This window comes from Dipodomys merriami, unplaced genomic scaffold (genome assembly GCF_024711535.1).
Source record: "Dipodomys merriami isolate MVZ:Mamm:240054 unplaced genomic scaffold, mDipMer1.0.p SCAF_3, whole genome shotgun sequence".
Taxonomy (NCBI): domain Eukaryota; kingdom Metazoa; phylum Chordata; class Mammalia; order Rodentia; family Heteromyidae; genus Dipodomys; species Dipodomys merriami.
Genome location: NW_027204492.1, coordinates 60,716,483 through 60,860,661, shown reverse-complemented (window position 1 = coordinate 60,860,661; position 144,179 = coordinate 60,716,483). Strand labels below are relative to the sequence as shown.

Here is a 144,179-nt window from a genome sequence, read left to right as displayed (position 1 = left end):
TACACAGTAGTGGGCAGCAGTTTTTTCAATTTCTCTAAATGCATGGCATTTCTACTTCTACATCTTTTTATTTCTAAATGATCTATCTAACTATCTATCATCTATCTATCTATTATCTATCTATGTATCTATCTATGAAGAAAGTTCCACTGGAACTCATTTGCACTTACCAGACATAATAACCCTCATTCCACATGACCTAGAAGCAGTGTGATATTCTCATGGTTGAGTATGTTCATTACAATTATATATTCAATAAGTTAGAAAATAATCATCAGAGCAATATATTTCCTATTTTCCACACCCTTTCTTTAATTTCCTTTGCAATTTAAATTCATTATGTATACTAATGAATTACCTATCTTTGTAATTTTTTTGTCAATGGGAATAATATACAGGACCTCAAGGTTGCTAGGCAAGGGCTCTGCCACTGTGCTGTATTTTAAGCCCCTATATACTATTTAGAAATATGTTTTTTAATGTGCACACATTTGTAAATATTCCAATTACTTGTCTATAATGTCTATCTACTTTGAGTCCATAACAGTTAGAGAACATACTCTACGTTTTCAATAGTTTTATATTGATTTGAGCCAATTCTATGATTGCATACAGAATGTATCTTGGTAAATGTACTATACATGCTTGCCAAGAACTTGTATTCTGTAGGTTTTGGTAGGAATATTCTGTAATTGTCTATTGGGTCATTCTGGTTACTATAATGTTCTATTCTATATCTTTGCTTAATTTGTATCTAGTAGTCTTATTAAATATTGACAGTAATATATGGATGTTTCTGCTGAAGATTTGTGGCTTCATTTCTCCTTCATTTGTATCAGTTTTTAATGTATTTTGAAGATGTATTGCTTGATGAATACATATTCCAGTCACCAAATACTACTTTATGGATTAATAATTGCCTCAATATGGATCTTTCCTTACTCCACAATAAATGTTATCATGATCAATGAAACATAATCTGCTAATCTATAGTTAATTACAATTTTTGTTAATGTTTGTATGATATAGTTTCAGTACTGAATTTTCCTTACCAGTGTATAATATGGATGACCTCTAGACAACTTATCAGTGGTCCTTATTTCTTTTGGAATCCTATAGACACAGCCTTTCCTATGTACATTCCTATCACCATCTTGTCTTCTGAGCCCTCAAGAGAAACACCCATTAGGCTCCACTTACAGCTTTCCAGAACTTTCTTAACCCTACTTCTTAGGTTTCTGCACTTGATTGTATAATTTTATAAGTTCTGAAATATGTGACTTTCCCTCTGATGTTAGTATTATATACTGCTATGGAAGAGACATTTAAGGATACCCCCGATCTACCTGTCCATAAATCTCAGCCTTTAGAGCAATCTATTCTATATTACATGTGGGCATCCAACCCAAGTTTGACTAAACCAAATGACAGCTCAGTACCTCCAAAATCAAGTTATTACTGGACTGAATGCACCTTACTATTAAACAATTCTGCCTTACATTGTTTTATGCTTTTTATAATGATATTTATGTTGCTTTATTGTTCTGTGGCTTCCTTCCATCATTCAGTTTTAGTCTGAATGTTCTGTAGGTATGAATTGGTATCAGGAGTAATTCATAGTCATATAATAAGAAAGCTGCAGTGGAACAATCTAGGGGGAGGGTGGCTCTACTCTTTCCATCAGTGCTTTTATTGAGTCTTAAGCCTACATATCATTGTTCATTTGAATACATTTCTACAAAATATGAAGTATAATATGCTTTAGGTGTTCTGTATTAGTATTTGAGTTCTATACTACAAATGAAACAGTTTGAGGAAAACAGAAAATATATATTTCTTTTGGAAAATGTGTGAAAAATGAGTTCCAATATATTTGTAAAATCATGTTTTAAATGATAACCCAACTACAGAAAATTCTTTAAAAAGAGAGCATTTGGACAATAATACATTTTGCAAATCAATATACTTATTACTTTAAAGAGGTACATTTTATTCTTAATAAAGTATCACCTACAGAAATCACAAATAATGACTTTAAAAATCACCCACAAATTGGGCTGGGAAGGTGGCTCAGTGATATAGTACTTGCCTTGCATGCATGAGGCACTGGATTTGATTCCTCAGCACCACATAAGCTGAAAAACTGGAAGTGCTGCTGTGGCTCAAGTGGTAGAACACTAACCTTTCACAGGATATACTCACAATTATACAGACTAATAAAGGAACTAAGGTGCTACTTTCATAAGCAATTTACTGAACAATATCCTGGGGTAAAAAAAGTTGATGTATTTACAAATTGGAAACAAATCTCCCAAACTATATGTATGCCTGAAAGCTGAAATCAAGACAAATTTTGACAGGGATAGGACAGGGGAATCAAGGGATATTATAGATGTTTGGTGCCAAACGTATAGCCAATAACTTGCAGGGTTAAATAGTTGAAAAGGTAAATAGCATGTAGATTAGGTAGACAGGTACTGGAAATGTGCCAAAACAACACTAAAGAAATGGATAACATGAAAAAGGTCATATTAGCCACTGTGTTTGTTACCACACGGTGAAAGATGAAATCCAAAGAAATTTCCCCCTTGTTTCTTAGTGTATATCAATTTATTTTCAAATGAGTCTTTCCCATAAGATCTTATTATTTTTGGTCGGTTGTATTGTTATACTAGTTTTTATACAGTCTGCACATGCCACATTGCACTGCAAATATAATACACAAAATGTGTAATATATAACATGTACTATATCACACATGCATTGTACATTTTATATCCTACATAAAATGTCATTACGTGCTGTGATTAGAAATAGAATAATTATCATGCACTGTAATTATAATAAACAGTTACCATAAATTTTTATGAATTGTACTATCTATTTGTATATCATATAGGAGCATCATATAATGTAGCATAACATACATAATGCAATATATAATATATAGTATTTAATGTACAAAATGTTAATATACTATGTTTGGTATAAATACATGTAAACATACACAGTACATGCTTAATATATAGTGTGTCATATATGTACAATATATATACAATATATACTGTGAAATCCATTATGTAAATATATAATGTATAATATATAATGTATGGTGTGTAATAAATGATAAATAACATGTGCACAATGTACAATATACAGCATGTTGTCCTCCATATTATAAATTATATGCTATCTATTATGTGCCATATATTATATTTTGTATATCTAATGTCATATGTGTGACATCACATATCTTATTAATATGTTTCATCTCACATCATAATATATTTTTTGAATCATACTTATTAAACATATATTTGTTCAACATATAAGATATTATAAATTTCTTATATACTATGCTTTATATTCTATATTGCATATAACATATATTAAATAATATGTACACTATATATGATATATGATATTTATTATGTGATTTATAATACTATGTGGTAATATGTGATTTATCATATGGACAGTATGTGATGTATGTTATATTTTATGTTTTATATTCTACATTTTGTTATGGTTCAAGTAATGTTCAATTACTTATATATGATATATATCATGTTTAATCTTTTAAATACATACAGAAATTAAAATATGATTATACCAAAAATTTCATAAAGATGTCATTGAATCCATTATATTTGATTATGTTACAGAGTACATAAATGAGAATCTATCAACAAATATTAAGTGCAACTCATCATCTAATATTTTATAGTGTCTTAATACATAGTTCAATTGTGTGACAGATGTATGTTTGAAATGGATACCTTCTAACCCTAAATTTGTAGACACATATTATAAGAAGAATAACTGCATGTGCAAAAAATTAGGAATATGATAAACTGCTGACACGTTGCTTTATTTTCTTGATTTGTGTTTAGAAACAAAATGTCAGTCATTCCACACATAAGTACCTTCAAAAGTGTGGGTGGAGCCAGGCGCTGGTGGCTTATGCTTGTAATACTAGCTACTCAGGAGCCTGAGATCTGATAATCATGGTTTGAAGCCAGCCTGTGCAGAAAACTCTGTGGGTCTCTTACCTCCACTAAACTACTCAGATAAAGGTGAAGTGGCACTGTGGTTCAAGTAGTCAAGTAGTATACTGTTTGCCTTAAGTACAAAGAGACTCCAGGACAATACCCAGGCCCTGAGTTCAGGCCCCAGTACCAGGAAAAACAACTGTAACAACTGTGGGTGGAAGAAATGATCCAGGAAGACAACTTATTGAATAACATTGAGTGTTTTGTTAAGCATTAAAATGATTTCAGTTGTACTCAACAGAATCATCCATTAAGGGGAAAAAAAGTTTCTTTTTTTTTTTTTTTTTGTCAGTCGTGGGGCTTGAACTCTGGGCCTGGGCGCTATCCCTGCACTCTTCAGCTCAAGGCAAGCGCTCTACCTCTGGAAACACAGTGCCACTTCCGGGTTTTTTTAGTAGTTTATTGGCGATCAGAGTCTCACAGACTTTTCTGCCCGGGCTGGCTTTGAACTGTGATCCTCAGATCTCAGCCTCCTGAGTAGCTAGGATTACAGGCATGAGCCACCTGCCCCTGGCCAAAAACAAAAACAAACAACAACAAAAAAAACCTAGGGGAGTTCCAGGGAGATGGCGGAGGAGAAGCTAGAGGCTAAACAAGCTCTGGCATAGAAAGCAGTTTTAGTGCACCAGTGAACAGTCCTAAGCCAGAGAATCACACCACGTGTGCCATCACAGTACAGAGAGTTAGGACAGAGAGGGAAAATCCAGGTAAGGAGACAGATCTGAGCACTTGCCAGCAGTGGCTGCAATGGTGGCGGCTGTAGCCACCATACTTGCAACACAGAGTGTCCGGGACAAAGGCACCAGACGCAGCTGGTGAGAGGATTCTACTCAACACCAGCAAGAACTGACAAGGAACACACATCTTAATTCTGCACTTTTGCAGACCAGAGACAAGCCAGGAACCAAGACTTGGTGTGAGTAGAAGCCTGACATCCTCACTCCTTCTCAAGGAACAGAAGAGGGAAGGCCACGCCTCCCCCCAACTACCAGAGATCTCCAGCTTTGATACTGACAAAAGCCCCGCTGAGAAGTTAGCTCCAACTCAGGCCTTGGAAAAAAACAAGAGTCATTTAGCAGGTCACAGGAACTTAAACTGACCTGCCAGGCTCAGCTACACCCAGGGAAAAGTCACCCAGACCAGGCCAACAGCCCCAGGAGTGGCTTTCTTTACTGGGTAAACAGAACCAGAGGCTGCCCCTCCCTACAGCAGCCTTGACAATCAATTGAAATTCAGTAAACATAAACCCTGAGAATGGCTCAGGGAAAAATTACTGTTTGCTGAAAGGCCTCAAACTCTACCCAGAGCCTAGCTTCATCACATCTTTAAACTAGAGGAAACAGCCATCTCTCTCTTTTGTGATACTCAAAGCAGATCTCCCTCCCACTGAACTAGCCTGGGAGGAGGATCACAAAATCCTGGGTAAAGCAGAGCATTTTTCTGCCTGCTCAAACAAACTGAGTTAAGACACCAACCAAGCCACAGGAAAATCCAACACCACAAGCAGACCAGAGACTCCCAACAAGAGACTGGTTACAGACACAAGGGAGATACTGGATCTTGCCATTCCCCCCCCCCAAAAAAAAAATCAAAGAACTCTTTTTTTGTGTCTTTTATAAAAAAAATTTCTAAAACGTTTTTAATTTTTATTTTTTTTGTTTTTTTTTAATTTAATTTTATTTTATTTGTGAACATACTGTACAGAGGAGTTACAATTACGTGGGCAGGATAATGCGTACATTTCTTACCAAGCATTGCAGCCTCCTCCTTTGTTTACCCTTCACATCCCTTCCCCGCCTCCCCCCTCCCCCCCAATCCCAATCCTTCTCCTTCCCCCTCTTCCCCCCCCCCCCCCGCACCGACGTTGTAAAGCTCATTTTGGACATGACAACTTGTACTTCTCATTGTTGCAACAGGTCCACCTGTATCCTTAAACAACTGGTTTTTCCCCATCTCCTCCACAAGTTATACTGACATCAAATATAGTGAAAGCAGGGGTTATACTGTGGGGGAGGGATATACAAAGCAAAAAAAAAATCTTATAAATGTGTTAGAAACACATGCATGAAAGAAAAAAAAACATTAAAATACACATCTAAGGGTTCATTTTCCTGACATCACATTATCTGACCTTTTCTGCTTGACTCATACATATACTAGATATTACAAATAAGGGAAACCATGGGAACTATGTTTCTTTGGGCCTGGCTTACTTCACTTAATATAATTTTATCCAAGTTTTTCAATTTCCTAACAAATGGGGCAATGTCATTCTTTCTGATGGAGGCATAGAATTCCATTGTGTATATATACCACATTTTCTTGATCCATTCATCTACTGAGGGGCATCTGGGTTGGTTCCATATCTTAGCTATGGTAAATAATGCTGCAATAAACATAGTTGTGCTGGTAGCTTTAGTGTGGTCTTGTTTGTAAACATTTGGGTAAATGCCCAAAAGTGGGATTGCTGGGTCATAGGGGAGTTCTATGTGAAGTCTTTTGAGGAACCCCCATACTGCTTTCCACTTTTCAATTTTTAAATTTAAAAAACAATTTGTTTTCTATTAACTTTTTTTTTCTTCCTCTTATACTTTTTATTTTAGGGGTATATGTATGTGTGACTTTTTTTCTTTTTTAACTTTTTTTTGTTTAGCTCTACTGACCTTTTGACCCTTTTTTTCTTTCCTTCTCATTCTTTTCACTTTTTCTTCTCTTTCATTCTTCTTTGTGTGACTTAATTGCTGTTCTGCTAATCCTCAGATATACCCTTAGTCATTTACTAGACCTTATCCCCCATTGTGTACACACTTAATCCAGAAATTTATTACTCAATTCAAAACATCTTAGACTTAAATTCCTTAATTGCAGTACTACCTCTTTATACCTATATAATATTTTAAGCATTTTCATTTTTAAGTTTTTCATGTCTCCTTTCTATCCTGCCCCGTCTCTTATCCTATCCACATTCTTCTCTGAATATTATGTTTTTAAATTTGAATAACCTTTAAGTGTTTCACTTTTTAATTTTTGGTTTTCTATTTTTTCTTGTCTCTTTTTTCTTTCTCTTTCTACTTTTTTTCCCCTCTTTGTCTACTATCATTCTATCCAACCTATTTCCTGCTTTGAGATTAGGACTTAGTTAACTCTCCCTCTGCTTTTCCACATTCCTCTATTCCTATTTTTACCAAATCTCTCCCTAAACCTAATAATTTCTGGTTTGCCAAATTCTTCTTTGTGGTTCGTAGCCCATTAATACATAGTTCTTTGATGTTGAATAGATATATATGTTGAACTAGATTGTATCTGCAGACTTTTGACTGTGCAACTACAGACTTTGGTTGATGCTTGCCTTAAGATAGTGTTCTAGCACAAAACTGGTGTTACTTTCATCCCAAATGGGCAGAGCAAACCGGATAAACACAAGAAAAATGGCAAGTCCGGGTATCTCAACTCCCACTCGTGATAATCAGGGGAAAGAACAGAAAATGAATAATCCAGAGGTGAGTTCCCAAAAAGCTCTACAAACACTATTGGTATACATGGTAAATGAAAAGATTGAAAACCTGCAAAGGACTCTGTATGAGTGTGATAGGGAAAGAGGGGAGGCAAACCAAAGATCAATATAGGAATATCATGAGCATGAGGAAGCTACTCAAAGATTGATACAGGAATTGCGTGAGCAGCTTGAGAACACTCAAAGAGAAATAAAGGAATGGCGTGAGCAGGCTGAGAACACTCAAAGAGATAGACAGGAATTTCGGGAGGTGCCCAAGAACAGACAAAGAGAAAGTCAGGAATGGCGTGAGCAGGCTGAGAACACTCAAAGAGAACTGTGGGATTTGCATGAATGTGAGGAAACTAATGAAAGAGTAATACAGGAATTGAGAGAGCAGGATGAGAATACACAAAGATCACTAAAGGCATTCATGGAATCCATAAACAGAGAGCTGAAAGAAGTCAGGGAGACCACAAAGGGAATACTGAATGGAATCCAACAGAAGGAATGGGAGTCCAAGGAAACCATAACCAGTCAACTAAGTGATTTGAAAATAAACACTGAACACCAAATTAAGGAAGAAGTTCATACAAGATCTAAAACAAAGCTCCAACAAAGAACTTGAAGCCATCAAAGCTGACCAACAACAAGGAAAAGAAATGAAAAACAAAGTAGAAAGTCTTGACTGTAGGTTAGACCATGCAGAAGAGCGAATTTTGGGGATTGAAGACAGCCTAGATATTATAGAGAAAGAACATAGAACTATCCAAGACAAATCCAAGAAATATGATAGATCTATTCAACACTTGGAAGACACCATCAGAAGGCCTAATCTGAGGATAATGGGTGTAGAGGAACACCTAGAGACAGAAGTTAATGGTCTAGGAAATTTGCGTAACAAGATCCTAGCAGAAAACTTCCCAAACATGCAAAAAGATAGACCTACTCAGGTGCAAGAAGCTTTTAGAACTCCAAGTAGACCAGACCAGAACAGGAGATACCACCATCACATTATAATCTGCACAGGATCAAGTCAGACCAAGGAAAAGATCCTTAAAGCTGTCAAGGAGAAAAGATCCATCACTTAAAAAGGGAAACCAATCAGAATCACCTCAGATTACTCAGCAGAGACAATCAAAGCAAAAAGAGCCTGGAATGATGCATGTCATGCCCTAAAGACAAACAACTATCCACCAAGAATACTGTACCCAGCAAAACTCTCCTTCATAACTGAAGGTCAAATAAAAACCTTCCATAGCAAAGAAAAATTGAAACAATATATCTCCACCATATCAGCCCTACAAAGGTTCTTAAAGATGTCCTACATATAGAAAACCAACTAGAAGACAATAAAGGCCAAGAAACCGCACCCAAATTGAGAATCCAAGAACATTAGGAAGAACCCAGTGGCTGAAGCCTCCAAGAAGGTGGGTAAAATGACAGGAACTACCAAACAGCTCTCAGTCTTATCTCTCAACATTAGCTGACTTAATTCTCCAATTAGGCAACATAGACTCTCTAGTTGGATTAAAAAGCAAGATCCTATCTGCTGCCTTAAGGAGTCACATCTGGCCCATAAAAACAAACACATTTTCAATGTGAAAGGCTGGAACAAAATCTACCTAGCAAACGGCCCCCATAAACAGGCAGGAATTGCAATCCTAATATCAGATAAAATAGACTTCAAATTAAAATTAATGAGAAGAGATAAAGAAGGTTGCTACACACTAATTAAGGGATCTCTCCTTCAGGAGGAGATTACAATTCTAAATATCTATTTGCCAAACAACGGAGCACCCAAATTTATCCCTCAAATCTCAAAGACATTAATTGTTGGGGACTTTAATACACCACTACACCACTATATAAATCAACTCCGCAAAAACTCAACAGAGAAACTGCAGACCTAAACAACCGCATAGATCAACTAGATTTAACAGACATCTGCCGAATATTTCACCCAGCAGCATCAGAATACACGTTTTTCTCAACAGCACAAGGAATATTTTCCAAAATAGACCACATTTTAGGCCAAAGCAAACTTGTTCAAATTCAGAAAAATTGAAGTTATACCTTGCATTCTCTCATACCACAAGGGAATAAAATTAGAAATCAACACCAAAAGCCACCAAGGAAAGTCCTGTAACACATGGAGGCTGAACACACACTGCTGAATCACGAGTGGGTCATGGAAGAGATTAGAAAAGAAGTTAAAATGTTAATGAATACAAATTACCAGCTCCTCTGGGACACAACAAAGGCAGTACTCAGGGGTAAGTTTATAGCTCTGAGTTCCTACATCAACAAATTGGAGAGATCTGAAACCAACAATTTAATGAGACATCTGAGCCTCCTTGAAAAAGAGCAGCAATATAAACCCCAATCCAGTAGACAGAAAGAAATAATTAAAATTGAATCAGAATTAAATGAATTAGAATCCAAAAAAACATAGAAAAAATCAACAAAAGAGATGGTTCTTCGAAAAAATTAACAAAATAGACACACCCTTAGCAAATCTTATCAGAAAAAGAAGAGAACAGACCCAAATAAATAAACTCAGAGATGAGAATGGAAACATCACCACAGAAACAACCAAGATTCAGAACATTATAAGGAAATACTTCTCAAAATTCTATGCTAATAAGTTTGAGAACTTGGAAGAAATGGACCTTTTCCTAGCAAATATTGACATGCTGAAACTAAACCAAGACGAGTTAAACCATCTTAACAGGCCCATATCAAGCATTAAAATAGAAACAGCAATAAGTGATCGCCCATCTAAGAAAAGCCCAGGACCAGATGGTTTTACAGCAGAACTGTACAAGACATTCAAAGCAGAGCTCACACCAATACTCCTCCAAATCTTCAATGAAATTGAAAGAGAAAGTTCACTACTGAACTCATTCTATGAAGCCATCATAACCCTCATCCTCAAACCAGGCAGGGACTCATCAAAGAAAGAGAACTATAGGCCCATTTCTTGGATGAACATTGATGCAAAACTTCTCAACAAAATTTTGGCCAATCCACTTCAACAATTCATCCAAAAAATCATACACCACTATCAAACAGGATTCATTTCAGGGAGGCAAAGCTGCTTCAATATATACAAATCAATTAGTGTAATTCAATACATCAACAGGAACAAGGATAAGAACCACATGGTTATCTCAATAGACGCAGAAAAAGCATTTGACAAGATCCAACACCCCTTTTGATGAAGGTTCTTGAAAAATTAGGAATCCATGGAACATTCCTCAATACAATAAAGGCTGTATAAGACAAACATACAGCCAGCATTATACTTAATGATGAAAATCTAAAGCCATTTACTCTAAACTCAGGAACAAGACAAGGATGTGCACTCTCTCCACTTCTCTTCAATCTAGTATTAGAATGCCTAGCTACAGCAATAAGACAAGATGCAAAGATAAAGGGCATCCAAATAAGGAAAAAAGAAGTAAAACTCTCCCTCTTTGTAGATGACATGATCTTGTATCTAAAGAATCCCACAGACTACACTCCCAAATTAACTCAAGCTGATTCAAAAATTTGGCAAAGTAGCAGGGTATAAAATTAACCCTCAAAAATCAATGGCTTTTCTGTAGGCCAACAATGAGAAAAGTATGGCTGAAATGAAGAAAGCAACTACATTCGTAGTAGCCCCACAAAAAATAAAATACCTAGGAATTAACCAAAGAAGTGAAGGACCTCTATGATGAAAACTTTAAAAACTTGAAAAAGGAAATCAAAACAGAACTTAGAAAGTGGCAAAACTCCCATGATCCTGGATTGGAAGGATCAACAAATGGCAATACTTCCCAAGGCTATCTAAAATTCAATGCAATACCTATCAATATTCCAACCTCATTCTTCAAGGAAATAGAAGAGGCAATCCAAAAATTCATATGGAACAATAAAAGACCCTGAATAGCAAAAATGATCATCAACAGAAAGAACAGTGTTGGAGGACTATCAATACCAAATTTCAAACTCTACTACAAAGCCATAGTAATCAAAACAGCTTGGTACTGGTACAAGAACAGACCTCAGGACCAATGGAATAGAATTGAAAACCCAGAAATGAACCCACAGACCTATAGCCACCTAATCTTCAATAAGGGAGCTAAAAAAATGGAAGAAAGACAACCTCTTCAGTAAATGGTACTGGCAAAATTGGTTAACTACTTGTAGAAAACTAAGACTAGATACTTATATATCACCCTGCACAAGAATCAACTCCAAATGGATCAAAGACCTTGGAGTCAAAGCAGACACTCTGAAAACATTACAGGATGGACTAGGAGAAACCCTAGGTCTCCTTGGCACAGGCAGAAATTTTCTTAATAGAGACAACAAATCAAAGAAAGGTTGGACAAATGGGATTGCATGAAATTGCAGAGATTCTGCATGGCAAAGGACATAACTAGCAATATCAATAGAAAGCCCAAGGACTGGGAGAAGATGTTTGCTAGGCATACAATGGAGGAGGGTCTCATATCTAAAATATACCTCGAACTCAATAAATTAAATCCCCCAATAACAAATCCTCAAAGAAACAACTGCCCAATAAATAAGTGGGCTAAAGACTTAAAGAGAAACTTTTCTGAAGAGGAAATAAGGATGGCCAATAGACACATGAAGAAATGCTCAACCTCCCTAGCTATAAAAGAAATGCAAATCAAAACAACATTGAGATACCACCTCACTCCAATTAGAATGGCTATAATCAAGAACTCTAATAACAGATGCTGGAGGGGATGTGGACAGAAGGGAACCTTACTGTATTGTTACTGGGAGTATAAACTTGTTCAACCACTTTGGAAAGCAATATGGAGGTTCCTCAAAAGACTCCACATAGAGCTGGCCTATGACCCAGTAATCCCACTTTTGGGCATTTACCCAAACAATACCACACTAAAACTACCAGCACGACCATGTTTATTGCAGCATTATTTACCAACGCTAAGATCTGGAACCAACCCAGATGCCCCTCAGTAGATGAATGGATCAAGCAAATGTGGTATATATACACAATGGAATTCTATGCCTCCATCAGAAAGAATGACATTGCCCCATTTGTTTGGAAATGGAAAGACTTGGAAAAAATTATATTAAGTGAAGTAAGCCAGGCCCAAAGAAACATAGCTCCCATGGTTTCCCTTATTTGCAATACCTAGTATATGTCTGAGTCAAGCAGAAAAGGTCAGATACGTTGATGTTAGGGAAATGAACTCTAAGATATGTATTCAAATGTTTTCTTTTTAATTTTCATGTGATTGTTTCTAACACATTTATAAGATTATTTCTTTGTTGCTTTGTATGTCTCTCCACCACAGTATAACCCCTGCTTTCAGTGTATTTGATGGCGGTATAATTTGTGGAGTGGAAGGGGAAAAACAAATAGTTTAAATAGGGGTACTGGTGGACCCATTGCAACAATGAGATGTACAAGTCGTTATGTCGAAAATGAACTTTGGAACTTTGTTGGGGGAAGGGGAAGAGGGGGAGGAGGATTGGGTGGGGGAGGGGGGAAGAACATTGGGTGCGGAGCGGGGGAAGAGGATTTTGTGGGGGCCAGCAGGAGGATGGGAAGGGATGGGAAGGGGAAACAAAGGAGGGGGCTACAATGCTTGATAAGAAATGTACTCATTATCTTGCCCATGTAATTGTAACCCTTCTGTATAGTGTTTTCACAATAAATAAAAAAAACTATTATTATCAGAAGTTAGGTGTTGTGTTAACCAAAGCAAGCTGTATGAAACCCAGTTTACATTAGCTAGAAACTATACCTGACACCCTTAGTTGGAGTTATGAAGGTAAAATGTAGCTAAGAGTAGGGGAGTAATGATGGTGACAGAGCAAAGGACTTCCTACAAGCTTCTTCTAGAGAGCACCCAGTGCTAGGAATCTCAACACTAGTACTTGCTACTGAAACTATATCTCTAGTCTGGCTATTCATAGTGCATGGGTTGCCACACAGTTATTTCTGATTATTTCTGATTACTGAGTTCACTCTACCTAGGAATAGGGCGTTGTTTCTAGGAAAGAGCCTTAACAGAGAACTGTCACCATAACCTTTTAACAAAGAGTCACTTTGAAAGATGATGGAGAAACTATTCACTTTGCCTACATAGTTCCTGCCTCTTCAGATTGCCATTCTTTTGCATGTTTTCTTCTGCTTTGTTCCATTGTAGGGCCCACTTTCATGTCATGACTTCTCTTCAGCCTTATTTTATCTCCTGTGATAAATGTTTCCATAGTATTCTCCCATACTTTTTGTTGTTATTGATATTTATAGCAATTATCCTATAGCTGACTTAATTTAAACCTAAATTCCCTGCAAAATTTGGATGTAAATGAAATAACAAATATGGTGATATGGGTTTGTGATAGTTTGCCAAGTATGCCCAAGGCTCTAGATTGAATCCCCACTGTCAAAAAGCAAACAAAGAGCAAACCAAAAAATGTTCAACTCTCCTTTCCCCTTCTTCACTGCCTTACTCGTGATGGATAAAACAGAATGTCTTGTTCAATGTTACCTAGTTAGTAAATAAAAAAGCTGAGATGGTAAATGAAGGTGTTTTATACGTAGCCTGCAACCATTATAAAAAAAAAAGATGTCACTGATATCATTTTGTTCTAATTCTGCTAAATGTTTTTTTCTTTATAAAGTGACACACTAATCAAATATATCTTGAGTAAATATAACGTTGCCTAGTGGCAATCACACTTCCAGCTTCCACAGCAATTTTTAGCAGTTTGAATATAAGGTATTCTATTTGATTTCATGACTTTTCTTCTCTTTTCTTCAGGAAGGTGATTCCTCTGAGGGAAAGCAAAATCAAAATATCACAAATAGAGAACTCTTTTTAGTTACTCATTTTCTCCACTCTCAGATTTCAATGTGTATATGAACATTTGTATTTGTGTTAATGTGTGTATGTATGCATGCATTCATGTATGTATGAGACTCAGAAAGAGAAATAAGATTCCAGTTAAACGATGCCACATTCAAATATTTTGGAAATGCCAAAGCTACTTTATGTTCCACGATAAATGCTTTTTAAGCATCACTGAAACATTTTTAAAGATGTTTTTTGTTCCTTGAAACATTTCTCCATCTCACTATCTTGTAAAGTACTAATTCTGACCCTTTCCAAGACTCTTAATATATTGCAGCAAAGCTAGAATTTAGTCACAGTTTAATGATAATATTTGGAAGTAGAAACTACAAATAACATTACAGATCACATTAACAATCACTCCAACCAACCTCCTTATTAATCTAATGTGAAGAAAACATTCTTTGGTAAGTACAAATGTCATCCACGGATATTCTCAGAGGTATGAGGATCGCAAGGTTAAATTTAGCTTATTTCATACTCAGGATCATATGGCCTTGAGTGAATGATATATCTCTGGGCAGAAATCGACTGTGTTTGAGATCCTTCAAAAGAGGAAGACTACTATTGGAGGCTGCAAAGAACATCGAGAGTGGATTAATAGTTTCTGGCTTCAAAGAGTCACATTCTCAGCATGATTCAGTAAGAGATCCTTGCTGAGAGTATGGTGATGTTTGCTTCAAATGAAAAAATAAAGAAAATAATCTTTGAGTTAGGAATGCTTACTTTTTATTTAAAGCCATTTGGATCATAAAGAAGAAAAACGTAGAGAGGTATGACACAAATGCAGTTATTCTCATTATATTTTAGGCATTAGCTCACAATTTTGTGAACTTATCAGTATTTATAACAATAGTTGAAGGATGATGGTAGTATCATGATGAAGTTTCTTCCTCTTCCTTACACATCTTTTAACATCCCTAAAACTAGTATTCTTATGCCTAGTCTTGTCCTCAACTATATGTTTATATTAGACTAACTGAGGGAGCATGTAAAATTCTGTTGCACAAGCTACAAGAAGACATACTTTACTAGAACCTCAGTATAAGACACAAGCAACCAGAAAAAAATCATCTTTAAAACAGAATGTAAATAGGTCTTTCTCCTGCTTAAATATATGATTTCATTGAAGAACAATAATGCGAGTCATCTTCGCATTGCTAAAAAATACCGGGTACATATCAGGTGTTCAAATAATGTTTGTTGAAAAAATAATGAAGGACATTTAGAGAGAGATAAAAGCTCTGTATTTTACTAAATTTCCAAAGCTGATGTGTCATTTGCTCTACTATGAATATTCAGTAGGTCTCAGGTAATGGTGACCACATAGGAACAATTAGAAGTAAGTGAGGAGTGGGTGTTGGTGGAAGCTATTTCATGACAGGTGTCTTCCCATGATTGCAAACTGATTATTGGATACTATGTTTTACAGCTCATCTGAAGTCTGATTTCAGGTCAGGATAGGTTTAAGAACTCTTTTAAAGATAATGTTTGCATGATGAATGAGTCTAAATTAAACAGAAGCTATAATGCCATCTCAAAGGAAACATTCTACATTATGAATTCCAGCACCAGAAGTTGTTTTAAAGCACATATTTTCTACTTTACAACCCCCACCCCTAATACAGCAATGTGAGATTCTACAAATGAGTTCTGTAGGAATAATAGTCATTCCTAATTCAATTCATTCTTAGGTAATTCTTCAAGGTTCGGCAACAGGCCAAAAATATAGAACTTGAACAAAAATAGTGGATTCATAGATGAATAATTGGAAATATGCACACTTCTCAGCTCAGCATCGAACTGTTTTCAAAATGATCAACTCAGTAGCTAAGGTATAAAATGAATCCGAGCCATGTGCTGGTGGCTCACACCTGTAATCCTAGCTACTCAGGAAGCTAAGATCTGAGGATCGTGATTTGAAAAGCCAGCCCAGTCAGGAAATTGTGTGAGACCTTATCTCCAATTAACCACAAAAATGTCACAAGTAGAACTAGAACTAGAACTCAAGTGGTAGAACTCTAGCCTTGAGCACAAAAGCTCAGTTCAAGCCCAGGACAGATACAAACACAAAAAGCAGGTACTTCCTAGAGATGCATACTGAAGAGTAAATATAACTATTCAATATTCAATGTTATGGACAAAAAGAACATTTAAGGTTAGAAAAACTGAAATTGACGAAATCCTGAGAAATGTCTCATGTGTGTGTGTAAACATAGCAACTTGAGAGGTATAGATAAGGAAGATTGGGGTTAAAGGCTATGCTTAGCAAAACTTTTGTTATATGCCATCTCAATCAAGAGCCAGTGGCTGACTCCTGTAATCCTTGCCATTCAGGAGGCTGAGCTTTAAGGCTCATGGTTGGAAGCCACTCCAGGCAGGAAAGTCCATGAGAATCATCTTCAATTAAACACAATCAAAGCTGGAAGTGGAGCTGTGACTCAAATTTTAGAGTGCAAGCCTTAAACAAAGATGTTCAGATACAGCACCCCGGCCCTGAGTTCAAGCCCCAGGGTAGGCACCAGAAAAAAAAGAGATCTAGGTATGGTACTGAGTGCCTGTCATTCCAGTTATGCAGGAAGATGAGTTCAGGAGGATTTTATTTCTAAGCCAACATAGGCAAAATTATTGATAGAACTCTCCACACCAGAAAAGGCTGGGCATGGTGATGCAAGCTTGTCTCCAGTAAGGAATATAATCAAGAGGATTACAATACAGGCTGGCCTAAATAGGAGGAAGAGCCTGTGCCAAAAATAATCAGAGAAAATTTGGCTACAGGAAAGGATGAAGTGATGGAGTGCCTGCTTAGCAAGCATGAAACTCTGAGTTAAAACTCTATTACTTAAAAAAATAAACACTTGAGAGCTCATCTAGTTTAACTTTATTTATGTAAGAAGTACAGAAATCTCTTCCTCAGTGTTTGTGACAGGTACCTACTGAAGCTTTTTCTTAAATACCTTACTGTAATGGTGAATTTACTGCCTTGTCAATAACATTATTACATTTATTATACAGCTGTAATGGTGAGAAATTAGAATGAGCTGTGCCCTTTCTTGTGGTTTCTATTAATTCTTGTTCTGTCCTCTAAAAGCACAAAGAATAAAGTAACTTTTCTCCCTTGTGGAACATCTGTATTTCATGATGATATTTATGAAGAATTCCAATCCCCTTGTTCATCTATTGGTCAAAGTAAATTATATTTAATATTCCTCCCATTTCAGGCCTTTGAGACACCATACTTGTTTTTCCTATCTGACCATTTCATTGCAGTCACCCAATGCTAGTTATTTCTCCTCAGCTTTTCCAAAATAGCCTATTTCTACTACTCTTTTCTACAGCTGACTTACCAGTAAAAGTTAAAAGTATTTCTTAGTGTTTATTCTCTAATGTCATTAATATTTAATGGAGAACAGAGTTTTACAGTAAAAAAAAAATAAAGATTTGAGGGGCTGGGAAGGTGGCTCAGTGGTAGAGCACTTGCCTTGCATGCCTGAGGCCCTGGGTTCGATTCCTCAGCACCACATAAGCAAAAAGAAAAAAGCTAGAAGTGGTGCTGTGGCTCAAGTGGTAGAGCGCTAGCCTTGAGCCGAAGAGCTGAGGGACAGCGCCCAGGCCCAGAGTACAGACCCCACGACCGGACCCCAAAAAAAAAAAAAAAAAAAAAAAAGAGAGAATACATTTTGGAAGTGGCGCTGTAGCTCAAGTGGTAGAGCACTTGCCTTGAGCTGAAGAGCTAAGGGACAGCGCCCAGGCCCAGAGTTCAAGCCCCACGACCGACAAAAAAAATAAATAAATAAAGATTTGATAAAAAATCATTTCAATCATCTCACATGATGGAAAAAATTAAACATTAGAGAAACAATGGCACTCCATTTTATCTCTCACAGACATCAATCACCTCCTTCATACAATTACTGCCACTGACTGAATTGTATCCCCACTTAACCAAGTTCATATATTTATTGAAGCCAAAATTCCATGCTGAAATCTTAATTCCATGTGTTGGAGTCCTTATAAGAGGAAGAGATACTAACAAAATACATAGAGAGAAAAGACCATATGAGGTCATGTCAAGAGGGTTGTCATCTGCAAATCATGAGAGAAATCTCAGGAAAAACTGATTCTGCTAACACTTTTTCTTGTACTGAGCTGTCACTGAGCTTCATTTGCTCAGGGATAAATGTCTACTACTTGAGCCAGAGCACCATTTTCAATTTTTTGGGGTTACTTAATTGGAGACAAAAGTTTCACAGTTTCTTCCCTGGGCTGGCTTCATACCTCAGTCTTCAGACCTCAGCATCCTGAGCAGCTAGAATTACAGGCATGAGCCACTGGAGCCCAGCTGTTTTCTTCACACTCTAGCCTCCATAACTATATTTTTTAGATATTTAAGACATTCAGACTGTGGTGTTATTTTGACAGTCCCAGAAAACTAACACAATTGCCTACTGGTTGCGTAGCCAATTTAATATTCATCAGAGAATTTACCTCATCAAGACCTAGAGCATTCATGCTATGAAAGAAGATATGGAAATAAATGATTAGCAAAGTTTGTAAATGCTCAAGTAGATCTATTTGGTACCAGCACATTCAGAAATTGGAGATATAGAAATTATGTTATAAATACCAGAACACATATATCATCTGTAACATCTGTAACATCTGTACCCATAACTAAGATGGAAGAAAGACTCTGAGTCTTATTTTCTCTCCTTGATACCATTATTTTTTTACCTTTGTCTTATTTTTGCCTCAGAGAAGATTTGTTTGTTAAAATACTAATATTTTTGAAACCTGACTGCTGAGGCTTGAACCTTGGCTCTTCCACTTAGTTCTGTGTGCGGTAAAGCTCTTTTCCACTAGATCTCAGTTTTTAGCCATGTAGTACAATTTTCAGATTAGTAGCAGTAAAGGAGGGTGATTCAAGACAAAGCTTCTAGAGTTCTGAGTTCAATCATTTATAAATTGTATGACCTTAGTCATGACACTTTACCTCTTACAGTCTCCATTAACACAGCTGTGGGAGTGACAATTATTCTAATATTGTCAAATAGTTCTGATTATTAGAATAGCAATATATAAGCAGTGTTACATAATATATGTATTATCAAATACATATATATATATACATATACATACATATATAATACACACTTGTGGCAAGTAATGTACTCTCTTTAATTTAACCATATTTCTGCAAGAACCCAGGGTTAATGCTGGGGAAAAGGACCTGGTCATTGTTGCCTCTATTCTAATAATGTAAATAAAAAGTTTGATAAAAAAAAAATTAGCAATAGTAGCCAAAAATTCAAATAATTTTCTTTCCAAGGAGAAAGGAAAAGAAGCCACTTTAATTTCTTTTCCTAAATTCATGATTAATTTCCATAGTTCATGAACACATCAATGGCTTGCATTTAGTCTGTTATCTTTAGAGAGACATAAACTTATATTCAAACATTATTAGTATTTATAAAAAGTCAGTGCATGCTTTTAGAAATGTTCTCATTAATTCTTCATAAAATTGTTATCTGAAATCTAAAGCCATGACAAAGCTAGAAAAAAACAATAAAATATGCAATTTTTAAGATGACAAAATGACAAAATGTTTTAGCAAGCATTTTTTATTGTGAAAATACTATACAGAGAGTTACAATTACATGGGCAAGATAATGAGTACATTTCTTATCAAGCATTGTAGCCTCCTTTGTTTCCCCTTCCCATCCCTTTACATCCTTCCCCCCCCACCCCCCCACCAAAGTTGTAAAGTTCGTTTTCGACATGACAACTTGTACTTCTCATAGTTGCATAGGGTCCACCTGTATCCTTAAATGAGTTGTTTTTCCCCTTCCCCTCCACAAATTATACCGACATCAAATACAGTGAAAGCACGGGTTATACTGTGGGGGAGGGACATACAAAACAACAGAAATAATCTTATAAATGCGTTAAAAACAATCACATGAAAGAAAAAAACATTTGAATACATATCTTAGGGTTCATTTCCCTAACATCACCTTATCTGACCTTTTCTGCAAGCATTTTTTTATGTGAGTAACATTTGTGTCTGGAATTAGCTTCCTTCTAAGTGCAACTAACTATGCTGCAATATAAGAGTACAAGACAGATACTAATGGATAATGCCTCTAATCCTAGCTTCTCAGGATGCTAAGATCTGAGATTCAGGCAGGAGCAGGAAAGTCTATGAGACTCTTACCTCCAATTGACTACCAAAAAGCCAGAATTGGAGCTGTGACTCATGTGGTAGAATGTGAGCCTTGAACCAAAAAACTCAGCAACATCTTAAAAGAGGAATACAAAGGTATAATGCCTATGCGCCTCTAATCATGTGAGATAATATTTATTAGGGAAAAAAGTTCAGGTACAACATCCCCAGCCCTCAAGCTCCTGGACTCACACATACACCCACCCCCCCACACACACACGAGTTCAGTGAACATAAAACACACTTTAAGCCACCTCTTTTAAAAATTACTTAAAACACTATGTTGAAAACGAACTTTACAACTTCGGCAGGGACAGTTGTGGAGGTGGGAGGAAAACAAAGGGGGAGACAACAATGCTCAATAGGAAATGTACTCATTACCTTGCTCATGTAACTGCAACCCCTCTGTACAGCATTTTTACAATAAAAATGTAAAAAAATTAATTTACTTTATTGTCATTATAAAGGTGATGTACAGAGGGATTACAATTACATGCATCAGGTAATGATGCCTATATATAATGATACATATAAAATCTTAATTTATTGTAAAGGTGATATACAGAGGAGTTACTGTTACATAAGTAAGGTAGTGAGTACACTTCTTTTTTTTGGGGGGGGGGTCCGGTCGTGGGGCCTGAACTCTGGGCCTGGGCGCTGTTCCTCAGCTCTTCAGCTCAAGGCCAGCACTCTACCACTTGAGCCATAGCGCCACTTCCGGCTTTTTTTTCTTCTTGCTTATGTGGTGCTGAGGAATCGAACCTAGGGCCTCATGCATGCAAGGCAAGCGCTCTACCACTGAGTTCCCTTCCTAGCCCTGAATATCGCTGTTGCATTCACCCTTTGTCCTTTTTCTCACCATTTTCTTATTCCCCTTCCCTTCCCCAAATCAGATATACATATATACAAGTCACAAGGTCCCAAAATCAAAGCAGTGACAACAGGGGATAAAACAAAAGGAGAAAAAAAAGAAAAAATAACTTCATACAGGACATTAAAAAACAACAACAACAACAAAAATCTTGTTTTCATATCTTGGAGTTCATTTTGATTAGCATCATCTTATATGGTAATATGTACATTGCTATTGAGCTATTGGGATCCTCTTTTAGGACTATCTTAGACTTATACTAATTATTACAAATGAAAGAAGCAATTGAGCCAAAGTATTTTTGGGTGTGGCCTACTGAGACTGGATAGTGGATATAGGGGAGACACAAGATCCCCCAAATAAATTGAAAATTTTTTTCTAATTATATTTTTTTACTTTTTTCTGTTTTTATTTTCTTTTATTTTTTCTCTCTTTTCTTCATTTTCTTTTTCTCTTCTGCATTTTGTTCTTTTCTTTTGTATTATTATTTTTTTATTGTGAGAATACTGTACAGAGGAGTTACATTTCTTATCAAGCATTGTTGCATCCTCTTTGCTGTTTTCTTCCTCATTGCTATTCTGTTCATTCCTAGATACACAGCCTATGGTGATTACTAGGCTGCATCCTTAATTGAGTGCATACTTAATTCAGACTATTTTTATTATTTAATTCTCTATTTCACAATCTTAGTATTTTTAATTTTAGTATTATTACTTTATACATATATAATTTAATTTTTTAAAATTTTGTATACTTTTTTTCTTTTCTTGTTTATTCTCTTTTTTCTGTTTATATATTTTTAAATTTTTTTGTTGGTCATGGGGCCTGAATTCTGGGCCTGGGTGCTGTCCCTCAGCTCTTCAGCTCAAGGCTAGTGCTCTACCATGTGAACCACAGCTCCACTTCCAGCTTTTTCTGCTTATGTGCTGCTGAGGAATTGAACCCAGGGCCTCATGCATGCAAGACAAGCACTTTACCAGTGAGCCACCTTCCCAGCCCCTTTTTCTCTTTTTTTCTTTTTTTGAATTTAGGTGTTAGTTTTTTTTCCTTGGTTATTTTCCCTCTCTACATCCCTCTACTCTTATCTTCCCCTCCAATTTTTCATTATATCTCTTGATCTAATTTCACCTCAATCCATTTTCCTTTATTTCTGGTCCTTTGCACCTTTGTTTTCTTTAGTCATTGATCCCTAGTTGTTTTCTTTGAGCTAGACTGTATCTGTATTCATTGTGACTGTGTCAAAGTAGCTCATCATGTTTTCCTTTGGTCTAGATTGCTTTAAACCTCATGACAGATTTGGTCACTGATTACAACTATATGTAATCCATACTATTTTTATTATTTAGTTTTTTAATGTTTTTATTGTGAAAATAGTATACGGAAGGGTTGTAGTTACATGAGTAGGTAATGAATACATTTCCTATTGAGCATTGTTGCCTCCTCCTTTGTTTTTCCCTTTCCATCCCTAGCCTCCCCATCTCTCCCTTCCCTCCTCCCCCCAAATTATAAAGTTCGTTTTCAACATAGTGTCTTGTTCATCTCATTGTTACAATGGGTCAACCTGTATCCTTGTTTCAGCATTTTGTTATTTTCCTTCCCCCCCCCCGAATTAGAAAAATGTATATACAAGATGTGGGGCACCAACATCAAATACAGTGAAAACAGGGGCACTCTTGAAACATAATACCTCTCCCCTAAAAAAAGCAGAGATAGATAAGGGAATACCTATCTGTGATTTTGAACCTCTAAAATCAGTGCAAATGCAGGTCTTGGGTTGGTTTCAGTTTTGAATTGTGTCTTTTGAACAGTATCTTCTGCTCCCTCACTCTCTTCCAGTCCCTCCCTCCTGTCCCCACCCATGAGTTGTATAGTTCACTTTCTTCCCTGACCATGTGCTCTATTGCTGTACTTTTTCACCCTTTTTACCTCGAGTTCTGTAAATATCCCCCATCTTCCCGAAGATAAAGACTTGAATATACCATACATAAAGAAAAGAAGACAGATCATCAAAAACTATTTTTAAAAAGATATCTCTTGTTTCCATATCTTGGAGTTAGTTTTGATATATATGTATTATTTCATATAAATATAAAGAGGCACATGGATATTACACCTTTTTTTCTCTTCTAAGAGTATCCTCTTTTGGTCTCACAATGTATATATGGAATCCTGCATACTTTATCACATCCCAGTGTCTTTTAGGTCTTATTTCTGCATATCAGAGAGAACATGCTCCATTTGTCTCTCTTAGCTTGGCTTACCTCACTTAACACGATTTGTTCTAGCTCCATTCATTTCCTTGCAAATTACATAATATTATTCTTATGGCTGTGTAAAATTCCGTTGTGTATAGGTACCACATTCTTTGATTCACTCATCTATTGGGCAGCATCTGGAATGTTTCTGTATCTTAGCTATTGTGAATAGCACAGCAATGAACATGGATATGCAGGTGTCTTTATCATATCCTAGCTCATGGTGTTCAGGGTAGATAGATGCCCAGGAGTGTTATGGATGGGTATAGGGAAGATCTCCATTTAGTTTTTTGAGGAACCTCCAGACTGCTACCCAAAGTGGTCGTACTAGTTTACATTCCCACCAATAGTAGGCCCTGCCAACATTTGTTGTTGTTCAAATTCACAATGTTGGTCAATCTAACTGGTATTAGATGGAATCTCAGAGTTGTTTTGATTTGTATTTCCTTTGTGGCTAGGGATGATGAGCATTTCCATTCTTACATCTTCTGAGAAGTCGCTCCTTGGCTCTCTTACCAATTTGGTGATTGGTTTATTAGGTCTGGCAGGGGTTAATTTCTTGAGCTCCTTGTACATATTGGATATTATTCTTTTGTCTGATGTATTGCTGGTAAAGAACTTCTCTGAGTCTATTGGCTACGTTTGTAGCTTAATAATTGTGTCCTTAGCTATGCAGAAACTTTTTATTTTGATGTAATTCCATTTGTCAAGTCACTGTTGTGTCTGTAAGCTACCCCTTTCATTTTGATATTTCCATTTAACCTGGACAAAAAAAACTAAGCATTTTTTCCTTGTCATCTTTCTCATTTTTGCAATTTCTACGTTCCAATCCTGGACTCAGATTGTATGTACATGAATCATATTTCACACTTTGATAAACTGTGATAGTTTTGAAAGTTATTTTTGTTAGCATTTTTTCATGTTTGACATATCTATGATTTTATTATACTCTCCTTTGTACTTCTATGATATAATTTACAATGTTTTCCCTTCATTCCTGAATTTCATTTATCTTCTTAAGTGAGCTAAAGATTAATTTTGTGTATTTTTTGGCACAATTCAGTTTCATTAATTCTTTATTAAATTTTAGACACTATTTAATTTGTTTCTGTTCTTTATTTCCTTCTCTCTGATAAATTTTGGTTTTGTTCTTCTTTTTATGTTTTTATTGTAAAAATAGTGTACAGAGGGTTTACAGTAACATGAGTAAGGTAATGAGTACATTTCCTATTGAGCATTATTACCTCCTCTTTTGTTTATCCCCTACCATCCCTTCCCTCCCCACTTCTCCAACTCATCCCTCCCCCCACCCCAAGTTGTAAAGTTCATTTTCAATCATAGTGTCTTGTACATCTCATGTTACAATGGGTCAACCTTATTTCAGTATTTTGTTATTTCCCTTCCCATCTCCAAATTAGAAAAATGTGTATAAAAGACACAGGGCACTGATACCAAATACAGTGAAAAAAGGGGTTATACCGTGGAGGAAGAACATACAAAAGAAACAAAAAAAATCACACAGTACATTTTAAATATGTTAAAAACAATAGCGAAAAACCAGTAGTGTCCCTATCTTGGGTTTCATTTCACTTAACATCATCTTATATGGTCATATGTGCATAACTTTTGGCCTTTTCTGCTTGTCCTAGACTTATACTAGTTATTGCAAATAAGGGAAACCATGCGACCTGTGTCTCTTTGGGTCTGGCTTACTTCACAATATAATTTTTTTTATCACAACATTATTTGCCATAGCTAAGATATGGAACCAATCCAGATGCCCCTCAATCGATGAATGGATCAAGAAAATGTAATATATTTCTATCTATCTATCTATCTATCTATCTATCTATCTACATACAATGGAAGTCTACACCTCCATCATTAAGAATGACATTGCCCCATTTGTTAGGAAATGGAAAGACTTGGAAAAAATTGTATTAAGTGAAGTTTTGTTCTTCTTGTATGTATTTTATGTGTAACATTAGGCTGTTGTTTGAACTATTTTTAATGTGGTATTTATTGCCGTAAGTTGCTCTGTTAGAAGTAATTTGTGGCAGTAAGTTTTGCAAAGTTGTGCTTACATTTTCACTTATCTGAAGAGTTCATATTTCTCTCCTGATAAAAAGCTTTGTCTCCCTACAGGTGGACCTGTTGCAACAATGAGAAGTACAAGTTGTCATGTCCAAAACGAGCTTTACAACGTCGGTGCGGGGGGGGGGGGGTAAGGGGGGGTAAAGAGAAGGATTGGGATTGGGTGGGAGGGGGGAGGCTGGGAAGGGATGTGAAGGGTAAACAAAGGAGGAGGCTGCAATGCTTGGTAAGAAATGTACGCATTATCCTGCCCATGTAATTGTAACTCCTCTGTACAGTATGTTCACAAATAAAATTAAAGTAAATTAAAAAAATAAATAAATAAAATAAAATAAAATTTAAAAAAGCTTTTTCTCCCAACACTGGTGGCTCACGCCTGTAATCCTAGCTACTCAGGAGGCTGAGATCTGAGGATAATGGTTCAAAGCCACCTGGGGCAGGAAAGTTTGTGAGACTCTTATCTCCAATAAACCACCAGAAGACTATTGCTCAAGTTGCAGGGCTCTAGCCTTGAGCTGAAGAGCTGAGGGACAGTGTCCAGGCCCTGAGTTCAAGCCCCATGACCAAAAAAAATAAAAAAAGCTTTTTCATGCCCCAAAAATAGCATTCTCAATCTTTTAAACAACCTATATATCAACCTACATAAAGGAGCTATACACTTTATTTGTACTAACTAATATACTCCTGAGATTTAAGAGAACAACATTATAATTAGCCAGGCCATAATACCAATGCACTGTTGACCTCATAGAACAAAATACATCAAATAGTCACTAAACCCTTTTTATACTATGTCATATGTTGTGAGGTAAGCCAAGCTAAGAGAAACAAATGGCACATATGTGAACCATGATCCCCAAATCTCAGCTTTCTGAGTAGCTAGGATTATAGGCATCAGCCACCAAGGCCTGGCTGTGCTTTGATTTTACTGTTTGAAATCTTGTGTGAGTACTTTGGTTGGAATTACAACAAAATACTCTCTGATATTTGTTTGCTTTTCTTTATTTATGAAATTTCATGCATTAAAAAGGAACTAAAAATTATACAGCATCAAGAGGGTCATAAACTGCAGACTCACTCTTTGGGAACTTCCTTTGTGGAACAAGTCTATAGAGAATTAGAGTGGAATAACCTGAGATGTAGGAATATATACAAGATTGTGCGGTTGAAGAGGTAAGGTATCTACATTTTGTAAACATAGGTTCATAATTATTTTGGAGTCCAATACTGTGAAATTAATAAATATTGAATACTAAATACTTCTCCCAAGTCGGTTGGTTGGAAGAAGCAGAAAAATGCTCTGCTTTACCCAAGATTTTGAGATCCCCCTCCCAGGTTGAAACAACTGCCCAATAAATAAGTGGGCGAAAGACTTAAAGAGAAGCTTCTCTGAAGAAGAAAGAAGGATGGCCAATAGACACATGAAGAAATGTTCAACATCCCTAGCCATAAAAGAAATGCAAATCAAAACAACATTGAGATATCACCTCACTCCAGTTAGAACAGCAAAAATCAAGAACTCTAACAACAACAGATGCTGGAGGGGATGTGGACAGAAAGGAACCTTACTTCATTGTTGGTGGGAATGTAAACTTGTTCAACCACTTTGGAAAGCAGTATGGAGGTTCCTCAAAAGACTTCACATAGATCTCCCCTATGATCCAGCAATCCCACTTTTGGGCATTTACCCAAATGTTTACAAACAAGACCACACTAAAGCTACCAGCACAACTATGTTTATTGCAGCATTATTTACCATAGCTAAGATATGGAACCAACCCAGATGCCCCTCAGTAGATGAATGGATCAAGAAAATGTGGTATATATACACAATGGAATTCTATGCCTCCATCAGAAAGAATGACATTGCCCCATTTGTTAGGAAATGGAAAGGTTTGGAAAAAATTATGTTAAGTGAAGTAAGCCAGGCCCAAAGAAGCATAGGTCCCATGGTTTCCCTTATTTGCAATATCTAGTATAGGTATGAGTCAAGCGGAAAAGGTCAGATAATGTGATGTTAGGAAAATGAACCCTTAAATATGTATTTTAATGTTTTCGTTTCTTTCATGCATGTGTTTCTAACGCATTTATAAGATTATTTCTTTGTTGCTTTGTATGTCCCTCCCCCACAGTGTAACCCCCGCTTTCACTATATTTGATGTCAGTATAACATGTGGAGGAGATGGGGACAAACAAGTCGTTTAAGGATTCAGGTGGACCTGTTGCAACAATGAGAAGTACAAAATGTCATGTCAAAACCAGCTTTACAATGTCGGTGTGGGGGGGGAGGGGGGTATAATTGGGTGGGGGAAGGGGGGTAAAATTGGGTGGGGGGAGGGGGGAGGCGGGGAAGGGAAGTGAAGGGTAAACAAAGGAGGAGGCTGCAATGCTTGGTAAGAAATGTATGCATTATCCTGCCCATGTAATTGTAGCCCCTCTGTACAGTATGTTCTCAAATAAAATAAAATACAATTTAAAAAAAAAAAAAGGGAAAGAAAAAAAAATAAATAAATACTTCTCCCAGGGAGCTGGGAAGGTGGCTTAGTGGTAGAGCGCTTGCCTTGCATGCCTGAGGCCCTGGGTTCGATTCACCAGCACCACATAAGCAAAAAAAAAAAAAAAAGAAAAGAAAAAAGCCAGAAGTGGCATTATGGTTCAAGTGGTAGAGTGCTAGCCTTGAGCTGAAGAGCTGAGGGACAGCGCCCAGGCCCAGAGTTCAGGCCCCACGACCAGACCCCCCCCAAAATAAATAAATACTTCCCCCCATCAATATATAATACAACATAATACAGTATGTAACATGTAAGATAGATAAATAGATATAGCTAGATAAATATATATATAAATCTATATACAGATATAGGATAGATATGGATACATAAATCTATATAGGTATAAGATATATAGAAAGATAGATAGATACCTGTATCTATGCATGTGTATTGAGAGATTAAAGAGGGGATTAGGATTACATGCTGCACATTTATTTTCAGTCTTGCATATGTCACTATTATTGGCTGCTTAGGCCACTAGCTAGTTATAAGAGCATTACATCTCTTTTTTTGGGTTTAAGTCTTTAGTTCTTTGAGATGAATGTCTGGGCCAGAATAGCTAATAACTGGCTCTGAAATTTTCTGGCAAATTTGACTGAAATTTAATGATAAATTCTCTAATAACTTCTGGCACTTGTTACATGCTTTGCACAAGTTTGTATAAAAATTGTTCTCATCAGCCATCCATTGGTGACTCACACCTGTAATTCTACCTACTCAGGAAGCTGAGATCTGGGTATCACGGTTCAAAGCCAGCCTAGACAGGAATGTCTAACTCTTACCTCCAATTAACCACAAGAAACCCAGAAGTGGAGCTGTGGCTCAAAGTGATAAAGCATTAGCCTTGAGCAAAATAGCTCAGGGACAGCCCTCAATCCCTGAGTTTAAGCCCCACGATTGACGAAGAAAAGTTCTCACCATTCCTAGTTTTTAAAATGGAAAATGTTGAGGTTCAGATACTGGCTTTTCTAAACTATACAACTGGTCAATGGGATCTAAGATTTGTCTGGATCTAGAATCAAGTGAGTTTCAGAGCATAAAAAATTCTGACATTGGTGCAATGGATCCACCTGTATCCTTATTTAAACAATTTGTTTTTTTCTCTTTCCCTCAACAAATTATACCAACATCAAATACAGTGAAAACAAGGGTTATACCATCGGGAAGGGACATAAAAAGCAACAAAGAAATATGTCGAAAATGAACTATACATCTTTTGCATGGCAGGGGAGGTGGTAGTGGGGGGGGGAGATGGGATGGGATGGTAAAGGGAAACAAAGGAGGAGGCAACAATGCTTGATAAGAAATGCACTCATTACCTTGCCCATGTAATTGTAACCCCTCTGTACAGTATTTTCACAATTTAAAAAAATCTGACATATTGATGAAGGCCAAAATTCATTTAAAATATCTATGGCTAGAAATTAATCCAGTCTTAGATGTCATTTAAAAAAATTATAAAACACATCGAATAGACAAGCAAGAAAATAAATGTATAAGTTCAGGAAGATTGTAAGTCATTGGTTGAAAAAAATTATTGAGATATTCTCATCATTTCAAAAATTATGTCACATGCAACAATATTCTTTGTGGTATATTAGTCACCAAATCCATGTACCTGTATCATATGTGTTTATAAGTTTGAGTTCATAAAATTCCACATTTAGGTACAATATCTGATGTTTAAATTATGTATATTTTCATACTGAAGTTTTTGATATAACAGAAGGAAGTAATCTCCTTAATGAGGAAAATTTCCACAATGGCATCATATAGTAAGGTTTTTAGTTGGTCTTTTGTTTTTTCAATACTATGGTTTGAACTCATAGCCTTGAGCTTGATAGACTGATGCTCAAACTCTTGGGTAACATCACCAGTCCTGGTATTTTTTTAAGATTAACCTATTCAGGGAATGGTATTGTGTTATGTTTACAAATGTGTCCATACTCTAAAATGTAAAAGCATCATCTTGTATTTTTTACCAGTCCTGTTTTTTCCTGGTTGTTTTTGAGGTAGAGTGGGTCTTGCAAACTTTTCTGCCAGATCTGGCATCAAAAAACAATACTTCTTCTCTCAGCCTCTAATTAGCTAGGATTATAGATGTCAGTTGTAAGTTCCCACAAAACAAAAAACAAAAAACAAAAACAAAAAACAAAATGAACTTTGTTTTGTTTCCTTTTTTCTCGTTTTGTGGAATTAAGGTTTGAACTCATGATTTCATGCTGAAGTATTTACTTACCAGACTCTGTGGAATTATGTAACAATTTACGTTCCTTACATTTCTATTTCAAAAACATTAAATTCATATTTTAAATCTTAATATGGATAGTTAGACTACATTAGGAATGAATTGTATTTCAGGATAATAAAGTGTACATTATAACATATAATGATCTCACCATAAAACATAAAAAGAACTGTCATGTTGGGTTTTATGTTGTTGAGAAAACATTGGTTCAAACATTTAAACAAATTGTTTATAATTAAAAACTAGAATATTGAATCTGGGTGTCAGTGGCTCACACCTGTAATTCTGTCTACTCAGGAGACTCAGGTCTAAAGATTGCATTTGAAGCCAGCCCAGGCAGAAAAGTCCTGTGAGACTCTTATCTCCAGTTAATCACTCAAAAACTGGATGTGGAGCTGTGGCTCAATGTGGTATAGCCCTACCCTTGAGCACAAAAGCTCAGGGACAGCTCCCAGGTCCCAAGTTCAAGCTCCACAACTGCCCCCCCAAAAAGTAGAATGTTGAACTTTACATTGTTGAAACAAACGGGTTCAACCCCATCAGGCAAGTTTTCTTCATTGCTGGATTCTGTCCAAAGAGTCATGTAGTTTTGTTTAGAGACAGCTTCAGGAACAGAAAGAAAACAGAAATGAAACTCATAACACAGTTAAAATATTCCAATTGCTGTTACAAGGAAATAGAATTCACAATTCCTTCTGAATTTGCATAGTACGCTACTGTACATGAAACTGAAAACTTGGAAATACACCAACCTCTAATAAAATATTAACAAGCAAATCCATCTTTTAGTGATGTCACTATTTATATCATGATCTTCAACTGTTTAAAAGAATTCTGGGGAAATGTAATCACTATTTTCCAGTGAAACAGTTTTCCCCTGACACTTATTCTATATTAGAAGATTGGAACAAAGAGACAGACAGTTCTTGTGTTAATAAATCCACAGTGGCTGATGTTTAATCTTTTAATGACTGTAAATGAATGGGATATTTTGGTAATGATTATGTGCTCAGTAAGTAGTGAAGCTTATTGTCTGGAAATTGTATGTATTTGGTAAATTAGTTTTAAAGGTCACATTGATATTCATTAATGTGAGTTCAGATGCAGCCTCTTATAAATTATATATATATATTTTTTTTGGGGGGGTCTGGTCATGGGCCTGAACTCTGGGCCTGGGCGCTGTCCCTCAGCTCTTCAGCTTAAGGCTAGCGCTCTACCACTTGAGCCATAGTGCCACTTCTGGCTTTTTTTTTCTGCTTATGTGGTGCTGAGGAATCGAACCCAGGGCCTCATGCATGCTCTACGACTGAGCCACCCCCAGCCCATAAATTATATTTTTATTAATAGAATTCAACCATCTTATTTTTACCAGGGGAAGGATGTTATAAGTCATTGGTTAGCTTTCTATCTGTCCAACTATTTTTGTAGGAGTTTTGGCAAAAGCTGAAATATGTATTGTTAGAATTCAAGCTTTTTATACCCACTAGAGTTTGCAATTCTCCTTCCTCCTAGCAATTGTGGTTCTTACAGGTTAACAGTATTTTGTAGTTTACAGAGACTCTAATATTTATACTTGAGATATATATATATATATATATATATATATATATATATATACATATGCACACACACACACACACATATAGTTACTATAACAAATTGTTACAATCTTGGTAGGTGCACACAGCAGAAACTTATTTTATAGTATTATGGAGGCTAGAAGTTTGAAATAAAGATGTAGCAGTGCCAGGTTACAAAATGATGTAAAACAAAATCTTTACTTGCCTCTTTCAGCTTATGTTTATTTATTTATTCGCTGCCTAATTTCAATATAAATTCAAATAATGGTAAACGTTCTGTATGTGTCTGTGAACCTAAGTCTCCCCTTACTGTATATTTTGTTTGTTTGAGACAAGGTCTCATTTGCTACTCCAAGCTGGCCTAAACTTGCAATCCCCCTGCCTACTGCAGTCTCCCCAGTGTTGGTATTATAGACATGAAACACTGTACACAGCTCCTCTCCTTTCCTTTATAAAGTCACTCAAAATTTGAATTAAGGGCCATGAAAAATACAGGATTTCTTTTTGTCAGTCTTGGGGCTTGAACTCTGGGCCTGGGTGCTTTCCCTGTGCTCCTCAGCTCAAGGCAAGTGCTCTAGTGCTTGAGCCACAGCACCACTTCCGGCTTTCTAGTGGTTTTTTATTGGAGATCAGAGTTTCAGGGAATTTCCTGCCCTGGCTGGCTTTGAACTGTGATCCTCAGATCTCAGCCTCCTGAGTAGCTAGGATTACAGGCATGAGCCACCAGCACCCACCATATAGGATGATTTTATTTCAAGGTGTTTATCTAACTAAATTTTGAAAAAAAATCTTAGTTCTAAGTAAGATAACATTATGACTTTTTGAACAGACATGGATTTGAGGATACCATATTTAGCCCACTACAATGTACATTTTTTCTTCTAAGCTTACATTAGATTATTACACAGACTATAAAATATAAATTCTGGAAAGCTAGTTGACAGTTCTTTAACAATATATCTAGTTATGATATTACAATGATCAATCACTGTCAGTCTACGATTAAATCTTGTCTTCTTTCCCTTATGTAAGCTGCTATAGCTTGCTGAACAAAGTGGTTATCTAAAAGTTAAGGCAAAAAGGCCTTTCTACTCAAATTCTCCCCTTCAATCTCTTTAGAGATGTATCCATTATCTGATTTGTCTTATTCCTGCTCTTCTAAAAGAAACAATACTAACCAAATCCTTACAGACTAGAAAATCAAGTTTATTGTAACTGTCATCTCTGTCCTCAAAGCTTGCCCTCTGCCAGTTGGTCACACCTAATTTTACATAGAAATGGTTATTTACAATGTGAATATGAAATGTTTCTCTAGCTTTTACTTTGAGCCTTCTCAGGAGTAGATCTTTAGATTTAGTCCCATTATTTCTCTTCAGCACATCAAGCATAAAGCCAACAATCCATAGTATTATTTTTTATATACTCTATACAATTTCAAACAAATTCCCGCACAAAAATGGTATCCAATAAATCATTTATTAATTCATTGGAATTATTGATATTTATTACATCTCTTCAAGATAGTTACCAGATACATTTCATTCTTTGGAATTTAAAAATAGAAAAAAATTATCTGGCATTTTACTAGGCGAAAACAATCTTGAACTCAATGGGATCTTAATAGGAATTTTCTAGCAGTTTTCCTGCTATAATCTCAGTTTCTCACAAGACAATAAAATGTAGTGGTTAGTTTTATGGAGCCTGACTACCAGACCATTGAGGTTTGAAACTAGTTACATGGCATTAGGAAAAATATTTAACTTATTTGGATGATACATTGTCCAGTGTACTTAAGTTTTACTCTTGTTCCTAGTGCAAATTTCTCTGAATATTTCACTTTCATTTTTTGTGTGCTGGTCCTGCAAATTGAACTCAGGGCCTGGGAACTATCCATGAGCTTTTGTGTTCTACCAGTTTGAGCCACAACACAATTTCCAGCTTTGTGAAGATAAGAGTCTTGTGGACTTTTGTGCCTAGACTGGCTTTGAACCATGATATCAGCTTCCCAAGTAGCTAGAATTAAAGGAGTGAGCCACTAATGCTTAGTTATTTCAATTATTTTATTGATGAAAGGGCTAGATTAATTTAAAATTTTGGAGCACTTATATCATGTAAGATATGGGACATGAAAATTTAAACATATATTTATGTTTAAATGTGCTTGTATAAGTATTCAGAACTCAAGACTGAATGAGACACTAGTCCTGTGTGAAGGGAGATATCCTAGGGAAATGACCAGTTTAGTTCACAGTCAATCATGCCCTCAGTAGCACCACCTTACTAACGTTGGGAAATTAGAAAGCACATCTATGGGTCGTATTTCCAGAATCAGAGACGAAATACCATCTGCTCTAAGGGATAACCTCTCAAAATTTCTGCACTTGAAATTTTAAAGTGGTACTAAAATTAAAAAGCTTATGAATAAACAATTGTGCTTAAAAAATCTATGGGAAACACATGAAGAACAACAATGCCAGCACAAAGAGAACAAAAGGGAAAATGGGAAGAAAGAGGAAGGAACAGGACAAATAAGTAAGACTAGGTTTATAATAGGATATCTGATTTTCTGTCCTGGGCCTGTCATGTCTGAATAGCTGAGTAAGAATTGTATCTTTCTTTGCTTCAAAGTTCCCTGTAAATAAAATTACATTGTTAACCCTAAAATAAACATTTATTTACGAAATATAATAAATAGCTAAATATAAATTCTCATTTATTTTCAAAGAAGTAGGTGAGAAACACCCAAAGAAACAGAAATGGAAAAGTAGTGCTGGAAACATGGCTCAAATGGTAGAATGTAAGTCAAGTTTATGGCCCTGATCTCAAACCTCAGTGCTACCAAAATAAATGAAAAAGCAGTCTGATTTCTCCAAACCCTTATCAATTCTTACTATTTGTAGAGAGCTGCTAGAGGCCGCACATGGAAGATGGCGCCAGCTTCCGCCCTCCGCCTTCCCGATGGCGAGTGCTCTCGTGGTAAACAACTCCTTATATGGCTAAGGCAAAGAATCTGGCTTGCTTCCGCGCACCTGAACCTATTGGTGGTTCCCACGTGGCATATCAGGGTTGGCTACCCAGCGGGTACTTAAGGCTGTGGGGAATTCTCCCCGGGGTTGGGGTCAGAAGATTACTCAAAGGTCCTGAATAAACTGCAGAGAGAAGAGTCCAGTGTCGCGTCTTCCTTGCTGGTCGAGGCAGTAGCGACAAGTATTTTCTGTTAAAAATAATAATCATGACAAGTGTGAAGTCTTACATTTTTCCTTTCCATTTTAAATTTTTTTGTTCCATCATGGGGCTTGAACTCAGGGCTTGGGCACTGTCCCTGATCTCTTTTGGCTCAAAGCTAGTGCTTTACCACTTTGAGCCACATCTCCACTTCTGGTTTTCTGGTGGTTAATTGGAGATAAGAAACTGACAGACATTCTTGTCCAGACTGGCTTTGAATCACAATCCTCAGATCTCAGCCTCTCAAGTAGCTAGGATTACAGGCATGAGCTACTAGTGCCCAGCTCTCATGTGTTTTCTTATTTTATAATTTATTCTATTTGGCTATATTGGTAGAATAAGGAGGGATTTACTGTGAATTTTCAGTTCATTTATACAATGTTCTCAGATCAAATTCATCTCTTTTATCATCCTTCTCCTTTCTTAAAAAAAAATTTTCATTGTTTTGTTTCCAATACATGCACACCAAAACCCTTGAAAATATCTAAACATATTTACCCTCCTCCATATTCTCTTATTTTCCCCCTTCCACTGGTAACAATCCACCAACAGATCTTTTTTATATATTCCTATGATTTTGATTTGATTTCTCTGAGGAATAATGATGCCAAACATCTTTTTAAATGTGTTTATTGATCATTTCTCCCATATTTTATAGGCATCATTTAGTTGAACAAAAGGTTTCATTTTGACATATTTATAAATCGTACATTGGTCAGACTCATCCCTTCTGTTATTCATCCCTATTCCTTCCCCTTTTCCAAATAAATCTCAACAAATTTCACTGTTCCATTTTCACATGTGTACATCATTTTTTGTAGGCATATGACAGTATTAGAACTTGAAATCAGATAGTCATTTTGCTTTAACTCACCTTTTTAAGCTCAAGGCTGGTGCTCTACTACTTGAGTCATGCTCCCAGTTTTGGCTTATTAATTGGACATGTGTTTTTTATTTGCCTGGGTTGGATTTGAACCTGGACCCTCTTGAGTAGCTAAGATTGTAGGCACAAGCCACTGATACAGGTAACTGTTACTCTATTTTCAGTGAATCAACACTGTGTAAATGTATGTCAGGGCCCAATTGCTCATGCTTGTAATTCCAGCTACTCAGGAAACTGATATTTGAAGATAACAACTCAAAGCAAGTGTGTAAAGGAAAGTCCATGAGACTTTTATCTCGTTAACCCCCTCAAAAGGAGCTGGAAATGGAGCTGTGGTTCACGTGGTGGAGCACTATCCTTGAGTAAAAAATGTAAGGGGATAATGCCCAGGTCCTGAGTTCAAGCCCTACTACTGCCACAAAAAAAACTGTATAGCCAGGCGCCAGTGGCCACACCTGTAATCCTAGCTACCCAGGAGGCTGAGATCTGAGGATCGTGGTTCAAAGCCAGCCCCGGGAGGAAAGTCTGTGAGACTCTTATCTCCAATAAACCACGAGAAAACCAGAAGTGGTGCTGTGGCTCAAGTGGTAGAGCGTTTGCCTTGAGCTGAAGAGTGCAGGGAGAGCGCCCAAGCCCAGAGTTCAAGCCCCATGACAGACAAGAAGAAAAAAACTCTGCAAACTATTTTATAGTTACCTCTAAAATAATTGACTTTCCCATTTCTGTCAAGTCATAGCTTTTCCAAGCATGCCTACTCATTGCTGAGTTAGCACATGCCAGACATTGCATTGATACTTTATGTGTTATTTAACTTAATTCTCACAGTAGTTATGGTTTACTATCCTATCCATTTCATAAATGAGGAAATTTTCAGCAAAATTAAACTAGTCTGAGGTCACAAAATTATTCACTGATGTTAGCAGCTGATAAAACTCTAAACCTTTTGCCTTTCATAACTGTGGGAGTAGTTTGCAAAAGACTCCCAGAGAATTTGTTACAAATGTAGATTGACAGACCTCTACTTTTAGAGGATTTCTTTCTAAAGATCTGATAGGAAAGCTCAGAAACCTGCACTTTATGAATCCCTTCTAAGAGTTTGGCAGCCTTGGTATAGTTAAGGCAGCTTACTTTATGCCCTTCTGCATCGAGCTAAAAAAAAATCTATCCCATTCATTAAGCCTTTAACTTCCCCTCTCCTGTTTTTAGTCATGCCAGATGATCTACTCCTGTGAAAGAAAAACATGATAGAGAATGTACAAAATGCTCCCATTACTGCTGGCAAGCTCTCTTCTTACACAAGTTGATTGTCACAGGTTCCAAAATCTACAGCCGCAAAATAGAAATATATGGGATAATGTTCAGCAGTTACATGAAAGTCTGATGGACAATCTTGAAATCTTTGAAAATGTGTTTGTGGGCAGCAATACTAATCAATCACAATATAATTCAGTCTCCTAGCCAATAAATGAGCAAAAAAAGATACTAAGGGGAGCTGATCCCTGAGAAGATATAGCATAATCTTCAGGAACTTTAATTCAAGGGGTCTTTGATGACCTTGCTGAACTTTAAAAATATCAGGAAACCAATAGACACATGAAGAAATGTTCAACATCCCTAGCCATAAAAGAAATGCAAATCAAAACAACATTGAGATATCACCTCACTCCAGTTAGAACAGCAAAAATCAAGAACTCTAACAACAACAGATGCTGGAGGGGATGTGGACAGAAAGGAACCTTACTTCATTGTTGGTGGGAATGTAAACTTGTTCAACCACTTTGGAAAGCAGTATGGAGGTTCCTCAAAAGACTTCACATAGAACTCCCCTATGACCCAGCAATCCCACTTTTGGGCATTTACCCAAATGTTTACAAACAAGACCACACTAAAGCTACCAGCATGACTATGTTTATTGCAGCATTATTTACCATAGCTAAGATATGGAACCAACCCAGATGCCCCTCAGTAGATGAATGGATCAAGAAAATATGGTATATATACACAATGGAATTCTATGCCTCCATCAGAAAGAATGACATTGCCCCATTTGTTAGGAAATGGAAAGACTTGGAAAAAATAATATTAAGTGAAGTAAGCCAGGCCCAAAGAAACATAGGTCCCATGGTTTCCCTTATTTGTAATATCTAGTATATGTATGAGTCAAGCAGAAAAGGTCAGATAATGTGATGTCAGGAAAATGAACCCTTAGATGTGTATTTTAATGTTTTTTTCTTTCATGCATGTGTTTCTAACGCATTTATAAGATTATCTCTTTGTTGTTTTGTATGTCCCTCCCCCACAGTATAACCCCTGCTTTCACTATATTTGATGTCAGTATAACTTGTGGAGGAGATGGGGAAAAACCAGTTGTTTAAGGATACAGGTGGACCTATTGCAACAATGAGAAGTACAAGTTTTCATGTCCAAAACGAGCTTTACAAAGTCGGTGCGGGGGGGGGGGGGTGGGGAAGGAGGGGAAAGGAGAAGGATTGGGATTGGGGGGGAGGGGGGAGGCTGGGAAGGGATGTGAAGGGTAAACAAAGGAGGAGGCTGCAATGCTTGGTAAGAAATGTATGCATTATCCTGCCCATGTAATTGTAACTCCTCTGTACAGTATGTTCACAAATAAAATAAAGTTAAATTAAAAAAAATAAAAATAAAAATAAAAATTTCAGGAAAAGGCCAGGAAGGTTGCTCCGTGGTATAGTGCTTGCCTAGCATGAATGAGGCCCTGAGTTCGATTCCTCAGCACCACATAAGCAGAAAGAGCCAGAAGTGGTGCTGTGGGTCAAGTGGTAGAGTGCTACTACCGACAAAAAAAATATCAGTACAGTAAAATAAAATTTACTTTCTTCTTCATCTGAGACCAAGCCTATATTATAGTCTGAATGGGTTTACTAGCCTTGTTCTGGTTGCTCTATTTTCCTTCCTATTCATTTCTCCTAAAATCAAAATCTTTCATCTGACTAAAGCTTCTTAGCATCAGATTTTCAGAAAAATCAGGATATATATACATATATTTTTCCCTCTAGTAAGCCATTTTATGGACTACTTGTGTGGCAGTTGTGTATCAAAACTATTCTAATGATTTATAAATACTAATTAATTAGCCATCAAAATAAAACTTTAAGATTATCATTTCTATCATTATCACTTGCATTTCATAGATAATGGAGTAAAATGTCCAAATCTCACAGAAAGGAACATGCTTTGGTTCTTCTTGTGTGTATATATGGGATGGGGAATAAGGATTCTAAGGAAATAGATTGAAAATTTTCTTGCAAAGTAGTATCTCCTTATCTAACCTTTTGAGTAGTAAAACTTTCTGATCAATTCTGATCAAATAAGAGAGACTGGATGAAGACAAATATATTCATGCACATAAATAAAGAAGTCTCAATTATGAAAGGCAAATACAGTATCAGAGTCTGAATGATGAGGGAACATTTTATTTTGATAACTTGATAGAATTTGTGAAGAAATTTTAAATAAAATGTAAAGTTCCCATTTCTTCTCTCTTTAAGGTAAGTTGCAGAATCAGAGAATTACTGTGGACAATCTACACAGTCAGCGTGTGGCTTCTCTGAAAGATCCAGAATGTTATGCGCAGAGACATTTTGTTGACTCATAATATTTGCAATGCTGTTAACAGTTCTGCCTACACATAAACCCCAGAAAAGAAAACAAAGAAGGCCATGCTTTGAAAGGCTCTTTGTGACTCTGATATATTTATATTATCTCCTCTGGGAATCAGAGGGAGTAAATGTCATTTTGGGACAGAGTCCAGAGAGGAAACAGCAGTCTCCAACTCTGCCTATTAGGCTTCAATAGTCAAATGTTGTGAAAGTCTGTCATGATACTCACATGTACTAGCTTCTTCAATTCCATTTGTGAAAGATTAATTTCCCTTCATTGTGCATTTCAGCCAAAGAATCTCTCCAAAGAAGAGTACTCACAATTTACTAATAACTAGAAGAAAGAAGCTGGGTTGAATGTACATACCTGGGAGGATTGTGGTTCAAGGCTAGTGGAGCCAAGTTAGGAACACCCTATCTCACAAAATATGAACTGAGTGCTGGTGGCTCCAATGTGTAATCCTAGCTATTCAATAGACTGAGATCTGATCATGGTTTGAATCCAGCCTAAGCAGGAAAGTCCATGAGGCTCTTATCTCCAATAAATTACTAAATAAGGTGGAAGTAGAGCTGTGGCTCAAGTGGCAGAACACTAGTTTGAGCAAAAGAAGCCCAAGGACAGTGCACAGGCCATGAGTTCAAGCCCAAGTATATGCATAATAATAATAATAATAATAATAATAATAATAATAATAATAATAATAATAATAATAGGATAATGGTGTACTCTTGTAATCCCAGCTAGGTGGGAGGCCTAAGATAGGATGATGGAAAACTAGGTCAGCTCTGTGAAAGATATTTTCAACCCTATCTGAAAACTATAAGGAAAATGAGCTTGGAGTGATTAAAATGATAGAACATTTGGTTAGCAAGTGTGAGACCATGAGTGCAAACATAAATTCCACCTGAAAATCAAATTAACCCAACCAAAACTCAGAAGGATGATAATATCAATTATTAATAAATATAAATAAATAAATAAATAATTATTTACTTTTTTAGGTTAGAGATACTAATCAATATAGCTTTCATTCCCTGGCCTACACATCAAATACTGATAAAGTAGGTTGTTAGGGTTAGCTATAAACAGAGGGAATTTCAAGGTAGGTGAAGTGTGGATAAGGCAAAGGGGATTGAATAGGAGAGAGGTATGTTACATGTAGGAGACAAAGAAGCAGGGATAGAGTTAAACATGTAGATAATTATTGAACTCTAAATAAAAGTATATACTTTCCTAAAAGATGGTATTATCCACAGTTTTCAAAATTCAGTAATGTATTTTATAGAATCAATTATGTGTATATATACATAAAATGCACAAACACATATACAAAGACTTTCCCAAACTTAGGCTGAGATCCAGTAGGGAACCAGTAAAGAAAGAAAAATACAGCTAGGCACTAGTGGCTCATGCCTATAATCTGTTTTTCAGGAGACAGAGATCTGAGGATTGCAGTTCAAAGCCAGCCCCTGCAGAAAGTGCTGCAAGACTCCATTTCCAATTAACCAGCAAAATACCACACTGGAAACATGGCTTAAGTGGTAGAGTGCCATGTGAGTACAAAAGCCAAGTAAGAGCACAAGGGCTGGAGTTCAAGCCTTGGTACTGGCACACAAAAAATGAGAGAAAGCTATTCCCATTTATTGACAACAACAGATTGTCAGAGACTATGTGATTATCTCTGCCCTGAGGGGGGAAAAACTTTTGGTATATTTTTTGCTTCTATTTACAGTTACTATGCACAATATTTTAAATCATTGTCCCTTTTTTGTACTTATTTATACATTTCTAAGTTATATCTTTAAAACTTCTAAAAGACAAAAGGAACCAGGTAAACATCTCTGTTTACTGGGCATTCCTCAACTTCATATACTTTTTTGTGCTCTCATATCCACTTTAGATTGTAAGAAATCTGCTCATGTTATTCTTAATTGCCAGAATAAAATTGTGAGGCTGCTGGGGTAATAATTTCTGCTTCTTGTTTGGGACAGAGGGCAGGGATTTTGTTGCTGCTGTTGCTGTTCTTGTTTTTGTTGGTCCAGGGGTTGGGCTGTGGGCCTGGGCACTGTCCCTGAGCTTTTGTTATCAAGGCTAGTGCTTTACCACATTTAAGCCACAGCTCTACATCCAGCGTTTTGTGGCTAATTGGAGATAAGATTCCCACAGACTTTCACAGCCGGGCTGGCTTCAAATCGTGATCCTCAGTTCTCAGCCTCCTGAGTAGCTAGGGTTACAGGTGTGAGTCACCTGGGTCCAGTTCAGATGGTGGTTTTGAAGGGCTAATTTGCATAATGCTTCAGGGGGGTCATAGAAATAAAATCATTTTTCCCTAACCTTATGCCTGGAGTTTACTCAATAGAAGTTAAAGTTGAACATGTATGAGCTAAAGAAAACCCTCATCTCTAGAAAAGAGATAACAAGAACCTTATTGATGATTTAGGGTGATCTCACTTGTGGAAGAAGAGTCTAAGACTCAGATTGCTTTCCCATGTCTGCATGATAAGTTAACATCAGACTTGGAACTACATTCTAAACTCTGCAAAGATTCTGAGCTTTATACACTTGTGGTAATCACTTGTAAACTATAATATCAGTAATTTATTTTTAGACAAAATCTCCTGATGAACTAGGCAATGGTGGCTCACGCCTGCAATCCTAGCTATTCAGAAGTCTGACGTCTGAGGATTGTGTTTAGAAGCCAGCCTGGGCAAAAAAAAGTCCTTGTGAGACTCTTATCTCCAATGAACCACTCAAAAACCTGAAGTAGAGCTGTGGCTCAAAGTTGTAGAACACAAGCCTTGAGCAAAAATGCCCAATGACAACACCCAGACCCAAATTCAAGCCCCACAATCGACAAAAAATATCTCCTGGTGTTATAATAATTTACTAATTTGATAAATTTAGTTCTTTAGGAAAGAAATTTTACCAAATAAATGTAATTTTCATATCTACTTTATCTGATTCAATTTCTTAAGTAAGAAAAAATAAATATGAGCATCCAGGTCCTGTTTAGAGAATTGTCCATGACTATAGATAATAGTATTGTTGTATCATATTTTTTTTTAGTTTTTGAAGGCCTTTCCTTCCTATTTTCCATAGGGACAACACTATTCTGTATTCACACTAACAGTGTAGAAGGGCTTAATTTGTGTACAATTTGTCTATATTCTTACCTACCCTAATATTTCTATAATAGAAATCTCAAAATGTATAGATTGGTGAACCCCAAAAACGTTATTCTAAGTGAATTAAGTCAGCCAATGAAAGATAAATACTGCATAATTCTGTTTATTATGTATATGAAATAGTCAAACTGACAAAAACAGAAAATTAAATAATTTCCACAAGTTGGGAAGACAATGAAATAAAGAGCTGTTTTAAGAGAGTACAAAGTTTATGGTTTATGGATAAAAAGTTCCTAGATATCTATTGGATAACATATTATCAATTTGGCCTTGTGCACTTCAAAATATTAAGAGCATAAGAAAATGTTGGCGGTCATACATGCATGCCTATCTAGAACCTTGGTCATGGTGACAGTACAATGAATGATTCATATGCCTAAAAATAAATATAATGTTAAATATGTGTGTTAGTATATGCCAATTATATCTTAATAAATCCAAAATACCTTTGTGATCTTAGCTCACTGCCTTCATCTTTCCACAATGAAATGTATGTACCAGACATTTAAAACCATAGGAGGTAAATAATGCTGCAATAAACATAGTTGAGTTGGTAGCTTTAGTATGGTCTTGTTTGTGATCATTTGGGTAAATGCCCAAAAATGGGATTGCTGGGTCATATGGGAGCTCTATGTGGAGTCTTTTGAGAAACCTCCATACTACTTTCCAAAGTGGTTGAACAAGTTTACACTCCCACCAACAAATGGTCAGATAATTTGATGTTACACGAAATGAACCCCAACATAAGGATTCAAATGTTTTTTCTTTCTTGCGATTGTTTCTAACATATTTATAAGATGATTTCTTTGTTGCTTTGTATGTCCCTCCCCCACGGTATAATCCCTGTTTTCACTGTATTTGATGTTGGTATAGTTTGTGTAGGAGAAGGGAAAAAACAAATTGTTTAAATAGGAATTCTGGTGGGCACATTGCAACAATGAGATGTACAAGGCTTTATGTAGAAAAACGAACTTTACAACTTTGGCCGGGGGGTGGGGGGAAAGAGATGGGAAGGGATGGAAAGGGGAAACAAAGGAAGAGGCAACAATGCTTGATAAGAAATGTACTCATTACCTTGCCCATGTAATTGTAACCCCTCTGTATGGTATTTTCACAATTAAAAAAAATAAAAAATAAAGCCATAGGAGGCTATATATGAGGATTCTCCTATTGCTATGCCCTTACATATACATTCTTCTTGTCTATATCATGTTGTCATATAAAAAACAGAAATTTATATGGCCTAAAGACCTAAGAGGCTGGGTACCAGTGGCTCACTCCTGTAATCCTACCTACTCAGGAGGATGAAATCTGAGGATTGTGGTTCAAAGCTAGCCTAGGCAGGAAAGTTTACGAGACTCTTATCTCTAGTTAACCACCAGAAAACCAGAAGTGGCACTGTGGCTCATGTGGTAGAGAGCTTGCCTTGAGCTGAAAAGCTCAGGGACAACACCTAGGCCCAGAGTTTTTGCCACAATTGGCAAAAACAACAATGGAAAACAAAAACAAAAAAACGAAGAGACTGGGCACTGGTGGTTCACACCTGTAATCTTAACTTGTCAATAGGCTGAGACCTGAGGATCATGGTTTAAAGCCACCCTAGGAGGAAAGTCCATGAGACTCTTATCTCCAATTAACCACCAGAAAACCAGAAGGGGTGCTGTAGCTCAAAGTGGTAGAGCACTAGCCTTGAGCAAAAAGCTCAGGGACAGTGCCCAGGCATTGAGTTTAAGCTCCATAACCAACAACAACTACAACAACAAAAAGACCTAAGAGTAAAAATTTTAAAATAAAATTAACAGATTAAAATGATGGAGAATATAATTTATTTGGATATGGTAATGCTTCCATAAGATTTCAAAAATAAAAACACAAAACATCATTTTTCTACATCAAAATGAAGACTATTGGCAATGAAGGATAACATAGGCACAGTTACTCATTAGGAAGAAAATTATGGTAATTTGAAATACCTAAGAATATCAGAGAATTCTCAGGATTTCACCATGCCAAGCGTAAGAAATCCAATAGACAAGAAAGTGGCAAAATTAGAAGCAGAAAATTTATGTCTAGGAAAATTAAAATAAATAAACAAATACATGAAAAGATTTCTAAAATCTCAATAATCAGAGAAACATCAACTAAAATATCAAGATAAAATTTATGATAGCTGGGAACTAGTGACTCATGCCTATAATCCTAGCTACTCAGGCTGAGATATGAGGATCATGGTTTGAAACCAGCCTAGGTAGAAAAGTTTGCAAAACTTCTCTCCAATAAACCTGCTAAAAGCCAGAAGTGGGGCTGTGTATTAAGTGGTAGAGTACCAACTTTGAGCAAAAAAGTGAATGGATAGCACCCAGGCCTGAATTCAAGCACCATTAATGACAGGAGCATTTGCAAGCACACAAACACACACACACACTCTGTGTGTGTGTGTGTGTGTGTGTCTCTCTCTCTCTCACACACACACACACAAACACACACACACATACACACACACACACAGACTTATGATACTGTGGTGTTAGCAGCCCAAAAGGAGTAATTCATATTTAAATTCATGTTAGAGTGGATGCTTATGATGATAGATGGATAAAGGTAATATTTATTTCCCTAGGTGATAGAGATGATTACTTGCAATAATTATGGAACTTAGTAATAGATTTTCTTAGTAATAGAGTCTCATTATAATTAATCTCTTACAGTACTTCTGTACATTTTCTTTACTCCTACTTATACAGTTTCTTGTCATCTGGGTCTACTATAATACATTTTAAAATAAATATGCATAGTAACATATATATTATTGATACCATATTTCCTGACTCATAATCATTGTTAATATGGAGACTAGGTCTTTAAAAACAAAAGAAAAACAAATGCCAGATACTGGTAACTCATGCCTATAAGCTGGGACCTGAAAGTTTTTGGGCCCAAACCACACAAGGAAAAGCAAAGTGCAAACGACCCCATCTTGAACTAACAAGCAAAATGCCAGGGTGAAAGCATGGCTGAAGTGGTAGAGTGGCAGATATGAGCAAGAAAGCCTCTTAAGGCTCTGAGTTCAAGCTCTGGTAATGGCACATACAGACAAATAACATAGATAGATCAATGGGGACCCAGTGTTTACAATGACAAAATTTTCATTTTAGTTCCTCTAACACAAGCAGTATTTTTGTCTTTCATAGGATAGTGGATCTTTCTGTAGGTTGTTTTTTTTAAGAAAGTGGTAAAATATGATAGGCCACCAGGATAACACATAGTTCTCTATTGTCACTATGTATAAAGAGCATATTCACATTATATGAGTGAACAATTTGGTTCTATTATCTCAATTTGTGGGTGTTTAAGTATTCTGCATTCTGCCTTTGTTAAGAACCACAAACCTCTCCATTTGTAAATGTAGAAAAGAATAAAAAAGCAATCTTTTGAATGGTTTTGAGTAAGCATCCTGCTAAGACTGAACTGAAAACATAGAAAACTTTCACATCTAAAAATAGTACATACTTTTAAAAAGAGATCAAAACATCTATATATGTGTAAAAATAGAACAATGCAGCTTGTTGAGACAGGTTTCAGGATGGAGGGAAAAGAAATGTGGAAGAGTAATGGAGGGGTGTCTAATCAAGGTCCATTGTGTGCACATATGTATATGTCAAAATGAAACTCCATTGTACAACTTATTGAAGCTAGTAAACATAAGGAAAAACTTTTAGAAATTACTGAAACTTTAAAAAATTTAAAAGACATTTTATATTGTTACCTTCCACTTTCTTCAACAAGGTTTGTATCACTGCAGCTACACGCATAAGAAATAACTTGTAGGGAATAAAACTTTGTATACTCCAAATATCTCCTTCTCTTTTTGTCCATGAAAGTGAGACTTTCAAGTATATATACACTGTTAAGCTGAAAAACAACAGTATAAAATCAGATAACTGATCAATTATACAGGTCACACATTCACAGAGTGAGACCAAAGGAGGATATTCTTAAGACAGGATCATAAAGGTGCAATAGATATGTGCATCTGATCATATAAAATAATATTTATCCAAATGAACTCCAGGAAATGGAAACAAGAGGGTTTTTTTTTGCTTTGTTGTTGTTTTTGTCCTTTTGTCTTATTTGTTCATTATCTGGGTTTGGGAGCAGATGGTTAGGTCACAGAAATGGTGAGACAAAGGATGAACAAATGAAGCAGTGATACTAGACACCATGTTGAAAATTATCACGGAAGGGAAAAACTGGGAAAGAACAAGGGAAGGAATGCCATTGTTCAAAAAGAAATGTAACTTTATCTGACTTATGTAACTGTTACCCTTCTGGATATCATCTTTAAAATAACAATAGAGACTTTTTTGTTGGTGGCGGTCATGGGACCTGAACTCTGGGCTTGGGTGCTGTCCCTTAGCTTTTCAGCTCAAAGCTAGCACACTATCACTTGAGGCACAGCACCACTTCTGGCTTTTTCTGCTTATGTGGTGCTGAGGAATTGAACCCAGGGCCTCATGCACACAAGGCAAGCACTCTACCACTGAGCCACCTTCCCAGACCCATAGAGACATTTTTTAAATCAGATAATTATATTATACATAAATGTATGGGGATTTTTAAGTGTTCATAGTGCATATATGATCACATGGTTGTGTCAATATCTGTAAATGATAGTATGCTGTTTTTAAAAAGCCCTACTCCTAGGTGTTGAAAATTCAAACTTTCTTTTAATGAAATCCTGGTTTTATTGTTCTCTACTGTGAATCCTTAGATAAATCAACCAGCAATTCTTTTTAAACCATTTGAAACCATAATGTTTAGCAACTTAACAATTCATGTGATTTAGTGTGAGATTCTTTCTTCCTTAAAATTCTGAATTAATGTCATTTCCACATATTAATGCCATATGTGTGGAGCAGGTCTGATGCATGTAGGTAGCCAGATGTGTGCATAGTTTGGCTAAGTTGCAGATATGGCCATGCTGGGGAAGTGACAATAGGAGGCCTCACAAGGACAAACATAGCAGTCATGACGGTGCACCTGTAATCCACCACACAGGAGCTTGAGGAAGAATGGCAATTTTGACACCAGCCTGGTCTACATACAACTATCACAAAAAATAATACTAACAAAGCATAAAAATTAGTCTTGATGACAAGTCTAAAAAATCTGATGCCAAGCTTCAAATAGTTCTGGAAATTCAATTAATATGATTATAAAATCCAAAATATTAAAAACAATAACATTTTGTTTTAGAGTAAATAGAAAATTTTTCCAGCTAATTTAATTGGCTTATTTTGCTGTTGACTTGGCAATATATTTAAACTGAACTCATGCTTGAAATTCATTGTTCAGAACTGGAATTTTTCATTGCTGTTGCTGTTGTTTGTGTGGACATATAGGTATGTGCTAAAGGAATGGAATTAGCTTTTCAAAGTAAATATGATTATGGCATATGTCATGTACAATGAAACACACAGTAATTTTATATGCATAACTTGATGATATACTTCTATATAACCACAAACATTACCATGAAACAGAAGATTAACATCATTCTCAAAAATTTCCTGTACATAATGAATCATTTTTAATATATTTTAGTCCTATTTTAGAATGTTATGTATATATAATACTACAGTTCGAATCCCTTCTGATTTTAGCTAATTCTTCATGTAGTTGGATCATTAGCTCATTCTTAATCATGGTTGGGTACTACTCTAATTTATTTATGAGACACAATGTATTTACTAGTTCCTGGCTGTTGTGAACAGAATTTTAATGAACATCCATTTATGTCTTTTTTCAGCATATGCTTTCATTTGTCTTGTGAAATGTAGAACGGTACATTCATGGTGTATACTTGTGGATAACTTTAGAAGAAGTAATAAAGCAGTTTAAAATGAGGTAGTAGTAGTTAAGTGCTGGTGGCCCATGCCTATAATTCTAGATAGTCAGTAAGCTAAAATCTGAAACCTGAGGCATTTCTAAGCCAGTCCAACCAACAAGGTCCATGGGACTCATCTCCAATTAACCAATAAAATGCCAGAAATGGAACTATGGCTCCAGTGATAGAGTGATAACTTTAGCAAAAAAACAAACAAACAAACAAAAACAAAACAAAAACCTCAAGCCCCTGGATTGGCATGCACAGATAAAACTGTGGTAGTAGTAGTTTATACTAATGAAAAAAATATACTGGAGCTATAAGTGCTTCAAATACTTGACATTACCATTCTCTTAAATTTTGGCAATTGTGCTATCTGTACATTGGTATACCATTGTGTTTTTAATTGCAATACTATATGGACATTTCTCTAAGACATTTAGTCTTTTAGAAAATATCTATTCAAATATTTCCTCCTCTTTCCACTGGCACATTAGATATTATATTAGAATTTAAGAATTTTTTTGTGCCTGAACTGGAGCTTGAACTCGGGACCTCATGCTGTCACTCAACTTTCCCACAGCTGGCACTCTGCCACTTGAGCCATGCCTCCAGTGTATGGACTAAGTTTTAAGAGTTTTGAAGAACATTACCTGAATGTACATCACTTGTCAGATATGTACACTGTAAATATTTTTTCTGGTCTGTACTTCATATTATTTGATTTTTAACGTTTATAATTAAGTAAAATCTATGTTAATTTTTTGACTGTACTGTACAGCTCAGCTCACTTGCTCAGGACTAACTCTACCACTTGAGCATTGCCTTAAGCCCAGCATTTTGCTGGTGACTTTGGAGATAAAATGTAGTAGACTTTTCTGAGGGCTGGCCTCAAACTGCCATCCTCTAGATCTCAGCCTCCTAAGTAAATAGGATTTAAAAGCATGAGCTATTGACCCTTGGCTATTTTTTATGTGAAATTTTTTGTTTATATATGGATAAAACTATTTTTTCTAAGTCATTTGTATCAATTTCCCTCACTTTATTGCTTTATTGTCTTATCTCTCCTGCTCCTTTAAAATCATTTTAATGGATCACATTATTTTATGTTCCTCTCTCTCTCTCTCTCTCTCTCTCTCTCTCTCTCTCTCTCTCTCTCTCTCTCTCTCTCTCTCTCTCTCTCTCTCTCTTTCTGTGTGTGTGTGTGAAGTGTTTTAATCACATTTACTAAGAACTTCAGACTCTTTTTTCACCCTCCCTACATTTCCAGGTCACACACCAAATTCCATGGTGTGTATGTGTGTGTGTGTGTGTGTATTCCATTGTGCATATATGCCACATTTTCTTAATCCATTCATCAACTGAGGGACATCTGAGTTGTTTCCATATCTTAAATATGACAAATAATGCTACAATGAACATAGGTGTGCTGGGAGCTTTAGTATGGCCTTGTTTGTGTTCATTTGAGTTATAAATGCCCAGGTGTGGGATTACTGGATAATAGGGTCATTCATAGGGCCTTTTTTATTGTGAAAATAGTGGACAATGGGTTACAATTACTTGGGCAAGGTAATGAGTACATTTCTTATCAGGAATTGCTGCCTCCTCCTTTGTTTCCCTTCCCTTCCCTTCCCATCTTCCCCCCCCCCACTCCCTCCTCACCTCACTTCCTCCCACATAAGACAAAGTTGTAAAGTTCGTTTTTTGACATAAAGACTTGTACATCTCATTGTTGCAATGGGTCCACCTGTATCCCTATTTAAGCAATTTTTTCCCCTTCCCCTCCACAAATTATGCCAACATCAAATACTGTGAAAACAGGGGTAATACCATGGGAGAGGGACATACAAAGCAACAAAGAAATCATCTTATAAATATGTTGGAAACAATCGCAAGAAAGAAAAAAAACATTTGAGTCCTTATTTTGGGGTTCATTTAGTCTAACATCAACTTATCTTACCGTTTCTGCTTGTCTCAGACATATAATAGTAACCGCAAATAAGGGAAACCATGGACCTAGGGTTTCTTGGGCCCTGGCTTACTTCACTTAATATAATTTTTTCCAAGTCTTTCCATTTCCTAACAAATGGGGCAATGTCATTCTTTCTGATGGAGGCATAGAATTCCATTGTGTATATATACCACATTTTCTTGATCCATTCATCTACTGAGGGGCTTCTGGGTTGGTTCCATATCTTAGCTATGGTAAATAATGCTGCAATAAACAGAGTTGTGCTGGTAGCTTTAGTATGGTCTTGTTTGTGATCATTTGGGTAAATGCCCCAAAGTGGGATTGCTGGGTCATAGGGGAACTCTATGTGGAGTCTTTTGAGGAACCTCCATACTGCTTTCCAAAGTGGTTGAACAAGTTTACACTCCCACCAACAATGCAGTAAGGTTCCCTTCTGTCCACATCCCCTCCAGCATCTGTTGTTATTAGAATTCTTGATTATAGCCATTTTAACTGGGGTGAGATGGTATCTCAATGTTGTTTTGATTTGCATTTCTTTTATGGCTAGCGAGGTTGAGCATTTCTTCATGTGTCTATTGGCCATCCCTCTTTCCTCTTCAGAAAAGTTTCTCTTTAAGTCTTTAGCCCATTTATTCATTGGGCAGTTGTTTCTTTGAGGATTTGTTGTTGGGGGATTTAATTTTTTGAGTTCCAGGTATATTTTAGATATGAGACCTTTATCCATTGTATGGCTAGTGAAGATCTTCTCTCAATGCGTGGGCTTTCTATTGATATTACTAGATATGTCCTTTGCCATGCAGAAGCTCTGCAATTTCATGCAATCCCATTTCTCCAACCTTTCTTTGATTTGTTGTGTTTCTGAGTCCCTTATAAGAAAATTTCGGCTTGTGCCAAGGAGACCTAGGGTTTCTCCTAGTACATCCTGTAATGTTTTCGGAGTGTCTGCCTTGACTCCCAGGTCTTTGATCCATTTGGAGTTGATTCTGGTACAGGGTGATATATAAGGATCTAGATTCAGTTTTCTATAAGTAGTTAACCAAATTTGCCAGCACCATTTACTGAAGAGGTTGTCTTTCTTCCATTCTATTTTTTTAGCTCCCTTATCTAAGATTAAATGGCTATAGGTCAGTAGGTTCATTTCTGGGTTTTCAGCTCTATTCCATTGGTCCTGAGGTCTGTTCTTGTGCCAGTACCAAGCTATTTTGATGACTATGGCTTTGTAGTAGAGTTTGATATTTGTTATTGATATTCCTCCAGCCCTGATCTTTCTCTTAAGGATCATTTTTGCTATTTTGGGTCTTTTATTGTTCCATATGAATTTTTGGATTGCCTCTTCTATTTCCTTGAAGAATGAGGTTGGAATATTGATAGGTATCGCACTGAATTTGTAGATAGCCTTGAGAAGTGTTATCATTTTCACGATGTTGATCTTTCCAGTTCAGGAACATGGGAGGTTTTTCCACAATCTAAGTTCTGTTTTGATTTCCTTTTTCAGGTTTTTAAAGTTTTAATCACAGAGATCCTTCACTTCTTTGGTTAAGTGAATTCCTAGGTATTTTGTTTTGTGGGGCTATTACGAATGGAGTTGCTTTCCTGATTTCAGCCATGCTTTTCTCATTGTTGGCATACAGAAAAGCCATTGGTTTTTGAGGGTTAATTTTATACCCTGCTACTTTGCCAACGTTTTGAATTAGCTTGAGTAATTTGGGAGTGGAGTCTGTGTGATTCTTTAAATAGAAGATCATGTTAACCAATTTTGCCAGCACCATTTACTTAAGAGGCTGTCTTTCTTCCATTCTACTGTTTTAGCTTCCTTATCGAAGATTAGATGGCTATAGGTCTGTAGGTTCATTTCTGGGTTTTCAATTCTATTCCATTGGTCCTGAGGTCTGTTCTTTTGCCAATACCAAGCTGTTTTGATTACTATGGCTTTATAGTAGAGTTTGAAATTTGGTATTGATATTCCTCCAGCAGTGTTCTTTCCGTTGAGGAGCGTTTTTGCTATTCGGGGTCTTTTATTGTTCCATATGAATTTTTGGATTGCCTCTTCTATTTCCTTGAAGAATGAGGGTGGAATTTTCATAGGTATTGCGTTGAATTTGTAGATAGCCTTGGGAAGTATTGCCATTTTCACGATGTTAATCTTGCCAATCCAGGAGCATGGGAGGTTTTGCCATTTTTTAAGTTCTGTGTTGATTTCCTTTTTCAAGATTTTAAAGTTTTCATCATAGAGGTCCTTCACTTCTTTGGTTAAGTTAATTCCTAGGTATTTTATTTTTTGTGGGGCTATTACAAATGGAGTTGCTTTCCTAATTTCAGCCACACTTTTCTCATTGTATATCACCCTGCACCAGAATCAACTCCAAATGGATCAAAGACCTTGAACTCAAAGCAGACACTCTGAAAACATTACAGGATGGAATAGGAGAAACCCTAGGTCTCTTTGGCTCAGGCCGAAATTTTCTGAATAGAGACCCAGAAGCACAACAAATCAAAGAAAGGTTGGACAAATGGGATTGCATAAGGTTGCGGAGCTTCTGCAGGGCAAATGACATAGCTAGCAAGATCAATAGAAAGCCCACCGATTGGGAGAAGATCTTTACTAACCATACAACAGACAAGGGTCTCATATCTAAAATATACTTGGAACTCAAAAAATTAAACCACCCAACAACAAATCCTCAAAGAAACAACTGCCCAATAAATAAGTGGGCGAAAGACTTAAAGAGAAGCTTCTCTGAAGAAGAAAGAAGGATGGCCAATAGACACATGAAGAAATGTTCAACATCCCTAGCCATAAAAGAAATGCAAATCAAAATAACATTGAGATATCACCTCACTCCAGTTAGAACAGCAAAAATCAAGAACTCTAACAACAACAGATGTTGGAGGGGATGTGGACAGAAAGGAACCTTACTTCATTGTTGGTGGGAATGTAAACTTGTTCAACCACTTTGGACAGCAGTATGGAGGTTCCTCAAAAGTCTTCACATAGATCTCCCCTATGATCCAGCAATCCCACTTTTGGGCATTTACCCAAATGTTTACAAACAAGACCACACTAAAGCTACCAGCACAACTATGTTTATTGCAGCATTATTTACCATAGCTAAGATATGGAACCAACCCAGATGCCCCTCAGTAGATGAATGAATCCAGAAAATGTGGTATATATACACAATGGAATTCTATGCCTCCATCAGAAAGAATGACATTTCCCCATTTGTTAGGAAATGGAAAGGTTTGGAAAAAATTATATTAAGTGAAGTAAGCCAGGCCCAAAGAAGCATAGGTCCCATGGTTTCCCTTATTTGCAATATGTAGTATAGATATGAGTCAAGCGGAAAAGGTCAGATAATGTGATGTTAGGAAAATGAACCCTTAAATATGTATTTTAATGTTTTCGTTTCTTTCATGCATGTGTTTCTAACACATTTATAAGATTATTTCTTTGTTGCTTTGTATGTCCCTCCCCCACAGTGTAACCCCCGCTTTCACTATATTTGATGTCAGTATAACATGTGGAGGAGATGGGGACAAACAAGTCGTTTAAGGATTCAGGTGGACCTGTTGCAACAATGAGAAGTACAAAATGTCATGCCAAAACCAACTTTACAATGTCGGTGTGGGGGGGGGGAGGGGGGTATATTTGGGTGGGGGGAGGGGGGAGGCTGGGAAGGGAGGTGAAGGGTAAACAAAGGAGGAGGCTGCAATGCTTGGTAAGAAATGTATGCATTATCCTGCCCATGTAATTGTAGCCCCTCTGTACAGTATGTTCTCAAATAAAATAAAATAAATTTTAAAAAAAGATCATGTTATCTGCAAAGAGGAAAATTTTACTTCATTGTTCCTGATTCAGAAACCCTTTTATGTTTGCATCTTGTCTTACTGCTGTAGCTAGGCATTCTAATACTCGATTGAAGAGAAGTGGAGAGAGTGGGCATCCTTGTCTTGTTCCTGAGTTAAGAGGAAATGGCTTTAGTTTTTCACCATTGAGTATAATGCTGGCTGTAGTTTTGTCATATACAGCCTTTATTGTATTGAGGAATGTTCCCTGGATTCCTAATTTTTCTAGAACCTTCTTCATGAAGGGGTGTTGGAACTTGTCAAGTGCTTTTTCTGCATCTATTGAGATAATCATGTGGTTCTTATCCTTGCTCATGTTTATGTGATGAATTATATTAATTGATTGGTTTATATTGAACCAGCTTTGCATCCCAGAAATGAATCTTGTTTGATCTTGCTGTATGAGTTTTTGGATGAATTGTTGATTTTGATTGGTCAAAATTTTGTTGAGAAGTTTCGTATCAATGTTCATCAAAGAAATGGGTCTACAGTTCTCTTTCTTTGATGAGTCCCTGCCTGGTTTGGGGTGAAGGTTATGATGGCTTCATAAAATAAGTTCAGTAGTAAACTTTCAATTTCATTGAAGAGTTGGAGGAGTATTGGTGTGAGCTCTGCTTTGAAGACCTTGTAGAATTCCGCTGTAAAACCATCTGGTCCTGGGCTTTTCTTAGATGGGAGGTCTCTTACTGCTTTTTCTATTTCAATGCTATGGGAGGTCTCTTACAGCTTTTTCTATTTCAATGCTTGACATGGGCCTGTTGAGATGGTTTAACTCATCTTGGTATAGTTTTGGCATGTTGATATTTGCTAGGTAAAGGTCCATTTCTACCAGGTTCTCAAACTTATTAGCATCAAGGTTTGAGGAATACTCCCTTATAATGTTCTGAATCTTGGTTGTTTCTGTGATAATGTTTCCATTCTCATCTCTGAGTTTATTTATTTGGGTGTGTTCTTTTCTTTTTCTGATAAGATTTGCTGAGGGTGTGTCAATTTTGTTAATTTTTTCGAATAACCAACTCTTTGTTTTGTTGATTCTTTCTATGATTTTTTTGGATTCTAATTCATTTAATTTTGATTTCATTTTAATTGTTTCTTTCCATCTACTGCATTGGGATTTAGCTCGCTGCTCTTTTTCAAGGTGGTTCAGATGTCTCATTAAATTGTTGGTTTCAGATCTCTCCAATTTAAGATAGGAACTCAGAACTATAAATTTGCCTCTGAGTACTACCTTTGCTGTGTCCTAGAGGAGCTGGTAATATGTGTGATCATTTATGTTGAATATCATGAGCATTTGAATTTCCTTTCTAAGCTCTTCCATGACCAACTGGTAATTCAACAGTGTGTTGTTTAACCTCCATGTGTTACAGGACTTTCTTTGGAGGCTTTTGGTGTTGAGTTCTAATTTTATTCCCTTGTGGCCTGAGAGAATGCAAGGTATAAATTCAATGTTTCTGAATTTGGACAAGTTTGCTATGTGGCCTAAAATGTGGTCTATGTTGGAAAATGTTCGATGTTCTGCTGACAAAAACGTGTATCCTGATGCTACTGGGTGAAATATTCGGTAGAGGTCTGTTAAATCTAGTTGATTTATGCAGCTGTTTAGATCTGAGGTTTCTCTTGAGTTTTTGCCAAGTTGATCTATCTAGTGCGAGAGTGGTGTGTTAAAGTCCCCAACAATTAATGTCTTTGGATCTATGTGAGCTTTGAGGGAAATTAGTGTTTCTTGGATAAATTTGGGTGCTCCGTTGTTTTGCGAATATATATTTAGAACTATAATATCCTCCTGAAGGAGAGATCCCTTAATTAGTATGTAGCAACCTTCTTTATATATTCTCGCTAATTTTAAAGTCTATTTTATCTGATATTAGGATTGCAACTACCACCTGTTTATGGAGGCTGTTTGCTTGGTAGATTTTATTCCAGCCTTTCACTTTCAAAATGTGTTTGTTTTTATGGGCAAGGTCTGACTCCTGAAGGCAGCAGATAGAAGGATCTTGCTTTTTAATCCAAGTAGGTAGTCTATGTCTCTTAATTGGAGAGTTAAGTACGTTAATGGTGAGCGTTAGGACTGAGAGGTGTTTGGGAGTTCCTGCCATGTTATCCACCTTCTTGGGGGCTGGGACAACTAGGTTCTTCCTATGGTTCTTGGATTCTCAGTTTGGGTGCGGTTTCTTGGCCTTTATTACTCTCTTGATAGTTTTCTATGCATAGGACATCTTTAAGTATCTTTTGTAGGGGTGATTAGGTAGAGATATATTGTTTCAGTTTTTCTTTGCTATGGAAGGTTTTTGTTTAACTTTCAGTTATGAAGGAGAGTTTAGCTGGGTACAGTATTCTTGGTTGATAGTTGTTTGTTTTTAGGGCTTGGCATACATCATTCCAGGCTCTTCTTGCTTTAATTGTCTCTGCTGAGTAATCTGAGATTATTCTAATTGCTTTCCTTTTACAGGTGATAGATCTTTTCTCCTTGACAGCTTTAAGGATCTTTTCCTTGGTCTGAATTGATCCTGTGAAGATTATAATGTGATGGTGGACTATCCTATTCTTGTCTGGTCTATTTGAGGTTCTAAAAGCTTCTTGTATCTGAGTAGGCCTATCTTTTTGCATGCTTTGGATGTTCTCTGTTAGACCATTTATTTCTGTCTCCAGGTGCTCCTCTACATCCATTATCCTCAGATTAGGGCTTTTGATGGTGTCTTCCAAATGTTGAATAGAGCTATCATATTTCTTGGACTTGTCTTGGATAGTTGTATGTTCTTTCTCTATAATATCTAGGCTGTCTTCAAGCTCCAAGTTTCGATCTTCTGCATGGTCTAACTTACTGTCAAGACTTTCTACTTTGTTTTTTTATTTCTTTTCCTTCTAATTGGTCAGTTTTAATGGCTTCAAATTCTTTATTGGAGCTTTGTTTTAGATCTTGGATGATCTTCTTTACTGCCTTAATTTGGTGTGCAGTGTTTATTCTCAAATCACTTAGTTGATTGATTATGTTTTCCTTGGACTTCCATTCCTTCTGTTGGGTTCCATTCAGCATTCCCTTTGTGGTCTTCCTGGATTCCTTCAGCTGTCTGTTTATGGATTCTATGAATGCCTCTATTGATCTGTGTCTATTCTCATCCCTCTCTCCACTTCCAGTATTTCTCTTTGATTAGCTTCCTCATGTTCATCTAATTCCTATAATTCTCTTTGACTGTTCTCAACCTGCACACACAATTCCTGTCTTTCTCTTTGACTGTTCTTAACCTGCTCATGCAAGTCCTGTATCAATCTTTGAGTAGGCTCCTCAAGCTCATGAGATTCCTGTATTAATCTTCGGTTTGCCTCTTCTCTCTCCCTATCATGCTCACAGTGAGTCCTTTGCAGGTTTTCAATCTTTTCATTTACTATGTTTACCCATAGTGTTTGTAGAGCTTTTGGGGAACTCTCCTCTGGATTATTCATTAACTGTTCTGTCACGGTTATCATGAGTGGCAGTTGAGATACCCAGACTTGACATTTTTCTTGGGTTTTTCTGGCTCGTTCTGTCCGTTTGGTATGAAAGTAACACCAGTTTTGTGCGAGAACAGTATTTTAAGGCAAGAATTAACCAAATTCCTGTACTTGCACATTCAAAATGGCTGCAGATACAATCTAGTTCAATAGATACAATCTATTCAATATCAAAAAACTATGGATTAATGGTCTAAGAACAGCAAAGAAGAATTTGGCAAAAAAGAATTTATTAGGTTTAGGGAGAAATGTGGGGAAAAATAGGATTAGAGGGATGTGGAGAAGTAAAAGGAGTGTGAATTTATCCAAGTCCTAATTTCAGAGAGGGAAATGGATTGGACAGAATGATAGGAGTTTAGAAAAAAAAAAAAAACAAGAAAAAATGGAGAAACAAAAATTTAAATTTAAAATGTGAAACACTTAAAAATTATGTAAGTTTAAAGAAGTTATACTGAGAGAAGAAAAAGATAGGATGAGAGGAGGGGAAGGATAGAAAGGAGACATGAAAAAATAAAAAATAAAAATTCTTAAAATTAGCTACTTGAAATTTATATAGGTATAAAGATATAATACTGCTATTAAAGAAGTCAAGCCTAAGAGGTTATGGAGTAATAAATTTCTGGATTAAGTATGTACACAATGGGGATAAGGTCTAATAATGGCAGATAGGTATATATCTGAGGATAAGCAGAACAACAGTTAAGTCACACCAAAAAAGAAAGAAAGAGAAAAGAAACAAAAAGAATTTTAAAAAGGACCAAAAGGTCAAAAGAGATTTAAAAAAGCACCCATGCATAGACTTAAAATAAAATTATGAGAAGAAAATAAAGATTAATAGAAAGCAATTTTTTGAAAAATAAAAATGTTTAAAAAGGTACAAAAAAGAGTTCTTTGAAGTTTTTTTTGGTGGGGGGGAATGGAAAGATCCTGTATCTCCCCTGTATCCGTAACCAGTCTCTTAGTGGAGTCTCTGGTCTGCTTGTGGTGTTTGGTTTTCCTGTGGCTTGATTGGTTTCTTAAGTCAGTTTGTTTGAGCAGGCAGAAAAATGCTATGCATTACCCAAGATTTTATGATCCTCCTCCCAGACTAGTTCAGTGGGAGGGAGATCTGCTTTGAATATCACAAAAGAGGGTGATGGCTGTTTCCTCTAGTTTGGAAATGCTGTTTTGAAGCTAGGTTCTAGGTAGATCTGAGGCCTTTCAGCAAACAGTAGCTTTTCCCTGAGGGGCTAGCTCCTGAGACACTCACAGAATGCCTGGAGGCATTCTCAGGGTTTATGTTTACTGAATTTCAATTGATTTTCTAGGCTGTTGTAGGCAGGGATAACCTCTGGTTCTGTTTACCTAGTGAAGAAAGTCAGTCCTCCAGGGGCGGAGCTCTCTCTGCCTGGGCTGGGTAACTTTCCCCTGGGTGGAGCTGAGCCTGGCAGGTCAGGTCAGGTCATGTTCCTGTGACCTGCTAAATGACTCTTTTGTTTTCTTCCAAGGCCTGAGTTGGAGCTCACTTCTCAGCTGGGCCTTTGTCAGTATCAAAGTTGAAGATCTCCTGTGTTTGGGGAGGGGCGGCCTTCTCTCCTGTGCTCCCTGAGAAGGAGTGAGGATATCAGGGTTCTACTCAAGCCAGAGTCTTGGTTCCTGGGCTGTTTCTGATCTGCGATCTTGCAGAATGAAGATATCTGCTCCTTGTCAGTTCTTGCTGGTGTTGAGTAGAATCTGCTCATTTGCTGTGTCTGGTGCCTTTGTTCCAGACTCTCTCTGTTCTAGGTATGGCAACTACTACCACTGCAGCTGCCGTTGCAGCCACCACAGTGAGGCTACCGGCAATTGCTCAAATCTGTCTCCTTGCCTCTCTGGCCAAACTCTGTACCATGATGGCACACTTGGTGTGATTCTCTATCCTAGGACTGTTCACTGGAATACTAAAACTGCTTTCTATGCGAGGGCTTGTTTAGCCTCCAACTTCTCCTCCGCCATATTCCTACGACTCCTCATAGGGCCTTTTGCAGAACCTCCATTTTCCTTTCCAGAGTGGTTAGTCCATTTACATTCCCACCAACAGTGTGGTATCATACCCTTTTGGCCACATCCTCGCCCACATCTACTATTATTTGTTTTCCTGATAATGGCCATTCTTAAATAGAAGACCCTGAATAACAAGAACAAGTGGGGAAAAATGCAAATCAAAACCACACTGAAGTTAAATATTGTTTGGATTTGCATTTCTTTTATGGCCAGAGATGTTGAACACTTAATGTGTCTATTGGCCATTCTATTTTTTTCCTCTGAGAAGTCTCTTTTTAAGTCTTTAGCCCACTTATTTATTGGACTGTTGAGTTTTTGAGAGCTTATCTTTGAAGAAAGTTGTTGGGATTTTGATGGGTATTGCATTATATTTGTATATTGCTCTTGGCAGACCATTTTTACTATGTCAATTCTTCCCATCCAGGAGCATTTGTTGTTTTCCATTTCCTTTATTCTGCTTCAATTTCTTTTGTCAGAGTTTTAAAATTTTCACAATAGAGGTCTTTTACATATTTTGTTGTTAATTCTTAAATATTTTTTGTGGCTATTACAAATGGAATGGCTTTCCTGATTTCAGCATCACTCTTCTCATTGTTGGTATACATGAAGACTACTGATTTTTGTTACTTGATTTTGTAACTACTTTGCTAAAGTTTCAAATCAACTCAAGTAACTTCGGTAAGGAATCTATAGGTTCTTTAAATACAGGATCATGTCCACAAAGAGGGATAGCTTTTACTCCTCCTTTCCCTATTTGGATCCACTTTATGTGTTTCTCTTGTCTTATTGCTTTTTCTGGGAATTCCATCACTATATTGAAGAAGTTGAGAGAGTGGGCATACTAGTTCCTGATTTTAGAAGGAATCGTTTTAACTTTTCACCATTAAGTATAATGTTGGCTGTAGGTTTGTCTACACAGCCTTTATTATATTGAGAAATGTTCCATGGTTGAGTCACATTTTCTTTGTGGTTAAGGTTAGTGGGCATATCTTCATGTTTTATTTGTTATTAACAATCCTTTTAAAATCTAATTTATTGCTTATGAATTTGAATTTTTTGGATGTTTATTCTGGAGGTTGGACATTAACTCTATCTGATTTTAAAACTGTCAAATATTTTCTCTTATTATGTAGTTCTTGATTCTGACAATTTGTTTCATTTCCTGTAAAGAAGCTTTTTAATTGATAAAAATCCCATTTGTCAATTCTTGTTCTTATTTCCTGATTTCTATTCAGTAAAACATTGCATGCGTTTCTGTTTTCAAGGGTCTTCCCTATGCTTTCCTCTAGTTCTTCAACATTTCTTAAGTTTGGAAATTTGAGAAATTTCAGTTAACATTAGTACAAGGTACAAATCACTTCTTTAATTAAGTTCATTCCTAGGTATTTTATTTTTGTGGGGTCATTACAAAAAGAGTTGCTTTCCTGATGTCATCTGAGCTCATTATTGGCAAACAGGGTTTGAGGTTTTTAATTTTATACCCTGCTACTTTGCCAAAGTTTCAAATCAGCTCAGGTAACTTGAGAGTGGATTCCATGTGGTGATTTAAATACAAGATCATTTCATCTGCAAAGAGGGAGAGTTTTACTGCATCTTTCCCCATTTGGATCCCCTTTATGTTTGTGTCTTGTCTTATTGCTCTAGCTAGGCATTCTAATACTAAATTGAAGAGAAGTGGAGAGAATGGAAATCCTTGTTTTGTTCCTGAGTTTAGAGGAAACAGCTTTAGCTTTGTGCCATTAGGTATAATGCTGGAGGGGATCCAAATAGGGAAAGATGAAGTAAAATTCCCCCTCTTTGCAGATGACATGATCTTGTATTTAAGAATCCCATGAACTCCACTCCCAAGATACTTGAGCTGATTGGAAACTATGGCAAAGTAGCAGGGTATGAAATTAACCCTCAAAAATCAATGGCTTTCCTGTATGCCAATAATGAGAAGAGTGTGGCTGAAATTAGAAAAGCAACCCATTTTGTAATAACCCCACAAAAAATAAAATACTTAGGAGTTAATTGAACAAAAGAGGTGAAGGACCTGTATGACGAACACTTTAAAAACCTGAAAAAGGAAATTAAAGCAGAACCAAGCAAGTGGAGAAACCTCCCATGCTCCTGGATTGGAAGGATTCACATTGTGAAAATGGCAATACTGCCAAAGGCTAGCTACAAATTCAATGCCATCCTTGTCAACATCCCAACATCATTCTTCAATAAAATAGAAGAAGCAATCCAAAAATTCATATGAAACAATAAAATAACCCCTGTTTTCACTGTATTTGATGTTGGTATAACTTGTGGAGGGGAATGGAAAAAAAAAACAAATTGTTTAAATAGGGATACAGATGGACCCATTGCAACAGTGAGATGCACAAGACGTGTAGAAAAACAAACTTTAAACTTTGGTGCAGGGGGGATGGAGGAGTGAGGGGAGATGGGAAGGGATGAGAAGGGGAAACAAAGGAGGAGGCAACAATGCTTGATAAGAAATGCACTCATTACCTTGCTCATGTAATTGTAACCCCTCTGTACGGTATATTCACAATAAAAATAATAATTAAAAAATAAAAGTCCTTGAATAGGAAAAACAATCCTTAGTACAAAGAACAGCGCTGGAGGAATATCAATTCTAAATTTCAAACTCTACTACAAAGCCATAGTAATCAAAACAGCTTGGTACTGGCGCAAGAACAGAACTGAGGACCAATGGAATAGGACTGAAGACCCAGAAATAAACCCACAGACCTATAGCCATGTAATCGTTGACAAGGGAGCTAAAGAAATAGAATGGAAGAAAGACAGCCTTTTCAGTAAATGGTGCTGGCAAAACTGGTTATTCACCTGTAGAAAACTAAGACTAGATCCTTATATATCACCTTGCACCAGAATCAACTCCAAATGGATCAGAGACCTCAAAACAAAAGCAAGCTCCATGAAAACATTACAGGAAGGAATAGGAGAAACTCTAGGGTTCCTTGGCAGAGGCAGAAATTTTCTTAATAGAGACCCAGAAGCACCACAAATCAAAGAAAGTTTGGACAAACTGCAGAGTTTCTGCAAGGCAAAGGATATAGCTAGTAAGATCAATAGAAAGCCCACGGACTGGGAGAAGATCTTTACTAGCCATACAACAGACAAGGGTCTCATATCTAATATATACTTAGAACTCAAAAAACTAAATCCTCCAACAACAAATCCTCAAAGAAACAACTGCCCGATTCACAAATGGGCTATAGACTTACAGACTTCTCTGAAGAGCAAATAAGAATGGCCAATAAACACATGAAGAAATGCTCGACCTCTCTAGCCATAAAAGCAATGCACATCAAGACAACGCTGAGATTCCACCTCATCCCAGCTAGAATGGTTATGATAAAAAAAAAAATCTAGTAACAACAGATGCTGAAGGGGATGTGTTCAAAAGGGAACCCTACTGCATTGTTGGTGGGAGTGTAAACTTGTTCAACCATCCTGGAAAGCAGTATGGAAGTTCCTCAAAAGACTCCATATAGAGCTCCCCTCTGACCCAGCAATCCCACTTTTGGGCATTTACCCAAAGGATCACGAACAAGGTCATACCAAAGCTACCAGCACAATCATGTTTATCACAGCATTATTTACCATAGATATGGAACCAACCCAGATGCCACTCAGTAGATGAATGAATCAAGAAAATGTGGTATACACACACACACACACACACACACACACACACACACACACACACACACACACACAGACACACTGGAATTCTATGCCTCCATCAAAAATAATGACATCGCCTCTTTTGTTAGGAAATGGAAAGACTTGGAAAAAATTATATTAAGTGAAGTAAGCCAGGTCCAAAGAAACATAGGTCCCATGGTTTCCCTTGTTGGCAGTGACTAGTACATGTCTAGGACAAACAGAGAAGGTCAAAGGCCAGGTACATATGATCACATGGAATAATGTTAAGCAAAATGTACCCCAACACAGGGACAGAAGAGGTTTGTTTGTTTTTTAAATTTTTCTTGCTAGTGTTTTTAATGTATTTACAATGCACTATGTGATTCTTTTGTTTCTATTGTAGGTTCTTTCCCCATGGTATAAACCCTGTTTTCACTGGATTTGATGCTGCTGTTCTGCACCCATTTTTGTAATTTGGGGAGGGGAAGGGATATTGCAGAATGCTTAAATGGGGATGCAGGCTGACCCATTGTGATAACGAAATTACTGGACACTAATTGAAACAAGTTGGAGAGGCAGGGAGGAAAGTGATGGCAGGGGGAAATAAAGGAAGAGGTAATAATGCTTGCTATGAAATGTACTCATTACACTATTCATGTAACTGTAACCCCTCTGTACAATATTTTTACAATTAAAAATGTAAAATAAAAAAAGTATAATGCTGGCTGTAGGTTGGTCATACACAGTTTTTATTTTATTGAGAAATGTTCCCTGGATTCCCAGCTTCTCCAGAGCTTTCATCATAAAGGGGTATAAGATCTTTTCAATTACTTTCTCTGAATCTAGTGAGATAATCAATCATGTGGTTATTTTTGCTCTTGTTGGTGTGATGTATTACATTAATTTGCATATATTGAACTAGTTTTGCATCCCTAGAATAAATCCTGTTCGATCACTGTATATAATTTTTTTGATGACTTGTTGAAATCGATTGGCCAGAATTTTGTTGAGAAGTTTTGAATTGATGTTCATCAGAAAAAAATGTGTCTATAGTTGTCTCTCTTTGATGAGTCCCTTTCTGGTTTTGGGATGAGGGTTATGATGGTTTCATAGAAAGTGTTTGGTAGAGAACTTGCATTCTCAAATTCATTGAAGAGTTGGAGGAGTATTGGTGAGGGCTCTGCTTTGAAGGTCTTATAGAATTGAGCATTGAACCCATCTAGTCCTGGGCTCTTCTGTTAAGTTGGTTTAACTCATCTTGGTTTACTTTGGGCATATCAGTATTTGCTAGAAATTCTTCCATTTCATCCAGATTCTCAAACTTATTAGCATAAAAGTTTGAGAAATTCCCTTATAATATTCTGAATTTTGGTTGTTTCTGTGGTGATGTTTCCATTCTCATCTCTGAGTTTATTTGGGTATGTTCTCTTCTTTTTCTGGAAAGATTTGGTAAGGGTCTATCAATTTTGTTATTTTAATGTTTTGATGATTCTTTCTATGGTTTTCTAGACCCTGACTCATTTAATTCTGATCTAATTTTAGTTATTTGTTTCTGAATAATGAATTGGGGTTTGGCTTGCTGCACTACTTCAAGGAGCTTCAGGTGCATCATTAAATTGTTGGTTTGAGATCTGTCCAATTTGTTGATGTAAGAACTCAGAGCTATGAATTTTCCTCTGAATACTGCCTTTGCTGTGTCCCAGAGGAGCTGGTAATTTTTATGTTCACTTTTGTTAAAGAACATGAACATTTGAATTTTCTTTCTAATCTGTTCCATGACCCTATGGTGGTTCAACAGTGAATTGTTCAACTTCCAGGTGTTACAGGATTTTCTTTGGTAGCATTTGGTGTTGAGTTCTAATTTTATTCCCTTGTGGCTTGACCAAATGCAGGGTGTAATTTCAATGGTTCTGTATTTGGACAGATTTGCTTTGTGACCAAAAATGTGGTCTACGTTGGAGAATGTTCCATGTGCTGCTGAGAAGAATGTGTATTCTGTTGTTGATGGGTGAATTATTCAGTATCGGTTATGTCTAATTGATCTATGCAATTGTTTAGATCCGAGGTTTCTCTGTTGAGTTTTTTCTGAGTTGATTTATCCAGTGGGGAAAGTCATGTGTTAAAGTCGCTGGCAAAAATGTCTTTGGATCTATGTGTGATTTTAGGGAAAGTAGTGTTTCTTGGATAAATTGGGGTGCTCTGGTATTTGGTGAATAGATGTTTAGAATTGCTATATCCTCCTGTAGGAGAGATCCTTTTATTAGTATGTAGTGTCCTTCTTTGTCTATTCTCACTAATTTTAATTTGAAGTTTATTTATCTGCTATTAAGATTGCTACTCCAGCCTGTTTGTGGGGGCTGTTTGCTTTGTAGATTTTATTCCAGCCTTTCACTTTCAGAATATGTGTGTGTTTGTAGGGAAGTTGTGTCTGTTGAAGGCAGCAGATAGACAGGTCCAATTTTATGATTTTTTTTTTTTGAGATTCTATGTCATTTCTTTGGAGAGTTAAGTCCATTCATATTGAGAGCTAGGATTGAGAGGTTTTTGGTAGTTCCTGTCATGTTATCCACCTTCTTAGGGGTGTGTCACCTAGGTTCTGCCTATGTTTATCTGATTCTTTGTTTGGGGGCTGTTTCTCTGCCTTCATCATGTTCTAGTTGGTTCTCTATGTGTAGGACATCTATAAGTATCTTTTGTAGTGCTGGTTTGGTGTAGACATATTCTTTCAGTTTTTCTTTGCCATGGAAGATTTTTATTTTTCCCTCAGTTATAAAGGAGAGTTTAGCTGGGTACACTATGCTTGGTTGATAATTGTTTGTCTTTAGGGTGTGGTATACATCTTCTTTCTTTCATGGTCTCTGCTGAGAAATCTGTAGTTATCCTCATTTGTTTTCCTTTATAGGTGATGGATCTTTTCTCCCTGAAAGCTTTAAGGATCTTTTCCTTGGTTTTTATTGATTCTGTACAGATTACAATGTTATGGTGAGATGTCCTGTTCAGGTCTGGTCTATTTGGGGTTCTAAAGGCTTCTTATATCTGAATAGGCCTATCTTTTTCATGTTTGGGAAGTTCTCTGCTAGGATTCTTTTAAATAAATTTCCTAGACCTTTGGCTTCTTTTTCTACACCCTTTAGCCTTAAATTAGGCCTTCTGATGGTGTCTTCTATATGGTAACTAGATTTATTTATTTTTTGGTTTGATTTGAATACTTGTCTGCTCTTTCTCTATAACGTCTAGACTGTGTTCTATCCCAGAGATACAGTCTTCTGTATGGTCTAGCCTACTGTCCAGACTTTCTACCTTGTTTTTTATTTCCCTTCCTTTTAATTGTTCAGTTTTAATGGCTTCAATTTCTTTGTTGAAGCTTTGTTTTAGATCTTGTGTGGATTTCTTTGCTCCCTTGGTTTGGTTTTCCGTGTGCACTTTCAAATCTCTTAGTCAAATGGCTATACTTTCACTGTACACCCTTTCCTTTTGTTGGAATTCATTCAGCTTTCCAGTTGTGGATTCCATGAATTCCTCTATTAATCTTTGGTTTGTCTCATCGTGCTCATGCATAGCCTTATGTAGGCTTTTGATTTTTTTTCATTCAGCATGTTTACTGGTAGTGTTTGTAAAACATTTTGAGAGAAATCCTCTGGATTTTTTAAGTGCTCTGTTGACTGTCCTGGGTGGGAGTTGAAATTTCTTTTTTTTTTGAATTTTTCTTTCTTTTTATTCCCCCCCCCCAGGAGTTGAAATTTCTTGACTTTTGCCATTTATCTTGTGTTTCTGTGGCTTGTTCTGTCCATTTGGGAATGAAAGGAAATCCAATTCCTCACTAGAACACAAGTATCAACCCAGAGCTCTGTATTTGCACACATTTTGGATGACTACAATTAACAATGGCTGTTTTCACTCTATCTCACCTTTGTCTGCAGTGATTGTTTATCCAGTTACACACCAGAACACAATTCTAAGACAAAGACCTACCAAGAGCCCTGTAGTTGCACAGACTTTGGGAGTTTACAATCAATGATGGGTATTTTCACTCTATCTCACCTTTATGGGAGTGAGATTATATCCTATTACACACCAGAATATCTTAAGACTAGCACTTATCCAGAGCATTGTAGTAGCACATACTTTGGGGGTTTGCAATTAACAATTGGAGTTTTCATAGTATCTCACCTTTTTTGGGAGTGAGAGTATATCAATTACACACCAAATCACAAACCCCCACTCAGAGCTCTGTAGTTACAAAAGAATTGGAGGTTCACACTGAATATAGGTATTTTCACACTATTTCTCCTTTTTGGAATTGAAAATATATCCACTTTCCCACCAGAACTTATAATTGTATGGCAAGCCTGAACCCAAAGCCCTGTAGTTGCACACTTAGGAGCTTTTCACTCAAAGATAGGTGATTTCATTATATTTCTCCTTTTATAGAGAACACAATTTTGAGATATACACCAACTCAGAGCCCTGAGGTTGTGCAGGTTTTGTAGGTACACAATCCAAATAGGTATTTCAGTCTATCTCTCCTCTATTGGATATGTAAGTAGGCCTAATACCACCACTGAGCACAGTTTTAAGACAAAATCCACACCTGGATGGTATCTTTGCACTGATTTTAGAGATTCCCAACCGTAGATACATGTTCCCTTATTTATCTCTGCTTCTCTTTGGCTGGGGAAGATTATTGTGTTTCAGAAGTGGGGATTATAGACAGTTGTAATCCGTGAGTAGCTATATTATGAGACTTAGTATGGTTTGTGCTGAAAGGATAACATCCTGAGCCACTTTTTTTTTTAATTGTATTTTATTTTATTTGAGAACATACTGTACAGAGGGGCTACAATTACATGGGCAGGATAATGCATACATTTCTTACCAAGCATTGCAGCCTCCTCCTTTGTTTACCCTTCACTTCCCTTCCCCGCCTCCCCCCTCCCCCCAACCAATTTTACCCCCCTCCCCCCACCCAATTATACCCCCCTCTCCCCCCCACACCGACATTGTAAAGCTGGTTTTGACATGACATTTTGTACTTCTCATTGTTGCAACAGGTCCACCTGAATCCTTAAACGACTTCTTTGTCCCCATCTCCTCCACATGTTATACTGACATCAAATATAGTGAAAGCGGGGGTTACACTGTGGGGGAGGGACATACAAAGCAACAAAGAAATAATCTTATAAATGCATTAGAAACACATGCATGAAAGAAACGAAAACATTAAAATACATATTTAAGGGTTCATTTTCCTAACATCACATTATCTGACCTTTTCCGCTTGACTCATACCTATACTAGATATTGCAAATAAGGGAAACCATGGGACCTATGCTTCTTTGGGCCTGGCTTACTTCACTTAATATAATTTTTTCCAAACCTTTCCATTTCCTAACAAATGGGGAAATGTCATTCTTTCTGATGGAGGCATAGAATTCCATTGTGTATATATACCACATTTTCTTGATCCATTCATCTACTGAGGGGCATCTGGGTTGGTTCCATGTCTTAGCTATGGTAAATAATGCTGCAATAAACATAGTTGTGCTCATCCTGAGCCACTTTGGCACGGTCTCACTTACTGCAGATATAATCTAACTCATTGTTTCACACTTGGGGATCAACAGAGTAAAGAAATCGAGGGAATGAAGGAGTGGAAATAATTGCAAATGAGTTGAGGTATAGTTAGAGGAAAGATTAAGATATACAATGAAATATAAAAGGAGAAAAATTAGATCAGAGGGATGTGGCAAAGGAAAGGAACAGAGGGAAGAAAGTTATGACCTAACTTGTAAGAAAGAGAAAAGAAAAATTTAAACAAAACAAAGAAAAAGGAAGAAAAATGCATAAAAATAAAAAAATTAGAACAATTATCTACATATTAAATAATAATAGTGAATTTAAGAATACTAATATTGTGCAGTAAGGAATTAGGTATTTAATTTATACTCTGAATTAAGTCTATACACAGTTACCGTGAAAGCCTAGTGGTCACCATCAGCTGTGTATCCACTTTTGAACAGAACAGCAATGAGGAAGGAAAATAAAACCCAACAGGACTTTTGCAAAAAGAAAAAAAACACAACAAAACAAAAAACAAAAACACATAAAAAATGAATTTTACAACTTTGTGGGGGGTGAGGAGGAGTGTGGAAGGTGGACGAGGGAAGGGATAGTGGGACAACAACAAGGGAAAGGGCAACAATGATCGACAAGTAATGTACTCATTGCCTTACTCATTTAACTGTAACCCCTCTGTACAGCATCTTTACAATAAAATTTTTAAAAAAGAAAAAAAGTAACAAAGTTAAACTAGTTGCAAAAATAAGAAGAGAAGGAGCAAATTTTTTAAAGAGATTAAAAAATAAAAAAATTAAAAAATTATAATTGGGGAAAAGGAAAGAGAAAAAAGTATCTTCTATTTATTTGGGGAGTTCTTATGTCTCCCCTAAGTGTGCTCTCCAATCCATTGATGGCATCTTTGATTTGCTTGTAGTGGTCACTTTTCCCTGTTGTGTGGTTGGTTTCTCAAATCAGCTTGTTTGGGTGCACAGACAAAAGTTCTGCTTTACAGGCTTTTGAACTTTCTTGCCAGGCTAATAATCACGATTAAAATTGTTTTTTCTTTTTTGCACTACCAGGAGGAGGGGGCTGGAGACTGTGTTGGGTGCTGGGGTTTTGGCCTGTCTGGAGTTAGTGGCCTTTCCCAAAGTAGGGAGCCTTTTTTGTCCCTCTAACTTGAATCCTCTTGTCTTTTATGGCCTGTCTAGTTTTTATATATTTATTTTTAATGAATTTTAGTGAGATTCCTACAGGCGGCTGTGCTGCCAGTTTGGCTGTGTATGGTTGGAATTCCTTTGTTGCCTGCAGGGGGCGTGGCTGCCTCTCTGGGCTCAGCAGGTAGTGAAGGTCGGTCTGCCTTGGCCCTGTGAGTAGTTCCCTCCTCCTGGGTGGGGCACCCTGGGCGGAGCCGACTCTCACAGTTCGGAATTCCTGCACTGAAGAAAAATGGTGCTGCCATTGCTGCTTATGTGTCCCAAGTTATCTGCTAGCCGCTATGGCAAGGTCTATGCCAATATCAAATATGGAATTCTCCGGTGGGCAGGGGGGAAAAGGGCAGGGCGGCGGCGACTGCCTTCCTTGAGCTGTTCTGTGGGAAGGACTGGAGATACTCATGGTTTCCCTTTTCCCTTGGGTTTTCCTGATCTGCTTCCGACAGCAGCCAGCAGGATGTTGAATTCTGCTCCTGATCGTCCACTTTGCATTGGAGGTGGGTGAAGAGATGCGATCCTAGGTTTCTGGAACGTTTGCTTCGGCTTTGTCTGGCCAGTCCCACAGCAGCAGCCAGTGGCCAGAGCAGCTTCCTGTGCACAAATTGGTCTTCTGCTGCAAACTGTAGAGAAAATTGAAACCTTTGAAACCATTTATTTAAAATTTCATGAATATTTATTTAGATTTAATTTCACTTAGCAATATTTTCTGATACAAGTCTTGCATAAATTTATTTAAATTTGTTTCTATTTATTACTTGTTTCATGCTTTTTAAATAGTATTTTTATTTCAATAGTAGCTCAACATTAACATGTAAATGATTTTCGTGTATAAACATTCCATCCTGTGAATATCAGTTGTTACTTCTAGTAATTTTTCTGTGAATCCTATAGAATTTCTATATATAACATTCATATGTCTACAAATAGAAATAGTTTCAGTTACACTTTCCCAATATGAATGATGTTAATTTTTAGGCTAGAATGAAGATATAATACAAGGCCAATAAACATCAGCAAATAATACATATGGTCAGAGATCATGGGTTTTATAGTTAGAAGAAAACGAGAAAACCAGAATATACAAGCCACTTACAATTTTCTTTTCTGGTATCTTATTAATTATTAATCCTTGATAAAGAGAATGACCCACTTCATAATTTTCTAATAGAATTGTATCTAGCTCGTTAAATAAAACCCTGCTGATTTGCTGTCCAGCAACCAACCAAAAATATTAGAAAGAAGTATTTGCCAAGATGGATTTGTGTTCTTTTTTTATAGTATATTATGTTCATTAAGTGAATTTACTAGTCAGTCCCTATCCGTTCATCTCTCATAAATGAATTTTCATTTTGTTTTGTTTTGTTTTGCTTTGTTTTCAAGTGGGAATACATTGAAACTTTATAAAGAAGCTGAGTTTCACACATGGAACAAAGTTCTGTGGTATCAAAATGGTGTATAGAAATTTACAAGCTCTGAGAAATAGAACAAGATTAATGTAGATGTTTTCCTTTGCAAGAGATAGAGCTAACCTGGAATATTTTACATAGTAGAAATATGTGGAACTATACTGAGAATCCATATGAAATTTAATAAGTTACTCTATAACTGTCTCTAAGAACTCAGTATAGCAACAGATTGGTCTAGTGCAAGGCAGGAAGTTTTGTTTGGCAAACAAGACATAGAAGAGGATGCTGTCCAAGTAGAGGCCCAGAAGTGATAATGAAAGGGGAATAAGTGTGACTGACTAAGTGTGTAACACAGGAGGGAGCTGAGAGAGAGTAGCTGCTGATTTCAATGGTCAGTTTAGCGGAAACAAATTCACTGCAATGGTGGGAAAAGGAACTACTGAGTTGAAAAGTGAGTGATGAGGAGAAGGCACAATATAAGGGGCCAGAATTGTTTTCCTTCTATTGAAAATGAGGGCTTCTCTGAGCTTCATTATATTTATTATGCATAGAGAAATACTGTGGCAAAGAATATTTGTTGTAGCAAGGAAAGGTATAATTAATAGGAAAAGATACCTTGGAGGGAACAAAAGTGGGTGGAATGAATAATCCTGACAGGAGCAGGGACATTTTTTTTACTGTAACTTATTATTTCATTTAACCCATATTTATCAGATGATTGCTATGTAGATACTGTTATAAGAACTAGAAATGCAACACTGACCAGTAACAATACAAAAGATATTTTTCTCATTCTTACGAAGCTTTTAGGAAAGCAGAAGGTATTAGTAAAGTAGTTTTATTAATATACAGGACAAATGAATTTATAATTGTAAATATATACATATTACAAAAGACAAGAACATGGGGCTAAAATAAATAAATAAAAAGATATTAAAATATTTCAATATGTTGTCAGAAATAGCTTTTCCAAGGACAGAAGCATTGAGTGAACAAAGATTTAGCAATAGTTAACAAGTCAAAAATTAGTACAGTAAGGCCAGGAGTAGTGGCTCACACCTGCAACATCAGTAACTTGGAAAGTAGAATTAAAAGTTGAAGTCAGGCTTTGCAAAAGTTAGTGAGAACCCTGTCTAAACCAACAAGCCAAGGCATGCTACTTTACTTCTGTATTCCAAGTTATGCTGTGGATAAGAGGATTGTGGCATCAAGATGGCCTCAGGCAAAGATTTGAGACTCTATGCAAAAAGTAACTAAAGCAAAAAGGCTGGAAACTTGCCTCAGTAGAGTGCCAGCCAAGCAAGTGCAAGGCCCTCAGTTTAAACCCCAATAATGCCAATAAGTAAATACATACATACATACATACATACATACATACATACATACATAAATGAAGGCAAAGAGTACAGTATATTAAATGTCATGTGCCAAGGAGAATAGTAAATTTCAAAGCACTGAAAAGAACCAGTGTTTATTTGCCAAAACTATGTAAGTTATGTGGTATGAGATGAATCTGGGGAAGTAGAACAGGGCAAAGTAATTAGGATGCTATAAATTAATCCTGGCAAATTGTCAGGATTGACAAATTTATACTTTAGGGAAGAAAATTAAAAATATTTCCCCAGCTTCCTTTCACCTAAGTCTTTGTTTATGCATCAACTTAACAAAGGCGATGAAACATATAAGATTTGGAAGGTAGAGATTAATCAGAAAGTGTTGGCCACATGTGCTAGCTGTATTCTGATTGCTGCTCCAGGTTCACTGCTACTCTGTAAGACATCTGTTCCTGCTCCAGAAGGATGCAGTGGATTAACTTAATCTCTAAACCCACTCTCCTCCAGCATACTTTTACTTCTTTATCTTACTATGTTACCGTTATAAATAAGTTCTGGTGTGCTTTGCTACAATAGGGTGATTATAGATAACAATAATTAATTGCATATCTCAAAAAGATAAAATAAATATTTGTGAATGTTGGAATTCATCATAAATAAATAATAATAAGTTGCAGAAATAGATAATTTCAAACTTCCCAGGCTAATACTTATTCATCCATTTGAGGTAAATAGAAGATGGGAGAAAAATCAATAAAGGTATTTATTTTCATGGATTTCTTGATGCTGTCTTGAGCTTACTGTATCCTTTCCTACCAAATAATAATTATTTCAAATAAGTCATCACTACATCCATCTTTTTTCACATTTCTAGTAAATCCCCTTTCCCTTGAATATTGAAACTTTACACAATATATACATACATGTATGGAAACATACAGTATTACATTAATAAGTATAGATCTTATGTTTAACGTATGAGTTAAATAAATGTAAAATAACATTGATTTGTGAACTAGGATTTGCACTTAATATAATGCTATACACTTGAAACCACAAACTTAATGACTTAATTAATAATAATAATCATCTATATCTCTCATAGTTCAGAATTCAGCAGCGACTTAACTGTGTATCTGTAGCATAATAGATTTGTATTTTAAGTGTTATACTAATGGCTTATATCTGTAATGCTAGCTACTCAAGTGGCTAATCCATCCCATGTATGAAAGTTCATGAGACTCTTATCTCCAATTCACCAGCAAAAAAAACAGAAGTAGATCTATGGCACAAGTGATAGAATGCTACCATGAGGCAAAAATGTTCAGCAACAGTGCTTAGGATTTGATTTCAAGCCCTAGGACTAGCACCAAAACAAATTCCATTTTAGAAATATTAGCTTTAAGACATGTGTAGAATAAACTACTGAGTTATAGACATAGTCACAGGGAGTCAAGGTAAATGCTCGAAGAAGTTTTTAAGACTGAAGACGACAATGGCAGTGATAGTAGGAATATTGACCTTTGATTCTCTTACTCTTAGTTTTCAGTACTAAATATACATACATCTGTTTTCTCTAGACAGGTTGATAATGACAACAATTATGGTATTCTTTGAACCACAGTTTATATATTCCTGTTGAAATCTTTAGCTCATTCTCTTAGACTGTCAGTGTTCCTGAAAATTGAATTCATGATTTTCTATTACTATCTTTAAAGAGAGTTCCTTGGGTGATTGAAGGAAAGAAAAGTGAACTTTCTTTCTTTTTTGTACTTTTTTATTGTAAAAATGCTGTACAGAGGGGTTACAGTTACATGAGCAAGGTAATGAGTACATTTCCTATTGAGCATTGTTACCTCCTCCTTTGTTTTCCCCTTACCATCCCTCCCCTCCCACCTCCACAACTACCCTACCTAAGATTTCTCTTATCAGATTTTGGTGATCAATACAAACCTACCATGTTTGATTCTGGAGTTAGTAAAGTAATGGGAAGAGCAACTCACAAACATTTATTTCTATGCATTAAAAATGTATTGTTCAGGGCTGGGAAGGTGGCTCAGTGTGTAGAGTGCTTGCCTTGCATGCATGAGGCCCTGAGTTCAATTCCTCAGCATCACATAAGCAGAAAATGTACTCATTACCTTGCCCATGTAATTGTAACCCCTCTGAACCATATTTTCACAATAAAAAAAAAAGCTGGAAGTGGCCCTGTGGCTCAAGTGGTAGAGTGCTAGCCTTGAGCTGAAGAGCTGAGTGACAGTGCCCAGGTCCAGAGTTCAGGCCCCACGACTGACCAAAAAAAAAAAAAAAAAAAAAAAGAATGTATTGTTCCAGAGGTTTTTTTTCTTGAGTAATAATGCCTGAGTTCCTAGACCAGGCTTTGAAATTCATTTTTAAGCTTGTCAATCCTATCAAATATTAGATTACAGAAAAGGTTTATTTAATAATTTGGATAATTATTTACCATAGCTAAGATATGGAACCAACCCAGAAGCCCCTCAGTAGATGAATGGATCAAGAAAATGTGGTATATATACACAATGGAATTCTATGCCTCCATCAGAAAGAATGACATTTCCCCATTTGTTAGGAAATGGAAAGGCTTGGAAAAAATTATATTAAGTGAAGTAAGCCAGGCCCAAAGAAACATAGGTCCTATGGTTTCCCTTATTTGCAATATCTAGTATAGGTATGAGTCAAGTGGAAAAGGTCAGATAATGTGATGTTAGGAAAACGAACCCTTAAATATGTATTTTAATGTTTTCGTTTCTTTCATGCATGTGTTTCTAACGCATTTATAAGATTATTTCTTTGTTGCTTTGTATGTCCCTCCCCCACAGTGTAACCCCCGCTTTCACTTTATTTGATGTCAGTATAACATGTGGAGGAGATGGGGACAAACAAGTCGTTTAAGGATTCAGGTGGACCTGTTGCAACAAGGAGAATTACAAAATGTCATGTCAAAGCAAGCTTTACAATGTCGGTGTGTGTGGGGGAGGGGGGTATGATTGGGTGGGGGGGAGGGGGGAGGCTGGGAAGGGATGTGAAGGGTAAACAAAGGAGGAGGCTGCAATGCTTGGTAAGAAATGTATGCATTATCCTGCCAATGTAATTGTAACCCCTCTGTACAGTATGCTCTCAAATAAAATAAAATAAAATTTAAAAAAAATAATTTGGATAATTATTATCAATCCTCCAAATAGCTATTATTAGGATCAGAACACTATTTTGAGAGATGGTAAGATAAATTGGAACATAAAAGATAATGGTAGGTGTTCAAATTGATTATGACTTTATTATCTTCCTAATTGGAGGCTGTTTTTCTTCTCATTCCTGAAGACAGCATTCTTTTTAATATGTACCGCAAGTAGAGCTTGCTGAATTAAATGACTTACATAATTATAGCACCTTTGTTTTACATACCTATGACTGAAAAAAATTCTAATGACAAAGAAATGGAAACTATAATAATCTTATGAAGCATTAGTTTGGCACATGAGTCACAAATAAGCCTGTGAATTTTTTAAAATAGTGATGTATAACCTCTTTGATCATATTAGAGGAAATGATAAAAAGTATACAAAAATGACTACAGAAAAACTTTAAGCTTATAGTACAAAGAAATTACAATTGAAATTCTGATCAGTTGATTTTTTTAACTTAATTGGACAAATTATCTCTTGTAGGGTTTAAGACTTGTTCATTTGTTGTAACTATCTTAATATTCTTATTATGATTTTTTGTGCCAGTCCTAGGGTTTGAACTCAGCGTTTGGGCACTATCCCTGATCTTTTTTGCTCAAGGCTAGTGCTCTACCACTTGATACTTTTCTTGGTAGTTAATTGGAGATGAGTGAAGTAAGCCAAGCACAAAGAAACATAGGTCCCATGGTTTCCCTTATTTGCAATAGCTAGTACATGTCTAGGACAAGCAGAAAAGGTCAAAAGCTATGTACATATGACCATATAAGATGCTGCTAAGTGAAATGAACCCCAAGATAGGGACACAATTTTTTTTCTTTCTTGCTATTGTTTCTAACGTATTTATAATGTACTATGTGATTTTTTTTTTGTATCTTCCTCGCCCATGGTATAACCCCTGTCTTCACTGTATTTGATTCCGGTGTCCTGCATCTTGTATATACACTTCTCTAATTTGGAGAGGGGAAGGGAAAAAACAAAACGTTTAAATAGGAATACAGGTTGATCCATTGTAACAATGAGATGTACAAGACATTATGTTGAAAACGAACTTTACAACTTCGGCGGGGGAGGGGGGGTGAGGGGGGAAGTGGGAGCAGGATGGGGGATGTGGGAGGGGAATGTAGTTGTGGAGGTGGGAGGGAAATGATGGAAGGGGAAAAACAAAGGAGGAGGCAACAATGCTCAATAGGAAATGCACTCATTACCTTGCTCATGTAACTCTAACCCCTCTGTAGGGTATTTTTACAATAAAAAAATACAAAAAGAGAATCTTTTGGGCTTTTCTGCCCAGGCTATCTTTGAACTATGATCCTCAGATCTCACCCTTCTGAATTGCTAGGAATACAGGCATAAGCCACAAACATCAGCTATATTGTGGAATTTTAAAGTGGTAGGAACAGAAGAATACAAATGTCTCAGGCTGTTAGAACAGGGAAAGCTAAGTGGTCTTTAATTTGTCCCACAATTTAATTCTCAGTCCCCTATTGCTATGAATTCACATAATTTGAGAGAATTTAGGTGATGAGAAACCACTGTTTCTGAATGAAATAGAAAGCAGAGAAGTTCACATAGGGTGTCTTCTTTCAGTAACTTACTTTCCAATCACCCCCAAACATGCATTTATATCCTACTTTCCTACTTGTTCTGGATCTTCCACTGTAAGATCCAATTTAATAGATATCTATAATTTTTTCTCTTTAACTGTTCATATCACTTTCCATGTAATTTGGTTAGGCTTATCAGTTAGGTAGGTCTGTAACCCTATCATTCATCTCAGACTGCCTATCCTTATGGGTATAGTGACTAAACTAGATGTAGGACTACGTCAGGTTATATGTAAGAATTATTAAAGTCTTTGTTGGGAAAAAGATTGGAAAGCCCAATATTGAGAACCATATGTGTAAGAGAAGACTTTTGATGTATTCTATGTGTTGGAGTATAATCCATTGAGAAATATGAGTCAATATATTTACTAACAACGCTATAATGTTGGGAGGAAGAATATAAAAATATGAAGACACCAGTCTATTAAAATGAATGTTAATGAAACAGTTCAATTCAAGAAATATGGTAAAGTTAACTATCTTCATAAATTAGATTTCCATGTTAACCATTTTTTAAATTGTGGAAAAGATCATATAATATATTGTTAACAGTTTGTAAATGTACATCAGTGTTGTTAACCATGTGCATGTTGTTTTGTAAGAGAGCTCTAATAGTTTTCATCTTTTATGACTGAAACCCTCAACCTATTGAACAAAATTTCTGCATTTCCCTTTCCTCTCATTCCCTGGAAACTACCATTCTACACTCTGCTTCTGGGAGTTGGCTTACTCTGATACCCCATGAAAGTGGAATTAGGTTGTATTTGTGTTTTTGTGATTGGCCTATTTCACTTAATATGATACCCATAAGGTCTATCCATTTTTTTTTTTGCATATGACATGATTCCTTCTTTTTAAAAGCTAAAAGTATCTATTGCATGTGCATTGAGCATTCTCTTATTCTTTAATGGTTGTTTATACTTATTTCACTTCTAGACTATGGTTGATGATACTGCATGAAAATAAATACGCAAATATCCATTTGAGATCCTGTTTTAAAATGATTTGGCTGCATTCCCAGAAACTATCTGTGGATCATGATAGTCCTACTTTTAAGTTTTGAGGAATTTTCAATTAGTATTTCACAAGGACTTCACTATTTTACCATCGCAGAAAAACTGCACCTGAACACTAAGACAAATTGTATTCACAAATGGTTTTTTTTGAATGGTAATGCCTTTATACAACTATAATAAAAACAGTGTACCAGAATTTTCAGTTTTTCAACATTCTTACCAACAGTTGTCCGTTTTGTCAGGTAGAGGTATTTCATTATGATTTTGATTTGCATTTTCCTAATGATTAGTGATACTTAACACCTTTCACATATTTATTAACCATACATATATTTTGCTTGGTGAAATGCCTATTTAAGTCCTTACACCAATCTTGGAGTTACTTGGTTTTTCATTATTATAGTTGTGATTGAGTTATACAAGTTCTTTAAATATTTTAGATTTTGAATCTTTAATTAACATATAGCTATCTCTTCCTATTTTGAAGGATTTTTTACTCTAGTATTAACTTCCTTTACTAAATATTTTCATTTGATTCAGATATATTTGTCTATATTTGCTTCTTTTTATGCTAGTACACGAGTTTGAAATCAGAGTCTGGACACAGTCCCTGAGCTTTTTTACTCGAGGCTAGCATGGTATCACTTGAGCTACAGCTCCACTTCAAGCCTTTTGGCAGTTAATTGGAGATAAGAGTCTCATGGACTTTTCCTACCCAGAATGACTTCAAACTGTCATCCTCATATCTCAGCATCCTAAATAGCTAGGATTACAGGTGTGAGCTGCTGGCACCTGGCTTTTGCTTCTTTTTTTTTCATACTTTTGAATCATATCACAAAATAACTGTATATTACAATGTCATTAAAATTTTCTCTTAGGTTTTTTAACAGAGCTTCTGTACTTTCTGGTCTTAGGTATAAGCATTTTATTTATCTATTCCTCTGTCTATCTCTATCTCTGTATCTATTTATTGGTTGTTCATTTTTGTTTTCTTTCATTTATTTTCAGTGTCTCACACTCAGCTTGCTTGCTTATAGTTGGTGCTCTACCACTTGAGCCATGTCTTTACCATGGCTCTTTGGTAGTTGTAGTAGAGTTTCATGGACTTTTCTGCCCAGGTTTGCTTTGAACTGTGATCCTCCAGGTCTCAGCCTCCTGAGTACCAAAGATCACAGATATGAGCAACTAGTGCATGGATCATTATTTTCTTCCTTTACATTTTTGAGTTAGGATCTTGCTATATAACCCAGGGTAGTTTGAAACTTGCGATAAACTAGACTGGCTTGAACCTGTGATCCTCCTGTCTCTTCCCCTCCTTAATGTTGAGATTGCAGATGTGAACTACTCTGATGATACTTTTATCTTTAACATGTATTAATTGTACATATTAGTGAGGATCAATGTGGTATTTCAACATAGGTACATAGAATATACTAAGCCAATATATTGTCTCCTTTCCTGCTTACAAAGTTCTAAGAATTACTATTTTGCATTCAAGTCAAATTTTCTTTCCACAGGTTAGAGAGAACATGTAGTAATTTTCTTTTAGTGTGTGGCTTATTTCAGTTCAATTAAAGTCTTCAGTCTCATCAGATTTACAGCAAATTACACAATTTTTATTCTCTGTGACAGAATAACAACAGTAAAACACAATGGTAAGAGCAATTATAATCAATGCAAATATAAAAAGTAATTATATAGTTAAATTAAGAATGTTAGCATCACAGACATTTTTATGTCTTGATTTAAAATATATTTTGTGTAAATGACCATAGCCACTCTTACCTTTTTAAGATTCTCTTGAGTGAAATATCTTATTCCATCAATGTACTTTCTATGTGGGATCATAGAAGTAAGTCACTTCTTTTAAAGAACTTGTTAGGTTGCATTTCATTTTTCTATGACTTCAGTCACTTTGTGACTTTTAATAGGAAATATTCAATTAAAATTTTGCTTTCATCTTAAAATTGAAGATATTAATTGCTTATTATTCCATATAGTGTTAGGATATTTTGAATCTGATTATATGTATATTTAACTTTTGTATTAGCATTCATTATAATTGCTATTACTATTTTTTTCTTTGCTCTTCAGTTTGAAGACCAGTCTGATTTTGTTTGTCTTGGGACAAACAAAGAAATGGCTATTTGTTTCTTTAGGTTCCAGAAGTTTTCTGTAATGATTTCCTTGAATAGTCTGTTCTCATTTATTTTCTTAATACTCTAACACTGTACATGGTATATAAATAATTCATATCTTCAATTTTAAGACTAAAACAAATTAAGTAAAATAATTACAACTAAATTAATATTTAAGATACAAGAAATAAATTAAGATATAACTAGGTTACCAACAATATAAAATCTTGAGAGACATAGAATATAAATTATCAGGCTTATTAGTAATATATTTTTCCTTTTATCACTTTCATTTATTATGTCAATATAAAAGTGCTATTATTTCTAAAGCTATTCTATAACCAAAAGATGTTTTGTAAGAACTATAATATCCAGAAAACAAATTACCAGTGGTTCACACCTTTAATCCTAGCTACTCAAGAAACTGAGATCTGAGGATCACTGTTCAAAGACAGCCTGGGCAGGAAAGACCCTGAGACTCTTATCTCCAATTAACCCCCCAAAATGCTGGAAGGAGCCATGGCTCAAGTGGTAGAGTGCCAACCTTGAGCAAAATAAGGTCAAGGACAGTGCTCAGGTCTGAGTACTAGCCTCAGGATTGGCACATACTCAAACACATAAAAATATCTACTAATTCAAACCAAAATAAAAAAGACAGTCATCAAAACTTAGGACAAATGGTTGTACATCTGCTAAGGATACCCTTAGCAGAAGCAGAAATATCTGCAAAACTCCATCATTAGAATAATCATCAAAAAGCTGAGCTACTGGCATTAATCAAGTTGTAGAGTGCCAGTCAAGAAAGTAAGCTGAGAAAATGTGAGCTTTGAGTACAAACCCAGGACTGTCAAAAAAAAAAAAGGAATAATAAAGGTAATGTAAATGAAACTAAACTAAAGTTTTGGCACAGGCCAAAACTTCCCATGTAAAGACCCAGAATCACAGCAAATCCAAGAAAGACTGGATAGATGGGATTGCATTAAATGGCAGAGTTTCTGCGTGACAAAGGACATAGTAAGCAAGATAAATAAAAAGCCCACAGAATAGGAGAGGATCTTTACTAGCTAGTAATCAGACAAAGAACTCATATCTAAAATATACTAACAGCTCAATAAAATTAAACCTCTAAAAACAAGTCCTCAAAGAAACAACAACTTTATTAGTAAGTAGGCTAAAGATTTAAAAGAGACTTCTCCAAAGAAGAATTAAGAATGGCAAATAGACACCTGAAGAGATATTTGACATCTCTAGCCATGAAAGAAATGCAAATCAAAACAACATTCAGCTTCTACCTCATCCTAGTTAGAATGGCTATTATCAGGAAAACTACCAATAACAGATGCTTGCAGGGATGTGTCCAAAATGGAACCCTATTACACTGTTGGTGGGAATGTAAAGTTGTTCAACCACTCTGGAAAGCAGTATGGATGTTCCTCAAATGACTAAACATAGAACTTTCCTATGACCCAGCAACAGCACTCCTCAGCATTTATCTAAATAACTACAAACCAGGCCACATTAAAACCAGGAGCAGTGTTTATTCTCAAATCACTTAGTTGATTGGTTATGTTTTCCAAAGCCATAGTAATCAAAACAGCTTGGTACTGGCACAAGAACAGACCTCAGGACCAATGGAATAGAATGGAAACCCCAGAAATGAACCTACAGACCTACAGCCATCTAATTTTCGATAAGGGAGTTAAAAAAAATAGAATGGAAGAAAGAAATCCTCTTCAGTAAGTGGTGCTGGCAAAATTGGTTAACTACTTGCAGAAAACTAAAGCTAGATCCTTATATATCACCCTGCACCAGAATCAACTCCAAATGGATCAAAGACCTCGGAGTCAACGCAGGCACCCTGAAAATATTACAGGATGGAATAGGAGAAACCCTAGGACGCCTTGGCACAGGCTGAAATTTTCTTAATAGAGACCCAGAAACAACAAATCAAAGAAAGGTTGGACAAATGGGATTGCATGAAATTGCAGAGCTTCTGCATGGCAAAGGACATAGCTAGCAAGATCAATAGAAAGCTCACGGATTGGGAGAAGATCTTCACTAGCCATACAACAGACATGGGTCTCATATCTAAAATATACCTGGAACTCAAAAAATTAAATCCCCCAATAACAAATCCTCAAAGAAACAACTGCCCAATAAATAAGTGGGCTAAAGACTTACAAAGAAACTTTTCTGAAGAGGAAAGAAGGATGGCCAATAGACACATGAAGAAATGCTCAACCTCGTTAGCCATAAAAGAAATGCAAATCAAAACAACATTGAAATACCACCTCACCCCAGTTAGAATGGCTATAGTCAAGAACTCTAATAACAACAGATGCTGGAGGAGATGTGGACAGAAGGGAACCTTACTGCATTTTTAGTGTGAGTGTAAACTTGTTCAACCACTTTGGAAAGCAGTATGGAGGTTCCTCAAAAGACTCCACATAGAGCTCCCCTATGACACAGCAATCCCACTTTTGGGCATTTACCTTAATGATCACAAACAAGGCCACACTAAAGCTACCAGCATGACTATGTTTATTGCAGCGTTATTTACCATAGCTAAGATATGGAACCAACCCAGGTGCCCCTCAGTAGATGAATGGATCAAGCAAATGTGGAATATATACACAATGGAATTCTATGCTTCCATCAGAAAGAATGACATTGCCCCATTTGTTAGGAAATGGAAAGACTTGGAAAAAATTATATTAAGTGAAGTAAGCCAGGCCCAAAGAAACATAGGTCCCATGGCTTCCCTTATTTGCAATAACTAGTATATGTCTGAGTCAAGCAGAAAAGATCAGATAAGTTGATGTTAAGGAGATGAACCCTAAGATATGTATTCAGATGTTTTTTTCTTTCAGGTGATTGTTTCTTACACATTTATAAAATTATTTTTTGTTGCTTTGTATGTCCCTCCCCTACGGTATAACCCCTGCTTTCACTGTATTTGAGGTTGGTGTAATTTGTGGAGGGGAAGGGAAAAAACAAATCTTTCAAATAGGAATACAGGTGGATCCATTGCAACAATGAGATTTACAAGTCGTTATGTGGGAAAACGAACTTTACAACTTTGGTGGGGGACAGCAGGATTGGGTGGGGGGGTTATGGGAGGATGGGAAGGGATAGGAAGGGGTAACAAAGGAGAAGGCTACAATGCTTGATAAGAAATGTACTCACTATCTTGCCATGTAATTGTAACCCCTCTGTACAGTATTTTCACAATAAAAAAATTAAAAAATTTTAAAAAATCAATCAATAAACTCAACATATTCTTCAAAAAAAATAAAGCCAGGAGCACAACCATGTTCACTGCAGCATTTTTTGCCATAACTAAGATATGGAATCAACCTAGATGCCTCTCAGTGCACAAGAAAATGTAATATACATATCCATATATATATATGGATATATATGGATATATATATATGATCAAATTCTGTGCTTCTATCAGAAAGAATGGCATTGACAATGTCATTCATAATGTCATTCATAAGAAAATGGAAAAACTTGGAAAAAATCACATTAAGTGAAGTAAACTAGAGCCAAAGAAACGTAGGCTGCTCAGGCTCCCTCATTTGTAATACTTAAAGTATGCCTATAAATGTACAAATAAACCCAAATGGATAACAAAAGAGGAATAATTACACTTGCACATGATAAACTACACAGGAAAGTAGCTGTTCACAGAGTGAGAACAAAGGAGGCTAGTCTTAGGAGATGATCACAAGGGCTAAATAACTATGTCCATATGATCACATAAAATGATGTTTATCGAAATGAACTCTAAGAAATAGAAGCAAGAGGTTTTGTTTTATTGTACTCTTTGTGTTTTTTATCTCACATAGGTTTATTCTTTTTTTGTAGCTGTTTTTGATTTACCATTTGTCTTTTTTAAAAGTTTATCTGATTTGGGGAGGGGTAGAGAAGCATAGAAATAGTGTTACAAAGGGTGAATTAATTCAGGAGTGATACTCACTAGACATTATGTTAAAAAGAAGCTATACAACTTGTGGGGGAGGGAGGTCAGGAGGGGAAAAACTGGGAGAAAATGAGGGAGGGAATGACACTGTTCAAAAAGAAATGTATTCATTGACTTTTGTTAACTGTAACCCCTCTGTGCATCACCTTTACAAAAAAATTAACAAAAAAAATTGTATTTGGGAAAAAACGCTAAAATAGAAACAAGTTAAAAATTGTTATTTTGAGGTCTTACCTATAAACAATTGCCCTAAACATAAGTAAACTCATTTGTATTTTAATACAAAAGTTTTAATTAAAATTTCCTATTCAAAGTTATAAAATGATTGAAGATATGAAAAATAAGAGACAGGACCCAACAAGTTTTTCAAAAGAAGCTCACTTACATCTATGGACCCACATCTACAGAAAGTAAACTGAATAAGATATTCCACCCAAACAGAATCTTAAAAACTTAGGAGTAGCTAAATCAAAACCACAAAAATATGTGTGGTGGTTATGATATATTAATAAGTGCATTCATTCTGCATGAAGAAACAATTTTACTGTAACTATACCAAGTAATGGAGTACTCAAAACAAAATCAGAAACTTGGAGGAGGGTAAGTAGAAGTCAGTATGGTTAATAGTTGACTAGTTTAAAAGACACTCTCAGAAATACAGATTGTCCAGACAACGAATCAACAAAGATACAGCAAAGTTAAGTTGTACCAAGAGCCAAATAAACATAACCAACATTTAAAGAACATTTGACAGCTGCAACATATACATTGTTTTCAACAAGACATGGATCATTCTACAGTGTAGATAAGTTTCCAAAAAGTCTAAGTAAATTTATTACTTGAAAACATATTGTCTTTTCCAATCATAAATTAATGGAACTAGAAATAAATAGAAAAAATGACCTTTGAAAATGGTACTAAGATAGAAGTCTACAGAGATCAATGAGTATCATAAAAATCAGAATGATCTGAACCAAACAACATATAACTTCATTTTTTATCAGTGGCTTGAACTCAGGGTTTGGTCAGATGTTGCAATCTAGACAATCCTTAAAGTTTGATTTATAGGCATATACACATAAAATCCCTCCAGAGAATATTTGAGATAGTTATTAGTATGAGAGCATGTTCTTCTTAATTTCCCAACTTTAATAACTTTTGCTGAGTTGGCACATAAAAAATTTTATTCTCACAATATTCACCTTGAAATTAAATACACAGCATATGAAATTACAAAACAAAAAGCTGTACATAGAAGACAATTTTATTTGTAAACACTCACATTACAAATGTAGATTAATTGGATCTACATTTAAAATATATTTTAAATTATTTTAGAGGTGATACAGGAAGGGATTACAGTATATAACTCAGGCAATGAATACAGTTGTCTTTGAATCATGGCTCCCCTTCCCTTGCTTTCTCACAGCTTTCCCCTCCCATGTTCAACTACAAGTTATATTGTTCATTTTCCACATAGTGTCTAGTGAGTATCAGCACCTTTTGTCTCATCTTTTCTGTGTCCTCCTTATCCTCACAAAGACAAATAAACTATCAAGACAAAATGGAAAGAACAAAAACAACAACAATAGTAAAATCTCCTGTTTCCATTTCTTGGAGTTCATTTAGTAAAATATTATTTTATATGTTCATATGCACATAGGTATTGATCCCTTGTGATCTACTCCTATGAATATTCCTTCTCTGGTCTCACTGTGGGACTGTCTGGAGACCTGTATAATTTATCATGCATCAGTGTATTTTTTTTAACTATCCAGTGTGTTTACTTGTAGATTTATGGGCACCTTCTAGTTACCACAAATGAGGGAAACCATGTAATCTATATTTCTTTGGGTCTGATTTACTTCACTTAATATAATTTTTCCAAGTCTTTCCATTTTCTTAGGAATGGTACAATATCATTCTTTCTGATCCAGAAGTAAAATTCCATACACCACATTTTCATGATCCACTTGTCCACAGAGGGGATCTAGGTTTGACTCCATATCTTGGCTATGGTTCTGCCGGTCACTTTAGTATGGTGTTGTTTGTGTGCTATTGGACAAATGCCAAGGAGTGAAACTGCTAGGTCATAGGGAAGCTCTATATTTAGTCTTTTGAAAAATATCCATACTGTTTTCCAGATATTTAATCGATTTAAGTTAAATATCAGATGTATTATGTTTATTGCAGCATTATTTACCAACGCTAAGATATGGAACCAACACAGATACCCCTCAGTAGATGAATGGATCAAGAAAATGTGGTATATATGCACAATGGAATTCTATGCTTCCATCAGAAAGAATGACATTGCCCCATTTGTTAGGAAATGGAAAGACTTGGAAAAAATTATATTAAGTGAAGTAAGCCAGGCCCAAAGAAACATAGGTCCCATGGTTTCCCTTATTTGCAATAACTAGTATATGTCTGAGTCAAGCAGAAAAGGTCAGATAAGTTGATGTTAAGGAAATGAACCCTAAGATATGTATTCAAATGTTTTTTTTTCTTTCTTGCAATCGTTTCTAAGACATTTATAAGATTATTGTTTGTCCCTGCCCCAAGGTATAACCTCTGCTTTCACTGTATTTGATGTCTGTATAATTTGTGGAGAAAAAACAAATCGTTTAAATAGGGGTACAGGTGGACCCATTGCAACAATGAGATGTACAAGTCATTATGTTGAAAACGAACTCTACAACTTTGGTGGGGGCTGGAGGAGGATTGGGTGGGGAGAATGGGGGAGAATGGGAAGGGATGAGAAGGGGAAACAAAGGAGAAGGCTACAATGCTTGATAAGAAATGTACTCATTATCTTTCCCATCTAATTGTAACCCCTCTGTACAGTATTTTCACAATAAAAAATGTGTTTAAAAAAATTATCCAGGTGTAGTGACACAGGTCTAAAGATACTTGGAATGTTAAAGCAAGGGGATTCTTTGAGTGCAGTAGCTTGAGACTAGCCTGGAAAGTAGTGAAATTGAATCTCTAAGAAAATATTTAATAGAATCAATTCTTGTAAACAGAATAATGAGAAATTAAATTAGAGCAAAAGTATAAGTAATGGAGGGAATAAAAACAAGCTGGGTACCGGTGGCTCATGCCTGTAATCCTAGTATTCAGGAGGCTGAGATCTGAGGATTGGGGTTAGAAGCCAATCCAAATACTAAAGTCTGTGAGACTCTTATCTCCAATAAACTACTCAGATAAAGCTAGAAGTGGTGCTTTGGCACAAGTGGTAAAGCTTTAGCCTTGAGCACAAGGAGGCTCAGGGACAGCACCAGGCCCTGAGTTAAAGTCCCAGGACAGGATTGGCAAAAATTAAATAAAATATTAATATTGATTCTTACACTAAAAATGAAAAGTCACTAGCAACATTTAACAAGAGAAAAATCGCAAAATAATAAAATCAGGAAACAAAGTATACATACAGGAATAAATGTAAATAAGAAAATGTTTTGAATAACAGTATCCCACCAAATTAGATGACTTAGATAAACTAGACAACTTACTAGAAGGAGAAATAATACTAAAGTAATCAAAGGCTCTAAAAGTTTTAGTATAAAGATATCAAAGTAAGAAGAAAGTTAGAAATAATGATATTATATCATTTGTAAAGAAATTGATAGACTTTGCAAAAACACTCATTCTAAATAAAGTCAGACCTATGGGCTGGGAAAGTGGCTCAGTGGTAGAGTGCCTGCCTTGCATGCATGAGGCCCTGGGTTTGATTCCTCAGCCCCACATAAACAAAAAGAAAAAAGCTGGAAGTGGTGCTGTGGCTCAAGTGGTAGAGCACTAGCCTTGTGCTGAAGAGCTGAGGGACAGAGCCCAGCCCAGAGTTCAAGCCCCACGACCGGACCAAAAAAATAAAAAATAAAAAAAATAAAGTCAGACCTAGAATGACAAATGACATGTTTTCTTTATATGTGAAAGTTTTATAAATAAGTAAATACATATGGGGCTGTATGTAAGTGTTTACAAATGTACTAACCAAAGTGAGGTATTTACAGAGGAGAATTTAAATGGTGTAATTCCTTAGAAAAACTCATAGTTCAACAAAATGGGTACCAGGAAACTGGTACTTGAACAAGGCAAAGTGAAGGCATAGATAAACAAAGGGGAAAGGTGGTATGAATGCAGTCTTAATATTGAACATATATCCGATAAAACTAAGAAAGTTGGACTTGAAGGGATGGGCGAGAATGATGAAAGGGATGACATTGATCAAAATGCATTGTACTTATAAGCAGATTTTTAAAAATGTTTGTACACATCACTTAAAAATAATAAAAAATATGTTTAAATGTCAAAATGAAAAATTTTGGTCCAAATGGTTTTGTTGATAAATTCTTTATTTGTACATTTTTTTATTGTGAAAGTACTGTATAGAAGGGTTACAGTTCCATGAGCAAGGTAATGAGTATATTTCCTATCGAGCATTCATGCCTCCTCCTTTGTTTTTTGCACCTCCACAACTACCCCCCCCCACTAAAGTTGTATAGTTTGTTTTCAACATAGTGTCTTATACATGTCATTATTACAATGAGTCAACTGGTACCAAAAATTAAAAGAATTGAAATCAAGCCTTCACAAAGTCTTCCAAATACTGAGAAGAGTTCACATATCAATTTATTTTATAATATCACTATTACCCTAATATCTATCCACAAAGATAAAAAATCAAAATGTGAACAAATAGCCTTTGTAAATAAAGATGAAATAATTCTAACAAAATATAAACAAGGCTCAGCAACATATGAAATGAGTCATACCCCCAATACACTAATTTGGCTTAATAAATGAAAATCAATTAATGAAATAAATACTAGTAGAAGAAATGACAAAATTGCCTTGTTTTTTCACTAGATGCATATAAATAATTTAACAGAATTCAATTCTCTTTGAAAATTTGTACACTTAACTAATTAGGAAGGATATGAAGATGTCATAATCTGAAAATTCTATTAATAAGCTATCCTCAATTACCTCATATTTTTGGTGTAAGATTTTATACTTCCTTGGTAAAACTAGGAACAAGAGATGAATACCGACTAAGCAATTCTGTTAAGCACTGTAATGAATATTCTTGCCAGTTTATTAAGAAAATAAATCATTTGAATGAATAGGTTTTGAAGAATAAAATCAAGTAATTTTGTAATGACAGGATAGTGTATATTGAAAATTTAAAAGAATCTGAAAAAAGTATTGAAAAGTAAAAATGGAAGTCAGTAATACTAAAGATACAGTATCAATACATAAAAATAGCTAGTGTTTTATATTCTAGCAGTGAACAATATAAAAAATTAATTACAGCAGGCTGGGAAGGTGGTTCAGTAGTAGAATGCTTGCTTCCCATCCAAGAGGACTTGGGTTCAATTCCTCAGCACCACATAAGCAGAAAAAACCGGAAGTGGCACTGTGGCTCAAGTGGTAGTGTGCTAGCCTTGAGCTGAAGAGCTGAGGGACAGTGCCCAGGCCCAGAATTCAGGCCCCCCAATCAGAAAGAAAAAAGAAAGAAAGAAAGAAAGAAAGAAAGAAAGAAAGAAAGAAAGAAAGAAAGAAAGAAAGAAAGAAAGAAAGAAAGAAAGAAAGAAAGAAAGAAAGAAAGAAAGAAAGAAAGAAAGAAAGAAAGAAGGAAAGAAAGAAGGAAAGAAAGAAGGAAAGAAGGAAGGAAAGAAGGAAGGAAAGAAGGAAGGAAAGAAGGAAGGAAAGAAAGAAAGAAAGAAAGAAAGAAAGAAAGAAAGAAAGAAAGAAAGAAAGAAAGAAAGAAAGAAAGAAGGAAGGAAAGAAAGAAAGAAGGAAGGAAAGAAAGAAAGAAAGAAGGAAAGAAAGAAAGAAAGAAGGAAAGAAAGAAAGAAAGAAGGAAAGAAAGAAGGAAAGAAAGAAAGAAAGAAAGGAAAGAAAGATTAATTACAAATAAATTGAACTATTCTTTTCAAGATGGGAAGATAAGAAATAAAATTCCTCACTCCCATTAAGTCAACATATAGCTAGTTGTATATAATGATACTAGTTAGGACATTTCAAGGGTCCATTTTTAAACCTGGAACAACACAGTAATGTAACACAAATGCGCACACACACACAAAATCAATCACTGGTTAGATAGACCTGAATGATAAATCCAGAGATTGCTAGGAAGAAATGAAGAAAGGGTTATATAGCAAGTAGTATTTGTCTTCTTAATTGATCTTCTCTACAGAGGATACTATTATCTTATGCCATGAAAGCAACAGCATCCATTCCCATCACTGATCATGCACAGGAAGAAACAACTAGATTTTTACTTTTAAAATGGGCCTATTTGCATCATCCTGTGGTCAGAGTAAATATATTTATGGTTATAGAGCTACAGCTATATAGTATGAGCTCACATTCTAGGCCCTGGCTGCATTGCTGCACTGGGCTTAAAACCATGCACATTCATATGTTTTAACAACAAAAGTTGTGCTCCTACAGGCTAAACAAACATGGTCACAGGAGCTTTGTCCTTTATATGAAAATATATGCAATGAATCCTAGTTCCACGTCATATCTGTGAGGGCTTGCACTTCTGAGCCTTTATTTACACCATGCAGTTAATGCAGTTTTTCATATGCCTGCCCTCTAAGTTGTAATTCATGTGACATTTCCACTCAGAACTACCACCGCTATAGGTTGGTCCTTATCCTTGACTCTAGAGTAATGATGTCTCCATACTCTAATGCCACTTCAGGTCCTGAACCCCTAGTACTTCATAAGCACTCATTCCTTATACACCACTGGACATGTGGTGGTGGTTATTTTTTGCACCCCACTTACTGCCACTACTATCCCACACACTTGAGCATAGTTTTTTTTTTACATGTGTCTGTGTTTAACACAAAGGTTACATGGCTACAGCATGTGCACTGTGCATCAGATACCAGAGCTACCACCATTATAATCATAGCCAGAAGCCTTAGGAAGAATTACTTAGAGCATAACTTTTCTGGCTTCAGGAAAAGAGATCAAGAGGATTCCCAAAGGCTAGCAGTGAATAAGACACTAATATCCCCTCCTGCAACCATGGAAACCCACATCCTGGGTCACTGATGACTCCTGTCATCTCCACCAATGATGACATCAACTAACAGAGCTGAAGTCTAAGCTTCCGTACTCTTTTAGGAGCTATTCGCTTGATAACTTTATACCCATAGAGAAATGAATGTATTGCTCCATCAAAAACTTGTTAGAGAGATGACCATTTGATCAAATGCTCATAAATAAATTCAAAGAAAAATATTATGAAAAAACTAAGAAAACACTATCAAAATAAACACAAGCATATTCCCGCAATTTACTCAAAAGAGGAATAAATGAATTGTCTAGCAAAAAATTTAAATTGTTTATCTTAAGGAAGTTCACCAACTTTAAAAAGCACAGAGAAATAAGCAATAATATTTGGAAAATCATATTAAAAACCCAAAAGTTTTACAGCTCAAAATCCTACAATTTAAATACTCAAGTAAAAACTACATTGTGAAGTAAGCTAGATCCAAAGAAACATAGGTTGTATGTTTTCTATATTTTGTGGTAACTAGAATGTGCCTATAAATCTATAAGTATACACAATGAATGATTTAAATTCACTAAGGCATGATAAATTAAGCAGGTCTCTAGACATTTGCACAGTGATGCCAAAGGAGGATATGTATAGGGGCAGATCACAAAGGCTCAACAGTTATATGCATATGGTCATATAAAATAATATTTTATAAAATGAAATCCAAGAAATGGAAATAAAAGATGTTTTTGTTATTGCTGTTGCTGTTTTGTTGTATTTCCCTTTTGTCTTGCTTGTTAGTTTGTCTTTGGAAGGGTAAGGAGGCCACAGAAAAGATGGAACAAGGGTGAACAAATATAACAGTGGTACTCACTAGATGATATGCAGAAAATTAACTGTACATCTTGTGGGTGGGGACAGGAGAGAAAACTACGAGAGAGCAAGAGAATGGAACACGTAGTTCAAAAAGAAATGTACTCATTACCTGACTCATGTAATTGTAATCACTCTGTATATCACCTCTATAATATCAATAGAATTTTTAAAAGTTGAACAAAATGCAAATGTACTTGCTTCAATAGATTAATCAAGCAAAAGAATTTAAGTTTTTGAAGACATTATTTAAAAATATGCCCCCAGAGGAGATAAAAGATAGAATAATGAAAAAAAAACAGTAGTCTTATGCAATAGCATCAGGAGGGTTAGCATAAAAATGATCTATGTTGAAGTAAATGGGAGAGAAATAAAAAAGAAGCAATGACTAAGGGGAGTGCAAACACAGAGGAGAGAGAGAGCTCGTAAATATATTTGAAGTATAGTATCTATATGTAAGAAAATAAAACAATGAAACCTATTTAAATTGTGTTAAGATAGGGATAGAGAAGAAGAAATGGAGATTGATGGGGCTGAGCTTGATAGGAGTATATTGTATCCATGTATGGAAGGAAGTTTCATAATGAAACCCCCTTGTGTAACTAACATATATTAACAAAAATGCAAAAAAAAAAACCCAAAATATTCTTATATGATGACTAAAAAGTCAGATACAAGCCAAAAAGATATTCAAGCAAACTAAACTACAAACAACACAAATACAAAAAAAATAATTTAAATATCAAAACTCAAAGAGAATTTTGAAATCAGCAAAAGAAAAATAGTTTCAGATATACAAAGAAGTCTCAAGAAGACCATAAGCAGATTTCTCAAAAGACAGTGTTGAAGATAAGAGGAAGTGATGTGGTATACTATCTAAAGTAATAAAGGGAAACAAGTTTCTAACCAAGAAAACATTACCCAGAAAATTTGTTTTTCAGAAATGAAGGGGCTGTAAGTATTCTTCCATAAAAAAATTAAAGCTGAAAGCTTTCAATATCATCAGGCATAATTTGTAAAAAATGAAGTAAGTTACTCAATATTAAAAAATATGATACTGATTAGTAATATGAACATAAAAATGCAAAACTCACTTATAAATGTAAATGTTTAGCCAACTCAGAATATTCCAATAATATAATAATTTGTGTGAATCACTTACACTTGAAATATAAATGTTAAAAGCCAATATTATTTAAATAATTGGAGGCACAATTATTTGATAAAGGATACAAAATATTTTAAAAAGTTATGATATAAAACATAAAATGTGCACTTGAGAGCAAAAAATGTGGTTTTGCTACAAGAATAATTAACTTATTACAAGCTAAAAATAGCCTACTATAATATAATGTTTTTAAAACTTTATATCATCCACAAAACAAAAATCTATACAATAGAGGCACAACAGATTCTGAGAAGGGAATGAAAACATGACAATAAAGAAAATCATCAAATCGGAAAGAAAGATCTAGAGATACAGCTCAGTGGTAGAATACTTGCATACTTGAAGCTTGGGGTATGAGGGAGGAAGATGGCATAATACAAAAAAATGGAATGGAGGTCCAGATTATTTACAAAACAATAGTAAATCCTAATCTACTAACAATTACCTTAATATAAATTGATTACGTTACTAATTAAAAAACAAAAAGTGGCTGAGTGACTTCTTTGAAAACTAACGTATCTGATGCTTACAAATGGTACTTCAGTTTCAAAAGTCACAAACAAACTTATATTTTAGGGATTGACAAAGATATTCCAGGTAAATGGAAAAACATAAAAGAGTTGTACTTATGTTGGACAAAATGTTCTATAAGTTAAAAACTATTTTTAAAGCCAGTCAAAAAAGATTATTAATTAAAGAAGTAAAATTCCTTGAGGATAGAACAACAGTCCATATACATTCATTGACTATCTAAGGAAATAAGTATACATAGAAAATATCATTAGATCTTTAGGTAGATGAACATTAATAGAACAGAAAATAATTCAGATTCTATTTCAATGACTGAAAGACCATGCAGATCTATGGAGTTAAAATTTATAGACCAATGGATCTAATAGACTCTTATAGAACATTACAACAAATAATGAACTATTTTCACAGGAACAATGAGAAGACATTGAAACAATATCAAGAAACTTCTCTATGAAATGAAATTAGCAACAGGAAGAAATTTTTTAAAAATATAAATATATGTATGTAAACTTATATACTAAATTATATTTATATAGAGAATGAAATAACATTTGATCAAAGATGAATTAAGGAAAATCAGAAAATATTTTAACACCACCAAAAACTAAAAGACATATACACTATAATTGATGACATGCAGAAAACCCAGTACTAAGATGAACTTTTCATCAATAAACATCTAACTATAAAATTACAAGGGTTCCATATTAACTATTGAATATCCCACCTCAAATCACTTGAAAAATATGAAAAAATAAAGTTAAATTATAAAGAAGTAACAAAAAAGTAGACATAAATAGAAATTACAAAATGATGTTTAAATAAATGACACTAGTTGTTGTTTTATAAGATAAACAAAATTGACAATCCTTAGGTAAATTAATCTAGGAAAAAGAAAAAGTAGTCTAAAAGTCTGAAGTAGAATCACTGATCGCTTAAATTATATCCTAGAAAATAATGATTATGAGAAATGACTGAATAATTATACCAAAAAATTGAGTAATCTTGCTGTGTGCCAGTGGCTCACATCACTAATCTTAGACACTCAGAAGGCTGAGATGTTTAGCATCAGAGTTTGAGGTCAGCCTAGGCAGAAAAGAACATTAGACCTCAAAAATAACCCACAACAAACAAGACTGGATAAACGTGTATACAAGATGCAGTGAAGGGGAAGAACTAAATACTGAAACAAGGACACAGAATGACCCATTGCAACAATGACACTCACGAGATACTATGTTGGAAATGAACTTTACAACTTTGGGGAGGGGAGGAGTGGAGGAAGTGGGGTAGAGAAGGGATAGTAGGAGAAATCCAAAGGAGGGGGTAACAATGCTCAACAAGAAATATACTCATTACCTTACTAATGTAACTGTAACCCTTCTGTACAAAGACTGCAGAGGTAACTCAAGAGGAAGTGTTCTAGCTTAGCAAGTACAATGGCCTGAGTTCAACCTTAGTACTGAAGAAAAATGAGTTACCTCAAAAATGTATATAATCTTAGAAATAATCTGTAATGACCAGATCATAAAATCATAAGAAAGCTGAAGACTATTGAAGATTGGATCAATAATCGTAATCATGAGAAAAAGTCGATAATCTTATGGCTTCACTGCTAACTTATACCACAGAGATGATAGTCATATTTTTCCAACAAAAGAAGACCAAATATCTACAAACTAATTTTATGTATCAGTGTTATACTGATAATATAGATATGTGCAATACAAAAATAAAATTACTAGCTAATATAGAGTAGTTTTCAACACAATGCTAGCAAACTAAACAGTTGGATTATATGTCTTTATCAAGTAGGATTTATTCCCGAGAGTCAAAGAGGTACCAACATAGGAAAATCAGTAATATGAGAGAGATTCCATGGTATCACAAAGGATGAAAGGTTTTTAAAAATTGTATGATTATTTCCAGAATTGGAGAAAAGGCATTTGATGAAATTCAACATCCTTTACAGATAAAAAGTCAATGATTTATGTATGGAAGTGATGGACTCAGTACAATGAAGATTTTATGTTATGAGCTGAAAGTTATCCTCTTGGTAAATAATGAACAGTAGATTTTCCTGTAATTTCAAAAACAAACAAGGATGCTCACTTAAGTAATTTAAGTTTCAAATAAGTCTGGAAGTCCTAGCAGTATATTTGGAGAAGAAAAAGGAATAAAACTACCTAAATTGGAAGAGAAGGAAATAAATTGTCTCTGTTTGTAGATATTATCTTATATGGGGGGAAATCTTAGAAGTAAGGAAGAAATTTAGTAAAGATGCCAAATATCCAGCTCTAACAAACATTTATGAACAGAAGACCATAGTTAAACAAGATCTATATATTATATATGTTATGTATAGATGTGTGGAAACCCTAGGGTCCTGTGAAAACTGTTACTGAGTACATGAAGAATGATTGATGCTAGTGGAAACTGCTAATTGTGGGAGTGCATATCCCATGTCTAAGTAAAGACATAGTGTTATGAGTGACCTTCTGCAGTAATCCTGTCAAAAGAAAGTATGAGTCCTTGTATATATTTACCTTATTGCTTCCTGATATCTTGTTGTCTATCTCTTGGAATGTGCCCCTTTGACCTATTCCTATAATTCCCTTAAGTTAACTTGCCCTGGAAAATCTGACACTAAATGTGGAGGATGGGGGAGACATGTTTGGTTAAACCATGTCTGTCATTTGTCACCCCATGGTGTTATTAAAGATGAGGAAATATGCACTTCTTCATTCACTGCCCTGGTATCTGCTAGATAGAACTGGTATATAGGGGACTAGGGATTTTGTATAGTTCCCAAGAATGTCCAAAGGACAATAGTACCGTAAGTTGAGAGTAGGAAGAGTGGGGGAAAGAATAAAGATAGAGAAGATGAAGCCCAGTTGAATGAGCACAGTTAAACATATCTATCAAACTTGAGCAAATGGGCAGTAAAGATAGAAATAATAGAAAAAGAGAGAGAAGCAATGCAATAGAATACCAGTAAGAAACCAAAGAAATATAAAATATCAATTTCTCTTCTGTTTTCTAGGCTTTATCTAGATGCTGTATTTTCTTCCCTGTTCTTGGGACCTGGATTTAACCAGTATATTCCAGCTAGAAGGAGAAAGGGAACGCTAAACTAACTTCTCAGAGTGGTTGTTAGTTCTGGGAAGGATGATGCCTTGATAAAGTTCATTAGAAGGAAGTCTCTAGATGCCTTTGCCTATTTTCTAGTATAGAGAACTACCAGAATTATTACCCTATAGGGAGAGAGTCAGGGCAGCTGTATAGATACCAAACTATTGAACACTGCATGGTTGCACTCCCCACTGGATGAGCAGGGAACTCAGCACCACTAGAGTGGGATTTGGTGTTATTTTCCAACACTCCACCTCAGGCAAATCCTCATCAGCATTCTGGGATAGATCAGTGGCTGATGTGCTTGTCAGCACAGAAAAGGACCTCTTCAGCACTCACCAGCCTTGGTGGAGAGAGGACTGCCGATAGTTCCCTCTAGAATATTATCCATTGGGATTCCTTCTGTGGGCTGAGCACCATCTTCCTTCCACCAGTAGCAGCTGGCATTTTATCTCTTATCAAAAGGATTCACCTCCCGCACCACAGTACCAGACTGCTTTCTCATACATTGAATTGTTCCTCAAATCATCATTTCTCGCCCAGCTTCTAGCTAGATGATCTTGCTGAAGTTGAGCTGGCCGAGTAGTGATTCATCCATGTGACTCTTACCAGGATAAGAGTATGGAAAGGATAGGAAAAAATGAAAAGAATGATCTAGTCCCAAAATAGATGCCTCCACAATAGCAGAAGAAAAAAGAAAGAAAAGAAAAAGTGAAAACAACAGATCAATTCTGCTGGTGGGGAAGTTCTCCTGGCTCTGGGAGAATGTTTTATCTTATTCTCCTTTATTTTACTTGCTTAAACTATACTAATTTTTATTTCTACTACCCTCTTATTTTTTAATTATACTTTTTACTTTCTTTATGTAGCTGTATGAAGGAATTACCATTCAACAAATTGGTTTATAAGTACAGTGCATCGTAGTTGATGTCATCCTTTTCATCATTCTTTTGTTTTCCTCCCAACCCAACCTCTCCCCTCAATTTTCCTATTTTCATAGGATATGTATTTGAATATAATGTCTGGATTTTTCCTCCTTCATTCATTTACTCCCTCACATTGCCCTTCCCCCAACCTTTAAAATACCAGCTTCCTGGTATTCAATTTGTTGGACTAAATAATCATAAACTGTAGGAAATATAACTTATGTTCTAGTAACTATGAGCCTAATATCTGTTTGTATGGGTTTGCCTATAGTGCACATTTCACATAAAGGAATTGGACAATTAAACAATGCAATCACTAAGATAGAACATTGCTTTTTTCTGAAGCTCTGCAAACTGAAGCTGGCTGAGAAAATAAATCATCATAACAGATCATGACATGATCTGCCTGGGCCACTCAGAAAGTTTACCAGAATTTTTGATGCCATCACCAAAAATACAAAGTACAAAAGCTACTTTGAGATTAGCATGTATCCATCTTCTCCAATAGGTGTCCTTGGCATTTACAAACTCTCTATTATTATCTTTATTTAAAACTAAAAATAAAATTCCTCTAATTTATGTGTCTGTGATTCACATCATCCAGTAAATCCCTTCTAATACTACATTTCAGCAAATATTACTGCTGGTTGGTCATTAACCAAATGAAAAGCAATCAAGTGAGAAATGGAATAACAATATTCAAAGAAAAAATATTTCCCTTCCTTACTTAACAAGAGTTGAGAGTGACAAAGACTATCATCAAGCAAACTTTAGTCAGTTCCTCTCATCTAACTTTTTTAAAACAAGATCTTGTCCTTGGTTTCCATGTGCTTTGTTGTAGAGTCCAGCTTTTAAAAGGTCTCAGTCTGTGTAGTAGTTATTTTTGCATCAATGTAATGAAAATATGTGACAGAACACTGTAAGAGAGGAATTATCTATATGGCTCATGATTTCAGAGGATTCATTCATAGTCCTTTGGCCACATATTCTTGGATAGAACATCATGATGGTGGGAATCCATGGCAGAAATTTTCCTTATTTCATAGCAAACATAATACCATGGGAAAAAGATTCTTCTCAGTTCTAAATATAACATAGTAGAATAGGTGTTTATAGCAAAGAACAGAGTTGGTTTCTAGATAAAATATGACTTAGAGGAAACATCAGGTACAGTGTAGAATTCTTGTTACATGGATGCACTATTAGTACAAGAAGACCAAGATGCTCAGCTATCACTTGTAGTATGAAAGAAGATGAGGATTGGGGTAAATATGATACCTGTATTTGTGACCATAAACCAGTCTGAGCCCTGTGGGGAAAACTCATCTGGAATACAGAGAAATTTTTTAAAAAATATAAAGTAACTACTACAATGAGAATTGGGACAATAGATAGAATGAACAAACCAATACAAAAGGAGATCAAAGAAATTAAATGTTAAATGAAGGAATATAAAAGACTATAACAGTAAAGAATGTAGAAAATGAAATAGTCAAGAGTCAGATAATCTAAGCACTGGTGGTTAATCAGAAGGCTGAGATCTAGAGGATCTCAGTTCACAGCCAGTCATTGCAGATAAGCCTTCAAGATTCCATCTGTAAAATGACTACCACAAAAGCTGAACTAAATCTGTGGCTCAAGTGGTAAAGTGACAGCTTTATTAGCTTAAGACCCTGAATTCAAATCCAGATAATGGCAAAAAAAACGTAGGATAAAATTATCATAGGTAAATTGAGCATGGTGGTTCACCCCTGTAATACCAGATACTTGAGCTAAAGAGATAGGGAGAATAGTTTGAAGCTAACCTACATAAAAATTTAGCAAAACTCCCATTTCAACAAATAAGGCATATCCGTATAATTGGTATGCACCTTTGATTTCAGCTATCTGAGAGATAGGAACTTAATGGTCTGAGGCTAGCCCTGGGCATAAAGTGCCCTTGCCAGAAAAATATTTAAAGCAAAAAGGACTGAAACAATGACTTCAGTGATAGAATGCTTGTTTAGCAATGTGAGGCCCTGAATTCAAACACAATACTGCAAAAGAAAAATAATCATGTACATATTTAAGTTGATTTATTTGATTTCAGAACTCTTTTATTTTAAAAAAAAGCAATCAATTGCTCATTGCCAGTGGCTTGCACCTGTAATCCTAGCTATTCAGGTGGCTGAGATCTGAGGATTATGGCTCAAAGCCAGCCTTGGCAGGAGAGTTTGTGAGACTCTTATCTCCAATAAATCACCAGAAAACTGTAAGTGGGGGTATGGCTCAAGTGGTAGAGTGCTCTCCTTCAGCTGAAGAACTCAGGGACAGCTCCCAGGCCTAGAGTTCAAGCTCCACGACTGACCAAAAAAACACATAACAATCTATTAAAGGATGAGGAAAATAAAAAATATAAAGAGTAATGCATGAAATAATAAAAACTAAAATGTGTAATAATGAAATGAGGATAGACTTCAAGTCCTGCATGTATGCTGATAGTGTAGTTTCAGTAAAGACTGCTCTGTTTGACTACTAGTAGAGGTGCTAGTGTTGTAAGGTGAATAATTCCAGAAGCCACATTTTGGAAGATGGAATGTTGGAGTCTTTATTACAACACTAGCAGTATATAAGCAGCCCGTTGTTAAAAAGGCCTGCAGCCCCAAAATACATCTAACACAGCTAGGAAACAGGCTAGAGAGGAAAGAAAGAACAAAAACAATACCAACAAACCAAACAAGCTCCAAAGGAGAGCTGAATTGGGATGCCATGATGACCAGAGATGAGCCAGAAGACAGGACACAGGACACACGTGGCATGGTGTAAGGGCGTCTGGGCCTAAATAGGGTCTAAGCAGGGGGAAGGTCCACAGGAAATTCCCAGTCCCAGATTGACAGATTCAGTAACCTATCAACCAAGTACCCATCCCTGCCTCCAGGGATCTGGGCACACCCATCACCTGGGATGGGGGCAGGAGGACATTTCCTTCCCCCAGCATGAAGACAAGATGCTAGACCCTACCATCCACTATGTGGCCACTACAGCACAGGCCAGACCTGACCTCCTTCCTTCACTAGGACAGACTATTGTGTATGTAAGGTCTGCACAGGAAGACCTCCCTAACTCTTGGCTAAGTTTCTGCCCAGTATCTGTTACCTAGGCAACTGGCAGACCTGGAAGCAGTCACCTTCCCCTTCTGCTAGGTCACATCCTAGGCTACCTCTGGTCACATGCCTTCCATCTGAACTTAGGAGGGTCCCAGACTCTGAGCTCACATCTGGATCCAGTGTGACCACACCTTTCCCCCACCTGGCCACACATCTTCCTGTCCCTGGCCTAGATAAGTCCTGGCCCAGAGGTGAGTTGCCCTTTTCTTTTTCAGCCACGCCTCTCCACTATGCACAGCAAGGGCAGCAGTTCAGTAAATAAACGTTTTTTCCTGCCTAAATAGCATGTGGTTTTCTCTTCATCGGCTACCTAATGAAACCTACCTATTTAATATACCTTACAGCATAGCTAGAGCACATGGAATAAACCAGAACTCCACAGTTCAGACTTTCTATGTAGTAAACTTACATCCATGAATCTGACTCTGAATTTCCTGGTTCTACATTAATTTTGAGTCCTTCAGTTAGTGGAAAAGGAGATAGAGATAGGTGAGGGTTTTTTTCTTTCTTTTTTACTTTCTTGGTGTTCACTGGGCACTCTACAACTTTATGCCACAGCTACACTTCCAATTTGTAAATGATTAATTGGATATAACAGTCCCACAGGTACTTTGTGGAGCCTCAAATCTTAGTCTTCTGAGTAGCCAGGATTATGGCATGAGCCACCTGTGCCTGGCTATATCTCAGGTTTTTAGACATAAAATTACAGGGGTTTCTGTTTCTTCTGGATAGAGAGTTTGATTGTAAGTGCTCTCCTAAAATGATTGGCATGTCTTTTAAATTATCATTTATAGTTGGTAGAGTTTTTGTTTCTATGCTATGGTTTTAATAATTTCTTCTGAATTATTTCTATAACCTACTGCTAAATTTGTATGGTAATTTTAACCATTGTGTTATGTACATCTGCAAGTTCATTATTTTTAAAAAATATGTCATACTATTTTTATGCTTATATAATACAATTTAACATATGAATTTAATGTGTATATGGAATTTATAAAAATATAAATTTAGTTCTCTAAATTTAAATTAAGGCAAAAAATGATTAAGTACATTTGCCAAGTTATTGATTGGGACAAGGGCTCAGTTCTGTCTAATTCCAAACTACATATACCCTATGTGGTCTTCCATTTATTTTTAAAATACTTTATTATATTTAAGTAGTTATACAAAGTAATTTTCATTCAACAAATAGTTTGTGATTATAACGTCTTTCAACATTCTCATGTATCCCTCAATCTAAAAATATTTTTAAACCTGGCATTTTACTTCTTTAGGCATAGTACACAGATTTTTATTAACTGCTTTGAAAATTAAAATGTCTGCTTTTCTGTGTGTATGAGTTCCTAATTGCTTCTCTTGTCATTGTTGTTTCCATCTTTGTTTTCTTATGGGTATAGAACTCATTACTCACAAAAAAAAATAATTATAAAGCCAGATACCACTGGCTTGCTCACAGCTGTAATCCTAAACTACTCTGGAAGCTGAGATCTGAGGACTGCAGTTTAAAACCAGCCTAAGAAGGAAAGTGTATGAGACTTTTATCTCCTATTAAACTACCAAAAAAGCCAAAAGTGGAGCTGTAGCTCAAGTGATAGAACGTTAGACTTAAGAAGAAAAGCTCAGGGATAGCATCCAGGCTCCAAGTTCAAACCCCAAGAATGGTACAAAAAAATAACTCTAGGAGTTATATAAGGACAAAAACAATTTGCTTCTGCCATCCAGTCACTATAAACATTAATTGCAAAATTACTGTATGAATTAACTGAATACTGTTTAACCATTACTCTGTGGGTATACCCTGTTGGTCTCAGTTTATTTTGGAGATGATATCTAATTGGCCTCTTAACTTTGCCAGACCCTGGGCTTTGATTTTTTTTCCTTATGAAACTGTGAGATCTTAGAATGTGAGTTTTTTATTCAAGTTTTTATTAGAAGTCTTCAGAGCCAATATGGTTCCCATGTTCATTATCTCCCTATGTTCCTTGTTCCCTCAATTTTGCCCTGGTAATTACTATTGTTCTTGTAATCTCTTCATAAGCTTTAATGATTTTTAAAATATATATTGTTATTGCTTGGAATTCTGAGATGTTATCACAGGACACAAGTTTGGAAAACTAGACAGTCCTTATTGAAGATTATGAACTATAATTAATGATTATGAGATCTATTAGTCATACTGACTAAAAATATTCTCATTGTTATTCTATGTCAACTATTTCTACATTTCCTTTTCATAAACAACCTTAATTTTGTAAATCACTATTGATTACAAATTACTAAAATGAACTTAAATTTCAGTATCCTATTTCCCAATATAACTCTCTGAAATTGCAATTAAACCACTTTAGATCCAGTACTGCCTCAGAAAGAAAGGGTCATGGCTCTGAAGTAATGGTAGAAATAAAAGCAACTGATTCAGAGACAAAGATGGACATAGTCACAATCTATCCAACTCACATCAGCTATAGAGACTATAATTTGGGTCTCTAAGCAATATCCACTGGTAAACAATGGCTAAGATAATTTCAGGTGATTTTACTAGTTATATACCTCTATTTTCTCTATTTACATTTTCAAATATAGGTAATTCCATAAGCAGTTGAAATATCTGCTGAACATTAGATTAGGAATTGAAGGGAGAAAATGGGAAGAACAATGAAATATTGACATTGGTTAAGAAGCATTGTACTCTTAACAATAGTAATGAAAAAAAAAAGATATCTGTTGACTCCATCATTCTTTTCTTTTCAATTCACCCTGGATAAAAAAATCTGTCTGTTTTGGCTTTGTCTTCTTACTCTCCTTTTAATGCAGACATTAAAAAACTTAGGTACAAAATTTAGATGCTAATATTCTGTCTTTCCCATTCATATTTCCTTTCATAAACTCACCCTGTCTATTTAGTCCATTTCCTTCTCTCTGGCTGTGTTTGAATTATATACACACAATCTATATCTTGCATGGCATTCATCTTTTGTGGATAATTCTATGCATTCCCAAAGAATAGGGATAATGAATATTTTCTATTCCTTCTATATTTTCCACAGCATCCAGCATAGTGCTGTGAACATACTGTTTGTTCCAGCAAGAAATGCTGAATTTTGCCTACCTACTTCTACTTGTTCTATTTTGTTCTGCTACTAATTAGATACTAGCTGGCTGGTGAGATGAAGAGCTCAGTGCACATATGGGCATACGACTGTTAATTGCAGTATTATTATTTTCTAAGCATCTTCCAAGCAATTCATTTGCTGTGAATATCTTGATTGAGAAAACTAATTTCAACTGGATATTGAAACTAAAGCTTCTAACAGTTTGTCATTATTTATAACCACACTGTGTTAAAAGCCAGCTGCTGTCCCTATAATTGTTCTTATTGTTTAACATACATCCAACTGTTCTCAAGAAATCTCTAACCTAACAGAAAAAAATCGGTTATCTTTGATGTACCTGAGATGGATACAGTTGATTCCTGGGCTGTCTGTTGGCCTTACTCCTGTCTCTGTTGGATCAAATGTGTCATGATTACAAGGCTTCCTTGTAAGTCCAAGAGGTTTGTCAGGCTAGCTTACATTCAGGATGGCAGTCTAAGCAGAATAATGAAGGTAAAAAAATAATCATCTTTAGTAAAGGCAAAGTTTTACCTGAGAAGAGAATTGTAGTTAACTTGTCTACAAGATGATCATATAAAATGACATTTATTGAAATGAAGTTCAAGAAATAGCCACTATGTTGAAAATGAACTATACAACTTGTAAGAAGATGGGGTTGGGGGATGTAATCTTGGAGAAAATGAGGGAAGAGGTGACACTGTTCAAAAAGAAATTTGTATTCATTACCTGACTTACATAACTGTACCCCTCTGAACATTACCTTTACAATAACAAAAAAATGTTTCTCTTTTCTTGTTGGCATAGTGGCTCAAGCCTGTAATTCTTGCTATTTGGGTAGAGGTAGAGGTAGAAATAAGAGGATCATGGTTGGTGCTAGACCTGGAAAAAAGATGGTTGTGAGACTACAGCTAAATCAATGAATGAGTGTAATAGTGCATACTTGTTATCCCAGCTACAGTGGAATACAATGTCTTGAGCACAACGATCCAGGCCTGTCATTCACAAGGACACAGGGGCAGCACAATCTCCATCTGGCCAGGACATAAAGTGATACCTTGTCTTGAAAATGAATAGAAAAGGAGGATGGAGGCATGGCTCACATGTTTAGTACAGCTGCGTAAGTATCATGAGGCACTGAGTTCAATCCTCTGCACTGCCAAAAATAACCTTGCCATAATGTCATGTTAGGTAAACAGAAATACATTGTTTCTTACAAAGTTCAGCATTATTCCTCAAATTCTTTTCAAATGCATGGTTTTAGGAAATTGGCTTACTTTTCACATCTGTAGAGTGAACCTTTCTATGTTTCTTTTTTGTTTTATTTTGGTGCTGATGCCAGGGCTTGAACTCTGGGCCTCCTTTGCGCCCTTGGTTTACTTGCTCAACTGCTGCTCTATTACTTGAGCCATGACTCCAGTCTGAGACTTTTGCTGGTTATTTATAGATTTTTCTACCTGGACTAGCTTCAAATTGTGATCCTCCAGGGTCTTAGTCTCCTGAATAGGTAGGATTACAGACATGAGCTACTGGGACCAGTAGTTGTTTCAAAGATGAACATCCAAAACTTATTTTATAAGTTTGAAAAAAGTAAACATGAAAAATAAATTCAATGATCACAAACAAGTCCATATTAAAGCTATCAGTACAACTATGTTTATTGCAGCATTATTTACCATGGCTAAGATATGGAACCAACCCAGATGCCCCTCAGTAGAAGAATGGATCAAGAAAATCTGGTATATATATATATATATGCCTCCATCAGAAAGGATGACATTGCCCCATTTCTTAGAAAATGGAAAGACTTGGAAAAAATTATATTAAGTGAAGTAAGCCAGGCCCAAAGAAACATAGGTCCCATGGTTTCCCTTATTTGCAATAATTAGTATATGTCTGAGACAAGCAGAAAAGGTCAGATAAGTTGATGTTAGGTGAAATGAACCCCAAGATAAGTATTCAAACGTGTTTGCTTTTATGCAATTGTTTCTAACATATTTATAAGATGATTTCTTTGTTGCTTTGTATGTCCCTCCCCCACGGTATAACCCATTGCTTTCACTGTATTTGATGTTGGTATAATTTGTGGAAGGGAAGGGAAAAAACAAATTGTTTAAATAGGGATACAGGTGGACCCATTGCAACAATGAGATGTACAAGACGTTATCTTGAAAAAAAGAACTTTACAACTTTGGTGGGGGGAGGGGGGAGGGGGAGAGGGGGAGGGGTGGGTAGGGGAAAGAAAGGAGGAGGCAACAATGCTTGATAGGAAATGTACTCATTATCTTGCCCATGTAATTGTATCCCCTCTGTATGGTATTTTCACAATAAAAAAAAGAAAATGTGGTTTATATACACAATTGAATTCTATGCCTCCATCAGAAAGAATGACATTGCCCCATTTGTTAGGAAATGGAAAGAGTTGGAAAAATTATAGTAAGTGAAGTAAGCCAGGCCCAAAGAAACATAGGTCCCATGGTTTCCCTTATTTTTAATTACTAATATATGTCTGAGATAAGCAGAAACGGTCAGATAAGTTCATGTTAGGCTAAATGAACCCCAAGATAAAGATTCAAATGGTATTTTCTTTCTTGCAATTGTTTCTAACATATTTATAAGATGATTTCTTTGTTGCTCTGTATGTCCCTCCCCCACAGTATAACCCCTGTTTTCACTGTATTTGATGTTGGTATAATTTGTGGAAGGGAAGGGAAAAAACAAATTGTTTACATAGGGATACAGGTGGACCCATTGCAAAAATGAGATGTACAAGACGTTATCTTGAAAAACAAACTTTACAACTTTGGTGGGGGGAGGGGGGAGGGGGAGAGAGGGTGGGATGGGAAGGGGAATCAAAGGAGGAGGCAACAATGTTTGATAAGAAATGTACTCATTACCTTGCCCATGTAATTTTAACCCCTCTATATGGTATTTTCACAATAAAAAACAGAAAAAAAAAACAATATGAATAAAATAAGGCTCAGAGCTGGGCTTCAGGTGTCTCATGCCTGGGCAGTAAAGTCCCTGTGAGACTCTTATCTCCAATAAACTACTCAAAAAAGTTGGAAGGGATGCTGTGGCTCAAGTGGTAGAGTGCTAGCCTTGAACACAAAAAGGCTCAGGGACAGTGCCCAGGCCCTGAGTTCAAGCCCCACGACTGACAAAAAAATATCAGGCTCAGTCTTTCTTCTGTAAAACATCAAGGATATCTGAACTGCAACCTGTTTGTTAGAAATCACTAAGCCTGATTAAAATTTCTTACTACATGTTAACAAAGGATGACAATGATATATTAAAATTGTATTGTATAGCTTTTATTTCTATTTACTTTATTTAAAACTTCTATGCAACCATTTATTGAATGAGTGTAATCCAAGATACTAAAGGATATATTGAAAGCTTTGATTTCTGGAGACTTTGAAAGTGTGGAAACTTCCACTTTAACTTCTATTTTCACTTTTAAAAATATATACAATCTTGGGCTGGTAAGGTGGCTCAGTGGTAGTGTGCTTGCCTTGCAGGCATGAGGCCCTTTGATTTCATTGTGATAGGCATTGTTATATTCTGGAGACTTTAAATGAAGTGTGGGAACTACCACTTTACCTTCTATTTCCTCTCTTAAAAATATATACAATGTTGGGCTGGTTAGGTGGCTCAGTGGTAGCGTGCTTGCCTTGCATGCATGAGGCCCTCAGCACCACATAAGCAGAAAAGGCAGGAAGTGGAGCTGTGGCTCAAGTGGTAGAGTGCTAGCCTTGAGCTGAAAAGCTGAGAGGGACAGCACCCAGGCCCAGAGTTCAGGCCCCACAATTGGCAAAAAAAAAAAAAAAAGATATATATAAACACAATGTAGAATGATTTTGGATGTTTCCTTAAGTTAAAAGTTTACTTTGTCTTTGTAATTAATATAAAATGTGTACATATTTACGGGATATAACATAATATCTCAATTACTGACAAAATCATCGTTTATGAAAATCTCCATCTGCTTACCATTTTCTTATGTTTGAAGCCCATAAAAACCACAAGGGCTTCATAAAATATAGATCGTTGTGGATCATATAGTAACCCTGTACTGTCCTTCATAACAGTGGAACTAATCTTCCTCTCTAACTATATTTTCATACCCATTATCTATCTTTCCACTATGCCATCACTCTTTTATGCTTCCTAGTTTCTAATAAACATTATTCTACCCTTCTCTCTTTTGAGAATACCTTTGTTATCTTTCACAACTGAAAAAAAATTCTTTCTTGTCTTTTTCTTATTTCATGGAACATAATGTCCTCCAGCTTCATCAATTTTGGTTTAAATGATGGCATCTTATTCTTTTTCATGGCTGGATGATATTATATCTTGTACATCTAACATATTTTCTTTATCCATTCATCCATCAATGGACACCATGGTTGTCATTCATTCCTTATCTTGGATACAGTTAATACTGACAATAAATATGAGACTATAGCTGTCCTATTCACAGGATTTCTGAAGTCAGAATATTCAATAATATAGTAAGTCTATGTTCAATTTCTTGAAGAACCTTCATACTGTTTTTCATTATGTTTGTACTAACATACATTATAACTTTGACAACTTCTTTTCCTCTACATTCTAACCACAAATTATGTTTTGCTATTTGACAATAGCTATTCCGATGGCCTAAGATGATATCACATTCTGGTATTTCCCTGATGATCAGTCATGGAGACCATTTGTTCAGATGCTTATTAATTATTTGTACTTCTTCTCAGAAAATTTATTCAGTTTATTTGCCTATTTTAATTGGATTATTTGGGATTTGTTGTTGATATTTTAATTCTTTACATATAATTAGTATTAATAATTTGTCAGATGAATAAGTTACAAGTACTTTCTCTTGTGTTGTTTGTTCTTGGTTTGATATAATACAACTTGTCCTATTTTACTCTTGTGTTTTGGAGGTACTTATGGAAAAATTAAATATTTATGCAAGATTCTTTGTGTACTCTATGCTTGTTCTAGTGGTTTTAAATTTCTGGTTTTATATTTTGTGCTAATATTTTCTATGGTGAGAGAGGGGGTGGTTTCATTCTTGTGCCTATGGATATCTAGTTTCCTAGTAAATGTTATTAAACAGGTTCTCTTTTCTCTAAAGTTTGCTTTTTGTGTATCTTTTTTTAATTTAATTTAATTTTTTGTGAACATACTGTACAGAGGGGTTACAATTACATGGGCAGGATAATGCGTACATTTCTTATCAAGCATTGCAGCCTCCTCCTTCGTTCACCCTTCACATCCCTTCCCAGCCTCCCCCCCACCCCCCCACCCAATCCTCCCCCCACATCAAAGTTGTAAAGTTCGTTTTCGACATGACAGCTTGTACTTCTCATTGTTGCAACAGGTCCACCTGTATCCTTAAACAACTGGTTTTTCCCCATCTCCTCCACAAGTTATACTGACATCAAATATAGTGAAAGCAGGGGTTATACTGTGGGGGAGGGACATACAAAGCAACAAAGAGATAATCTTATAAATGCGTTAGAAGCAAATGCATGAAAGAAAAAACATTAAAATACATATCTAAGGGTTCATTTTCCTAACATCACATTATTTGACCTTTTCCGCTTGACTCATACATATACTAGTTATTGCAAATAAGGGAAACCATGGGACCTATGTTTCTTTGGGCCTGGTTTACTTCACTTAATATAATTTTTTCCAAGTCTTTCCATTTCCTAACAAATGGGGCAATGTCATTCTTTCTGATGGAGGCAGAGAATTCCATTGTGTATATATACCACATTTTCTTGATCTATTCATCTACTGAGGGGCATCTGGGTTGGTTCCATATCTTAGCTATGGTAAATAATGCTGCAATAAACATAGTTGTGCTGGTAGCTTTAGTGTGGTCTTGTTTGTAAACATTTGGGTAAATGCCCAAAAGTGGGATTGCTGGGTCATAGAGGAGCTCTATGTGAAGTCTTTTTTTTGGGGGGGTTCACCCCTGGGTTGGTCGTGGGGCTTGAAATCTGGGCCTGGGCCCTCTAATTTTATTTTATTTTATTTTATTTTATTTTATTTTATTTTATTTGTGAACATACTGTACAGAGGGGTTACAATTACATGGGCAGGATAATGCATACATTTCTTACCAAGCATTGCAGCCTCCTCCTTTGTTTACCCTTCACATCCCTTCCCAGCCTCCCCCCTCCCCCCCAATCCCCCCCCCCACCGACGTTGTAAAGCCCCTTTTCGACATGACAACTTGTACTTCTCATTGTTGCAACAGGTCCACCTGAATCCTTAAACGACTTGTTTGTCCCCATCTCCTCCACAAGTTATACTGACATCAAATATAGTGAAAGCAGGGGTTATACTGTGGGGGAGGGACATACAAAGCAACAAAGAAATAATCTTATAAATGTGTTAGAAACACATGCATGAAAGAAAAAAAAACATTAAAATACATATCTAAGGGTTCATTTTGCTAACATCACATTATCTGACCTTTTCCGCTTGATATGTGAAGTCTTTTGAGGAACCTCCATACTGCTTTCCAAAGTGGTTGAACAAGTTTACATTCCCACCAACAATGAAGTAAGGTTCCCTTCTGTCCACATCCCCTCCAGCATCTTGTGTATCTTTTTAAAGAATCAGTTACTTGTATGGAGTTTTCTCTAGGATCTCTATTTGTTCTATCAGTATATGTGTCTATTTTTATGCTAGTACACATTGTCCTGTCTACATTCACTTGGTAGTATGTCTTTTCTTGAGTGTGATAGAGGTCTCATCGTGTATCCTAGACTGACCTTGAAATTATTATGTATCCTACACTGGCCTCACATCCCTGATCTTCTTGCCTCAACATCTGAAATGCTAGAATTATAGGAGTGTGCTACTATACCTCATTAGTATTATATCTTGAGAACAGATGTTTTCAGGCTTACATCTTTGCATTGTTGTTCAAGATAACTTTGCTACTGAGCATGTAAATTTTTATGGTTGTTTTTACCTAATTCCACAGGTACTTTGATGAGTATTGTAAAATATGAACATTTAAACAGCACTAATTCTTTCAACAAACAAATTCTTTCGCAAACTTTTGTGTGCCTTCTACAATTCTTTTGTTGGGTATATTAAGTTTTTCCCCATGTATTTATTTTTTCATTGCTGTGAACAAGATTAATTTAATGATTTATTTTATAATGTCCATATTGATGTATAAAATGCTACTGATTTTTGTATGTTAATTTTATTACTTTTTTCAATTTTGTTTTTATCTTTAAATAGTTGTACAAAGGAGTTGCCATTCAAGAAAGTACTATATGAATTCAATGGATTTTTATCAATACCATGTTTTTATCATTCTCCCTATCCCTCCCCATGCCATTCCTTCCCTCAGTTTTCTTACTTTTAGTGTATGCATTGAATTTTATGACTGCATTTCCACTTTCCTCTCTTCATCTATCTTCCTCCCCTTGACCCCATCCTCCCCTTTGTGTACCCATTTCATGATGTTTATTTTGTTGGGCTGTGAGTTGGCCTTTCATAGAAATTATAGCATTTGAAATATCCCCTGAATCTATCATATTTCAGTCACCATACCTGTATGTATGTGGATACCACCATGAAGTGTCTATTTCTATATTTATAAATTAATTCTAGCTTCCACATATGACAAAAAGCATATATTCTTTGTCTCTATGGGCTTGATGTGCTTCACATAACGTGATTTTTCCATGTACTTGCATTTCTTTGCAAATGATGCCATATCATTCTTTCTAATGGATAAGTGAAATTTCATTGTGTAGATATATATAAAGTGAGATATATCTATATGTAGACATATATAGAGTTAGAGATATATCTAGATATATATAGATATACAAATATATATAGAGAGACAGATCTATCTTGCTATATATATATATATATATCACATTTTCTTGATCCATTAATCCATTAAGGGGCATCTGAAGTGATTTCATACTTTTGCTATGGTGAATAGTGTTGTAATGAACATGATCGTGCAGTGGCCTTACTGTATTCGTTTGTAATCTTTGTATCTGTACTCAGCATATTTGTCAGATTGTGTGTGTGTGTATAAGTCTTGGGGCTTGAAATGAGAGCCTGGGTGCTGTCTTTGAATATTTTTTATATAAGACTAGCACTGTACCACTTGAGCCACAGCAGCACTTCTGCCCTTTTGGTGATTAGTTGGATGTAAGATTCTCACAGACTTTCCTGCCCAAATTGGCTTTGAACCAAGATCCTCAGATCTCAGCCTCTTGAGTTGCTAAGATTATAGAAGTGAGCAACAGTACCCACCTGATCTTTGTCTTAAAGATTTTGATTTCCATAATGAGCAGTTTCCTGATTCTATCCTAGCCTATACAGGGGCAATAGAACAATAACGTAAGACACTTCAATTCCTTATTTACTTGACCATCTAGCAGAACAATGTTAGATATGGGTCTAGAATACAAGTCTCCAAACATTTAGATATATACTGAAATAGAAACTTGTTTTCTTATTGCCTTACACATTTAAGCACTCCTTGGTTGGAATGAAATCATTATGGCTACAATATATATTACTGAACTAAGGACTAATTTGTCTAAAATACGGTATTTTCTTAATAGTCAAGGGAACAAAAAAATTATTCATTAGCAACCAAGAAATAGCTCCTTTATAAAAACTTAGATATAAATTGAGTTTGCATTTAATAGAGATTAAAACAATTAAATTATATATGATTTATATTGGTGCCTTTAAAAATTTATGAATTAGTTACTAAGAAAAATACTTATAGATCAAGCCCAAAGTAGATATTTACTTTAAATATGATTAAAACAGATAATAGAGAGGGGCGACACTGTTCACAAGGAAATGCACTCATTACCTGACTTATGTAACAGTAACCCCTCTGCATATCACCTTTACAATAAAAAAATTTTTAAATAAAATAAAACGTAATATTCTTGCTATCAGGAATCTGCAAATGTAGGGAAAGAAATAGACTAGAAAAGAGGCCATCAGAATCTGTGAGAAACGATAGATGTTTTTCCTCATTTATAATAATTAGTATATGTCTAGGATAGCCCTAGCAGATGAGCAGAATAGATCAAAAGCTATGTACATATGACCATATAAAATGATGCTAAGCAAAATGAACTCCAAAACATGGAAACAAGACATTTTTCTTTGTTGTTATTGCTTTTAATGTACCACGCAATTTCTTTTTTTGTTTGTGTTCTTTTTTCTATGATTTATCCCCTGTTGTCACTGATTTTGATTTTGCTACCCTGGGTATTGTATATACGTTTATCTGAATTAGGGAATGGAAGGGAAACAACAAAATGATGTGACCTTTGTCAAAGGGAAAACCAATGCAACAGCAATACTCACAAAACAATATGTTGGAAATGAACTGTACAACTTGGAGGGGAGGAAAATTGGGAAAAAATGAGGGAGGAGGGTAACAAGTTCGATAAGAAATGTACTCACTACCTTATGTATGTAACTGCAACCCCTCTGTACATCACCTTGACAATAAAATTAAATTTTAAAAATCAGTAAAAAAAAATCTCAAAATGACCATGTAAGTATGCCAAAATGGACAATAGTGAAATTTCCAAAAGGTAGCATAGAAAGTAAGTGACCCTGGACAAAGCAATTATTCATTATGTACAGCACTAAAGAAAATCTTTGAAAAGGCAGAATAAGCTGAACTGCATTAAAGTTTTAAAACTATTTTTAAAAAGACACTTAAGACAATGGAATTTATGCCACAGTCTGAAAACACATATTTAATAACAGATTAATATTCAAAATACACAAATCCCAAAATGCATTGTACTTTATAGTTCAATGAATAACATTTCTTTACATGAATGCACCAGTTTAAGTATAGATGTCTTCATTATTTCTGGAAGTTTCTGGCTAAAAGATGTTTAATATAACAAGTGTAATAGAATAATGGCTATAGCTTGAATCACATCTCATATTAAACAGTGAATTACTAATTTCCAAAATCACTAAATCTTCAGATTAACCTAACTTATGAGATGTTCCTCCAATTCTAAAACAGATAACAAGAATCTGAATCATTTCTTGTTGGAGAGAAACTGGGTTTAAAGGAAGGGAGTGGACTAATAACAAGAGGAATAGTGGGTGATCACAGTCATAAAACACAATGTATATAGGTGAAAATGGAACTAAGAAATGAGAGATGGATAAGGTATGGATGGTATGGGGGAAATAATGGAGGGGATGATACTGATAAACATGAATGATACTCATAAATTGGCATGTTAAATTAGACTATTTAAAAATAAATTTTAAAAAATTAAGGAAAATAAGTTATTTGTTCAGAAGTAAAACTGTCTGGCAAATATTTTGACAATGTTCCAAATAATATGCTATATAAGTTCCAACGTTTAGTGTTGCAAAACTGATACCAAAAATTCATTGATTCAGGATCATAAATATGGCTGTAGAGATAATTATAACTCAATAGAAATTAAGACATGGTCTTGCCAATATTTTGTAATAGAGTTCAGGTGCTGATATAAATTCTTCTTTTATGAAGTGTTGCTTAAATAAGTACAGCTATACACATTTGTATTCAACTCTGTGATTAAACTATGAAAACAAAAATTATATACTGAGATATAAATTAAACTTCTAAATCAACAAAAATTAGAAAATGTCACCAACACCACTAATTGAATGTGGCCATTTGTTTCACTGAAATCAAATCCTAACTGAATTAACTTAGTCATTTTTAGTATCACAATGAAGTTTTAAAAAACTATATTTGACAAATACAAAATTAAATATATTTTGGCATTTGCTGGTATGTTCAATACACAGCAAGTTGGAGAATAAAAAATATGAATATTCATGATAAATGTAATTACAACAGTTCTTTTGTATACCAAATATACCAGACATTACTAGAAATTCTACTTGAACTGTTTTCATTATGTTATTTTCCTTTATAGGATGCAAATATATTTTACTTAATTTTTATTAAATTTATTTTTAAAATAATTTTAATTCAACATGTCAATTTATGAGTGTAATTCATGTTGACCAGTATCATCCCCTCTATCATTCCCCCTAGACTGTCCATACCTTATGCATCTCTCAAGTTTCTCCTGCTTTTTCTCATTTTTAAAATAATTAAAATAGTCAAGTGTCCTGTGTGTTGTTCTTTTCATGTCAATGAATAAACTCTAGGGTTAGGGATATGGCTTAAGCAGTAGAGCACCTGCGTAGCAAGTACAAGGTCCTGAGTTCAAATATCAGTATTGCCAAAAAAATAAGCAAACTTTATACTGAGAATATTTTAAATGTGGAGTGTGTGTGTGTGGTATTAGGGCTTAAACTCAGAGCCTGGGCAATGTCCCATAGCTTTTTAGCTGAAGGCTAGCAGTCTACCACTTGAGCCACAGCTCCACTTCTGGCTTTTTTGGAGGTTAATTGGGGATAAGAGTATCACAGACGTTCTTGTTTAGGCTGGCTTGCAACTGTGATCTTCAGTCCTCAGCCTCCTGAGTAGCTTGAATTACAAGCATGTGTTATCAGTGCCAAGTTAATGTTTCATTATTTTTTGTGTGTTACAGACTTAGGCTTGAACTCAGGGCCTGGGTGCTGTCCTATAGCTACTTTTGCTCAAGGATACAACCATACAACTTGAATCACAACTTCACTTCTGGATTTTTGAGTAATTTATTGGCAACTAGAGTCTCACAGACTTTCCTGCCCATGCAATCCTCAGACCTCAGCCTCCTGAGTAGCTAGTATTACAGGTGTGAGCCAGTAGAGCCTGGCTCTAATATTTAATTCTTGAAAAAATTAATGTATGGATCTTGTTTCAATTGGGAATGCTTTATTCTATACTTTATCTTTACTACCTTTTTCATTTTTTATTACCTTTAAGTAGTTGTAAAAAGGAGTTCACATTTAACAAAGCAGTTTATGAATACAATATGTCTGGAGCAATGTCACCCTTTTCAATATTCTCACTTCTCCCCTACACAACTATTCCCTCACTCTTCCTGATTTTGTAGGGTATACATTGGATTCTTGCCTGCATTTCCACTTCTTCATTTGCCTGTCCCTTTCTCCTTGACCTCATCCGTCTTCTTTTCAGTACATGCTTCTTAGTGTTTTCTTTTACAGAACTTTGCTTTTGGCTTTCTAAGGAATTACGGCATTTGAGGTCTCCCATGAGTTTACTCTATTTCAACAAATACATTTGTATATACTTGCATACCATCCAACGTATTTACTTATAAGTTTGTAAGCTAAATCTAGCTTCCACATGTTAGGGAAACCATGGATACTTTGTTCCTCTGGGCCTGACTTAACGTCATTTAACATAATTTTACCAAGTCTTTTCATTTCTTTACAAATGTTACAATATTCATTCTAATGGACAAATAAAATTCCATTGTGTTTATATACTACATTTCTTGCTCCATTTGTATATTGAAGGGCATCTGGGCTGATTCCATACTTTTTCTATGGGGAATTGTGCTGCAATAAACATTATTGTGCTGGTGATTTTACTGTATCCTGGTTTGTAATCTTCTGGGTAGATGCCCAGGAGTGGAATTGCTGGATCACGTATAATTTTTTTTTATTGTGAAAATACTGTACAGAGGGGTTACAATTACATGGGCAAGATAATTAGTACATTTCTTATCAAGCATTGTAGCCTCCTCCTTTGTTTCCCCTTCCCATCCCTCCCCATCCTCCCCCCGCCACCCCATGGATCATGTATAATTTTTTTGAGGAACCTCCACATTTCTTTCTAGAGTGGTTGAACAAGTTTATATTCCTACCCACATTGTATTAGGGTTCTCTTTTGGCCACAAGTAAGAAAACTATCTATCTTGTCAACACCAGCTGAAGAATGCTAATTCAGCTTGAAGTGATTTTATTTATATCTGAGTTGAACAGAATTATACATAACACCACTATCATAGGAATAGCAGTGTTGAATATGTGGCTCTCCAGGTATCCACTTAGTCACTTATTTTCATGATTACACTTATTTTTGTTTAGAAATATGTGAGATGAGTTTATGTATAGGCAGGGGCAAGAGGAGAGAATAATGAAGCAGCTATTCCCAGACTAATTCCAAGGACAAAAATCTGTGTCCTTTACATCAAAAGAGGCTATAATGAATGGTTGATACTAACTTTATGGGAGATTTTGTGCAAGTCATTACAGATCATTAATTTGTAGGGTGCAGTTGAGAAATTGCACCAATATATCAGAGAATCATCATTTCTTTGCATAAAAGATTCTGCGAGAATAGAGCTGTGGCTCAAGTGGTAAAATGTCATAGAATGTCATTGTTGGGAAAAATGTTAAGGAAGTGTGTGAGGCACTGAGATAAAGCCCCCAGTACTGGTGCGTGCATGTGCACGCGCGTGCGCGCGCGCGCACACACACACACACACACACACACACACACACACACAACTATTCTGGCATTATTTATGGATTGATTTTCTTCATAGGCCCTCCCCTTTTTCTCAAAGAAGCCAATTCATTTGAATTTTAATGAGAGGACTAATAGATAAAAACATGAAAACATTATTCTTATGAATGTGAGACATTCTCTAAGGGATTCCAAGGAAAAATATATTAGAAAGATTTGCATAATGTAGAAAAGTAGGAGGAGGAGGAGGCCTTTGGCTTATTATTATAAAAACAGGGACTATAAGACATTAAAATGTATGTATTAATAGTGATATAATTTATTTTACCCATACATTAGCATGCTTAAATTTACTAGGATTATAAATCAGAATATGGACTTACTATTCTTTATCTAATATATGCTATAATTTTATTTGAGTGTTTGGAGTAGAAAATAATCATCGGTCATGTGTGACTTTGGACTAATCTTGCCACTACTAATTTCTTTCATTTGTGTGAACTGACTATACACCATTGAATTAACACATTAATTAATTTGTGACTTTACGTTCACTTAAACACATGCTATATTAATGAAAGAACCCTGGAGGAGACCATCTGTCTGACTTCCAAAAGTGTTATAGCAAAAGGATAGTTCTGTATAAGTGGCAGCTGCTATTCTTAGGGTATCTGATGCCAGACAATCAGTGACTGACTCTCCAGCTGCACTCATTGATTTTGCATATAAATATGGATAAGGCTGTTAATCATTGACATAACCAAGCAAAGTAGAGCACTGGAGGCTGATTGGTGACACAGGTAGGAGAACATGTGCTACTTCTTGAAGGGAAGATACTTATTTTTCCCCAATGCTTATTGGATTTAGGTATATTTAATTTGTCTTCTGGTGCAGTATTAACCAAATGTCTTTCTTACTAGGATAAACAGTCACATTCACCTGTCACAATCCCAGGGTCAGTACTAGACTACATAGATATTATTAAATTCTGCTTAATGGACACACACATTTCTCTAATATCCCCGAATCTTCAATTCTTTGATCCCTAAGTATTGGTGTGCCCTAGAGGGTGGTACTCAAGATCTTTTCTATTCATTACATAAATTCAGTTGTTAACTACAGTCAACCAGTGTAGAGAGCTGCAAGAGGCCGCACCTGGAAGATGGCGCCGGCTTCCGCCCTCTGCCCTCCCGATGGCGAGTGCTCTCGTGGTAAACAACTCCTTATATGGCTAAGGCAAAGAATCTGGCTTGCTTCCGCGCACCTGAACCTATTGGTGGTTCCCACGTGGCATATCAGGGTTGGCTACCCAGCGGGTACTTAAGGCTGTGGGGAATTCTCCCCGGGGTTGGGGTCAGAAGATTACTCAAAGGTCCTGAATAAACTGCAGAGAGAAGAGTCCGGTGTCGCGTCTTCCTTGCTGGTCGAGGCGGTAGCAACACGTGATGGCCTGTACGGGGAACTCAGCCATAACCCCAACGAGGACTCAGAACTCTCTGCGGTCAGGGTGGTGCACCGGTAAGTTCCCAGGTAAAAGGGGAATCCGCGACAAAAGCGGGGGTAAGTCCCCAGGTAAAAGGGGAATCCGCGACAAGAGCGGGGAGTAAGTTCCCAGGTAAAAGGGGAATCCGAGACAAGAGGGGGGGGGATTTTTGCTCTTCTCGGTAGATAGAGAGTGAGAACCCGGGGCTAGTCAATAGAGTAGCCAAAAGTGAAAGTAAAAGTTTGTTTACCAGCTTTAAATGTTTAAAACATGGGCGCTTCTTCTTCACACCCAATTTTTTTGGCTCTCAATGAGCTACTGCACTCAAAAAAGTTAAAAATAAAAAAGAGTACTTTAGAGAGATTTTTGAATGAATGTGACATCGTTGCCCCGTGGTTCGCTGTCTCCGGAAGCCTCACGGTGGCCTCTTGGGAGAAACTAGGGAGGGACCTAGATTTTGCCTCTGAACAAGGAACGCTTAAGAGCGGAGTGAGACCAATATGGAAACTGATAAGAGGCTGTCTCGAGGACCAGCGTTGCAGTGAGGCGGTAGAGAATGGTCAGGCCACCCTAGAAATGCTGCAGGAAGAAAGATCGGAAAGGGCAGACAGCGAAAAGGAGGAGAGCAGGGGGGGTTATACCCCGATTTTGCCGAACTAGAGACCTCTGAGTCTACAGACTCAGAGGAACTACAATCACTCATAGAACAAATAGAAAAAACAAACATAAGAAAGAGGAGGAAAGGGAAGGAGAGAGAGGACCCAGATAAAGACGAATGCACGCCCTCCGTGCACTGCCCCACACCTTCGGCCCCTCCGCTCTATGTGGAGGACCCCGGAAGTGGCAGCCCCGGCTGTTCTTTCAGCCCAGGCGTGTGGAAAGCGGTCAGAACCGAGTTACATCTAGCCTGTCCAATATTTCAGGATCCACAGGGACAGCGGTATCATGAACCCTTAGATTTTAAGGTTATAAAATCTTTAGCTGAGTCTGTGCGGACATACGGAATCACAGCCTCCTTTACTGTAGCCCAGGTGGAGGCCCTAAACAGACACTGCATGACACCCGGTGATTGGAGTGGGCTCGCACGAGCTTGTTTGAGCCCAGGTCAGTATTTATATTGGAAGGCCTTTTTGATTGAATTTGCTAGTGAAGAGGCTTCGGCCAATCAGGCTGGGCGAAACCCAGCTTGGGACAGAGATATGCTGCTTGGACAGGGGAGATTCGCCAATCAGCAGATAGGCTACCCGGTTCAAGTTTATGAACAAATCAATAAAATTGGCATAAAGGCATGGAAGGCCTTACCAAATAAAGGCGAGGTGAGTGGCAATCTCACCAAAATCCTGCAGGGCTCTATGGAGCCGTTTTTGGACTTTGTTGCTCATATGGTCGAGGCTGCTGGCAGAATTTTTGGTGACCCAGACGCAGCCATGCCATTAATTAAACAGCTTGTTTACGAGCAGCGCACTAAGGAATGCAGAGCCGCCATAACCCCATATAAGAATAGGGGACTAGAAGCATGGATGAAAGTTTGCAGAGAGCTGGGTGGACCACTAACTAATGCTGGATTAGCTGCTGCTGTGGTGCAATTAACCCAGAAGAAAGGGGCTGGGAAGGTGGCTCAGTGGTAGAGCGTTTGCCTTGCATGCATGAGGCCCTGGGTTCGATTCCTCAGCACCACATAAGCAAAAAGAAATGAAAAAGGCCGGAAGTGACCCTGTGACTCAAGTGGTAGAGCGCTGGCCTTGAGCTGAAGAGCTGAGGGACAGCGCCCAGACCCAGAGTTCAGGCCCAGGAAAAAAACCTATTCAAAAAACGCTGCAAATTTGTCTAAACAGTTGTCTAGTTATCTTTTAGGTAATTGAACTGGGGAGTTCGACAGCCTGATGGAACAGCTCAGGGTTGCCATCGTCATGGTGAACTCGACCCAAGTGGATGCCGGATTGGCGGAGGGGTTATCTTCATGGATCTCCGCTGCTATGAATCATCTTAAGGAATGGGCAGGTTTAGGAGCCCTGACAGGCCTTCTGGTGTTAGCCTCCTTGGTATGTCTGTGGTGCATTTGCCAAATTAGAGGTTCTCAGCGTCGCAGTGCAGCCATGATTATCCAAGCCTTTACAGTCATTGGAGCAGGTCAGTCCCCCCAAGCGTGGCTTGCCACCCTAAAACAATGAACACAGATTGCAAAGCCAAAGTACTGCAGTCGAGAGGCATGAGTTTTGCCCTCGAGGAGAGCATGTTTGATTGCACACGGGTTCGATTCACCTTTTCCCGTCCTTGTGAAAAACGAATCAATGGACAGGCTGAGTCATCCCTAGAGAAGGTACCCTCTGGGAGAAGGCTTGTATGCAGTCCTTGCATTGCACAACAGGGATCAGACCTCTGTTCTCATCTGTGTTCTTTAAACAAAAAAGGGGGAACTGTAGAGAGCTGCGAGAGGCCGCACCTGGAAGATGGCGCCGGCTTCCGCCCTCCGCCTTCCTGATGGCGAGTGCTCTCGTGGTAAACAATTCCTTATATGGCTAAGGCAAAGAATCTGGCTTGCTTCCGCGCACCTGAACCTATTGGTGGTTCCCACGTGGCGTATCAGGGTTGGCTACCCAGCGGGTACTTAAGGCTGTGGGGAATTCTCCCCGGGGTTGGGGTCAGAAGATTACTAAAAGGTCCTGAATAAACTGCAGAGAGAAGAGTCCGGTGTCGTGTCTTCCTTGCTGGTCGAGGCAGTAGCGACAAACCAGGCTCATAGTTTCAAACACTATTTGCACATTAATTACTCTTTAATGTATTATGTACAGGCTAGACCAATTCCTTAAACTCTAAACTTGAATAAACACCTGACAGTGAAACGTATTTGAATGTTTAATACATGTAAAATTTTGATATATTCAAAACTAAACCAATTAGTTCTCAAAACATGTTTCTGCTAGCGCTTCTCTCAGGTGTGTGAGTATGCACACTCTTCAAGTTGTTCCAAGTCAAATATAAAAAGAAATGATGAAAAAGATGATATTGATCAAGATGCATTGTATTCATAAACTGCTTTGTTGAATGGGAACTCTGTACAACTATTTAAAGATTTTAAAAAATGTTTATATTTAAAGCCTTCCTGTTATAGGATTTAGAATTAAATCTTTTTTATATGAAATAGTCTTGGGATTGGAACTCAGTACCTGGGTGCTGTCCTTGAGCTTTTCTGCTCTACCACTTTAGTCACAGGTCCACTTCCAGCTTTTTGGTGGTTAATTGGAGGGAAGATTCTCACAGACTAACCTACTAGGGCTGACTTCAAACCACAATCCTCATCTGTGTACCTAACACTACAGTTATGAGCCACTGGCACCTGGATGAATCTCTATTATTTATGCAATAGAAACTTCTGAGATTATAACTTCAGTTGTAATTTCTTTGAGATCTATATAACATTGCTCTTGTTTCAAAACACATTAATAAATATTTTTATTGTGAAAATTCTGTACAGTGGTGTTACAATTACATGAGCAAGGTAATGAGTGCATTTCTTATCAAGCATTGTTGCCTCCTCCTTTGTGTCACCTTGCCATCCCTTCCCATCCCCTCCTCCCCCCTGCATGACAAAGTTGTAAAGTTCATTTTTGGCATAACACCTTGTACATCTCATTGTTGCAATGGGTCCACCTGTATCCCTATTTAAACAATTTTTTCCCTTTCCCTCCACAAATTATACCAACTGTTAAGTGAAGTGAACCCCAAGATAAGGACTCAAATGTTTTTTCTTTCTTGCTATTGTTTCTAACATATATATAAGATAGTTCGTTGTTGCTTTGTATGTCCCTTCCCCACGGTATAACCTCTGTTTTCACTGTATTTGATTTTGGTATAATAAATATTTTATTGTGCTCTAAAAAAAGAAAAAGATGGGCTGGGAAGGTGGCCCAGTGGTAGAGTGCTTGCCTTGCATGCATGAGGCCCTGGGTTCGATTCCTCAGCACCACATAAGCAAAAAGCCGGAAGTGGCGCTGTAGCTCAAGTGGTAGAGCGCTAGCCTTGAGCTGAAGAGCTGAGGGACAGCGCCCAGGCCCAGAGTTCAGGCCCCACAACCGGACCCAAAAAAATAAATAAATAAAATAAAAAAAATAAATAAAATAAAAAAAGAAAAAGAAGAGCCTGGTGTCCGTGGCTCATGCCTATAATCCTAGCTATTCATGAGGCTTAGATCTGAGGATCATAGTTAAGAACCAGCCCAGGCAGAAACGTCCTCATGTGACTCTTATTTCCAATTAACCACCGGGAAACCAGAAGTGGCGCTGTTGCTCAAAGTGGTAGACCACTAGCCTTGAGCAAATTAGCTCAGGGCCAGGGTTCCAACCCCAAAACCACCCACACACAAAAGAAAAAAGAAAGAAAAGAAAAAGCGAGAGCCAGTACCTCAGGCCTGTAATCCTACCTGCTCAGGAGGCTGAGATCTGAGGATCACAGTTTGAAGTCAGCACAGACAGAAAAGTCTGCGAGACTCATCTCCAATTAATCACAGAAAAAGCTGCAAGTGCACTGTGGCTCAGGTTGAAGAGAGCTAGCCTTGAGCCAAAGGAACTCAGGGATAATGCCTAGGCCAAGAGTTCAAGTCCCAGAACAGGTTTTAAAAAAGAGAAAGAAAATAATCTAAGACCATTCTTAACTATGCTCTGTCTTTGATAACCCACATATACTGTAATAGTAAAAACCATAACTCACCCTATGAATACCCTTCACAACCTGTACCACCACATTATTGTTTAAATCCAGCAGTAAATTTTTCTAAGCTATTGAAATATACCTTGTTACTGGCCTTTTATATACATCCTTGCTTCTCCAGGTTGTAAAACATTCAAATTCTAGAGAAATCTTAAAAATGATGTATCATATCCTTTCATTCAAATTAAATAACTGACAGGACTACATATATTGTGCACCATCACAAGAAGGCTAATGGAGATCAGCATAATGAAAGATTTAACAAAAATAGGCTCTCTTATCCTAAGTATTAGGAAAGAAGAACCTAGTAAGACAAATTCTTTATTATATACTCCTGCCAAATAGCATTGAAAAACAGGTGGAGCTATTTCCACTCATATTAATAAAGGCTTAAGTAGAAAACTTATACTTCTTCCCTCAGCAGGTTGCCACCTAGGGTGGCAGCAGCTAGAGTTACACATTTTCTTTTAGAAACCAAGAAGATGTCTTCCAACCACAGTGTCACTAGACACCTAAACACTGACCTTGTGAAAATAATGAGTGAAACATTCTCCTTTCCTGCTTTGGAAGTATTAAACAAAACTTACTGGAAATTTGGTACTTTCATTGTCATCTACAGTGTTGAGAAATGTTCTCAATTTTAAAATGCTACAGGCAGCCTTAAAGTTTAAACGATAATATGGGATTCCTACTCTGTAAAGGTAGTGTCATGGGAAGCACAATGAAGAACTACAATTCATACCCTTGCCTAGTAGCAGTGAAGGCACCCTCCTGGTTTTACAATTGAGTCGTGATTGGTTAACCTGCAATTCTATCTCCACCTGGTAATAATGATAATGTGACTCACTTTCCTCTGCTGGAGCACTATCAAATGAAAATAACTAAAATGTAAGAATTAAGTCCAGAGTCTCCTAAAAAAGTACAAAATGGCCATGTTTAGTAAAAAATTACTTGTTATGCCATGCGCCCAGAAGATACAAAACTAAATGGAGAAGGCAGTCAATAAACATAACTATCAAAGTAGTTCGAAGCTGTGGCCCACATGTTTAATTTATCTACTCAGGAGGCTGAAGATTGAAGTTTGAAGCCAGTCTGGCAGGAAGTCTATGAAGATATTATTATAAATCAGCAAAAAAGCCAGAAATGGAGGTGTGAGTCAAATGGGTGAACACCAGTCTTATGCCAAAAAAGAAAAAGAAAAAAGAAAAAGAAAAGAAAAGGAAAGGAAAAGGACAATGCCTAGGTCCTAAATTTAAGCCCTGACACCAGCACATATGCACACAAAAAAGTTCAAAATCTATTTTAAAACAAATTTCATAAAAATGCTTCAATGAGCAATGACAAATATGCTTGTAACAAAAGGAATAGCAGAATGACTGAGCCAGTTAATAGCAAGTCTCAGCAAGAACCCAAGTAGGAATTTTAGTACCATAAGTATATAAAATGAAGTGAAAATGCCACTGAAGTTTCCAATATCTGAATAATATATAAAAGGCCTATAAGGTATTACTCAAGCCCATACAATAAAATATCTAAATCAATTTAAAATGAAAATCACTTTTCAGTTCTACCACAGAATTGAAAACACAAAGAAAAGTACTACCCACCAAATTTCTAGAGGCAAATTGGCAGAGAGAAAATCTTAACTTTCTGGAGCAGAATCTTCCAGAAGATCAAGTTCTGGGTAATTATGAAATCTTCAATTGACTGCAATTACTGCATGCACACTATGGACAAATTTGAAAGAAAAAAATATGAAGATTATAGATAGTCATGCTGCTACCACATGCAGGTAACCTATTAGCTGATTAGAGGAAAGATTAATGGAAAAATTAATTACACTTCTGTTAGAGTAGAGGAAAACAACTATTTTGAAGTATGCACAAGACAACACAACTATGGAACTATACAATTATGTATTAATTCTAGATCTTTCCCCTAAACCTTAGCAAGAATCACTAAAGTTAGGTGTGCCACAGTGCCTTTTACTTAGTGCATTGTGACTGAATTTCAACAAAAAAATTTTCAAAGCATATTAAAGAACATTAGAACTGCATTCATGTTTTGCAGAGATGTTGGAATTATTAGACTGGAAATAAAATAATATTAATATGTTAAGGGATTTAATGGAAAATGTACAAGAACTGATAGATAATATAATCAGAAATTTAAATTCTAAAAATTAAAAATAAATGAAATGAATAAAAATGCTATAAATTAAGTGAAAATATGTTAGATTGCATATTTGTAGAAAACCATATCCCAGGGAAAAACAAATAAGCTTAAAATATGCCAATAGAAGCTCTCTAAACTGAAAATACACATAAATGAAATGAAAAGGGCAAATAACATATCAAAGAACTCAGGTAAAATTACACAATATATAACATAAGTATAATAAGAATATAAGAAGAGGGAAAATAATTGGACCAATAAAGACTAAAATTTCCCCCTAATAAATATTTAGAAACCTACACATCCAGACAACTCACAAAATACCAAGTGAGTTAAGTGGCAAGAAAAAAAATTGCACTTACAAATAACACATTTAGATTGAAGAAAATCAGTGATAAACTTTGAAAAAAGTCACAAGAAAAATACTCCTAGGAAAGAACAAGTATAAGAATGGCACTTGATTTGCTTCAAATATAACAAACAAAAAGAAAGAAAGAAAACATTTACCAAGTTGAAAAAATACACATATACTAACCTTAAATTCCACATGTAATCAAGTGTTTATTCAAAACAAAGGATACCTAAAAACAAGAAAACATTGAAGAAATTACACTATTGACCTATCTTGCAATAAATAATAGAAAGTAATGCAGAGGAAAGGAAAATTGATGTTGATAATAAACTGTATCAATAACCGCCTTTAAATTTTGAGGGCAAAATATTTCATTTATAGGACAGATATTGGATAAATTAACAAAGCAAATACATTTTGTCCACAATAAATCCACTAAAATATGAAGCAATATAAAAGTAAAAAGATAGGGCCAGGTGTACCACTCAGTGGTTTACAGTTTGACTGGCATATTTAAGACTCTGAGTTTGATCTCCAGCACCACAAAAAAATAATAAAAATTAAATGGTAGAGAATGATACACCACACTGATAGTATTATAAAGGAAACCTAAGTAACTACAGTAATTTCAGAAAAATCCAAGTCTGTTGATATTATATATGGATAAAGCATTCAATTATCCAATGAGACATAACAATACTTGATATGTCCATGAGTGATGAGTATCAAAAGGTGAGATATAGATAATGACAGAGAAACAAATGAATTGACTATGAAAGTTGAAGATTTCAACAGTCCATGAATCTTGAGCAGTCTCTGAGCCTCTCTTAATGAATAAATAACAGATCCAGAAGGTTGAATATACTTGAAGGCATAATTATTTGAGCAGCAGTGTTAAGAAACTTTTTCCTAATTGACATGGATAGAATGTTTTATTCAAGAACAACAGAATACACATTCTTCACAAACACAAACAGAATATTAACCATGATCAGTTTATGAGCCATAAAGTGTACATTATGAGATGAAAAGAAGAAGTATCGGGCTGGGAAGGTGGCTCAGTGGTAGAGCACTCGTCTTGCATGCTCAAGGCCCTGGGTTCAATTCCTCAGCACCACATAAGGAAACAGAAAAAAGCCGGAAGTGGCGCTGTGGCTCAAGTGGTAGAGAGCTAGCCTTGAGCTGAAGAGCTGAGGGACAGCGCCCAGGCCCAGAGTTCAGGCCCCATGACCAGACCCCCCCCAAAAAAAAACAAAAAAGAAAAGAAGAAGTATCCTAAAAAGCAGGTGCTCAGACTGCAATGGAATTTAAATAAAAACAAAAAAAGATAATACCTGGAAGATATAATTGAACACTAAACACCACATTTCTAATTAATACATGGTTAGAAGTCTTAAGATAAATATTCTAAAAGTGTATTCAACAATTTTTGGTCAGTTGTGGGGCCTGAACTCTGGACCTAGACACCGTCCCTCAGCTCTTCAGCTCAAGGCTAACACTCTACCACTTGAGTCACAGCGCCATTTCCTGCTTTTTCTACTTAAGTGGTAATGAATTGAACCTAGGGCCTCATGCATGCAAGGCAAGCACTTTACCACTGAGCCACCTCCTAAGCCCTCAACAATAAATTTAAAAGTATAATTTGTCAAAACTTGTGGGATTCAAAAAGTACAGTACTGAGGTTCTAATACTGTTGATTTAGTCATGTTATTGTGTGAAATCTTGTAACCACATTGAGTTCTGTATTAAGAGAGGCAACACATTTTCTAGCATTTCTTTGTTGGTATTGTAAAAGTGATGTACAGAGGGGTTACAGTTACATAAGTCAAGTAAAGAGTGCATTTCCTTTTGAACAATGTCACCCCTTCCCTCACTCTCTCCCAGGTTCCCCCATCCCCACCCACAAGTTGTATAGTTCATTTTCAACATAGTGTTCATTGAGTACCAATGCTGCATTTGTTTAACCTTTGTCCCTCCATTTGTGTTCCCCCTTACCCTCTGAAAAACAGATAAATGAAGAAATAAGACAAAAGGAAAAGAAAACAGCAACAAAGAGAAAATCCCACTTGTTTCCATTTCTTGGAGTTCATTGTGCTAAATATTATTTTATATGGTAGGTGCACATAGCTAGCTATTGAGTCTTTGTGATCCTCTCCTAAGAATATCCTCCTTTGCTCTCATTATGTGAATGCTTAGAGATTTATATAATTTAACATGTCCAAATGTTGTTTTGTTTTTTGTTTGTTTGTTTTTTACCATCCAGTGTGTTTACTTGCAGATTTATATTCACAATCTCATTACCACAAATAAGGACATCATACAACCTATGTTTCTTTGTGACTGGCTTACTTCACTTAATATAATGTTTTTCAAGTCTTTCTAAATCCTTATGAATGGTTCACCCTCATTCTTTCTGATGGATGAGTAGAAGTCCATGTGTATCTATACATACTATATTCTCTTGTTCCATTTGTCTATTGAGGGGCAACACTTTTTCTCAGATTTAATGAAATTTCTGTCCATTTTTTCAGTAAAACAAAAAAGAGATATCACTATTTCTTTCCATATATAGATGACTGATATCTTCTGTCATTCATTATGTATCAGCTCTCAATTTTACTCATTTATGCTATTTTTCTACTTTCAATTTCAGTGGTTTCAATTACTTGTGCTTGTCTCTTTTCTTTTTATGCTTTAAATTCATTTTCTTCATACTTTTCTACTTCCTTGCTTGGAAGTATGTTTATTGATGAAAAACCTATTTTCTTTGCTAATGTGTTTTAGTAGCTACACAATCTCTCTTTTACCTACATTCAATCTTTAATAAATATGTCAGATTTATGTTTTTATTCTAATTCAAAATATTTTCTAACTTCTCTTGAGATGTATTATTTGTACATTTATGAGATTATTTAGAAGTATATTGTTTAATTTCCATGTTTTGAATTTTTTTTCTTTGCAGGGCTTTGTATATATGAAAAAAATTGCTCTACCACTGAGCTAACTATGCAGTTCTTGGGTTTTTGTTAAAATATATTTTATTGATTCATTCTTTTTGGTTTTTAAATTTTATTTTTAAAAAAATATTTTGTGTTTAAGTAGTTTTACGGAAGAGTTGTCATCCAACAATGCAGTTTATGGATACAACGCATCTTGATCGATGTGACCCTTTCATCATTCTTCTCCATCCCTCCCAATCCCATCTCTTCCCTCACTTTTTAAAATTTTGCTGTATATGTATTGGATTTTATGACTCCATTTACCCCACCTCCTCTATTCATTTTTTAAATTATCTTTAAGTGGTTGTGAAAGGAATTCCAATGAAGCATGTAAATTTAGGTGTACAATGCATCTTGACCAGTCCTTGTAGTTTTTGAAACTGGTTGGCCTAGACCTCTCTGTCCTCCTTTCTGTGCCTACCTCGTGTGTGCCCTCATATTCAATTATTTCGTGTGTGTTTGGGTCTGCGGGGAAAGGGAGATCCTGAGGTTTGAACTCAGGACCCTGGCGCTGTCCCTGAGTTTATGGGCTCAAGGCTAGTGCTCTACCATTTGAGCCACAGCTCCACTTCCAGTTTTCTCGTAGTTATTTGGAGATAAGAGTCTCACAGACTTTCTTCCCTTGGCTCCTTTGAATTGCGATCCTCGGATCTCAGCTTTCTGAGTAGCTAGGAGCATAGGCCTGAACCACTGCCTCCCAACTCTATCCAGTTTACTTTCAGTTCTTAATGTCCTGCAGAAGTCAGTAAAGATCAGCTAAACCAGAAAATCAAATAAGACTATTTTCACTAGAAGAAGGCGCTACAGTCACAACCTGAGTAAATCAGAGATTCAGTTAGACAGGGATTTGAGAAAGCTTTATGGTGGAAGAACAGGAAGGATTTGAGTATGTGCTGATTGTTAGAAGGAAAAAGGAAAAGTCTGCTTAAGTACAAATTAAACAAAAATTCTGAGTGATTTATTGAGATGTAGATTTGCCTTTCTCACATTCTTGTTATATTGAAAGGGTAGGCAAAAATTGAAAAAGCTGTCAGTACTAGTCAACTCTAGCTATTTGGTGCTGGTTACTATAAGGCTTTTCATACTTGTGTTATTTACATTTTTGGAAGTTGCTGAGGTTTCTTAAATAGTCCACATAAAAATGAATAAATACTTCCATCTACACTTTAAATGTGTACTGCTGATAGTAGATGCTTATTTATAAATTTTAAATAGTTATGATTCACTGAAGATGGGTTGTTCTTTTGTCCAACATCACTGCTAATTTTCTATATAATCAACTGAGAGTATTACTATCAAACAAGGGTTGAAATCTTCAAGTATAACTGAGATTATTGTCTATTCCCCCATCGTGACCTGTAAGTGTTGTATTAGGTTTAATCCAGAGTTTGCTTTTCTTTTGAGTGTTTGGATGAAATAATATTTTCAATAATTTTTACAATTTTATTTAGCATTTATGTACCATTATTAATATATTTGCCCAGTTATGCAGTAATCATTACCATCTGATTCCAGAATATTATACCACCCCCAAGAAGCTGTACCCATTAGCAATTGCTCCTTCACCCTAGAATCTGAGAAAGACTAATCTCCTTTCCATATCTTTGAGTTTGCCTAATCAAGCACTTTCATATTGGTGCAATCATACAATTTGTCTTTTGTGACTCAGCCTTTATTAGACTGTTTTTCAAGTTCATCTTTGTTGGAGCATAAATGAGAATTTAATTCCCTTTATTTTGCTATTTCCCTTCCCCTCTCCAAATTAGACAAATGTATATACAAGATGCAGGGAACCAGTCAAATACAGTGACAACAGGGGTTATACCATAAGGGAAAGAACATACAATCGTAACATAAAACCACATAGTTCATTAAAAACAACAGCAATAATGAAAAAAACTCTTGTATCCATATCATGAGGTTCATTTTGATTAGCATCATCTTATATGGTCATATGTACATAGCTTTTGACCTTTTCTGCTTGTCTGGTAGGATTGTCCTAAACTTATACAAGTTATTGCAAATAAGGGAAAACATGGGACCTATGTTTCTTTGGGTCTGGCATACTTCACTTAATATAATTTTTCCAAGTCTTTCCATTTCCTAACAAATGGGATGGTGCCATTCTGTGTGATGGAGGCATAGAATTCCATTATATATATATATATATATATATATATATATATATATGAAATACTTAAATAGTATATAGGTATAAAGAAATAGAATTAAAGAAGGATGAGAGTTTGTGAATTCAACAATAGATGTCTGAATTAGGTATAAACACAATGAAGAATAAGGTCTAATAATCGAAGACAGGTATGTATCTGGCGATGAACAGATCATCAATTAAGTAAATCAAAAAAAAAAGAAAAAGGACCAAAAGGGAAAAGAGTAAAAACAGATTAATGAAACATTAAAAAAATGAAAAAAAGGAAACATTTTTTATTGTGAAAATACCATACAGAAGGGTTACAATTACATGGGCAAGATAATGAGTACATTTCTTATCAAGCATTGTTGCCTCCTCCTTTGTTTCCCCTTCCCATCCCTTCCCATCTTCCCTGCCTCCTCCTGCTCCCCACCCCCCACCCCCACCAAAGTTGTAAAGTTCGTTTTTCAACATAACGATTTGTACATCTCATTGTTGCAATGGGTCCACCTGTAGAAACATTTTTTTAATTAAAAAATAATTAGGCAGGAAAACTAATTCTTTGATATTTGCTGTGGAGGAGGGGGGATCTTGTGTCTCCCCTGTGTCTGTAACCAGGCTCTTGGTGGAGTCTGTGGTTTGCTTGCAGTGTTTGGTTTTCCTATGGCTTAGTTTGTTTCTTAGATCAGTTTGTTTGAGCAGGCAAAATGAAGCTCTGCCTTCCCAACAGGGGGACTATATTACCCTCCTCCCAAGATAGTTCAGTGGGAGGGTGATCTGCTTTGAGTGTCACAAAAGAGGGATTTGGCTGTTTCGTCTAGTTTGGAATTGCTGTGATGGACCTAGTTTGTGGGTAGGGTTGAGGCTGTCAGTAATCAGTAGATTTTGCATGAAGGGCTACCTCCTGAGACACTCATACACCCCAGCCTGGAGCCATTCTCATGATTTATGTGTATTAAGTTTCCAATTGTTTTTCTTTTACCCTCCTGCAGCTGGAATTGCTGCCCTGTTGCAGATGGGTGGGGCCACCTCTGGCTCTGTTTACCCAGTGAAGAAAGTCACCCGCCCTGGGAAGAGCTTTCTCTGCCTGGGAAGAGCAACTTTCCCCAGGGGTGGAGCTGAGGCCCTGAAGGTCAGGTTCCTTTGACCTGTTGAATGGCTCCCATTGTTTTCTTCCAAGTCCTGAGTTATTTGCTAGCTGCTCTGGCCCGTCTTTGTCAGTATCAAAGATGGGACTCTTCTCTAGTGGTGGGGGAGGGGCTATCTTCCCACTGCTGCTCTGTGAGAAGGAGTGGGACTGTCTTGTGTTGTATTCATGCCTTTCCCTTGGTTTCCAGGCTGTCCATGTTCTGCAACTGTCTGTGGCCAGAAAGATGAAGATTTTCACTCCTTTTCAGTTCTTGCTGGTGGTGAGTAGAATCTGCTTGCACAACGTCTCTGGCACCTTTCCCAGGCTGGGCTCTGTCTGTTGATATGTCAGCTGTGGCAGCAGCTGCCCCCGCTGCCACAGACACTAGCAAGTGCTCGAAACTGTCTTCTTAACCAAGCTGCCTGGATTTTTCCTCTCTGGCCAAACTCTCTGTACTATGATGACACACTTGGTGTGACTCTCTAGCCTTGGATTTTTCACTGAAATATTAAAACTGGTTTCTACATGAGAGCTTGTTTAGCTGCTCCTCCATCTTCCTCTGTACTCCAATCAGTAGCTTTTCTGTATGCCAACAATAAGAGGACTGAGGGATGAAATAAAAAAGCAACAACTTTTGTAATAGTCTCTAAAATAAAATACCTAGGAATAAACTTAACCAATGAGGTCAATGACCTCTATCATGAAAACTTTTAAAACTTAAAAAAATAAAAGCAGATGTAAGGAAGTGGAAAAAGTTCCCACACCCCTGGATTGGGAGAATTAACATCGTGAAAATGGCAATACTGCTCAAAGCTATCTACAAGCTCAATGCCATACCCATCAATATCCCAACAGCATTCTTTAATGAAATAGAAGAAGCAATCCAAAAATTCATATGGAACAATAGAAGACCCAAAATAGCAAACACAATCCTTAGCAGGAAGAACAGTGCTGGAGGAATACCAGTGCGAAACAGAAAACTGTATTATAAAGCTGAAATTATAAAAACAGCTTGCTACTGGTGCAAGAACAGGCCTGAAGGCCAATGGAATAGAATTGAAGACCCAGACATGATCCCACAGACCTATGGCCTATCTAATCTTTAAAAGGGAGCCAAAATTATCAATGAAGAAAGACAGCCTCTTCAACAAATGGTGCTGGCACAATTGGCTATACACATGAAGAAAATTTAGATCCTTATATATCACCCTGCACCAGATTCAACTCCAAATGGACCTTGAGGAAAAAGCAGAGATCCTGAAGATATTACAGGAAGGGATAGGAGATACGATACTGCTCCTAGGCACAGGCTGAAACTTCCCAAATAAAGATCCAGAAACACAACAAATTAAAGAAAGACTGGATAAATGGGATTGCATTAAACTGCAGAGCTTCTGCATGTCAAAGGACATAGCTAGCAGGATCAATAGAAAGCCCACAGGTTGGGAGACGATCTTTAGTAGCTATACAACAGACAAGAGTATCATATGTAAAATATATCTAGAGCTCAAAAAATTAATCCTCCCCAATAAGAAATTCCCAAATAATCAACCACCCCATTAATAATTGGGCTAAAGAATTAGAAAGAGACTGCTCTGGAGAGGAAAGAAGAATAGATACACAAAGAAATGCTCAAAATCACTGGCCATAAAAGAAATGCAAATCAAAACCACATGGAGATTCTATGTCTCCCAGTTAGAATGTCCATAATCAAGAAAACAATAACAGATGCTGGTGGGCATGTGGCCAAAAAGGAATGCTAATACACTTTTGGAGGGAATGTAAGCTGGTTCAACCACTCTGGGAGTCAGTATGGAGGTTCCTCAAAAGAGTACAAATAGAAATCCCCTATGATCCAGCAATTCCTCTCTACTGGGCATTTATTCAAATGAACATAAGCTAGGCCACACTAAAGCTACCAGCATAACTATGCTCATTGCATCATTATTTACCATAAAAAAGATAAGGAACCCATCCAAATGCCCCTCAATAGATGAATGGATCAGAAAATATGGTATATAGACACAGTGGAATTTTATACTTCTGTCAGAAAGAATGATATCGCCTTTTTCATAAGAAATGGAAAGATTTGGAAAAATCCTTATTAAGTAAGGCAGACCCAAAGAAACATAGGTTCTATGTTTTCCCTCATTTGTAATAATTAGTATATGCCTAGGATAGTTTGGGAGGAGAATCATAATAACTCAATCCTATGTACATATGATCATACAAAATGATGCTAATTGAAATGACCCCCAAGACATGGAAACAGCAGGTTTTGTTTTGTTTTGGTTTGGCTTTGGTTGTTGACCTTGTTGTTGCCAATGTATTGTATCTAGTTCTTTCTTCTTATTTAATTTTTTTTCTTTTTCCATTGGTTTAACCCTGGCAATCACTGTCTGATTCTTGTACACTCCGCCTTGTATATACATTTATCTGATTCAAGGAAGGGAAAGGGATCAAAATGCTGAAAGAAGTACAAAGGATGACCCATTGCAACAATACTCAGAATATATTATGTCAGAAATGAACTTTTCAGGGTGGATGGAAGGAGGAGTGGGGGACGGAGGGGATAATGGGTAGCAATGTTTTACAAGAAATGTACTCATACCTTACTCATGTAACTGTAACCCCTCTGTACAGCATCTTTACAATAAAATTAAAAAATAAATAAAAATCTTATCAGGTTCTTTCCATAGTTTTAAGTCAGGTTAGTTTATTTGCTACTGAGATGTCTGAGTCCTTATAGATACCAAGTCCTTGTCAGATGTGTTATTTGTATGCATTTTCTCTCAATTCATAGATTTCATTTGTGTTTTGAATATTCTCTTATTATTATATTTTCTCTTTTGATACTTTACATGTGGAATTAGGTTGCTTTTAAAATTGTTCTTTTTCTGGTGTTACTGGGGTTTTGAACTCAAGGCCTTATGCTTACAAAGCAGGCACTCTATCAATTGAGCCACTCTTATTAATTGCAGAAGTATTCAATGTGGAATATTTCATTTGTTTATTTATGAATGTGTTGCCTATTCTTTTGATGTTAAATATAAAGAAATTATTGTCTATCAGGAAGATTTCCCTGAACATTTTCTTGTAGGATTTTTAAATTTTTAGATCTTCCAGCTACATTTTTAATCCACCCTTAATTTATTTTATTTTGCTAATATAGAGTAAAGGTCTAATTTCATTCTTCTGGATAAATATATACAGTTTTCCCAATATCTATTAAGAAGAAAATCCTTATTGCTTATTTGTGGCACTTTTGTCAAATATCAGCTATTTGTGTACATGTGTTTTGTAATCCCTATTCTATATCATTGTTAGATGTGTGACAAAATACCACTATTTCTACTGAAAAAGTAGATTCAAGTCTCAATAATGCTTTTTGAATTGTATCCTATAGTATTGTAGATGTATTAATTATGTAAGATAATACTGTATCATACCTCTGTAAATGTAAAATATCTTGTACCTGCTTTATGATACAAAGTAGTGACTAAGTGCTTTATCAGCGTTGTTTTTAATGCTGTTACTTGAGAATATTTTTAATCTTTTTTCTTTTTCTTTTTATTAATGGAGTATGCTGGAAACCTCTAATTTTGTTCAGTTATTTTTAGAACCTGGAAAAGCTGTTACTGTTATTGATGCACATCATACTTATCATTAGTCCTATATACATGTGTATATATAAATACATGTTTTTGCATTTAAATTTTTTTTAAATCAAGGTGGTGGATAGAAGGCTTACAGTTACATGAGTAAGGTAATAATAAGTGCATTTCTTTTCAAACTTGTTACCCTTTCCCTCATTTTCTCCTTTATGTGTATGTATATAAATATATAGGTATATAATTTGAAATTTTAGAAACTATGTCTGTGCTATCATCTTTGAAAACAGTTTCCCAGTTTGTTATGTTGACTTGGCATTGTATAGAAATTATTAGCCATATTGGTCTAGAAACATTTTTCCCATTTGTACATGGGTAAAAAAACTATATATAGTACATGAGGTCTTATCTACATGGGTTTGATTAAAGAATAATAAAATTTTAAAAAGAATAATAAAATATTCTCTAAATAAAATCATACTGTTATAACTGCTGTATCTTTGTAAATATATATTATATACATATGTATATAGGATCTTTGAAATTGGGATATATGATGCTTCCAATATTATTTTCCTGTCTGTTTTTTATTTTGTGTTAAAAATCCACTGAGATTAATGAAAAAACTATTTAATCTGTGGATTGGTTAGAGTTTTATGGAGATTTTAACACTTAATGTTAGATCTGCCCAGGAGAACAGCTCCTTTTCCCCTTCCTCTTCATGAAGGGCATCTTGCCAGCCTCATCAGAAATCACCTGCCCGGAAACCAGTAATCAACATGTAACAATTAATGATCAATCACCTGACTGTGAGTTGGAAAAAGTACTCCAGGCTCTGAGGTCACTTCCACATCCACTGCAGCCACGCCTCCTTCTTCCCTTTCCTTATATATAATCTCTCTCCAGCATTAATGGAGCTGCTACATGCTACAGGCTCTGCGCTGTATACCTACATGTGGTACAGGCCTGTGTTTCTCCTAATAAATTCGATTCTGCAGCCCTTACAATCACCTAATCCATAAGGCTGAGTTATCTTGTTCCTTGTTTATTCTCATTTACTCCTTTTATCAAGGTTCTGTCATTTTCAGGTTACAAGCATCTCATTCCTAAGTAATTTTATTTCTTTTAGGTACTATGTCATCAGAGATTATATTCCAATTATTTTTCAAATAATTTGTTGTCATGATTTTACATTCTCCAGCTTCATTATTTATTAGTCTAACAGCTTTTTGTGTGGTCTCTATGATTTCTCTATATGGTATTTTGACATCTAAAAATAGAAACAATACTCTTTACTCTTTATTTGTATTTTCTACTTCTTTACTTCATTGTTCTAATGTAAGTATTTTGTATTATTCACAGAAGAAGAGGGTAAAGTATACATCTTTGTTTCTTACTTGTCTTAAAGGAACTTTTCAAGTTTTCACAAATGAGAATGTAAAGTTACCTGTGATTTTCAAATATATGCTCTTTCTGTGGCTAGATTGCTTATTAATTTATCACTCAAAGACATTAAACTTTGTGCAATATTTTCCTCTGAATTTATTGTGATGTTAGTGTGACAATCTGTTAAGCTTAGTATAGTTTTCCCATCTTAACATAGTCATTTAACTCATGTGCTTCTAGAACAGTTAAAAATGGAAATACATTCTGATATTCATAAGCTTACAATAAGCCCCACAGTGTGAATGAGCATATGTACAAATTTAACAAGTTTAAACTTTATTTAATTGACCCTTTCCATTTATGTGAAAGGTCCGGTATAGGCAAACCAATACAAACAGGATTTAGGCCAGTATTTTTTAGAACATAAGAAATGTTAGCTGCAGTTTATGATGATTTAGCCCAATTACTTGGAAGGTGTTGATCTTAAACTGTCCTCATTTTTCTCTGAACTGAAGAGAAGCTTAAAGTCACTTAAATGTGGAGTAGTCTAACAGAAGTACAGTTGTGCCAAGATAAATGCAAATAGCATCATGCTTTTTCAAGAAAATATCATTAATTCCCCAACTTCCAATCAGATGTTATTGTAATGAAAATAAGCTGTGTCAAGTATTCCCTATTTAATTAAGAGTGCCTGCCTAATAGTTGAAGGAAGACCATTAGAAATACAGTGAGACTATGTGCTATTCAAATACCACTTCTCATAAACTGGCAGACAATTGGACTTTTTGGATTGAGAAACCATGAAGGAAAAATTCACACTTGTTAATTATCTTGGCCTAAGATACTGAGAATTGATTTGAATGAACACTTATTAACCCCAAATGGTGCACTGCTTCCATTCATAAAGAATATGTATGGTCATAAGAAATGTAGAATGTTGATACACAATCATCTTAAATTCAGTCTCAAAGATTAAAATTTGTACCTTAGTTACATTTAAATATTTTTGTTTTGGTGACCCTCACAAATTTGTTTAATAATATTTATTAAAAGAACTCCAGGAAATGGAAACAAGAGGGTGTTTTAACTTTCCTGCCAGTTTTGTCCTTTTGTTTTGTTTGTTCATTTGATGTCTTGGAGAATATAAGGTGGTCACAATATAGTGGAGGGACAGAGGATGAACCAATGTAGCAGTGATGCTCACTAGACTCTATGTTTAAAATGAACTATACAACATGTGGATGGGAATGGGAGAGCAAAACTGGGAGAGGGCCCATGGTTTCCCTTATCTGCAATATCTACTATATGTATGAGTCAAGCAGAAAAGGTCAGATAAGGTGATGTTAGGAAAATGAACACTAAGATATGTATTCAAATGTTTTTTTTCATGCGATTGTTTCTAATGCATTTATAAGATTATTTCTTTGTTGCTTTGTATGTCCCTCCCCCACAGTATAACCCCTGCTTTCACTGTATTTGATGTCGGTATAATTTGTGGAGGGGAAGGGGAAAAACAAGTCGTTTAAATAAGGATACAGGTGGACCCATTGCAACAATGAGAAGTACAAGTTGTCATGTCGAAAATGAACTTTACAACTTTGCTGGGGGGGGGAGGATTGGGGGGGGCTGGGGGTGGATGAGAAGGGATGGGAAGGGGAAACAAAGGAGGAGGCTACAATGCCTGATAAGAAATGTACTCATTATTTTGCCCATGTAATTGTAACCCCTCTGTACAGTATTTTCACAATAAAAAATAAATAAAAATTTTAAAAAAAACTGGGAGAGGGCAAAGGAAATGGTGACATTGTCCAAAAAGAAATGCACTCTATCTGACTTGTGTAACTACACCCTCTCTGTACTTTTCAACAACAATGCATTTTTTAGAAAAGAATTTGCTTATTGGATTTGAGGTACATGAAAGGCAATAGAACTATATCAAGTCAGGAAAAATCTAAGTAAGTACCCTGTGTTCCTAGATGCCCTGAGTTGTATATCAAAAGTTATAACCAAGTGTCATGCAGCAACACACGTTCTAAATTTCTTAATAATCTGCCTTGTCTCTTTTTCTGTACTGATTTATCCTTTCTTGGGATAAAGAAAAAAATCTTTATTTCCATTACTCTAAAAGAAAATAGGATAATAGACATCATCTAGCAAGAATGATACCCCATCCATTTGCTTGGCTGGAAAATGAAGGCATTTTCCAAGCTATTTTTGAATTTATCTGTATTGAAATGAAGTGGTCTAGTCTATCAAATATAATCAAGCTAGCAGAAAATGGATTAAGTACTTGAAAACTTTTCGTGGCAAGATAATCTAGGTTTTATGGGTCATTGCTTTACTTTTGTACATGTTAGAATAAAAGTTTCTAATGCTTCATTTTATTTTTCCCACTATCCAAACCAGTACAATGGCATAAGTGTGACCTTTACAATTTCATAAGGTCTCATATTTAGAAAAACACTGTACCTTGTTTAATAACTTTCTGTTCTAATTTTGAAATTCTTAATCATATTATGTTTGAACTGTGCTTATGTGAGATCTGAAGGGACAACTGAGCATACGTATGAGCAGAGGAGATGAGTCTAATGTGTGTGTCTACCAAACCTTGATATCCCATTCACAGTTAGTTAGCGCTTTATAATGTCTCATGAACACATAATTTTGGTGAATCCATAATGCACAGGAATTAAAAAGCCTCGAGGCATATATTAAGATAAATGAGTTATGCCTATACATACATGGCAATATTGTCAGCCTATATTTTCCTTTCCTGCTTTCACTAAGCACAAGAAGGTAGTGATTTTATTTTTTAAAAAAGACAAATTTGAAAATAGTCCTACAAATTAACTGAAAGAGTACTGAAAATAACATATAGGAGAATAGGTGTATCTAAAAAATATAGATTAAAAGGAAAATATGGGAGGACACTATCTAACATTATGCCATTTTGAGAATCCCCTACACTTTTTGTGTGCATTCTCCCATATATTTAAAATTATTTCCAGATGTAGATTACAATCTTTTTAGTTTCCCTTTCCTGAGACTAGTAAATTACTGTTGTATACAACAGAGCATAGTATCTGTAAGTAAAAGGTATTCATTTTGAAGTGCTAATCCTGTGACAAAGGGAATGCAGTAGAAAAATATTGAATGCTTTTACGAATTTGTGTATTTTCCTTGTTCTGTGGTCATATTAATTTTCTTTGTATTATTCCAATTGCACAATATGAGCTGTGGTAGTGAGCACAATTTCTATTTTTTTAAAAAATGTATTTCCCATTGTTACAATTTGTTTTCATTACTTGTTATAAACGCTTACCCTATACTAATTCTTACTGAAACTAGAGTTTAATACATAAATATTCACTGTACTTAGATAATGCTCTTGCACAAATATAAGACTGTAGAAACTGAAGCATCAAAACTAAATTTAGATGAGAATTTTGTTCATTCAAAGATATTAGAGACTGTTCAAAGAGTAGTGTACTCATTGCCTGACATGTAACTGGAACCCCTCTGAACTTCATCTTCACAACGATAGTAAAGAAAAATAAATTAAAAAAAAGAAAATTGGAAAAAATGTGAAGTGTCATTATGAAGAAATAACCTTGTTACATAACAAAAAATTCACTGATAAAATAACAAAACACAAGCCTGTAATCTAGCTATTGAAGAAGCTAAGTTAATCTGGCCAGGAATGTCCTAAGACTCATATCTTCAATTAACTACCAAAAAACTAGAAGGGCATCTGTGGGTCAGTGGTAGAATGCTATCCTTGAGCATAAAATCTCTGGTACAGCAGAGAGGCCCTGAGTTCAAGCCCCAGCACTAGTACCCAAAATGATGATAAAACCTTAACATGGGTTGAGGAGTCTCTAAGGAACTAGAATTTATGACTGCATCTCCAAGGAAATTGATAAAAAGCAACAAGACTCCAAGGTTTCCTAGCTCTAATATGGTAAAGGAAAGAAATATACTTTGAATGGTAACCCTTTATACAACTACTTATATAATAAAAATATGAAAACATGATAGATATTTATGCACTGAAAATCTAATTTGAAAAGGTTTCATTATTTTATTTTCATAAATGTATGTAAAATACTTTTACCAAATTTTGCCTCCTCCGTTCACTCCTCCCTTTCATTCTACCTCCTCATATTTTTGTCAACACTTGATACCAAATTGTTTTTCTTTTTTTTAATTCTGAAATTACAGTACAGAGGAGATACAATTACATGGGCAAGGTAATGAGTACATTTCTAATCAAGCATTTTTGCCTCCTCCTTTGTTTCCCCTTCTCATCCCTTCTCATCTCCCCCTCCCATATCCCACCCCTTGCAGCAAAGTTGTAAAGTTCATTTTTCGACATAACGTCTTGTACATCTCATTGTAGCAATGGGTCCATCTGTATCCCTATTTAAACAATTTGTTTTTTCCCTTCCCCTCTACAAATTATACTACCATCAAATTCAGTGAAAACAGGGGTTATACCGTGGGGGAGGAACATACAAAGCAACAAAGAAATCATCTTATAAATACATTAGAAAAAAATGCAGGAAAGAGAAAACATTAGAGAAATTATCTTGGGTTTCATTTTGCCTAACATCAACTTATCTGAACTTTTCTGCTTGTCTCAGACATATACTAGTTATTGCAAATAAGGGAAACCATGAGACCTATGTTTCTTTGGGCCTGGCTTATTTCACTTAATAGAATTGTTTCCAAGTCTTTCCATTTCCTAACAAATGGGACGATGTCATTCTTCCTGATGGAGACATAGAATTCCATTGTATATATATACCACATTTTCTTGCTCTGTTCATCTACTGAGGGGCATCTGGGTTGGTTCCATATCTTAGCTATGGTAAATAATGCTGCAATAAACATAGTTCTGCTGGTAGCTTAGTATGGTCTTGTTTGTGATCATTTGGGTAAATGCCCAAAAGTGGAATTGCTGGGTCGTAGGGGAGCTCTATGTGGAGTCTTTTGAGGAACCTCCATACTACTTTCCAAAGTGGTTGAACAAGTTTACACTCCCGCCAACAATGCAGTAAGGTTCTCTTCTGTCCACATCCCCTCCAGCATCTGTTGTTATTAGAGTTCTTGATTATAGCCATTCTAACTGGGGTGAGGTGGTATCTCAATATTCTTTTGATTTGCATTTCTTTTATGGCTAGGGAAGTCGAGCATTTCTTCGTGTCTATTGGCCATCCTTCTTTCCTCTTCAGAAAAGTTTCTCTGTAAGTCTTTAGCCCACTTATTTATTGGGCAGTTGT

General features: G+C 36.1%; 1 non-coding gene across 1 annotated transcript; it reads right to left on the bottom strand.

The window, feature by feature from the left end:
• Positions 1-142,039: 142,039 nt before the first annotated feature.
• On the bottom strand, positions 142,040-142,147 carry LOC138840538 (U6 spliceosomal RNA). Its single transcript, XR_011376107.1, has one exon. It is a non-coding gene; the product is annotated as a U6 spliceosomal RNA (small nuclear RNA).
• Positions 142,148-144,179: the final 2,032 nt, after the last annotated feature.